The 106,620-nt window shown below is 40.7% G+C and overlaps 2 protein-coding genes and 1 long non-coding RNA gene across 3 annotated transcripts; all 3 read right to left on the bottom strand.

Moving 5' to 3' along the window:
• Positions 1-1,448: 1,448 nt before the first annotated feature.
• On the bottom strand, positions 1,449-73,859 carry LOC132779687 (rootletin-like). Its single transcript, XM_067470577.1, has 34 exons — positions 73,742-73,859; positions 72,459-72,566; positions 71,203-71,325; positions 70,213-70,320; positions 62,834-62,956; positions 61,545-61,664; positions 60,199-60,324; positions 58,586-58,702; positions 58,303-58,428; positions 58,046-58,165; positions 55,100-55,225; positions 53,693-53,812; positions 51,399-51,509; positions 49,181-49,300; positions 47,261-47,377; positions 45,354-45,470; positions 42,662-42,787; positions 40,261-40,362; positions 39,541-39,636; positions 38,274-38,426; positions 36,550-36,669; positions 35,230-35,334; positions 34,177-34,284; positions 28,284-28,376; positions 26,975-27,118; positions 25,523-25,681; positions 22,436-22,522; positions 21,014-21,100; positions 18,648-18,791; positions 15,917-16,030; positions 8,011-8,100; positions 6,996-7,082; positions 5,732-5,793; positions 1,449-1,601 (listed from the first exon to the last, which is right to left on the bottom strand). The coding sequence occupies exons 1-34, from the start codon at positions 73,857-73,859 to the stop codon at positions 1,512-1,514; spliced, it is 3,867 nt and encodes a 1,288-aa protein (XP_067326678.1). The 3' UTR covers positions 1,449-1,511.
• A 5,435-nt stretch (positions 73,860-79,294) lies between these two features.
• Positions 79,295-85,634, bottom strand: LOC132779686 (signal recognition particle receptor FtsY-like). The gene is made up of 6 exons (XM_060783356.1): positions 85,524-85,634; positions 84,963-85,082; positions 82,037-82,162; positions 80,817-80,936; positions 80,017-80,142; positions 79,295-79,479 (listed from the first exon to the last, which is right to left on the bottom strand). Exons 1-6 carry the CDS (start codon positions 85,576-85,578, stop codon positions 79,295-79,297), a joined length of 732 nt encoding a protein of 243 aa, XP_060639339.1. The 5' UTR covers positions 85,579-85,634.
• Positions 85,635-87,675: 2,041 nt separating this feature from the next.
• Positions 87,676-90,398, bottom strand: LOC132779786 (uncharacterized). The gene is made up of 3 exons (XR_009631821.2): positions 90,275-90,398; positions 88,927-89,052; positions 87,676-87,775 (listed from the first exon to the last, which is right to left on the bottom strand). It is a non-coding gene; the product is annotated as an uncharacterized lncRNA (long non-coding RNA).
• Positions 90,399-106,620: the final 16,222 nt, after the last annotated feature.

The following is a 106,620-nucleotide window of genomic DNA, read 5'->3' as shown; positions in this document are numbered from 1 at the left end:
ATAGATTAATATACCATTTATCTCACCCTGCTAGCCGATCTATCAATAATGCTATTCTTGCTGACTTGTGCTCATTCGACCAGGCTGTTCATAAGTTTTGCAAAAGAGGAAACCTTTGCACATATTGTTTTTCAAAAGCCTGAGTTGCACAGGTCAGATGGTGTACATTTGTCTATGGAAGGGAATAACATGCTCCTCTAACAGATTTAAAAAGAGGTTTAGAGGATGCATTAAAAAGTTTGATGGGTGAGCGACACTAGGCAGACGCATGAGTCTTTCTGTGGCAGGAAGTGGGGGAGAACATGGATCGGTGTGCACCTTGATGCCCCCTTTTGGGGTGAAGAGGGACTTTTGGAATGGCCTTAATGGGTTCCCCAAAATATCTGCTTTGGTACTTACCTGGGGGGTTTACCTCTCTCCTACTGGGTTCTGGAGCTTGGGAGGCAGGACCCCTGAGATGGCCTTCCATTAATGACCAGCCAGGATAGCAAGCCATCTCTGTGGAGTGGCCCGTGTCAGGACCTTTGCCCAGAGGTTGGCTTGGCAGGTAGTGAGAGAATGATAGTTGGCCTTACGTCATTGCTCATGTCGCAGTATTCCCCCCACAGAAGTTACTTAGCTACATTTACAAGTTTCAAATAGGTCAATAAGTAGCCCTTTGTTTCTCCATACTTCTGTGTCTGGTCTTTTTATTTCATGGTAGGGATTCAACAGGAGAATGCAATAAATTTGAAGATGAACCACTACCAGCTCAAAGGGGATATAAGCTGGCATCACAGCAAAATTGCATGAGCAACAGAGACAAATAATTAGGTCTCCATCGTAGAGGACAGTAATTCCCCTTGATTGAATGCCTCTATCAAGTTAAGAAAGTCCTCTTTTGAGCTTAACATATATGATTACTTTCCATTTGCCTCTCTCTTTGAATACAAAGATGATGCAGTAGATGCCTGAGGATATTTCAACAGGCTGGAACCAAGCAATTTTTTAAAAGGGAAGTTTCTCAAGTCGCTCCTGGCACGGAAAAGAAAAAAGGCAGATCAGACCTTCACTTAGTGTCTGGAATACCTAAAAATAAAAATGTTCACTTTAGCAAGGCAAAGAAGCAACGAGACAGAGAGTCAAGGGCAGCTACTTTTATTCATTTGATGTTCTTACCTCTCCTGGATGGTGAGTGGAAGACAACCTGCTCCTCCAGAGATTTCATGAATGACCTCAGAGAATTCCAGAGTCTGGTTTGTTTCAAACATCTGATCACACAGCTAAAAGTGCCACACAAGAAAGCAAACCGTAATTTTGATTAGGACTGTTGCAACTGTGTTCTGCTGAAACCATTAAAATTTAGTGATCTGCATGAGTTCTGATGGTTTCCATTTCATACATTTAGCTTCTTCTCCAGTGCAGTTAACTTCCTCCACAGCTTTCAGAAGAGATCAATTTTTCACTGGATGTTTTAACTCGTGTTTTTTTTTAAATAATTCAGCGAATCTGAATTTGAACAAGTTTTAGAATTAGTTTTGTCTTAGGTTTTTCTTTATTGCTGGGAATGTGGCTTGTTTTTTGTTGGGGCTCCATCCCTTTCCAAAAATAGCAATTGAATCCTAAAAATGAAATAATTACATAAAACAATTGTAATTATAACTCAATAAATACACTGCTAAGCACAATTTAACATGGCAATGTAAAACTTTATGTTCTGTTATCACTTACATGTCACATTTCTAAGCTGGTTTAGAAAGGACTATCCTACATACTTATGTATAAGTCCAAAATATTTTAGTAAAAAAGTCTAAGCTGACCCTAAAAGACTGGGTCAGCTTAGCCACAGTCAATGTAAATACCACACCTTAACTCTTACCAAAGGAAAGAACCATCCCCTTCTCTGAGTAGCAGTGAGAAAGACAAGAGATTAGGTCCTTCATGGAAGAACCTAAAGGAAGCACCAACCCATTATATTGTCTACCATGGTGATATTTCTGGTGTTCATGAATGCCTGGGAATGGAAATAGTGCTAGAGGTGTGGCTGTCCCTTTGCAGTGGCATTGGTGTTCCCCCTATTTAACTTATCCATTTCAAAATCCACAATTTGGCTATCAAATCCCCCTCAACTTGTACATGAGGTAAATTTATACATGAGTATATACCGCATTTATCTATTTTATGACATTTCTACCCTGCCTTTCTCATCCCAGAGATGACTTAAGGCAGCTTTACATACAGGCAGCAATTTGATGCCTTAAAACACAATGTACACTTAAATAAATACTAAAATTGAATTAAAAAATACATTAAAAACAATTAAAACATATAAAAACAATACATTCAAAGTTAAACACGTAATCCATGAGTGTAATCCAGGCCATTCCAATGGTCATTGCACATTGCTCCAACTCTAGCTATTGCACAAGTTCTCTAAAGGCTTGGTCACAAAGCCATGTTTTCACTCTCGTGCGGAAGGTCAAGAGGGAAGGGGGCTGATCTAACATCGCTGGGGAGGGAGTTCCACAGTCAAAGGGCCACCACTAAGAAGGCCCTGTCTCTTGTCTCCATCAATCACACCTGCAAGGGAGATGGGAGTGAGAGAAGGGCCCCTCCATATGATGTTAAACTCCGCGGTGGTTCATAGTGGGAGATACGTTTGGAGAATAAGCTGGGCCAGAAATGTTATTTGCTACTTGCCACCAAGAAATGCAGAGGAAAAAACACAAGTCTGGATGCATACGATATTTACTGGAATGTATTGTCAAAGGCTTTCATGGCTGGAATCACTGGGTTGTTGTAGGTTTTTGGACTATATGGCCATGTTCTAGAAGCAGTCTCTCCCGATGTTTCACCTGCATCTATGGCAGGCATTCCAGAGGTTGTGAGGTCTCTCTCCCTTCAGCTTCATTAGATAGCCTCCCCTCAAGCAGACAGCAGGATTTGGAACAGATCAATAAAAGACAGAAGAATCTTGCCAAATGGAACTTTTCTTTTATTACATCCTTTTTGTTTTATTGATGTTATATGCATAAATTTTGTGGATTGCTCCTCTGCACCTCTTCAGGATTATTCTTGTGGTATGCACCAGAGAAGAGCAATCCACAACAATATGATATGTACCCTTCAATTTCCGAAGGCAGATCTTTCCAAACTTCTCTAAATAGTTTTTGTGCTTTAGGCTTCAACATAACTTTGTTTTCCAGCCTTTTAGATTTTAATGTACAATTATTTTATGAGACTGTATCTCACTCTTCTTATGCTGGTCAATGACCATAATAAAGATTTTTGAGTTTGATTTGATTCCAAACTGTGTGTTGTGACATGTTAGTATGTCACTGGAGAGTGTAGGTGTGTTGCATTAATTTAATAAGAAATCCCTGAGTCAATGTGAAATAAACAATACCAACTTTAATGCATTTATACACAGCAAATGTGCCAGTTAGTATTATGCACTAGTATATTCCCCTTTTGTCATGTCCACATATGCACACTGCATATGTGGACATGCCGAGGAATCATACAAATACTACAAAGTAAGCATATTCAGGTCAAAAAAGCCAATTCCGCATCACTTCCAGTATAACTGAATGACTAAAAGGTGTGTCACCAACATGAAATGTTTAGAAAGCTCTGCCCTAAGGGCATGGGTAAATGCTCAGACAATAGCTTGACATTCTTTTCTGTGGAAAACTACATTTGCAGCCTTATCTACATTAAGGATAATAACAATAATAATAACTTTATTCTTATATCCCAACACCATCGTCCCCGAGGGACTCGGGGCGGCTTACATGGGGAACAAGCCCAGCAAAACAGAAGATGTAAGACAATTAAAATACATTGCATTTCAATAATTAAAACAATAAAAATTGAGCAACAGGGATCATAAAAACATAACATCATCAATAAGCATCAAGCAGTAGCCGAGAACAGTGGGCATATTCAGATCTAGGAGGGCAGAGCAAGGACTAGTGTAATACAGCTGTAATGGCGGGGCTGGTAATAAAGTGCTACAGACCAGACAATAAGTTAGGGCTAGGGGGCCCTAGTCAATAGATGAACTGGTTTATCAAAGGCATGTTTGAAACAAGTTTTCAGGTCTTTGTAGAAGGTTGACAGGGTGGGCACTAATATAATCTCCCTGGGGAGAGAGTTCCAAAGTCGGGGGGCCACCACTGAGAAGGCCCTCGCCCTCATCCCCACCAAACATGCTTGTGGCGGAAGCAGGAGCGAGAGAAGGGCCTGCCCAGCAGATCTTAAAGCCCATGCAGGCTCATATGGGAAGATGTGATTGCGAAGATAAGCAGGACCCAAACCGTGTAGGGATAACCTGCACCTTGAATTGGGACCGGAAACTTATTGGCAGCCACTCCCTATAATTAGCTCCAGTTATCAACCTGGCCACCACCCTTTGTACCAATTGCAATTTCCGGACCGTCTTCAAAAGCATAGAGCGTGTTACAGTAATCCAATCTGGAGGTAACTAAGGTGTGGACCACTGTGGCCAAGTCAGACTTCTTGAGGTACAGTCGGAACTGATGAACAAGATTTACCTGTGCAAAGGCCCTCCTGGACACCACTGATACCTGAGCAACAAGCGTCAGTGCTGCATCCAAGAGGACCCCCAGACTGCGGACCTGTGTCCTCAGGGGGAGTGTACCCCTGTTGAGCACAGATTGCCATTCAGTACCCTGATTGGCCACGTGATTGACCAGGAGAACCTCTGTCTTGTCAGGATGGTGCTTCAGCTTGTTAGCCCTCATCCAGTCTATCACTGGACTCACTGTGTGTGTGCATTTTTTTTTTGTGACAGAAGTGACTTGAGAAACTGCAAGTTGCTTCTGGTGTGAGAGAATTGGCCATCTGCAAGGACGCTGCTCAGGGGATGCCCGGATGTTTTGATGTTTTACCATCCATATGAGAGGCTTCTCTCATGTCCCTGCATGGGGAGCCGGAGCTGACAGAGGGAGCTCATCCACGCTGTCCCCAGATTCGAAACTGTGACCTGTTGGTCTTCAGTCCTGCCAGCACAAGGGTTTGACCCTCTGCACCATCCAGGGCTCCTTCCACCGGTGCTGGATAATAACTTGATATTTTAGATCAATAGTTATTTTTTCTATTTTGTAATGCTAGATATTCCCTATGTTACCATGTTCCTTTCAAAGACTATAGTAATTTTGGATTTGAGAAAGAAGAGGGAATCGCCTCTCCTTCTGGGGAACTTACAAAACAGAATATTTGCATTAATATATCTTCCTACTGTGTTCAATAAATCTATTCTTGCAAGTCAGGCCACTAATATAAAAAATAAAGACCCAAGACAGCAACACAGCCACAAGTTCACACTGAAAGGGTCAACCTGAGGCCCAGCAACAGAACAATTAGCAGAAGAAGAGCAGGGTGAGTGCCAGGATTCCTATGAGTTTGAGTTTTGGAACCAGCTTGGACAAACTGCTGGAAACAAATTGTGAATTGTAAAGATCTCTAGTATAATCAAATGAAGCATTTATATCGATTAGGATTCTGAAAAGCCTAAACATTGGAATACATTTTATTTAAAACCGAAAATGGGTCAGTAAATTATGAACATTTATTAATGGGTTTTGCTTTTTATAGATGTCTTTAATTTGGCCCGTTATATAAGCCCCATGTATCATTGCTCCAAGACACTTCTTCCTACATTCATTAAGATAGCAGCTACAGAGCTGCCAGATGTTTTCTGTTTCCAAAATAATCCATAATTGCTTACCTTATCTTCACCCTGACTGATTGGAGAACCTGTCGTTTTAGAGGATGGAGCTCCCCACGCAGCTATACACAAAATACATTGTCTCATTATACCTTTGGAAAGTTTTCTGGTTTGATTTTTATATAAGGAAAAATGTTAATCAAATTTTGTCAAACTGACTAGCAATACTGCTATGCTAGCTATAGTTCAAACTCAATAGAGATATTTCTATATTCTAAGTGCAATTTAATCTGTAATTTGAAACAGGAACTAAACCTCTGCAAGCCCAATGAAGCTTCATACTAAACTGCTCTTCTGTATAACAGTACAGCGGAACGTCAATTTAAGAGCACTCCAACTTATGAGCATTTGAATTAAGAGTTACTGTTCGGTACAGGTTTCACTTTGACATACAAGCACCATTTTGAGCTAAGAGCAAGCACCAGAGGGAGCGCTTGTGCAAGAGGATAAGGCTTTAGGGCTTCAAGGGAGCAGCCTCCATTCCTCATACTCTTGTCAGCTTTGGGAAATTGCAGTCTGCTTTGCTCTTCTCCGCTTTGAGGAACTTGGGGTTAGTTCATTTTGTGTGGTTTTTATTCCTGGTATGTTTGGCTTCACGAAGAGAGATAGGGAGAGAGAGCAAGACAAGTGAGGCAGGTTGGAATGAGTACACTATGAAGAAAGTGATACTTCTGCCTCTTCACTTTATGCTACCTTGCCACAACTTTGTGCTTCTACCATTTTGAAGTTGATCTTTCTTTTTTTCATTGTTCCATGTGAACGTGCAGGTATTCCCTTGCTGTTACACTGTCCAGTACACATTTTGTTGCCTTAAAGGTGCTTCCTTACCACAACTTTGTGCTTCTAAGATTTCTAAGTTGATCTTTCTTTTTTATTGTTCCATGTGAATGTGCATTTATACATCATTGGTTATTTATAAAGAGCCATTATCTTATTTAAAGACATGTAACAAAAACATTGGGGAGGGAGGCTTTGGTGGGCTGGAACAGATTAATAACATTTCAATACATTTCAATAGGAAAATTTGGTTTGAGATAAGAGCAATTGGAGTTAAGACCTCCGCCACGGAACAAATTAAACTCTTAATGCAAGGTAACACTGTATATGACTCTCATTCAGTGATCCAACAGAAAGAGACATATCATAGTCGCTTATGCCGACATTGTGCGTATTTGTTAAATATCATTTAATGTTTCAGTTTGCTGACTGCATTGGTTCCCGTGTCAGGAGAAGTCAAAAATCTGTGTTCAGATTCATGAATTACCTTTCATTACTGGCCCCAACATCTTTCTTCTCAATAGATTCAGCTTGTGGAGATAGTCCTTTTGAGGTAATTGGTTTGCTTCCCATACTGCATGAAAATACATAGACAGAATACAGTGCTTTACTAAAATATTGTTTTGGATCCATAAATATCTATGGTATCTGATTAAAAATACTGATTTTTATAGAAGTGACAGAAATTAGCAACATTCTAGATCTCTTGCTGATGAAAGAGACAGAGGTGCCAAATGCATAATTGATAGTAACTAACAACACTACATTTTTGGTGATAAAAAGGGACAGTCGTGGCAAATGAAGACTAGGTTCACAACCATTAAAAGCAGTGAGGGATGAATTATTATAATATCTACACCCTCAAGAACCTCTTTTATGTGTATTGCTGAGCGGGATCTTTCCCCAAGGTAGATGGGTATAAAATTACAGCTGATGGTCCATGAAGCCTCTTCCAATTTTGTAATTCTATTACTTGACTCACAGCCTAATTCCCCACGCTACCATTCAGATATCAGCTTTTAATGGTGCTATGACAACTAAATGTATATTTCCTATTTTATCCAATAGGAACAGTTGTTTCAAGATTAATTGCAATTCTTAATGTCCTGTAGTATGAATATTACCCCCTTTTTATTGTAAAAGCAAAATAAAGGGGCCCCTGGTGGTGCAGTGGGTTAAACCGCTGAGCTTCTGAATTTGCTGACCGAAAGGTTGGTGGTTTGAATTCGGGGAGCAGGGTGAGCTCCTGCTGTTAGACCCAGCTTCTGCCAAACTAGTAGTTTGACAACATGCAAATATGAGTAGATCAATAGGTACCGCTTCTGCAGGAAGGTAACGGCGCTCCATGCAGTCACACTGGCTACATGACCTAGGAGATGTCTACAGACATCGCCGGCTCTTTGGCTTAGAAATGGAGATGAGCACCACCCCCCAGAGTCAGACATGACTAGACTTAGTGCCAGGGGAAACTTTTGCCTTTACTTTAAAATCCCTTAAGTTACCTGGTCTTGAGTGCTGCGTAGGATACTCATGGAATCTAGTTGTGCCAGGCGTTTGGGGAGATAGTAATGACAGCTTTCTGATCCTGTCAGCTATAAATTAAAACACAACAAATCGGCGTGTTTGAGAGAGAGAAAGAGGAGGAGGAGGGAGATGAAGAAAGGGAACACGAGCATTCTGAAAGATTTTTTTTAAAAAAAAGTTTATCCATTTCCTAAAACTTAAAAAATAAAACACTCTCTCAAATACTGGTTAATGTTTAAAATCTAACTTTAGCTGAGAAAAATACTTTATGATTAGATTTTATTATTACTTAATTATCACATCTCCATCCCATTTTTATAGTAAAAATATAAGAACTAACAAATACAACTGAAAACAAATTCAAAACATTTTATTAAAAATAAAATAAAATCATTTGAATGATCACACTCTTAAAAGTAAAATTGATTTTACCAGTAGAAATTATAAGTTGCTTACCTGTAACTGTAGTTTCCTGAGTAGTATCCTGTGAATACGCACATATGGTAACCCTGCGCCTGCGCAGTCCAGCGATCGGAACCTTCTAGAGATTAAAAAATGACAGTTAGGACTCGCTCAGGCCACGCCCCCCCCCCCCCCCGTGTATATATAGCCCGCGGTCGTGGCCGTCCCTCAGTTCTCTTTTGCTGCGAAGCTTCTAGAGATGGCATGACCCAAGAGGGGAGGAGGGCGGGTGATGTGCGTATTCACAGGATACTACTCAGGAAACTACAGTTACAGGTAAGCAACTTATAATTTCCTGTCGTAGTTCCTGTGAATCGCACATATGGTAGAATAGCGAGCTACTGACCGTGGATGGTGGGAGTCATGCCACAGCCGAAAACAGAATAGCTCTGCCGAATTCCATCTCCTTCCTGGAAGCGACGTCCAGTTTGTAATGGCTCACGAACGTCAGCGGAGATGACCAGATAGCGGCACGGCAAATGGTATCCAACGGAACACCTCTCAGGAACGCAGTTGACGTAGATATCGATCTCGTCGAATGGCCCTTGACCTGTTGGGGCAATTCTTTCCCAGCCATGCGGTAACACAACCGGATCAGAGACACAACCCAACCTGATAACCTCTGGGAAGACAACGGCATACCAAGTGCATCCCTACGATACTTTACAAAGAGTCTGGGAGTACGTCTTAATGACGCTGTCCTATCTACATAAAACGCCAAGGCTCTCCTGACGTCCAATAAATGTAGGCTCCTCTCGTTAGGAGACGTGGGTTCTGAAAAAATGCGGGTATTATTATGTCCTGCGATAAATGAAATCGAGTAGATACCTTAGGCAAAAAGGCAATGTCTGTGCGAAGCACAGCCTTATCCTTATGGAATCTTAAGTAGGGTGGATCTACCCTCAAAGCAACTAGTTCACTTGCCCTACGCGCAGATGTTACTGCAACCAAGAACGCCGTTTTCCACGACAGGTAAGATAGATCTGCGGTTGCCATTGGTTCAAAGGGAGGCCTCACTAATTTAGACAATACCAATTCCAAACTCCACCCCGGGGCAATAGGGGCCACCGGTGGTCTCACATTCGCAACATCCCTTAAAAACAACTTAACCATGGGATCAGTGAAACAGGAGGGCAATCCTAGTCGCCTTCTGTACCACGATATAGCCGCAAGGTAGCATTTGAGAGAGGAGTATGATAGTCCTGCATCTATCAAGGAAACTAAAAATTCCAATATTACCGGAATCTCTGCTGTCATTGGATCCTGTCCCTTTTCAGTACAAAATTTGGAATATCTAGACCATTTGTAGACATAAGAGCGTCGTGTAGACCCTCTATGGGCTGCCTTAATAAAACATAACACTGACTGGGGCAACCCTGGTAAACTGTGTCCTACTCCGGCAAGACCCGCCAAGCGGTTAGTTTCAACTTGTCCACCTCTGGATGGAGCACCTGTCCCCCTTGTGAGGACAGGAGGTCTTTCCTGCTCGGTAGGCAGACAAATATTCCCTTGGCTAGTTGGTGGAGAAGAGAGAACCATGGTTGCCTCGGCCACCATGGCGTTATTACTATACACCTGGCCCTGTCTGCCTGTATTTTCGCGACCACTCTCATCAACAGAGGAATCGGCGGGAAGGCATAAAGAGGGCGGCCCGCCCACCTCATCAGGAAGGCGTCTCCCATGCACCCGCTCTCTGGCTGGGGGCGCTGACGGGCACAAAACAGAGGGCACTTGGTGTTGTCTTTCGTTGCAAACAGATCTATTTCTGGGAAGCCCCATGCTACGAATATCCTATGTGCCTCTTGTGGATTTAGAGACCATTCGTGATGCACTAGGGGACTTCTGCTTAGTGCGTCTGCCAACATGTTTTGTTTTCCTGGAAGGTGACTTGCTACTAAATGTACTCCTCTTGCTATGCACCATTCCCATATCCGTAAGGTGAGAGACAGTAACTCCCTCGAATGCGTGCCTCCCTGCTTGTTCAAATAAAACATTACTGTAGTGTTGTCTGTAATGATTTGAACTATTTGGCCTATTATTACCCTCTCGAAAGAGAGAAGTGCCCTTTCTACTGCGAGGAGCTCTAGTATGTTTATATGCATTTCGCTTTCTTGACTTGTCCAAACATCGTGTGCAACGAGACCCTGAGTGTGTGCCCCCCACCCCATGAGAGAAGAATCCGTGGTGATGACAACAGTAGGGTATAAATGGCGGAAATGAAACCCCGAACAAACCCAAGATTGGTCCTCCCAGCATCGGAGGGAATCCCTGACCACAGGCGGAATATTGAGTTTCACTCTGGGGTCGTCTGTCACTGGGTCAAAAGCAGTCAGGAACCATGATTGAAGGACACGCATTCTGAGTCTCCCGTAGTGATTGACAGAGGTGGTAGACGCCATATGGCCTAATAGTGTTTGTATCTGCTTGGCGGAACTGGTGGGGGATGTCCTGATCTGACTGACTAGGTGCTGAAGGCATGCAAACCTGTCCCCTGGAAGAAACACTCGCTCTGCCATGGAATCCAGGAGGGCACCAATGAACTGGATTTTGCAGGTGGGCGTTAGGGCTGACTTCTCCTGGCTGATTACAAGGCCCAACGACTGGAGAAGAGATAAAACAGTAGATAGCTGATCCTACAACTGCTCACACGATCTAGTCACTAACAACCAGTCGTCAATATAAGGGTATACCGTTATACCCCTAGTCCGCAGAGAAGCAGCCACCACCGCCATGCATTTGGTGAATACCCTTGGTGCAGTCGAAAGACCGAATGGAAGTACATTAAAGCAATAAGAATTTTGCCCTACCATAAATGTGAGATATCTACGGTGATGGAGGGCTATAGAAATATGAAAATATGCATCCCGCAAGTCAATTGTCGCAAACCACGCCACTTTCGGAATTAGGGGCAAGATTGAGGACAATGTGACCATACGAAACTTCTTCGGGGTTATATGCATATTCAAGGCTCTGAGATCAAGGATAGGCCGGAGTCCACCACCACGCTTCTTAATCAGGAAGTACTTTGAGAAAAAACAGAATTTAATATTTGATGCATGTACAGGGGAAATGGCTCCTTTTTGAAGCAACATATTAACCTCTTGTAACAGGGGGGAGGAAACTTGGGTTTTCTTAACATTGCCTATCCTGGGTAGGTCATCAAACTCAATACAGTATCCCTGTTTAACAATAGATCTCACCCATTTATCAGTAGTAATACAACACCAATTATGGTAAAATTTAGATAACCTGTTACCAAACATAGGAGTCGAAGAACTCATAGAAGAAACAGTCGTCTCTGTAGATACAGTGACATTCAACTCAACATTACCAACCAGATCAACTTCAAACTTTCCCTCGTTATCTCGTATACTATCAACGTCAAAGACGCTTCTTTTGATTGAATTGGCCCTTAGGTTTATTCTGATAAGGTTGTGCCCTATTCCTCGGGAAATAAGAATTCCATCTTCCACCCTGAAATCTTGGGGAACCATTAGCCCTATTTCTGAATGGGCCTGTATAGTAGGTTCCAAATGACCTGCGATAGTTATTAGATGGTTGTTGCCACCTAGGCCTTTGCTGCTGGAATGGTTGCCACGTGTAGCCGAATTTATTAGCGGCTTGGTGTACATCTTGTTTTTGCTTAATGTTGTCATCCGTCTCTGGGTTGAAAAGCCCAGCGTCATGAAACGGAAGATCTTCCGCTAGTGCCTTTCCTTCATCTGACAGATTTGACGCACATAGCCATGCGTGTCGTCTAATCGCTGTTGCCGTTGCAAATAAATTTCCAGCAGCCTTTGCCAAGTGCTTAGCAAAGTCTTTCTGGAATCTCGAAAGGACAATTGCCTCTGCCTGGAGGGCTCTGGGTAAATGTTGGTTTTCTCTAGGTAGGGAATCAATATGAGGTAATATTTTCCCCCATAAGAAAGTCTGATACCCACTCATGTACGTGGCAAAGTGGGCCATTCGGGTAAATAACCCCGCAGAGACATGTGCCTTTTTGCCTAAAGAATCAATCTTCTTACCCTCTCTATCTGGTGGAGCAGTCAGAGAGCCTTTAGGACGTTTAGATTTGGCTACCTCTGCTACCACAGTGTTCGGTCTTGGTGGAACCGTGACCCATCTAAATGCAGAGACATCAATTTTATACATTGAATCTAACCTCTTAGGTATGGCAGGGGCTAAAGAGGGAGACATATCTACAATTTTTGCAAGTTTAAGTAAATATGGAAGAGCAGGTAAAGACAAAGATGGAGTGGTATTTTGCTCTTCAGAAGGGAACATCGGGTCGTCTACATGTTCCGGCGGTTTAGGTGCTGGAATGTCTAGACCCTTTATCATTCTTTCAACTAAGGCATTATACTTATTAAAATCAGTTAACTGATTACATATGTTCTCCTCACCCCCCACTGTCATGTCAGGTGAATCAGATTCAGTCTCAGCATCATTAAGTTCAATGTTGGCATCAGCGGGTGCTATCTGCTCATTTATTAGTTCTTGTTCTTGTAGACTGCCAACGTTTGCAGTATCAGAGGGTGTAGCATTTGCACAATGTGGCACATGCGTTGCCGCATTATCTATACTATTTGGTTGCGCATGAGTGGAGTTTTCTCTATGAGTGTTCATTGGGTTCTCCTGGGAACCACAAGTAATATTTGCTGCATCATGCGCTCTCAGCTCAGAGACATTAATACTCGCTGAATGAGGGTTGTTATTGTTATTCAAGTTTTGCATTGGGAGGGGTAGTCCCTGCACAAACATAAATTGTCCTGACGGACCCATCTGCCAAAAGCCTTGGAAAGGCATAGATCTAGGTACAAATCTCCCCCATCTCGAAGAGCGTGGGCATCTGGAGTGTCTTCTTCTTCTTCTCGAATTATTGGAGGAGGAGGACGAAGAAGAGGAGGAGGACGAGGAGGAAAAGGAAGACCTTGAGCGGCGTCCCCTACGCGAAGTTGAGCGGTACCGCCTGTGACGCGATCGATCGCGGCGAGATGGGGACCGCGATCTTCTTTGGCGTCTGGTTTGCTCCATCCAGGATCGAGGGGAGGGTGCTGACATCACTTGTCCTCTATTAGGCACCATTCCCCTTCCCTCTGCCTGTGCCACTTCCCCATTGCTTGGGGAACGTCTCTCTCCTTGTTCTTCGCCGATGCCGGCCGGCATCGGCACAGGAGGGGCGGGGATTTCGGTCCCGGAAGCGGCAGGGCCATTGAAGACGCCTCCAAAGGCGTGGCTTGTTGAGGGAAGGGCGGCGCTTGTTGCCGAATTGGAGTCGGCTTCCGGAGCGTATGGAGCGACTGCGCACACCTCTCCGCTCTCATTTAAGGACAGCCTCGGCATCGGGGGAGTCGAACCCATGGCCAGTGTCGACCCGTCGGCATAAACTGAAACAGCAGAGGTATTTACAGATAAAGCCTTGGGTCTTTCTGTCGCTTTCGATAGAACTCCAGGAGTTCTAAGTGTTTTCGCCGTCTGTGTGGCTTTTTGGCTCTTATCGGCAGAAACGCTCCCTTTTTCTGTCAGAGCTCTTTTCGTCTGCACAACCTGGCGGCCATTTTGAGGGCCGTTATTTTTAAAATTTTTGGTCTTCTTTTTCCCTTCCAGAGGTAAGGGAGTAGGGTTTACGGAGCTATTTTGCCCTTGATTGTTTTGAGGCATAAGAGCCTTTTCATACAGCGTAGCCTTCAAACGAGCTATTCTGTTCTTCCTCGTTTGAGGCGTAAAAGACGCACAAACTTCACACGGTTGTACAAGATGTCCTTCTCCCAGGCACTCTAGGCACAACGTGTGACCATCAGTGTCCGGTAATATGTTAGGGCAATTAAAGCATTTTTAAAAGCCGTAGTCGCCATGTTATGGTTCAAAAACACCGTCAACGGTTTCCAAACGGAGGAGGAAGGTTCTCTCGCTGCTTGCTGAGCGCGGAAAAAAAGAGAACTGAGGGACGGCCACGACCGTGGGCTATATATACACGGGGGGGCGTGGCCTGAGGGAGTCCTAACTGTCATTTTTTAATCTCTAGAAGGTTCCGATCGCTGGACTGCGCAGGCGCAAGGTTACCATATGTGCAATTCACAGGAACTACGACAGGAAACCTTTCTACTCGTGACACACACCAGTGAGTGTGAAACCAGTTCTGTAATTGCTTTTATAAAAGTGAATGGGAAAAGTCAAACAGTGACCATAAGGGTTCTAATGAGGCAGAGCCATGTTGAAGAAAACAATTTGCTTTGACACAGAAACTGTTGAAGTTCCTAGCAGTTCATGTTTAAAAATGCACAACTCAAACAAAACAATATTTTGAGTCATATTCATGTCTCAAAATATTTGCTGGTGTGATAATAGCTAGAACGTAACAATAAGATAGGAAGATCAGGTATAAAGTATATCATTTGGAACAAGTGCTCTCTCTCTCTCGAAAGCAGTGGTTCTCAACCTGTGGGTCCCCTTCAACTCCCAGATATCCTAACAGCTTGTAAACTGGCTGGGATTTCTGGGAGTTATAGGCCAAAATACCTGGGGACTCACAGGTTGAGAACCACTGCTCTACAGGTAAATTGCTTTACATGTCACAAGCTTTTGTTGCTCCATTGTTGTTGCTACACGTCTTTGAAAGATTGATTTTCATGATTACTTTCTTCATCCTTACTTGTATCATTTTATAAGAAAGCCACTTCCCAGGCTTATTTGCAAGTTCAAAACCATTTCGATTAAAGTATAATAATATTAGAATAATAAATTAAAATATTTGCACAAAAACTGGTGCAGAATGATTTTATATTTTGAAAATTGGAATTGTCTAAATATAAACAGGCCACTTTTGCAGAACTGAAGTGCTAAAATCAGGCCTCGAACAAGTACATCTTAAATGAACATCCGTGTTAGCCATTTTTAATTAAATGTATCTTAATTTGCTTTCAGGGTATATGTTCTAATGTTTACTCATGTTTTAGTTCATTATGTCTTATTGGATTGTTTCTGTTTTATTTTTCATTTCAATGCTTAATTTCTTTGTTGTCAGTTTACTGTTGTTTCTGTGCATTATCCTGTATCGTTTTTGTTGTGTTTGTACTCATTTGAGTCATTGAATGTTTGCTTTTGTGTGTGTAAACATCCTTGCATCCCTTTGGGGAGAGAGGGCAGTCTAGAAATAAAGATGATGATGATGATGATGATGATGATGATGATGATGATGATGATGATGATGATGATTCAAGATGTTGAAGTTCAGGTCTTTAAGATCAACTGGCTACCATATAACACATATTACGCCCAAAATAAAATAGTTACTGGTTATTTATTTGATGGCTGAAATATTCTACAAGTATTCTGAGTTGTTTTGATTTTAAATAGAATTACTGTATTCTCTTAAGAAGAAAAAACTACATAATCTCAAGGTATCATTAATTTATGGCTTACCCAGAATATAGGGATTCTGTGGTTGTTGTCGTATCCGTTGCAATACTTTTCGAAGATATGCTTTCTGTCGTAAAATCGTGTTCAAATGGAATATTTCTCGCAGAACAATGTCCACTGGAAAAAACAATGGTAGATTTAAGTTAACAATTTTAAACTTTTTGAAGTCTTTTTATATACCATATACAATCCAGATTTGGTTGTAGGGCATGTCTGCTGAATTGGAATTGCACTGCAATGTCTGAACAATATTAACACGCCATTTGGAGTCTGGGACTAAGTTTAGCATGAGCACTGTTCTATTTTTGACACATGTTTTTTCAGTGGGCTTTTTCCTTGAACCTAACTCCTCATACCATCATATATGAAAAGCTTCAATTATTATTCATGCCCTTTCCCATCATTTCTCAAAACTATATTATGTTACTTCAATTTCTCACTTTTCTATGTGCTAAATCTCTTTAAAATGTTCTCCAGCTCATCTTTTACATGACAGAAGCCTGCACTCATTCTGGGTTTGCTGAGCATTTTCCAACACATAATATTGTCCACAAGTGAGAACTTCCAAAGAACTGCAGCAAGAAATAAATTAAGCAAAACTATTCATCTACCCCAGCTGAAAGCATACATTTGAAAAAGAACTGAGCTGCAGATTGATGACAGAAGATTAGGAATTTGAAATGATTGTGCCTTTCAGCAAAAGGAGAAAGATGAAATCCTGTCGAGATTTTATGCAAACTTAACCATGTCTAGTTGTTTGAGAAATTAAGGGCTTACAAAAGCATTCCACCCATGTTGTACAGCTTTGGGGAAAACAAGTGAGTACAGCCCTATCCTTCCCACACCAGTCTAGATTAGCATTTCTCAAACTGTGCTCCATGCGAGGCACTCACGGGCTCCATGGGCACTGCACCTCACCTCGTTCCAGTCTGTCACTTCCTTTCCTTTCTTTCCCCATATAGTCCTTTGCAACATGCTGGCCACGCGATCCTGGTGACTACATGATCACCAGGACCACGTGGCCAACATGCTGCTAAGTTGTGACTTCCATGCCAGACCGTGAGAGAACTGTTGTCACTGCTGCTGAGGACCCGTCCCCACTGTCCCCGAGGGACCCAACATATGTTCCGCTGCCATCACAGGACTGCGACGCACATGCTGCCACTGCCCCCCCCCCCCCACCAGCTCCATTTGGATGAGAAGACTAAAGACTGTAAAGCTACAATTCTTAGAATTCCCTTGTATTGAGCCATGATGGTGAAAGAGATGCCAAATTGTAATACCTACTGTATCTATATCCATATATCCATCCATTTTATATTATTTCAGGACAATGACTTGGGATTCAAGTATGAAGTGATATTAAATGTGTCAATAACAATATATTCTGATTTTAAAATAACGCATATGCCACCGAGGATGCCACAGGACTTTATTTGTATTGAAAAAAAGTGTTTTTAAAAAGGTGGCTCTGGAGTGTTTGTATTCATCTGCCTGGGGGTCTCCTCCTCTGTTTATGGCTTGGATGGCAGCTTCTTGCTTGGCAGAAGGGTGTTTGGACTGGATGGCCTTGAGGGGTCCCTTCCTACCCATGTTGGAGGGTGGTTCTGTGCAGGCCATCAGGACAGCATCATTGTAGAAGGAATACAGTTTTACACCACTTTGACTGTCATGTGTATGAATGGAATAATTGGAATTGTGGTTTTTCAAGGCCTACTCTGCCAAAGAGTGCTAGTGCTCCCCCACCAGCTCTGTTCCTAGTGAGGGAGGGATTTATAGTTCCCATACATCTAACCCTGCTTGACCTGCAGGAAATGAGGGGGGATCTTTTGCAAGACCGTCACCCTCTTTTTCCTCTCATTCCATGATGTCACAACTCCAAAATGTAGTTAGCAGTGAGGGTGCATCATAAATGCAGTTTGACACCACTGCTATGTGTATGAATGGAATAACTGGAGTTGTAGTTTTCAAAGGTCTTCTCTGCCAAAGAGTGCTAGTGCCCACCCCAACTCTGTTCCTAACTAATATATATATATATATATATATATATATATATATATATATATATACACACATACATACACACACACACACACACATACTATTTGTACTTCTGTATATGTATAGTGTGTAATATACCTTACAGAACATAGACAAAACTAAACTCTAAGATTTCTTGGGGCCCCACATGAAACTTTTGCTTTCAAAAGGGCTCCATGGCTGAAAATGTTTGAGAACCCCTGATCTAAATAGTGTACTGCTCTGCTATAATATGTGCTCTTGACTTTAGTCCCTGGATGGAAAATAGGATACAGGGATTTGAAAAACTGACTCCTGCATGTAGGAAAATCTTCATAAAGTATGATGTGGCCCAAAAGCTTCTGGAAGTAAGTAACAGACTTCTGAGACTTGACACATTTTCCCCAACAGTATCTCACATTCTCCATGGTGGAAGTGGGAAGTTGGTGCAACCAATATTACATGTACAGCCCTAACATAAGCCATTTTTTCTATTTTGTTGTAATCCCAGATATTTACTGTCTTTTCGTCTTCAAATTTCAGTCCCTGTAATTCCTGCATGTGAACATCATACTTAAAAGTAGATTGACATGAATTTGCTAACACAGGGCTATGTTTTTGTCTTGAATTCTCCTCTTTCTTGCCATCCACTTTGACCTTCATTCACTTTTCAAGCCACACCCCCCAAAACTTTCCCCAAAATATCTATGCTTACCACTCTGTCTCTCTGCATTTCTTTCAAAATCTTCAAGGTGAGCTAATGGTGGCAAAAAGGGTCTATATCCTGGATATGACAGTGATGATCTCCTACTATCCTCTGGTGAAAATTCCCTTTTAAATAGTGATTTGATCTCGCTCTCTGCAGGGACAATGGTCAAGATACAGCTAATTAAGCACTGACAAATTACAATAATGTATCCCGATTACCTTATATTTATTTCACTTATTGCTGAGACAACTTGAAACATTGTCTTTTAAATAGTTCATAAGTATGTGGCATGAATAAGAATGCAGCCTTATTTATGTAAAGGCCTGTCCTGCTCCTCCTGGACTGAAGTATTGATTTCCATTTCTGCTTTTCTATAATGTGGAGAAGTAGGGCCAACCCTGCCTTTCTCAGTCACTAAATTGATTCCCAGCACACGGGGCTGGGAATCAAGGGCATTGTAATGGAGTGGTTCTGGTCGTACCTCACAAGCAGGCTCCAGATGGTGGTGCTTGGGGATAGCTGCCCCTCAAAAAGGAGCTGTTATATGGCATCCCACAAGATGCCATTCTATCCGCAATGCTTTTTACTATTTGCATGAAGCCACTGGGAGAGATCATCTGGAGGTACATGGTGGGGTGCTATCAGTATGCTGATGATATCTCCATACCTTCAAAAATAGCCTCATCTAAGGATAGTGTATCCCTCTGAATGAATGTCTGGATGAGATATGGAGTGGATGAGGAAAAACAAACTGAAACTGAATCCAGACAAAACAGAGATGCTGTCAAGAGTCCTAATCTGCAGGTGGAAGTGTGTCAACCAGTTTTGGATAGGGTTACACTCCCCCTGAAAGATTATGTTTGTAGGTTAGGAGTACTCCTGGGTCCATTTCTCCAAATGTCAGCTCAGGTAGATGCCATGGCCAGGAATGCTTACTACCAGTTTCAGATGATATGCCAGCTGTGCCCCTTCCCTAAATTTGGAGAACCTAAATATGGTAGTGCACACACTGGCAGTATCAAGGTTGGACTTCTCCTATGCACTTTACATTGTGTTATCTTTGTACCACACCCGGCAGCCAGATTGGTTACAGGAACATCCAGGAGTGAGCATATTCCACCCACAGTTTGTAGTTTTTTAACTTTATGGTTTTATACATTATAATTGTATCCTCAATTTGCTTCTGGCATGATAAAAAATAAATAAATAATACCCATACTAAAGTCACTCCAATGCTAAAGTCACTGCCAATTAGTTTCTGGGCAAAACACAAGGTGTTGGTTTTGACCTTTAAAGCCCTACATGGTTTGGCCCCAAGATACCTACAGGATCCCCTTCTCCCGTACAATCTGCCTCACATACTTAGGTCCCCTGAGATTGGCTACTCCAGCCAGCTAGAACCTGACTTGCATCTGTCATCCAGAGGACCTTTTCATCAGCTGCTCCAAAACTGTGGAACTGTGATGAATGAATTGAATGAATTACAATCCTGGCATCTCGCAATGAATTGTATGCTTGAAAACACCATCCGAAAAAAATGGAAACTGGAAAACCACATTATGGAGAACAAATGAAGTTAATAAAGCTAAATGAAGTTAAAGAAGTTAAACAACCTACCTGTTCAGGAATTGATGAGGCTCCAGTAGGTCTGAGCTGAACAACAAAGGTTATCTAAATAACCAAATAATGGATAACCGAAAGCTTTCCATAAAAGAACCCTTTCCTTTATAATTGTGTGCCAGATTTGCAGGGATGCATTTCTGTCCACCCACCTCTCTTCTCTTAGAAGCAATCAAATTTTGTCAAAATGACTAGCAATACAGTGATACCTTGACTTAAGAATGTAATTTGTTCTATGACTGAACTCTTAATTAAAAAATCACTCTTATCTCAAAGTAAAATTTGCCATTGAAATGCTTTTAATCCATTCCCCCACAACCCCCTCCCCATTTTTGTTACGCATTTTGAAATAAGAAAACGTACTTTATAAATAACAAATAATGTATAAATGCCCATTTGTATAGAACACTGAAAAAGAAAGATCAACTTTAAAATGGTAGAAGCACAAAGTTGTGGCAAGGAAGCACATTTGAGACAACAAAATGTGTGTTGGCCAGTAACAGCAGGGCAAAACCAGCACATTCACATAGAGCAATAAAAAAGAAAGATCAACTGTAAAATGGTGGAAGCACAAAGTTGTGGCACAATAGTAGAAGCACAACAGAAAGAGACATACTGTAGTAGTCACTTATGCCAACATTTTGTACGTATTTCTTAAATATCATTTAATGTTTTGCTTTGCATGTCAGAAGAAAGGCAAGATATAAATAAAGTAGCAGAAGACAAAAATTGTGTTCAAATTCATGAATTACCTTTCACTTCTGGTCCCAACATCCTTCTTTTTAATAGATTCAGCTTGTGGGCATAGTCCTTTGCAGGTAATTGGTTTGCTTCCCATACTGAATAGAAATACATAAACTGAATACAGTGCTTTACTAAAATATTGTTTTGAATCCATAAATATCTATTGCAACTGATTAAAAACATATATTTTTATAGAAATGATAGTAATTACCTACATTCTAGATTTCTTGCTGATAAAAGGGACATTTTTGGTTATAAAAAGGGACAGGGGTGGTAAATGCATGCATATAAAAACTAGGTTCACAACCATTAAAAGTAAGGGAGAGAGATCTATACCCACAAGAAACTCTTTTTTGTGTATTTCTGAGCTAGGTCTTTTCCCAAGGTGGATAGGTATAAAATTACAATGTTAATTGGCTGAGAGGCGTTGTAGAATTCTTTTGTCTGCTGTATAAATAACAGAAAATCTTTTTTTAATCATTAAAAATTTGTATTAAGTAAATTAGTGATTTACAGAATATGAGAAAGTAAAACATCTAAAGATAATAAAATACACATATTACAGGTATGCCATTCCTGCGAACCCGCCCCCACCCGTGAACCACCACCCATGACTTCTGGCATCACCCATTGTGAAACTAATATCTAAAAAAAATTCCCCTTGTGACTACTTTGAAATCTATTTTTGTCTTCCTTTCTAGCCTCCATTACTTAACAAAATCTTAATTGTTTCCTCCACATCTGTCGTTGGATAGCCCAACCATTTAGATATATTCTAATAATTTCTCTCTCCAGACTTTTAGCAATAGCTCTTTTTCTCCTTTCCAAGATTTTGTTATTATTATTCTTGCTGCAACAAAACTGTATTGACAGATTTCTACATATTCTTTATGGATTTTCTTTTCACCAAATAGCCCTAAGAGGCACATCTCTGGATTTCTCCTAACTTTTTTAGTGATCATATCATTTTTTTTCTTTAATCGCTTTTCCCAAAAAGTTTGTACCAATTTGCAGGCCCACCAGGCATAAAAAGGTACTTTTCTGTACTTTACATCTCCAACAATCCCCCTGAAATCTTTCCCCAACCACCCCCCCCCCCCAAGAGGTCTGTGGCCCTCTGGTTAAGAACGCCTGGCCTAGAGACTGTGTGGTTTCTTTCTCTGCACATCTTCCAAAAGGGTCTGCTTTAGCTGGAGAACTGGGTTGAACAGGAGGTTGGAGCTGGTGGTCCATGAGTCCTCTTCCAATTCTGTAATTCTCTCATTTGACTCACAGCCTAATTCCCCACTCTACCATTCAGGCACCAGGTTTTAATTGTGCTATGACAAATAAATGTATATTTTCTATTTTATCCATTAGGAATAGTTATTCCTAATAATTATAACTCTTAATGTTCTGTAGTATTGTAAAAGTAAACTTCCTTAGATTACCTGGTCTTGAGGGCTGAGTAGTGTACTCATGGAATCTAGTTGTGCCAGGAGGTTGGGGAGTTAATGATAGCTTTCTGATCTTTTCACCTATAAATTAAAAAAAACAATAAATCAGTGTGTTAGAGAGAGAGAGAGAGAGAGAGCAGAAGGGAGAGGAAGAGAGGGAATGTAATCATTCTAAAATAATTAAAAAATTTTTTATACATTTCGTAAAAAGAATAAAATTGTACACTATTAGATTTTATTATTACTTAATAATCACATCTCCAGTTCATGTGGAGGGGGTGTGTTGTTAGCCCTCCTAGGTTCCAAGAGTAGTATTGGAGATGTGGCTGTGATCTTGTCCTCATTCATCAGTAGTAGATGGACAACAGGGCCTCTCTCCAGGTCCCTCCGGGCATGAGAGGGCTCATCAGTGGGTACTAAGTTCATCAGCGGTTCTGTCAAGTCCTTGGTGACAAACAACCTGTTCTTAAGGTGGTCCAACTTAAAGGTAATGGCACGTTGTTCATTAAAGGTAATGGCACTTACGTCCTTAGGCTGTTTCTGTGTGGAGATACTGGTTTTACCAGTAGAAACCTTTCTACTTGTGATACACCCCAGTGAGTGTGAAACCAGTTATGTGATTGCTTTTATAAAAGTGAATGAGAAAAGTTAAAAAATGACCATAAGGGTTCTAACGAGGCAGAGCCATGTTGAAGAAAACATTTTGCTTTGACACAGAAACTGTTGAACTACCTGGAGGTTTATGTTTAAAAATGTACAAATCAAACAAAACATTTTTAAAAAATCAAATTTGTGTTTCAAAATATCTGGTGGCATATTAATAGCTAGAATATAACAATAAGATATAAAGACCAAGTATAAAGTACATCATTTGGATGGAACAAGTGCCCCCCCCCCTCTCTCTCTACAGGTAAATTGCTTTGCATGCCATAACCTTTTGATGCTCCATTGCTGATGCTACATGTCTTTGAAATATTGATTTTCATGATTACTTTCTTCATCCTTTTCTGTCTCATTTTTTAAGACAGCCACTTCCCAGGCTTATTTGCAAGTTCAAAATAATGTTGCTTAAAGCGGTGGTTCCCAACCATTTTTTTGACCAGGGACCACTCGCCAACATTAGTACCAAAAGGGTTATGAATTAGTTTTTAGTCAACCTTACATTCGGTATGGTTATTTGGGGTGCCGATTCAGAAAATTGCATTGGATAGACCACATCAGCTCTAGTTTCTGATATAGAACATATGCCACCCAGTAGTTGCCATCTGCTTGCTCACAGAAACCCATGCTTAATCAGCCTTGGCACCGTAAGAGGGTTTCGCGAGACCAGTCGCTCTTCTTGCAATGGTGTTGTAACAATGACGCAGCGGACCATATTTTCTTTTTTGTGGACCACTGGTGGTTGACCGATCACAGGTTGGGAACCACTGGCTTAAAGTATAATAATGTTAGAAGTACATGTTAAAATATTTGCACAAAAACTGGTGCAGAATGATTTTATATTTTGAAAATTGAAATTGTCTAAATGTACACAGGCCACTTTTGCAGAACAGAAGTGCTGAAGTCAGTCCTTGAACAAGTTATTGAAGATGTTGAAGTTCAAGTCTTTAAAATCAACTGGTTAGAACATAATACATATTCTCAAAATAAAAGTTACTGGCTATTTATTTGATGGCTGAAATATTCTACAAGTATTCTGAGTTATTTTGATTTTAAATAGAACTAGCCGTCCCCTGCCACGCGTTGCTGTGGCCCACTCTGGTGGTCATGGGGGTTCTGTGTGGGAGGTTTGGCCCAATTCTATCATTGGTGGGGTTCAGAGTGCTCTGTGATTGTAGGTGAACTATAAATCCCAGCAAGTACAACTCCCAAATGTCAAGATTCTATTTTCCCCAAACTCCACCAGTGTATACATTTGGGCATATGGAGTATTTGTGTAGAGTTTGGTCCAGATCCATCATTGTTTGAATCCACAGTGATCTCTGGATGTAGGTGAACTATAACTCCAAAACCAAAGGACACTGCCCACCAAACCCTTCCAGTATTTTCTGTTGGTCATGGGAGAACTGTGTGCCAAGACTGGTTCAATTCTGTCGTTGCTGAAGTTCAGAATGCTCTTTGATTGTAGGTGAACTATAACTCCCAGCAACTACAACTCCCAAGTGTCAAGGTTATTTTTCCCAAACTCCACCAGTGTTCACAATTGAGCTTACTGAGTATTTGTGCCAAGTTTGGTCCAGATCCATCATTGTTTGAGTCCACAGTACTCTCTGGATGTAGGTGAACTTCAACTCCCAAACTCAAAGTCAATGTCCACCAAACTCTGCTAGTATTTTCTGTTGGTCATGGGAGGCCTGTGTGCCAAGTTTGGTTCAATTCCATCGTTGGTGGAGTTCAGAATGCTCTTTGATTGTAGGTGAACTATAAATCCCAGCAACCAGGCCTGTAGCGAGGGGGTGGTTTTAGGGGTTCAACCCCCCCCCCCCGAAATGTTTCAGATGTTTTAAAAAAACCTGGTTTACTCATGAATTTTAACTGGTTAACCAAATCCCCATGCTAAGTCTATGAGATGCAAAAAAATTAAGAGTCCCTCCAGAACTGCAAGCACTATCTCAGGCAAATATTGACAATTTATTCACACTGTCATTACTTCCAGCAATAGCCGATGTAGTGGAGCTGCAGGCTATTGAAGGTTGCTCTGCCCCCTGTTGTGCTCTTTGCTTCAGTGTAAGCTAGGAGGCAGGTTTCAAACCCCCCCCCCCGAAACTTTCAACTCCCCTCCCCAAATTGTCAACCCTCCCCGAAATTTTTTTCTGGCTATGGCCCTGCCAGCAACTACAACTCCCAAATGACAAAATCATAATTTTTTGAGTGATGGTCACTTCTTGTGTTGTGAGATGTTTTGTTGCCAAATTTGGTGCTATTTCATTCATTGGTTATTTTGTTTTTAAGGTACTCATTATGCACAGAGCATTTTTATATATATAGATTACTGTAGTCGCCCAATTAAAAAAAGAAATCCTACATAATGAACTTCAAGGCTGCCTTTGTAGAGAGTGCTATCATTAACTTATGACCTACCCATAGTACTCGTATAAGGTTGCTGTTGTTGCTGTTGCTGCTGTTGTTGCTGTTGTTGTTGTTGTAACTGTTGCTGAGCAATTTGCAGTGCTTGCTGAAGATTTACTTTCTGTCCTAAAAGCTTGTTAAAATTGAGTATTTCTTGCAGAGCAAGATCCACTGGAAAAAACAATGGTAGATTTAAGTTAATAATTTTATGGTTTTTGAAGTCCTTGTCTATACTAACATACTATTCAGATTTGATTGTAGAGAATTTGTACTAAATCAGAATTACACAGCAATATCTGAACAATATTACTATATCAGTTGGAGTCTGGGACTAGTTTTAGCTTGAGTATTAGAGGGTATGCAACCCATTGTCCTATTTTTGACACTTGCTTTTTCAGTGGGCTTCTTCCTTGAACCCAACTTCCTCTAGTATATGTGGAAAGGTTCGTTTATTATTCATGCCCTTTCCAAATCATTTCTCATAACTATATTATTTTACTTCAATTTCTCACTTTTCTATGTGCTAAATTTCTTGTATGTTATCCAGATAATTTTTTTACATGACAGAAGCCTGCGTGCCTTCTGGGTTTGCTGAGCATTTTTGAACGCATAATATCTCCCACAAGTGAGAACTTCCAAAGAATTGCAGCAAGAAATTAATGAAGCAAAGCTCTCTTCACTTACCCCTCCTTATCTACCTCAGCTAAAAGCAAACATTTGAGAAAGAATTGGCCAAACATTGATGACAGAAGCTTAGGAAGTTAAAATGAGAGTATCAGACATCCGATTATACCTTTCAGCAAAAGAAGAAAGGTGGGATCTTGTTGGGGTTTATGCACACTTAACTAGTAGCTCTGCAAGTGTTTGAGTTTGAGTTTTTTGTTTGAAAAATTGGGGCTTACATAAGCATTCCAGGGCCTCCCCAGATGATCCTAAACTCCGTAGTGGTTCATAGAGAGAGATGTTCAAAACAGATAAGCTGGGCCAATATGGGATCTTGACCTTAGTCTCTGAATGGAAAATAGGATACAGTGACTTGAATAACTGAATCCTGCATGAAAGAAGACCTTAGTAAGGTATGATGTGGCCCTAAAGCTTCTGGAAATAAGTAGCAGTCTCCCCAAGAGTATCTCACCCACTCCATGGTGGAAGTGGGAAGCTGGTGCAATTGATACTGCATTTACAGTCCTAACAGTCTTTTGTTGTAATCCTCATCATTAGTAGATTATTTACTGTCTTTTTGTCCTCAAATTTCAGTCCCAGGTATTCCTGCATGTGAACATCTCACTTCAAAGAAGACTGACAAAACTTTGCTAACTACAGGGCTAATGTTTTCCTCTTGATTTCTGCTTTCTGCCATACACTTTTACCTTTATTCACTGCCTCAATTTGGATTCTGTCATCCTCTCACTCTTCAAGCCACACAGCCCCACACACAACTTTCCCCAAAATATCTATGCTTACCACTCCTTCTCTGTGCATTTCTCTCAAAATCTTCAAGGCCAGGTAATGGTGGCAAAAAGGTTTTAATTTCTGGATATTGCAGCGACGATTTTCTACTCTCCTCTGGCGTAGCTTGCCTTTTATATGTTATTTTGAGCTCCCTTTCTGCAAGGACAGTGATCAAGACAGAGGTAATTCAACACTGACAGATTACAATAATCTATACTGATTACCTTATAGTATTTGTTTCACTTATTGCTGAGACATCCTGAAACATTTGTTTTTTAAATAGTTCATAAGTTCTGGAATCATACACATGCTATGGAATGCCTTACCGGTAGACATCAGACAGGCACCATAATTGCTGGCGTTTCGGAGAAAGGTCAAGACCTGGCTTTATGAACAAGCGTTTGGTTAACAGTGCAACCGAACATAGGAAGACGGTAAATGGAACATAGGAATGATACAAGGATTATGAGATCGGATCTGATTTCATTGAGGTGCTATGTTTGTTTCATGTTGTTTGTTAATTGTTGTGGATCGGTGTTGTTGATCCTGTTGTTATATTTGTTGTGTTTTTAATTGCACCGACATTGTTATGATAATTTGTACCTTGTAAACCGCATTGAGTCGCCTTTGTTGGGCTGAAAAATGCGGTATAGAAATGAACCAAATAAATAAATAAATAAATATGTAAACATTTTTGTGCTGGCTGCATCTTTAAGCCATTTCTGCAACTTGAGGCATTCAGCTCTGGACATTGAGGCACCGAGCATGCTCATTTTGAGGACTACTCCAAAGCAGCCCTCCCATCACCTTAGAACTGCCTTTCTCAAATAGAACTCTTAAGTAGCATAAATTGTTTTTAAAATGACAGTTGCAGCTTACGTAGAGAGATATCATTGCTACTGCAATGTTTTTCTCCACATCTTATCTTGTTTGATTTGATCAAAATGCTCTAATAATTAAGTAACTACATAGGCAATGGATATGTTTGAATGTACATTGCATGGTAACTCCTATTTATACAGTGTAATTAAATGAGAATGACTATAAATGTATTATTTTTGTCTTGCACATTCTAGATGGGTGCACCCCTGGTTTAGAACCTGGAAGACCCGGTGCCTATTGTGGCCAGAAAAAAGCTTTATTCATTTTCAGTTGCTGTGTCGTCTGTAGCCCTTTCTATGGAAAGTGAATTTGGCCACAACAATCCTATCCTTATTTCACAGGGATCCTGTGCAAAATGTGCCTAGCGAATATGGAGGATTCCGTGTGGTTCAGTCAGGCACAAGCTATGAGGAATGAATAAGAATTCAGTCTTACTTACCCCTGTCCTCCTCTTCCAGGACTGAAGTGTCGACTTCCAGTTCTGCTCTTTTGTGATATGGAGAAACAGAGCCAGTCCTGGCTTTCTCAATCACTAAATGGATAAGCACACGGGGAAAGTATGTACAGAAAATTAATGGTGTGTACAATTTTGTATCAAAAGATTTAGAAGACACGATAATGGCCTATGTGTTTTATGAAGACTTCACCGCTAAAAATAAATAATTAAACTCACAAATGTGGGGAGATACCTGGAGGGCCTGGGAATTGAAGGCACTGTATTGGAGTGATTCCGGTTGTACCTCACAAGCAGGTTCCAGATAGTGGTGCTTGGGGATAGCTGCCCCTCAGAAAGGAGCTGTTATATGGCATCCCACAAGGTGCCATTCTGTCCCCAATGCTTTTTAACATTTACATGAAACCACCGGGAGAGATCACCTGGAGGTATGGGGTGGGATACTATCAATAGGCTGATGACATCCAAATATATTTCTCCATACCTTCAAAAACAGCTTTAGGATAGTGTGTGTCTCTGCATGAATAGTACTCCAGCTATGTGGAGACGAAATAGACAAGACATCAGACAAAATAGAGATGCTTCCTATCAAGGGTCCTAATCTGGGAATGGAGGTATGCCAACCAGTTCTGGATAGGGTTACACTCCCCATGAAAGACTGTTTTTGCAGCTTGGGACCACTCCTGGGTCCATCTCCCCAAATGTCAGCCCAGGTAGATGCCACAGTCAGGAATGTTTATTACCAGATTCTGCTGATAGGCCATCTGCACCCATTCCTAGATTTGGAGAACCTAAAGATGGTAGTGCATGCGCTGGTACCAAGTTCGGCAGCCAGAATGGTTACAGTAACATCCAAGAGTGAGCATATCAGACCTATACTAAAGTCACTCCAACACTAAAGTTACTACCACTTAGATTCTGGGCAAAGTACAAGGTGTTGATTTGGGTTCAAGTTACTACAGGATTGCCTTTTCACATACAATCAGCCCCACACATTTAGGTCCTCTAGGGGATGGCTACTCCTGTCAGCAAGAACCCGACTGGTGATCATCACCCAGAGGAAAGTGCTAATGAGAAAACTGCTGAACTGAACCGAGAACTTTGGGTGCAAAAAACATATGTTTACATAGTCAAAGACAATAGCCTTTTAAGTTAAAGTACTTAAACAACCTATCTGGTCAGGAATTGATTAGGCTCCAGCAGATCTGAGCTGAATGACAGAGGTTATCTAAATAACCAAATAATGGACAACCAAAAGCTCTCCAGAAGAGACCCTTTTCCCTTTTAACTGTGTGCCAGATCTGCAGGGATGAAGCTCTGTCCACCTGCCTCTTTTCTCCCAGCATCACGCCTGAACAGAGGAGGGATGGTGAGTATGAATGTTGAATGAATGTGCATGAGTGAATGCTTGAGTAAATCCAACGTTTTCCCTTTGTGTAACTAATTATATTATATTATAAAACCAGTACTGGGGTCTGTGTGTCTACTTATTTTTTTTAAGTGCCTGATGTATCTGTCCCACTGAAAATGGATGAAAGAACATTTTTAAGGTTCAAAAAGTATTAATGACAGAATGACATGCCTGAAGAGTCTTGACAGCTAAATGAGCTGTCAGAATTCAAAACACACCTGAAGACCTATCTCTTCTAGCAAACCTACCTAGTCCTTTTTAATCTCGAATTTTAAACGCGGACCTTGTGTCCACTATATTTTAATCATTGTTCTGTAAATTTTAATACATGCATTTTGTGCATTATATATAATAATGATGTATTTTGAGCTATGTTGTAACCCATGTTGAGCCACAAAGGGAGACGAGTAATTAAAAAATTATTATTATTATTATTATTCTGACACAAAACCACAGTATGTCACAGCAAACAAGATATATATGCTGGATTTCATATCACAAAATCACAAGTCAAACACTTTCCAAGAATTTAGGACTGTGTGATGTATTTTCGAATGATGCGCGCAGATCCAAGTAAGATGACAGATCGTGATTTTGTCAATGTTTATGGTTTCCAATGTCAATGTTTATGGTTTCCAAATGCCGGCTGAGACCTTTGGCCCGGCACCCAGAGTGATGATTACCTCTGGGACCACCTGTACTGGTTTATGCCAGAGCCTTTGCAGTTTGATTTTGAGGTCCTGTTAACGGCTGAGTTTTTCGGGTTGTTTTTCATCAATTTGGCTGTCACCTGATATGGTGACATCAATTATCCAAACTCTTTTCTTTTCCACAGTCGTGATGTTTAGTGTATTGTACTCCAAAACTTTGTCAGTCTGGATTTGAAAGTCCCACAGTATTTTTGCATGTTCATTTTCCACTTTCTTTGCAGGTTTATGATCCCACAAGTTCTTTACTGCTGGCAGGTGGTACTTGTGACATAAGTTCCAATGAATCATTTGGGCCACAGAGTTGTGCCTCTGTTTGTATTCCGTCTGTGCGATTTTCTTGCAGCAACTGAGGATATGATCAGTGGTTTCATCAGCTTCCTTGCACAGTCTGCATTTTGGATCATAAGCTGATTTTTCAATCCAGGTCTTAATTATTATTATTATTATTATTATTATTATTATTATTATAACTTTATTTGTACCCCGCTAGCATCTCCCGAAGGATTCGATGCGGCTTACACAGGCCGAAGCCCCAAAACACAATACAACAATTCAATACCTAAAGCAAATTAAAACAGTTAAGCAGAAAACAATAACAGTAACAATACAACAAGACACTATTAAAACTGGGCCGGCCAGAGTAGGGGTACAGGATTAAAAGTGCTGATGTGGCGGGAGGAATGTAGGATTATAAAGTAAGTGCAGTGTGCAGTGCTCTTGGTTCTACTAAAGTGCTTCTAGGACTTGGTGCTGGAGGTTCCTAATCTGAAAAGGCACATCGGAACAGCCAGGTTTTCAAATTCTTTCTGAAGACTACCAATGTAGGGGCCTGTCTGAGATCTTTCAGGAGGGCATTCCAAAGTCGGGGGGCCACCACAGAAAAGGCCCTGTCTCGCGCCCCCACTAAGCGCGCTTGCGACGTGGGCGGAATCACGAGCAGGGCCTCTCCAGATGACCGGAGTAAGCGTGTGGGTTCATAGACAGCGATACGGTCACGCAGGTAGGGTGGTCCCAAACCGTTCAGGGCTTTGTAGGTAAGCACCTGCACCTTAAATTGGGCTCGGAAAATAAACGGCAGCCAGTGGAGCTCCTTACACAGGAGGGTTGACCTCTCTCTGTAATGAGCCCCGGTTAACATTCTGGCCGCTGCCCGTTGGACCAGTTGGAATTTCCGAGCTGTTTTCAAGGGCAGCCCAACGTAGAGCGCATTGCAGTAATCCAATCTAGAGGTGACCAAGGCATGGACCACCCCAGCCAGATCAGCCTTCGCGAGGTACGGACACAGCTGGTGCACAAGTCTCAGTTATACAAAGGCCCTCCCGGACACTGCTGACGCCTGAGCCTCAAGCGTGAGTGATGAGTCCAAGAGGACTCCCAAGCTACGGACCTGTGGCTTCAAGGGGAGTGTAACCCTGTCCAACACAGGTAGCCACCCTATACCCCTATCCGGTTTGCGATCAACCAGGAGGACCTCTGTCTTGTCGGGATTGATCTTCAGCTTGTTCGTCCTCATCCAGATAGACACAGTGGCCAGGCACTCGTCCAACACCCGAGAGGCCTCCTTGGAATTAGGTGGAAAAGAGTAGTAGAGTTGTGCGTCATCTGCGTAGAGATGGCACCCAACTCCAAAACTCTGGATGACCTCTCCCAGCGGTTTCATGTAGATGTTAAAGAGCATGGGAGATAGAACAGAGCCTTGCGGGACCCCACAGGTCAAAGGCCAGGGATCTGAGCAGGCGTCTCCCAGCTTCACCATCTGGGTTCGTCCCTCCAGGAAGGACTGGAGCCACGACAGAACTGTGCCCCCGAAACCCATCCCAGAGAGGCGACCCAGAAGGATACCATGATCGATGGTATCGAAAGCCGCTGAGATGTCCAAGAGAACCAACAGAGTCACACTCCCCCTGTCCAGCTCTCTATGGAGGTCATCCACCAAGGCGACCAAGGCTGTCTCGGTGCCGTGACCAGGCCTGAAACCCGACTATGATTGATCTAGGTAGTTGATGTCATCCAAAAAGCCCTGGAGCTGGGAGGTGACCACCCGCTTCAGCACCTTACCCAAAAAAGGGAGGTTGGAGATTGGCCTCAGCACCGTGGAGTCAAGGGAAACCTTTTTGAGGAGAGGGCGAACCAGAGCCTGTTTCAAATTAGATGGAAAAATCCCTTGCTCCAGCGATGCGTTAATAATCAACAGAAACCAATCAACCAACCCCTCCTTGACAGATTTAATAAGCCAGGATGGGCAAGGATCTAGAGTCGAAGTGGTCGCCCTCACAACCCCAAGGACCTCTTCCACGGTCTCAGGAAGAACAAGCCTAAAAGAATCCCACAAAATTGGACAAGCAGATACCTCCGTCACCTCTTCTGGCACTGCAATGAAATTGGAGTCGAGCTCAAGGCGTATCTGAGCAACTTCGCCTGCAAAATGGTGTGCGAAGTCGCAACACCGAGCTGCTGGGTCGTCAGAGATCTCCTCCACCACAGGTGGGTGAAGGAGCTCCCCAACAACCCGAAACAGCTCCGATGATCTATTTGCTGCAGATGCTATACGGGTGGTCGTGAAAGATTCCCTGGCCACCCGTATAGCCACGGAGTATGCCCTAAGAGAGGCTTTAGCCTGTGCTTGATCAGACACATCCCGAGATCTCCTCCACTAGGCCCCTTCTCGTATGCTTCATCACAGCCAGCTCCTCGGTGAACCAGGGAGACGCAATGAGATGGGGCATTCGGGAGTGATCGTATCTATCGCCCTGGACATCTCCCTGTTGTAGAGATCCACCAAGACGTCAATAGAATCGCCAGGCTCCAAGGCAGGAATTACATTTGTTCTGATGGCTTGCTCCTGGGCTGCAAGAATCAGGCCTTCTGTCTCTTTCCTCAGTGTTCCATTAGTGAGCCATAACCAGATCTTCTTCTTATCAACTTTTCCACCAACTTATCAACAACAACAACAACTTCTTCTTCCTCTTCCTCTTCTTCTTGCTACTACTACTACCTGTACTCCAAAAGTGTACATTCTGATACCACACTCATTTTACTGAGACATTTCTATACATTTTATCAATTTGGAAATGGTTATGGTTTTATCAACTTGGAAATGGTTATTGTATTTCTTCCACTCTAAGACACACTTTTTTCCTATATAAACATCTCTAAAAATGGGATGCATCTTAGAATTGCAGGTCTCTCTTATGTATGTTTGTTGGTAGTAGTACTGAAATTAGGGTGCACCTTATAATGAATGCTGTCTTGCAATTGAAGAGGTATCATATTTGATTAAATTAGCATTAGCAATATTTTTGCAATGCTCAGATTTCAAAATGCTCAGGTAAGATATTATTTTTATTATTTATATCTCTCCCTTCAGTCCAAAATCAATCATTGTGGTAACTGATAATAACAATGACATACAGCAAAATAAAACACTTTAAACGCACATAATAATGCAACAAAGTATTCTGCCCAACACAGACTTGGAAAGGTCAACAGTTAAGGGTTGACCTATGAAATCGATGGAATTTACACCACAACCAACTAAAGCTAAATGTTTCGGTGGTGGAGTCACTGGCTCATAACTATTTGTTCAGCCTTCAGTGACTAGAAAATAAAACATATAACTATAGCTTCATTACAAACAGTATTCTCATTCTCTTGTTGCAACTTTATCTCCAGGCCCCTCTGTGAAAAATCATACATTTTAGAAATAGTTGGGGTACTTTCAGGAAACCATATTTTAAGCAGAACATTTTGTTCTTACCAGGTACTTTAAGGATTTGTATTCGTAGCCCAGACAGTGATGGTTTCACAACTTGTTGCTGAATGGCTGGCTCAGAGGTCATTTTTCTTCTGCTTAGTGCTCCTGGTTCTGAGAGAGATTATTCATATATGCCATGGAAAGGATAAACATGCAGTAGTCCCATATACTAATTAAACACTGTTAAATAATAGACAACAGTCCCCTCAAGTAATTCAGTATCTCACTTATACATTTAAAGTTTGCAGCTTTAAGGTTTGTTCCAAGTTGTCCAGTAATAAATAAACAATGCCAGTAATAATACCCAGAAGGGCCAGAGACTATATAGGTGCCCCCAACATCAGCTGGGAAAGGGCTCAAATGTCAGTTTAAACCAGATATGAGCAAAACGAGGTTTTCCAGATGTTGGACTGCAACACCCAACTTTCATCGCCATTGGCTGTACTGGCTATGATGCATAAACAATTTCTGTAGATAATACTCTTCTCATTCTTGCTTTAACAAGTCACACTTTCCAAAATTTGGATGTCATGGTTTACACTTAAAATCAGGCATAAAAGAGATCTGCAATGAGGATTTTTTTGTGTGTGACAGGAACAACTTGAGAAAGTGCAAGTCACTTCTGGTGGGAGAGAATTGGCCGTCTGCAAGGACATTGCCCAGGGGATACGTTTTGATGTTTTACCATTCTTGTGGGAGGCTTCTCTCATGTCCCCGCATGGAGAGCTGGAACTGACAGAGGGAGCTCATCTGCGCTCTTCCCAGATTAGAACCTCTGACCTGTAGGTCTTCAGTCCTGCCGGCACAAGGGTTTAACACATTGTGCCACCAAGGGCTCCACAATGAGGACATGAAAAAAGGGTGAAACACAAGCAATAAGCTCACCATAACTTTCAGATAGTTAGAAACTACAGTTTCCCACTATTCTGAGTTAAACTTTAATTTCTCAGTAGTTTAATCAACCCTAATTTATATCTTTTTCAATAGAATCAAAATAATCTATAGCATTTCCAGTTACTGAATAATAAAAATGCTATATGGGTTGCTTTTACTCACCAACATATTTTTTTTTCGTTTTCTCCTTATCGTAAGCAGCTTTCAGGTCTTTAACGTTTGCTTCTAGCTTTGCAGCCAAAGCCCTTTGTTTTGCCGTTTTCTCATCTAGATACAAAGTTTCTGATTATACAAACTATATAGGATTACAAGCACTAGTTGCTTTTGGAAAATGTTTGAACACCACAGCTATTTTTTGTAATGTTCATTTGATGGCATGTAAAATAAAATATACAAAATTCTATTGCTGTTGAAACAGCATATAAGAAATACAGATAAATTATGAATACCATCCAAATGCATGAAAAATAAAGAGTTGAACCAGTGCAACCGATATGACTGGTAATCATATTGCTTGCACTGTAGTATGTATATGGTTGGAGGTATCGTGTTTGTATGCAGCTTTTCTGTAAAAGCCACCAAAATGGAGTGCAACAAACCAGTAAAAACAGCAATACAGACACTGAAATAAAATCATTGTAAAAATCAAGAAGAATAGAATATACCAAATGATTTAAAGGGCCAAGCCCTCCATGTCTTGAAAAGGAATCTAGACATGGATAACAGTTATTCCTTGATGTATTGTCCATACATTGTTTTGGGGTTTGTTTGTTTTTTGTTGCAACAATGAGGCAGGTACCGTTACTTAAAAACAGTCAGCGCTGACAAAATTACCATCTGTCAGCTGCAAAAGGCCACCCTACTTGGATCTGCACATATTATTTGCCAAGACCTTGACTTTGGACTCTACTTTAGTCTTTTTATGGTGTTTATGTACCGGACACGCAGTCTATTACAACACATTAAAGAAAAACGGTGGATTACCTCTCACACAGAAAAACAACAACACAATTCTTAAGTCAAAGAATTCTGTAAAGATGTGAGGAATCTATTAAATGGGATTGTTCTGTTGTTGTTGCTGCTGCTGTTATTTAATACACAACAAGATTAGTACACGGCAAACAAGATCACTTTTGTATCTGATCACGTCGGACACTTCTAGAAGGATCTAGAACTGTGTGATGTCTCGGCGAATAATGTGTGCAGATCCAAGTAGGGTGGCCTTTTGCAGCTGACAGATGGTAATTTTGTCAGTGCTGACTGTTTTTAAGTGCAGGCCAAGGTCTTTAGGCACTGCACCCAGTGTGCCGATCACCACTGGGACCACCTTTACTGGCTTTTGCTGGACTCTTTGCAGTTCTATCTTTAAATCCTTGTATCGTGTAAGCTTATTATTAAGCTTCTTGTTTATTTATTATTATTATTATTATTATTATTATTATTATTAGGAAAGAGGAAGAGGAGGATTATTTTTACACTTACCTGCTTGTCCATATTCAGCAAGTAAAGCAGCAGCCTCTTTTTCCAGAACATCTTCTGGAACTGTCATGAAATATTTATCCAATGACATTTTTTCTTTTGGTATGTCTTGAAAACCTTTGTCTATATATAAAAAAAAAACAGACAGAAGGAGCTCATCTGCATTCTCCCCGGATTCGAACCTGTGACCTGTCGGTCTTCAGTCCTGCTGGCACAAGGGTTTAACCCATTGCACCACCAGGGACTCCATGAAAGAAGATAAATACCAATATAATTGAGTAGCAAAAGACAAAGAAACACAATTTCTCTGTATTGTCAAAGGCTTTCATAGCTGGAAGCATTCTCTCCTGGCATTTTGCCCACATCTATGGCGGGCATCCTCAGATGTCGCCCCATGTTTCTTCTCCCTCTTCTGACTCAGATACCTAAGCACAATCCACTTTCTGTCCTATGTGACTGTATGTCAGGAGACATTCGAGGTTCCCTTGCTTGCTCATGATTACTCACTAGAGCATGTCCAAAGGAAGGGGATAGTACAAAGGTGCCATCTAATAAGTATTGGAAATGACAGCCCTCTTCAAGCCTTCTCTAGCAATCTGTTTATCTATGATCCTGTTGTTTTCTGTATCCTGTATGCATGTTCTGGTATGCACCCTCCCTTACTCTATGGTTCCTAAGAAATTATAAAAAGGCCTGCAGACTACATGCTCTCTCTCCCCCCTTTTTTTGACTATGTGATCTGTTGATATCTATTTTGTTGTAAGAAATGCCCTGGCCAGATGGCACAGAGAACCACCTAAAACATATCTGAAACTGGACTAGTAAGTTTTATACCTGTGTATGATGAACACATGAAAGTTGTGAGTAAGCCAAATATGTTATTTTTATCAAAGTCTACTTCATTTTTTAATATAAAACAAGTTGTTTTATGGGAGAGTACATATTTTTGGGCACTGAAAAACACTCCTAAAGCTCTGCTGTTTTTATGCACTAGCAAATCTGTTTTCCTAACAGATAAGAGATAACAGGTTATTCAGTCTAACAACTGAAACCACTGCCTTGCATAATTATATCTGGTTGTATACTATAAGAAGATTCTACTCTAAAGAGCTTTTGGCTCTTCTCTGAAAGGTCATGCTTTTCTAAGAAGTTATGATCTCCAAAATGTGTTTTTCCAAAAGGTTATAAATGCCATTTTCCAAAAAATAAAAGTACAAGGTGAATGGAAAGATCAGCAGGAAGAAGGCCTGCTAGTTGATAGGTTCATACATGTCAAAAAGAAGAATAAACTAGTGCTGCAAGTTCTGTGTCTGAAAATAATTCAATATATTACACACATGGATATGACATGAACTTTTTATCCTGGCATTATTTTAGGTAGGGGAGAGATTGTGACACTTTCCACACAAATTAGGTCCAGATTTTAAGGGGTCTTTATGATGCAAATAGGGGGTCAATACAGGGCAATATAGTGCAAACTGCAACTCAATTATTTTGCTGGTTATGTCCAGGTGATTTCAATGGATTTACTCCAAGTAGTTCTAAGCCTGAATCTAGTTTTATGTGGGCAATACTCATCATCTGTAAAGCTTATTAATGGCCTTGAGAAAATCACTGTTTCTCGTGCAATGTTAGTTCACAAGTATTATAATTCAATTGTAATTGTTAAAAAATCAGTGATTAGTGAAAAAAGACATCATAATGATCAGGGATAAAACTGTACTTACCAGGAATAGTGCTATCTTGAATTATGCCTTTTTCTTTTTCTCTTTCTCGAATTATGCCTTTTTCTTGCAGGTCTCTAATAGTTGATTGAAGGTATGAAAATAAATCTTTTCTTTGTTCAATGAATTCTTTTACCACTTTTTCTTTCTGGCTTTCTTTATTTAAAAAACAAATATTAAATATTAATCACATCTGGTAGCTCAGTGCCAGGGACACCCTCCTCTAGAAACTTGAAACAATGTCATGGAAACACTTCATGTGGTAAGAAAGTAATATGCTTTTGTTTGCTTACTTTAATAGTTTTCTATTCTGTTTTTCAAGGAAATCTCCTACCAAGAGCCTTCCCAGAGTAATAAATTGAAACAATAAAATATAACTAAACTAAATGATATAAAGAATTCAAAATATATAATAATGCATACATCAATTAAAACCATAGTCTAAAACTTGTACCTAACATTAATTTAAAAGCTGATTGAATAATTCCATATGAAGCGAAAACTGTGTAATATACAGGTAAATCATCCTCAGTCATATTCTTTCCACAAATTATTCTGTCCATGCTAGTCCAAACGTTGGGAAGGCCAATAACAAACCTCACATTTCCCATGAAACTTCAGCACAATCACTTAACTTAAAAAAACTTCTGGTAACTCCACAGACACAAAGAGAGAATAATAAAAAGAAGCATACAAGTGTATATAACTGAAATATGTGTTTCCGTTTTTTTTATATTTTAAATTTCCTGTTAAAGGAGACTCAACCTATATATGCACTGTCATTCTGTCACAGAAATAAATGAAAACTAAATATATTCAATTTTGGCTAGGTTATGTTCAGAGCAGGTTTGGTTGTTTTATATTCTTAGTTTAGTTAAAATAGACTAGTACACCAAGAAGAAAAGGAAGAGGAAATGAAGACTTACTGAAATTGAAGGATGTGATGGACTATTTTTTTTGGTATTATTATTATTATTATTATTATTACTTTATTTGTACCCCGCTAGCATCTCCCAAGGGATTCGATGCGGCTTACAACAGGCCGGAGCCCAACACAATACAACAATACAATACATAGCAAACAAAACAGTTAAAGCAGAAAACAATAGCAATAACAATACAACAGGACATTATTAAAAACTGAGCCGGCCGGAGTAGGGTACAGGATTAAAAAGTGCTGAAGTGTCGGAGGGATATGGTAGCAATTTAACTTCATTTTCCCATATTAAATTCCCAGTAGCCCAGGGTTATAGATATTTTCAGTACTTACTATCATCTGCACGTGCTGCTGGATGTTCTACAGCAGGTGTCTGCCATTTATCAATCAAACTTTTCTTTTCTCCTTTTAAAAACCGCACTTTTTTCCCTACAAAAATAACATGATTTTAATGTAGTCAGTGGAGAAAAAATAGCTTTTAAAGATGATCAACTACAATAGTTTATGGCTGTTGACTAAACAAATGGTAATGTAGACTACACTGGCAGATGATGGTTACGACTGGATGGCATATGTTCTGTATCATATGTAGAGCTGATGTGGTCTATCCAATGCAGTTTTCTAAAACAGTATCCCAAATAACCAAACCAAATGTAAAGTTGACCAAAAAACGATTCGTAACGCTTTTGATACTAATGTTAGAGAGTGGTCCCGGGTCAAAGCGGTCCCTGGTCAAGTGATCTGTGGTCAAAAAAAAGTTGGGAACCACTAAATGCTGAATAGAACTTTGTGTTAAGAAGTCCATCATGCTTGGCAATGTAACTGGTGCTGCGCTTGTAATGTCACTTGTAAAAGGTTAGTGGAGACTGAAAAGATTTAACAGAATTAGAATTTTGAGTCTCCTATCCTACTGATGGAATGAGGGAATAAAGCTTGTGAGGATTGCTTTGTCAGCTAGCCTAAGAACAGTTGTCTTAAAAAAACACTTATTCAGATTAATTCAGCTTCATGTACCTGTTAAGAGTACACACACGTTCTTCATTTTGTACTTACTTATACCATCCAATTGAGTAGCTGATAGAGTTCCTGATTCTTCTAGTTCATCCAGTTTTGATTCCAAACTTGAAAGCATTATCAAATCATTAAAATCTTTCCCTAGAAATATAGCAATACATGCAGTTAATAACTGAAAACATTTTCTTCAATACAGATATTATGCAAAATCTATGAGAATTCTTAGAAAAGTGGTGTTGAAAGAGTCCCTAATATACATTTCTCTCCCCCCCCCCCCCGGCTCTCTCTCACTCACTCACTCACACACACATACAGAGTTTCCATATGTATAAAAGGTAAAGGTTTCCCCTGACATTAAGTTTAGTCGTGCTTGACTCTAGGGGTTGGTGCTCATCTCCATTTCTAAGCCACAGAGCCGGCATTTTCCATAGACACCTACAAGGTCATGTGGCTGGCATGACAGCAGAAGGGGTACCTAGTGATTTACTCATATTTGCATGTTTTCAAACTGCTAGGTTGGCAGAAACTAGGGCAAATAGCGGGAGCGCACATCACTCCCCAGGTTTGAATTGTCATCCTTTCAGTTAGCAAGTTCAGCAACTCAGCAGTTTAACCCACTGCGCCACCAAGGGGCCCCTCTCTATATATGTTCACATATATCTTCCCATATCATGGTAGTCATTGTGAAATTAGTGTGGTACCTCCAAGTCTATCCAAACATAAGTTAGAAGATTTGCTCTTGAATCAATTCATCATTACAGTTCGGCTGTTCTTGAAATTAAAGAAAATTAACAGGAGAATTCAGAATAGTTTTCCAATTTTAGCATTTGTTTGGGGTGAAATAATTTATTCGCCCATACACAACAAAATATGAATTATCTACATCAGTGGTTCTCAACCTTCCTAATGCCAGGATCCCTTAATACAGTTCCTCGTGTTAAGGTGACCCCCAACCATAAAATTATTTTCGTTGCTACTTCATAACTGCAACTTTGCTATTACTATGAATCATAATGTACATATCTGATAAGCAGGATGTATTTTCATTTACTGGACCAAATTGGGCACAAATATTCGATACTCCTCAAATGTGAGTACTGATGGAATTTGGGGGGGGGGTTGATTTTGTCATCTGGGAGTTGTAGTTGCTGGGATTTATAGTTCACCTACAACCAAAGAGCATTCTGAACTCCACCAATGATGGAATTGAACCAAACTTGAACAGAGAACTCCCATGACTAACAGCAAATTCTGGAAGGGTTTATGGGCATTGGACTTGTGTTTTGGAGTTGTAATTCACCTACATCCAGAGAGCACTGTGGACTTAAACAATAATGGATCTGGATCAAATTTGGCACAAATACTAAATATGCCCAAATGGTGGTGGAGTTTGGGGCATTTGGGGGTTGACATTTGGGGGTTGCAGTTGCTGAGATTTATAGTTCACATACGATCAAAGAGCCCCTTGAATCTCACCAATGACAGAATTTGGCCAAAGTTCCCACACAGAACCCCCATGACCAACAGAAAATACTAGAGGGATTTGGGAGGAAGTGCCAGTGATTTAGGGGAGAGTACGCCTGCTCTCCCCTTCCCACTTGGAGTCTCAGAAACAGCCCTCTCAAGTAAATAATAAAGGCCAATCATCCATTGGGCTCCAAATACATATTTAACAACTGCCTGTGTGACAAATGAAGATGAGTGCCACTTCCCACTGGTGAAACTGGTTAGGTGTGCATGGATCACATGTGAGCGGCCAGCCAATCACAGCAGGAGGATGGCTTTAGGTGGGCGGATTCCCCATCTGTTTCCAAAAAGGAAGTGAAGGATAGGCAGAGAGATCTTCATCCTTCTCTGCCAAAGAGGTTCCTAAGACCTCCAGAAATATGTTTTCTGATGGTCTTTGGCACCCCTCTGAAACCCTCTCACCACCTCCCCAAGGGGTCTCAACCCCCAGGTTGAGAAACACTGATCTACATGGAGACTGAACAACAAATTTTACATGACATATTTTACTATTAAGTATGTGAATAAAGTATACAACAGAGTTGGGGCATATTAAGCTAGTAGTATCTCCTATAATTTATAAACTCTATTTGTTACTTGATCCAGCAATTATAAATAGCAAAACATAATTGTGTTCATCAAGGTATCAGAGAAATAGCTTATTAGATCATCACCGCTCAATGTCTGCTATACTCTCCAAAACAGAAGTGTTTTCTTCTGTTTGGAGTTCAGCTTTGTACATTTTATCTTTTCAGCAGATTTCAGTGCACAGCTCCTATAGTTGCCACCCAATCTCCCTAGATTTTGTATCTGTGACTCTTATACACGTCAGCCTGTCCCTGATTTTCTGGCCATGGTGAGGAAAGGATGCTGCTGAATAGGACATATTGGGAGGCGAGCCGAGCTCAGTTCCAGAATGCTGATTTGCACTTACTGTCTGGACCTGTCTTTGCACTTTGGTCTACATCAGAAGTCTGTGCTTCTTCCATTTCTTGAAGCATGGATTCAATACTATTAGTCAAAAGTGCTGTCTTCTCTGCTAATTCCTGCTTTTTCTGTTCTGTGTAAAATAAAAGGTCATGTTACCATTGGGTATTTTAAAACTATTTGAATTTTTAAACTGTTTGATAAACACCAGAGCTATAATTACTGGAAAAAATGCCCCCCAAAAACACAGAGATTTCTGAGCCCATGGATGCTTAACATTTCAGTCTTCCAAGACAATTAATGATATAGAAGATATTGCAAATATAGCTTTTTTTAAAATGATCACTGCATGAAGAAATGATCCAGAAATTTGAAGAAACAAATGGCAGCCTTCTTAATAAAATCAAATATTTTGCACTTGTTCATTGGTTTATTGGTTTCAAACATACCTTTGATCTCTTAGCATACAAAGACTCTATTACCCAGCAATACTGGTCATTTTTACTTGGCATCTGTCCTTCCAAAGAGGATCAGATTGATGACAGCTGATCAACAGCTCAGACTTCGTCCATGCTCTCTTCTGGGGTTAATATTGGTATAATTGTACTATTCAACAGTGGATAATCTACCTATCAGTGGAATTTTGATGATGATGATGACGACAACAACAACTTTATTTTTGTACCCCACCTCCATCTCCCCAAAGGGACTCAGGGCAGCTTACAGATGACACAAAGTGCCTAAAACAATGTATAAACTGAACACACAGATCAATATAAAAAAGTAAATCCAATAGCATATAAAACAACAATTTAAAACTCAGAACTATGCCCAATAACGTATGGTGACAACTGCCAAACATGGCCAAACTGTAAACAAGACAAGGGAATGGGATAGTGCAAATTGTAGCTAAGGAACAAGGGAAAGTGCAGTGTTGTGTCATTAATTGTGGTGTTGTGCCATTGGGGCTAGACATTCTGAAAGGCTTGTTTAAACATGCAAGTCTTCAAATCCCTCCAGAAGGAGGACAGTGTGGCCTCCTCAAGACCATTACTATTCTATAGTTGTACTTTCTTCCTCATTATCTGTCAGTGAGCCACGTAGATTCCATTCTAATGCTTATGTCTAGATCGCTTTCTTCAACAAACTTCTAAACCATACCTCCAATACTGTAATACTGTAAGAAGCTGTGAAGAATATTCTCCCTATCTGAATCTGGGTCTGGGGAATCACCTCCTCCACTACCATGTGATCATCACTTTTCTGTAGATCATCTTCCATCTCTGATCCAAAAATGTTCTGCTCTTTTAAGAGCTTTCATTTCCTTGTACATTTTGTCCATTCTTTGTTATTACACTCTCTTAGCAATGCTGATACTTTTCTGCTATGTTCTGTATTACCAACCAATGTTTGCTTGTTTGGCTCTTCTGAATTATTCGCTCTTGTGCTTTCACCTCTCTAATATTAAATAATGAATTAACTGGCTTCTGAAACACATGTTTAATGAATCCTTGCAAATACAGTGTCCCCTCACTTATTGCTGGGGTTAGGTTCCAGGACCTCCCGCAATAAGTGAAAAACCGCAATGTAGGGATGCTCTATTTTAATATTTATACATTATTTTAGAAGTTATACACTATTTAAGTCATTATAAACTTAAAATAGTGAAGGAAAGGAAAGGAAGGAAAGACCCTTCAAGGCTGGAGGGAGGGAGGGAGGGAGGGAAAGAGGACTGAGGAGGGAAAGCACCTTCGAGAGCGGTGGTGACAAAACCCCATAAAACAATGAAAAATACCATGATATATATTTTAAATTAATATTTTTTAAAATCCGCAAAACAGCGAGTCTGCAATAAGCAAACCATGAAGTAGCGAGGGAACACTGTCACTTATTATACTCCTATTTTGGCCTGTATAAATAGGAGAATATTGTCTAGATCCAGGGAAGTCATGCTACCCCTCTATTCTGCCTTGGTCAGACCACATCTGGAATACTGTGTCCAATTCTGGGCACAGCAGTTTAAAGTTGATGTTGACAAGCAGGAAGGTGTCCAGAGGAGGGTGGCTAAAATGATCAAGGGTCTGGAGAACAAGCAGCTTAAAGAGCTGGGCATGTTTAGCCTGTAGAAAAGAAAGCTGGGAGGAGACATGATAGCAATGTATAAATATGTGAGGGGAAGTAATAGGGAGGAGGAAGCAGGCTTGTTTTCTGCTGCTCTGAAGACTAGGACACAGAACAATGGCTTCAAACTACAGGAAAGGAGATTCCACCTGAACATTAGGAAGAACTTCCTAATTGTGAGAGCTATTCAACAGTGGAACTCTCTGCCCCAGAGGTGGAGGCTCCTTCTTTTGTGGCCTTTAAACAGAGGCTGGGTGGCCATCTGTCAGGGGTGCTTTTCCTGCTTCTTGGTAGGGGGTTGGACTGGATGTCCCACGAGGTCTCTTCCATCGCTATGATTCTAGGTGCAATCATATTCTGTACATTCATTTGTATTAAAAAAATCATTAATGTATAATTTACTACAATTTTTTTGCCATGATCACTGACTTGAAGATACACCCAACAATTGGCATAATTCTTACTTCACTTGCATTCTGCTGTCTCACACTCTAGTAGCCACAGCGCTCACATGGTTCTACCCTACTTACCATGCATAAAAGACCACCGACAAAATGTATCAGGAACACTTTACTTACCACTCATACCATCAGGTTCAGCGCTTGCAGCGGCATGCAAATCTTTCAGCTCTTCCACACTTAATTGCAGATTTTCAAAAAACAATAGTTTCTTTTCAAACAAATCTAATTCTCTCCCTGTAAACAGAAACAGTGTAGAATTTTTATCTAAAAATGTTATCTATCATGAAAGAAAGTTAAAACATAAATAGCTATATCAATGTCAAAATAGAAGATAAGGAAGATACCTGAGACGTGTAAAAGACAGTAATGAAGAGGAAGCACCAGACAGGTACAGTGAATAGAATATGATTCCAAGAATAGAAAGAGTAGTGAGAAATTTTTGAAAAACATTATGATGTTTTCCAGAGTACTCTTTGCTCCAATGGATTTCACTGCATACACAATTTGGGAAACTCATGATGCTGTTTCATATCCTGTTTATGCTCAAAGGTGAATGTAAACCAACTGCTGGAGCCCCCAGTGGTGCAATGGGTTAAACCTTTGTGCTGACAGGATTGAAGACTGACAGGTGTTGCAACCCAGATCAGGAAACAAGACCATAAGATATTAATCCACCACACTTGACTGTAGGAAAAAACAATCCTTTTTTATTGATAAAAAATGGTTACAAAATAGAGGAAAATACAAAGTCCAAAAAGCCACAGTAAAATTCAGCAGTCAGGAATATCTATGAACTAGATCAAAATTCCAAAAGCAACACTAGAAAAACCTGGAACCTGTTAGCATCTCACTAACCGTACTTGGAAACTTGAAGCCTCTGGGAATGCAGGCCCTGGAAACCGGGAAATCTGCCAAGGTAATGCCTCAGTCTAAACGATGTTTGATCTAACGAGAGAGCCCGGGGAGAAACACTTAAAACTAAAGAAACTGATTTGGGACACGCCTCCAGACTTTGAAGCCTGTGCCTCCCTTTCCTTTAATCTGCTTGACCTTCACAGACTCTGCGATTCACTCCTGTTTTTCCAAATCTGTCCTTTTCTATCCTCATTTAAAAAAAAAGGCAGGTGCTAGCTCCTCTGGAGAGCTATCACTGCTTGATTCAGAAACATTCCCATCAGGATGCATAGTTTCACTTTCCAAGCCACCAACCTCAGAATCAACAGTTTCAACAGTTTCCAAACCATCAGGGACAAATTCATGTTCAGTAGCCTGTTCAGTTGCATCAGGAAATACAGTCAGAGAATCAGGTTCAGGTTCACAAGCAGGCTGAACCCCAACAACAGGTTGGAGGTTTGAATCTGAGGAGAGTGTGGATATGCTCCCTCTGTCAGCTCCAGCTCCTCATGCAGGGACATGAGAGAAGCCTCCCACAAGGAAGGTAAAACATCCGGGCATCCCCGGGCAACGTCTTTGCAGACAACCAATTCTCTCACACCAGAAGCAACTTGGAAGTTTCTCAAGTTGCTCCTGACACCAAAAAAACAAACAAACAGCTGCCATGTTAAGTTATCTCAGAGAATATCAACTTAATTAAAAGAGGATGCTGTAGATGTGTAAACATCCCAGGTCTTTTGTTATCCTGTTTATCTGAAATACACACTTTAACCCTGAGAGGGAATTTGTGTGTGTCAGGGTAAACTGAGAGTAACACTGTACGGTCATTTAACAAGAGTCTGCTCTGATTAGAGAAAAATCATCACTGACCTTTTGAAGGACTGGGAACCCCTGTTTTGTTTTTGTTTTTTATTTTGGGTTTTTTTTTGCAGAAAAAAAGAGGATATATTGCATTAGATTAGAAAATCTCCATAATGCTTCAATTTGTGGCATCTAGGAAACACAAGTCTTCAGATGAAGAAAAGGGAACACATTCCATTTTGAGATTGAATAACTTAAGTGTCAGCTAGTCCAATTGCTTAGATAATAGCGATCACTGCTTCTGATTATATTTTGAGATCCATACTCACCTGTGGGTTTTAATACCTCTGCTGTGTCTAAAACCAGATCTTTTATTTCTTGCATAATTGCATCTAACCCGACAGCCAAAAGCCTCCTTTGTTCAGTGAGTTCTTCTACCTTTTGATCTAAAAAAATAAATTAACACAAATTACATTCAACAACATTCTTGGCAGTTCATGTTATTTTCTCTTTCAAAATGGATCAGGTGTTTTGTATGAAAAAAACCCCGAAAGCCAGCATAGGTTTGAACATTTGATTCTGACTATGGAGACCAGGTTTAAATCCCCGTTGAGCCATGGAAACCCAGTAGGTAACCTTAGGCAAGTCATATCTGCACAGTATCAGAGGAAGGCAAAACAAACCATCTGAATAAATCTTACTAAAATTACCCACCTTAGAGCTGCCATATGTTGGAAACAACCTGAAGGTACACAACAACATATGAAAATACTGCATAATGTAAATTATCTGTGTTGTGTATCAGCCTTTTTGGCTCCATCTGATTATCAAAGTCTTTGGATTATGTGCTCAACGGGCTTTGAAATTGTTTCTGTTCTGATTTCTAAATTGTTTAATATGTAATTGTTAAATTGCTTAGTGAGGTTTTTGACTGTTTAAATTATTAGTGTTCTATGCTGCACACCATGACATCAGCCAGGGTAGCTTCTTCCTCTTTCCCGTACACCCTGCTTCCCCAACCGACATCACAGCACATGACGAAGAACAGCTAGCATCTGTGTGATGACCAGTGACCACTGCAACACAAGCCCCTTCTACACTGCCATGTAGAATCCAGATTATCTGCTTTGAACTGGATTACATGGCAGTGTAGACTCATATAATCCATTTCAAAGAATGTGGATTACTTGTTTTATAATCTGGATTACATGGCAGTGTAGAAGAGGCCACAGAAAGAGGGGAGCAGAGGGGACTGTCATCTAATGTCACTGAGCTGCTGAAGTCCAAGAAACATGGGGTTAAAATGGGGACAATTGTCTCTGGTTCTGTTTATGACCTAGCCCAAATGTCCGAAATCTATAGCAGAATTTGGACTCCCCCAACTTTGGCTAATGCAACGCAAGGCTGCATTAAGATGCTCTTGCCCTGCATTACCCAGGATAAGTCCTATGTGGTGTTTGGCCACTGTGGGACATCTCCACATTTACACTGACCTCAATAGTGAGTGCAACTGTGGCCTTCATATAGGGTTCTAATCCAAGTATTCTATGAGCAACCTAGGAGTGGCCTGGGATCTTCTGAATTGGTCTGTTTATCTAGGCCAGTCTCAGGCTGCGTATGTATTTTAGTGCAACTTAAAAGGAATAGGAGATGCATTTTCAAGAATGAAATATTAGATGGGAAAAATTTTCCACCTCCCTCTTGACCAGAGTGAATTATTTCATTAGGATTATCTCCAGTTTCCTTAATTTATTAACAAAACCATTGAAAGAACAATACAAAAATATAAACAACACAACACATTATGAAAGGTCCTTTCAACTGAGGCTGGATCTTCACTGCTCTATATCCCAGAATCTAATTCCAGATTATCTGCTTTGAACTGGATTATTTGAGTCTCCACTGCCATATAGTTCAGGATAATCAGATAATCTGGGAAAGGATCCTAAAATATAGGGCAGGATAGAAGGGGTCTGAGCAGGCAATGCTCAAAGGCTTGCTGAAACAAAAGGATATTGACTTGCCTAGAAAAAGAAAGCACAGATGGTTCAACGTGTTTCTGACACTCCATCCACATTTGGATATAAACAAAACATCAATTTTTCAAAACCAGAAATGGACTACTGGTTACTTCAGTTTCATTCTGTAATTTTTAGTAATCCATGTTGCCCACAGGTCAAGACTGAATTCTAAATTGACAACAGATACCCAACTATGAATTGAATTGTCAGCTCAAGTAAAATACTTACCACTGACATCATCTGGCTGGGCAGCAGCAAGAGCCTTTGCTTCGTCCAGATGCTTCAGATTTGATGCCAGATTCTTCAAAATCACTCTCCTTTTTTCCGATAGTTCTTCCAAAACTTCTTCTACAAAGAGAATGAGAAAATGGCTAAAAATAAAGGACTTTCTCTCCTAAAACTTACCTAATCCTAACCAATAAATAATTTTTCATTGCAGAAAAGCAAACTCACATAACTCCAAATATTTTCTACATTTGGGATAGGAATAAAAATATATTTGAATTACCTCTTACATCAACCCCTATGCTGGCTATGGCTATTGGGACTTGCACTCTACCAACATCAGAAGCACTATCTGTTCTCCATCCATGCTCTAAAGCAGCAGTTTTTAAATGTGCTCCATGGAGCCCTTAGGGTTCCGCAAAGCATACTGAGTGGCTTCGCGCTTCCCTTCTCCTCCTTCCCCTCCAAACTTTCCCTCCTCTTTGTTGCTCCTCCCCCTCCCCCTGCCTCCCTCACCAACAAAGGACTTTCCCCTCATCTCCGTCACTGCCCACACCCTTTTCCGCTCACCTTCCTTGCTTCCAGAATCTTATTTCCCTTCCACCACTCAGGGGTGCTCTCGCGTAACCTGGGCCCTTGATTGTGCTTTTAAAATTAAAATTGGTGGGGACCACCAAGCTCGGCTCTGTTGCAGCTGCTGAAGCTAGAGCCCAAGCTGCCGAGGAGACCCCAGCACAGCCCATCAAGTACCCACTGCCATCACCACCACCACCACTGCTACTGCTGTAAGGGGGAGACTCCATAGGGAAGTGGCTCAGCTCTGAGCGGTGATGGCGGGAGGAGGAGGGAGAGGCAGCAGAAAACACATGAAACCTGGCAGCTGAGCTAGGGAAGAAAGGGAGGAGGGCAGTGGAGTCAGAGTTTATAGTCCTGACAGAAGACAGGTTGAAAGTTGACTGAGAGAGGAGGAGGAGAAGAAGGCACCATTGCCAGGGTGTCTCCCCTCCTCTGACCCTGGTGAGTGTCACTGGCAAAAGCACCTCTCAAATAGTTTCTGAAGATTTCACTCAGTCTCCACCTCCTTTGGTGCCCAGAGAAAGACATCCCTCAGTTCAGGGAGACCTTCCTTCCTTCCTTCCTTCCTTCCTTCCTTCCTTCCTTCCTTCCTTCCTTCCTTCCTCATGGGACCCCCTCCCCCAGAAAAACACAGACTAAGAGAGATCCAGTTTGGAACCAAATGCCAGTGGGGTGTTGACCACACATAACAAGGACCAAAGGCATCCCTCAGAAGATGAAAGATTCTCCCTTCAGAAAATACGTGTGACTTGTACACATGCTTCCAAGCAGTCCCCCTCCCAATGCCCTTGGGCGGCCAGCCTTTAAAGAGGCATTCAATCCAAAGCTCCCAATAATGGGTCAGTCCCTATGGGGTCATGAACATCCCTTACAAAAATGTCTATGTATGAGAATCCTGACACTCAAAACAAGCCCAGCCCCTCCTCAAATTTCTTCAGGGGGAAGCAATTGAAATTATTATTCTTATTAGTAAGAATAGTAGTAGTAGTAGTAGTAGTAGTAGTAGTAGTACAAGGGCTGGGCCTCTTTGGAGGTTGAGAAGGACGGGGTATAAATATTCTAAATAAATAATAAATAAATAAAGGCTGGGTGGTCATCTGTTTGGGGTGCTTTGATTGTGCTTTTCCTGCATTGCAGAGGAGGTTTGGACTGGATCATCCTTGGGGTCTTCCACTGAAATACTGTTAAGTTTATGTCAGTTAAAAATATTTTTCATTTTAAATCTTGTATTGTTCTTTCTTTCTTTCTTATTTTGCACTACAGACAAGATATGTGCAGTGTGCATAGGAATTTGTTCATGTTTTTGTATCAATTTTTTCACACAAACACTCTCCATCTATCTGCCACTGGCCCAGCCCCGCTGTCAAATTTTAAAACTCACTGTGTCCAAAACTTTGCCCAAGTATATACACACACACACACATTATATACAATATATAAACATTTCTTGAACATTCACAATAAACTTTTGCTTCAGAAAGGGCTCCACAGCTGAAAAGGTTTGAGAAACCATGCTCTAAAGCCACAGGATGAACCTTTCTCTTGATGAGTTACAGAGGGTAAATAGCCACTGGATACTATTGTTATGCTGCCAAAATTTAGTAAAAATCAATTCTGAAAGTAAATAACATTTTCCTATATTTACCTTTGTCTCTTATTCCAACTACCTCTTGTTCCTCTTCTAAATCTTGAATAATTGCTTCCAGTGCTGCAGCTAAAAGCCTTCTCTCTTTAGTGAGATCTTGAATCCTTTGCTCTACAAAAATATTTTAGTAAAAACAAATGAAAATATTTGATATCACAAACAAAAGGTTATTTTCCTGGTTATTACAAAATTTCACCTATAGTACTTAAGATAACAGCCCGTCCCAATGGTCTTAAAATACAAGCAGGCAGATACAGGTGGTTCCCAGGTTACAGACAAAATAAGTTCTTTAAGATTGTTCTTAAATAGAATTTGTATGTTATTCAGAACAGATACATTTTCAAAGTGTAACTCCAGACAAAAATAGTACATGGTGCTTTTAAAAACTTTTTGATCACATTGGGAAGGGTTAACACTCCTGTAACATTTGTTTTTCTGTCTGTCCCCCTGCTCAGACAACTTTTCCTCACTTTCGGTCCCTGTAATTGGATTTTGAAAATTTTGGGTGTTCATGGAAACAAGTATTGGTGATATATTCTGGCGTATAAGACTACTTTTTAACCCAAGAAAATCTTCTCAAAAGTCAGGGGTCATATTATACGCGGAAGTCGTCTTATACGCGGGAGTTGTCTTATAGAGCGGGTGCTGATACTTCCAATCCAGATTGGAGAATCTGTGGTTGCTGCATATTGTGGGGGGGGGGGGGCTCAAAAATGGCAGTGGCCACCTCCCTGCCATATGCAGCGACTGTATGAAAGCATTAAGGGCGATGCTGTACAAGTACAGTAGAAGAAAATCAGTTCATCAGGATTCACGGACTTAATGTGGTCCCGAAGATGAGGTGGAGGGGTGCCTCAATGGGAAGGTGTAAGTGAAGGGCGGAGCAAGCTGCAGGTGTCTGGGGCGCCCGGGGTATGGAAAAACAGGAAAAAAACCAACTCTTTTTGCTGTCTGGCCCGCCCTTGTATCCTATTACCATACCTCCTCCTCTGCCTCTCAAATCACACTCCTGAAGACTGTAGGGAAGTGGTGCAGGTGCACATGTGCGAGATCTGAGAGGCAGAGAAGGAGATACAGTAATAGGAAAATTACCATATTGAAATCAAATCTGTTGCTTTTAAAAATTTTATTTGGTTTGTGTTAGAATAGGGGTAGTCTTATATGGTGAGTATATCTCAAACTCTATATTTTAACTGGAAAAGTTGAGGGTCGTCTTATACGCCCAGTCGTGTTATATGCTGGAATATACGGTAGATTCAGTGACGATATCTTTTCCCCAGAATAACTCTTCCAGGAGTGAATTTCCCTTCCTAGGGGTAGATTTCCTCTCACTTCCTGTTGCCTCACCTGCATTATTCACTGGGAGTCATACATACATCAGATGTCTGTAACTCAGAGATTGCCTGTATATGTACAGATATTTGAGTTCCAAGGTATTTATGATAAACATTGAAACTATTGCTGCTAAAATTTCAAATGATCTTTTTAAATTACTAAAATATATACACAATAACATAAGGGGGGGGGCATGAAGGCATCATCTTGCCTCCAGTGTCATCAGTTGGGAGCCCCCCCCCCCCCCAGCACCAACCGCTGCTCTGAGATCAGAATGAAGAGAGGGGCCAGGAAGGCAGTTCCATCTTGTCTCCTGCACTATGCATCTAATATAATATAATATACATATACATATAGTATTGATAATATTATAATGTAATACAATATACTAATAATAATAATATATTATAATTATATATTTTATATTAAATGTGATACTACTAATATTGCAGTATAATGTTATAGTACAATGTAATATATAATATTAATATGGTGCTATGATAATAATATAATATATTGTAAGCTGCTCTGAGTCCCCTTCGGGGTGAGAAGGGCGGCATATAAATGTCGTAAATAAATAAATAATAAATAAGAGTCACAAAACTATAAAACCTGTTAGATTTCAAATAATCTTTCAAAATATATGTATTATAAAACTTCATTTATTACACAGAAAATCTATAACTGAAACCAGGGAAATACAATAAAGTGATATGGCTAAAAGAATCTAACTAGAAAGACACGGAACTGTGTGCTAGCACTTAATTCCTTTAGTCTATTCGTACACTAGGATATGTCTAAATTAATTCTGTTTTTCATCAATTGCTTTCCACCCCCCTGAAAGAATGATCCTTTATGTACTTTGTAAATATAAAATAATTTATATTTAAGTTTTATTATTAAACACAAAAAGGTGCATAAGATATTACTTCCTTAATCAAGTAAACACTAACACTTACTATTGATTTCATCTGGATGAGTAGCTGCACGTTTCTGCGCTGCTTGCAGCTCATCTAAATTTGATCTCAATTGTCCCAGAAACGCCTGTTTCTTCTGCGAAAGCTGATTTAAATCCTTTTCTAAAACAGAAATTTGAAATGCTCTTTACTACTACAATGACTAAGTTATTGTTGTATGTCAGCCTGTTCAGCCTGTGATTGTGTCTGATATTCACGATGGAAATGGGGGTGATGTTCCTGATGGTGGGCCTTGGTCTGTTGGCAATGGGAATGAAGGTTTGCCTGGGCCTGAGTTAAGCTCAGATGAGAGGCCTGAGCTGTCTCAGGAAGATTCACAAGGTCACATTCCTGAAAGAGATTTTTCATGGTCTTTCCTAGAGGAACTGTCTGAGAATGATATGTCAGGTGCAGAAGTTAATGAGAATGTAGATAGAAAGCGAGACTTCTGTAAACTATGGCAAAGTGCTCAAGCACAAAGAAGATCAGTTTGTTTACAAGAAAAGAGAGATAAGCAACCTTTATCTGGGTCTAAGGCCAAGAGAAATGCTTTCCTTTCAGTTTTGGTATCTGGAAAAGCTTTATATTGATTCATAGGAAAGAGTTGCCTCAATTGGATCAACGTTGGGATTTCAAGATGATCTTGCTTTCAAGTGTTCTTAGTTTCACGTACTAAGTTTTTGCTAAGCTCCTGTTTGTGTATCAGATGTTTTCATGCTGCCTTTCTTCATGGATTCTTGTACCTTATTTCATGGATTTTTGTATCCTGTTTTGCCTTGAAGTTCATGGCTTAGTCTCTTTTTTGTAACTGCCATTTTTGTTAATTTTACTGCTTTGCCTACATATATTCTTCAATAAACTACTTGCTGATTTTACCAAGCTGGTGTGGTGTTTAAGGTCTGAAAGGGGTTCTTGCTCTTGTGTACGTCAGTTACAAACATTTGAACATGAAAAGCAGTCTGTAAGAATTAGAAAAAAATGTATGTGTGCACTCATACACTAGTACCATAATATTCTTAGACACAGCATCTGTATAAGGGAAGCTAAGCCTCAAAAGTTCCCTCCTTCTACCTATTAAGAGGTAACAAAAGCAGACTAGGCAATCGCTCTGCATGAATAATCAATATAACCATCAGCTATCAATTGGTTCCACTAATCCTCTCCTGACCAAACCCCAGTATCCTAACCAAAAACCATTGGGGTCAAAAGTTAAATGACATTGCAATAACTCTCCTATAGTTTTAGATTTAAAGTTATAACCATGTAGTGTAGAAAGAGAACTAAGAAAAATATATCCAATAAATAGCAAATCAGAATAACTAAATGAGGTGTGCATTAGAGATCTTAAAGTGCACAATACTAAGATAAGCTAGTGATTTTTGTTTATGAAGTCATTTTCTTTGTACTCACCAATGGGCTTTATTATTCCACCCATCTCTGAAAGATGAGCTTTCATTTCTTGCATATCTTGTACAACTGCCTCCAAGTTCTCAGTCAAAATCTTTCTTTGCTCATTTAACTCCTGTATTTTTCTCTCTGCATGATTTAATACATTTCAAACAAGCTCAAATATTACTTAATATTACTTAGGTACTCAATATTCACATTTGAATGCCATATTTCACTTTCACAGTAGATTCCACATTTCTGAAATCACCACATAAATAATATTACTGCTTGAATCCTGACTTTGATTGTAGTTCTATTTTCATATACCTGAGAGCATGGGACACGCTATTCCATGTTTTTCCCCCCAATTTTATTCAATTTTATTTTATAGTTAATTTAAAATGTAATGTTCTATTGTTCAAGTGATCATTACCTCGATCCCAGTCCTAATCAGTATTTCACTCCAAAATTACTAGAGAAATATTTTTCTGAAAAGTTTTTTGGTCAATAATATTTCTATGAACCATCACAGAAATTAAGATCTTCTGGGGAGGCCATGCTCTCGGTCCCACCTTCTTCACTGGTACAACTTGTGGGAATGAGACACAGGGCCTTCTCAGTGGTGGCTCCTCAGCTCTGGAACCCTCTCCCCCGTGAAATCAGATCAGTGCCTTCCCTCCGGGCCTTCAGAAAGAAAACAAAGACATGGTTGTGGGACCAAATCTTTGGCCAGTAAAGTAATGCAGTCCAAAGAATAATTAGGGAATGGCTATGATTTACAATTTTGGATCATGTGATTTTAATATTTATACTAGGATGGTTTAATGCTCTGTCTTAATGTTTAAATGTTGTTTATGTCTTATGTCTAATGGTTTTAATTATTTTAATTCATAGTTATATGTTACTGTTTACTTACTATGATTTTTTTTACATGTATGTTGGCATTGAATTTTGCCATTGGTATGTTGTAAAATGCCTTGGGTCTCCCCCAGGGGTGAGAAAGGCGGTATATAAATACAATGAATAATATTATTATTATTATTATTAATAATAATAATAATAATAATAATAATAATAATAAACATTTGTTCTGCCTATCTTCTTTGTTAGTCTCATTAGCTATTGTCTGCTCTTTTCGTAAAAGCTATTTTGTTTGTTGCTGTCTCTTCCTGGGACCAAGTGAAAGACAGATTCAGGATTACCACATTTTATATCTACTTTGCTCTGATCCCCACTGAATTGATTCTTGCGTACCTTAAAGAAAAACCTCAATTTTTCTCACCCATGAATTTAGACCATGTAAGTCTGTACATAAGTAACACTAATATAATTAATATAATATAATGTAGGATAGTCCCACAGCTGCTGTTTTCCCCTAGCATGTGTGTCAGAACTAGGGCTTGGGAAAGTTACTTTTTGGGCAAGCGCTTTTTCAAGCTCTAATTTGAACATAAGAGGCATCTCTGATAAAGACTTTTTTCTCTGACAATATATTTTACTTTGTATCAGCAGCCTTAACAGTTATGCATATGTTGTATGATACATTCCACTTTCATTCAACAGGCTGTTGACATAAGTCTTCTTAAATGGAGCCAATTTTTAAAAACTTAACATTTAACTAAATTTTAAATAATAAAGCCACCTGTGTAGCCCCCCCCCCCCAATCCTTCCCTCTAACCACATATTTATTTAATACTATTATCTTTACCTTCATTACTGTAAGATGCTTATGTTGGCTTCCCCCTTTTTAGCCCATTCTATATACGTCATCCATTTGTTCTTTATTTTGTTTATTTTATCTTCCCAAGTACTAGTTTCTTCCTTTGTCTATGTCCTATTATATTAATTATATTCCTAACTGGATGCCCTATTTGTCTGCCTTTTATAAATCCGTACTGGTCATCTTTTATCATTTCTGGTAATATTTTTCTAGTGTATTTGCTAATATTTTAGTGACTATTTTATAACCTTAGTTTATTAAATTAATTGCTCTATATGAGTTTATTTCATTTGGGTTTTTTGTGGCTTTAGTAATACTATAATTACAGTTTTTCTCCATGCAGCTGGGGCTTTCCCTCCATCCAGTATGCTATTGAATGGATTCTGCATTTCTGGGGCTAGTATTTCTATAATTTCCATGTAAAATTCTGCTGTACATCAGCCCTGGAGATTTAGCCTTTTTAAGATTTCTTAGTACTTCTTTTATTTCTTGTATTGATATTTTCATATTTAATAATAGTCTTTCTTCTTCTGTTACTTGTATGTTCTAACTCTGTGATTCTATGACTCAAGACACCAGCAAGAAACAGAATTTTAATTCTGGTTTTAGACCTGTGCTGAATTCTGCCGATTCAAACATAGATGATTTTTAAGAAACCTGGTAGCCACAGTATAAATTGCCACTAGGTCTTTAAAAATATAATCCATAATAATTCATAGTGATCACATTCAGAACAAGTATCTCTTTACTATATCAATTGTATTTGACCTGCAAGCTGCTAACTTGTACAATAGAGTCTCACTTATCCAACATAAATGGGCCAGCAGATCATTGGATAAACAAAAATGTTGGATAATAAGGAGGGATTAAGGAAAAGCCTGTTAAACATCAAATTATGTTATGATTTTACAAATTAAGCACCCAAATATCATGTTTTACAACAAATCAACAGAAAAAGCAGTTCAATACACAGTAACGTTATGTAGTAATTATTGTATTTATGAATTTATCACCAAAACATTGCAATATATTGAAACAGTTGTGGATCAGGGTGGCAGGCAGACTGCATTGGATAATATAGAACATTGGATGAGCGAAGGTTGGATAAGCAAGACTCTACTGTAGCAGCAAACCCAAATCTTAACAAGCTGCATAGTGATCCTAAATTTATACTTAATCTCAATCAAAATAGCAAGGTTGTAACATCGCTTGTACAAATTAAACATTAGAAATCACCATGTACATACCAGTGATTCTGCTGGGTTCAGTAGCTGCAAGAGCTCGACTTTCTTCTAGCTCTTTAAGATTAGATTCCATGTGTTCCAGTAAAAGTTGCTTCCATTCAGATAGTTTTTGGAAGTCCTTTTCTATACACCAGAATATATTAGAATTATTTCTTGAAAAAGAAGCTCAAATGCTAGTATTTTTTGTGTGTGTGTGTGTGTATACACATATATATTTCTTTCAAAGTATGATTATTTTATCTTAAATGTTTTTCACTCACCAGTGGGCTTTTCAGGCAGAACTGGTTGTGAAGTACGACACTGTATTTCTCGCATATCATGCACAGTTGCTTCTAGAGCTACAGTCAATCGCCTTTTTTGCTCAGATAGCTCCTGCAGCTTAGCTTCTACAAAATAATTTCAATAAAATATTAAACATATCAGTTAAGGAAGTGTAGTTAGTATGCAATGGGTTGGATCCACATTTGGTCATAATTAGACTAGACCTTACTGAAAGCCAATTAAAACTGCAACTGAAAGCATGAAAAATCACTGTATTCATACCACTGATAGTGCCTGGTTTGGAAGCTTCAAGAGCTTGAGCTTCTCGTAGTTCCTTCTGCTTGGATTCCAAGCTTTCCATCAAGAGTTGTTTCTTCTCAGACAGTTCAAACAATTCTCCTGCAAACAGAGTTTTTAAAATATTTTTTTAATTAAATAATGCTTTCAAATGTCCATATTGCTCACTCATACAACTACACAGCCAGTCCAAATGAATCTCTCAGCAAGTCATGGTGGCCGAAAACAGACTACAAGGCATTAAGTTTCCCTACTTCCAATGGCATATTTGTAAATAAATCAAAAATTATAAAAATAATATGAGCCATTTCTCTTTCAAAAGGAAATCAAATCACGGCAACATTTCTCCCTAAATGTTTTGAGAGTCAGATAACATGGGAACAAATACACAAATATGTTAAAAAGCTGATATGAGTATGTAACCTTCAGCATTTCTGGATTTTTTAAAAAATCCACAGATTTATTTATTTATTTATGTCAATTCTACCCTGCCTTTCTCCACCCCGGGACGTTCCAATAGTCCATGCACAAAATTCTGTATTTGTCTATTGAATAGGTTCTGCAAAGGCTTGATCAAAGAGCCATGTTTTTACTCTTTTACCGAAGGTCAGGAGGGAGGGGGCTGATCTGATATCCCTGGGAAGGGAATTCAGTAGCCAAGGGGCCACCACTGAGAAGGCCCTGTCTCTCATCTCCGGCAATCATGCCTGCAAAAAAGGTGGGACCGAGAGCAGGGTCTCCCCAGACAATCTTAAGCTCTGAGATGGTTCAGAGGGGAAGATCCATTCAGACAGATAAGCTGGGCGAGAACCTTTAGGGCTTTATAGGCTAAAGCCAGCACTTGGTAGCAGACTAGTAGCCAGTGGAGATGACGTAACAGGGGGGTTGTATGCTCCGTGTATGCTGCTTCAGTAAGCAACCTGGCTGCTGCCTGTTGGACCAATTGAAGCTTCTGAAGTCTTCAAAGGCAACCCTACGTAGAGCGCATTGCAATAATCTATATGGGATGTAACAAGAGAGTGGAGCACCATGGCCAAGTCTGACTTCCCATGATGCACAAGTTTTAATTGTGTGCAGCTGGTGCACAAGTTTTAGTTGTGTGAATGCTCCCCTGGCCACCGTCAATTCTGCATCCATGGTTTGAAAGTATTTTTTAAAAATCCAAAGAAGCAACATTTTCTCTTTTATATAAGGGACACCATTTTACTATGTCATTGCAAATAACAGGACTTGAGCTTCTATCTATTTTTATATCCATGAGGAGGGTGTGTGTCAGGCATCAAACTGCAGCAGATATCAAGGGCTCAATGTAGTAAGTGCCAATATCGCTCCTCTCTCTAGAAAGCACCAAGGCATCAAGTGGTATTTTTGCACAGAAAACATGGGTTTCTGTACAGAAAATAATAACATACAGAAATTTTGCATAGAAAGTACTGTTTCTTGCACTAATGCAAGAATTCTCTGTAGAGGAAGTTCCAAATTGTGAAGATTCTCACCAGTCCAGAAATCTTCACATTAGCATTTCTAAACACCACATAAACATGCTTTTCAGCTATTTTTGACCAATATTTTTGGACATTCTTCCCATCACTACTCACGACTGGGTCTTTTCACTTGAGCTCTTTGTGAAGCATGGCGTTGTATTTCCTGTATATCAAGCACAGTTGCTTTTAGATCTTCACTCAATCGTCTTCTTTGCTCAGTTAGCATCTGTACTTTATGATCTACAAAATAAAATATTCTAAATACAACACTGTGACTCCTGTTTATTATGTCTAAATCTTTGAATATTCACACTTAGTGCATATATATATATATATATTGCAGTGTTGATCCACGGCAATACAGTAGGAGCCTCTGGTGGTGCAAAGGATTAAACCCTTATGCCGGCTGAACTGCTGACCAAAAGGTCAGTGGTTCGAATCTGGGGAGCAGGGTGAGCTCTCATCCATCAGCTCCAGCTTCCCATGTGGGACATGAGAGAAGCCTCCCACAGGATGCTAAAACATCCAGGAGTCCCCTGGGCAATGTCCTTAAAGATGGTCAATTCTCTCACACCAGAAGCGACTTGCAGTTTCTCAAGTGGCACTTAACACAAAAAACCCTGAAATACCGTAATGTGTTCTATATGGAAATACTTATAAACATTGTCAAGGAATATTAACTGACGTACAATGCTATCTCAGCCTGCTTGCTCTGCAGTAGTTATCTATTTAATTCTGTCCAATTAAAGTAGTGTTTGTTACAAATCCTAAAGAGCTTAAAGCCTTAAGGAAAGTTTTTCTATATATTCCTTCTACTTCATGTCATTCAGCACCTGAAATTCTATTCCATGTTTCTTGACAAGGAAAATAGCAGCTCTTTTTGGACTGGATGGACCACGAAGTCTCTTCCAACTCAATCATTCAATGATTGTATGGTCATAATAATTAATAAAAAGGCTATCTAACCTCAACAATATTTCCAGATACCTATTGACAATCTCAATGTTCACAGATGTATTTGTGATTGGATAAATCACTGATGCTGTTTGTCTTCTTGAGACTCCCTTTTTGTTGTTATGGTTTCTGGTTTTATTCTTTTACAGCTTGGCCTTCTGGATTGCTGTTGTTGTTGTCCAATTATATTCCTGACTTAGCTTGGTTATTTTATTTTTCATATTTATTTCATTTTCAATTGATAGCTTCACTATTTTCAACTACTGTTAGCTACTCCCTGAACTGATAACACAATAGTTTCCTTGTAATGACAATATGATATGCAAACATTTTAAAATCACACATAAAATAAATGTGTCATTTTAAAATGCATATCATGGCTCTTATTGACATGATACATCATATTCTATCTATGTGAATAAAAATGGCATGGGAAAAAATAAATTAAACTGAACAAAATGTATGTCCAAGGCAGCTGACAGCATGAAGAATGATAGCATACATACCACTGACACTGCCTGGTTGGGCAGCAGCAAGTGCTTGCGCTTGCTCTAGATCTCTCCGACTGGATGCCAAATTTTCTAGTAGCAAGTACTTCTTCTCTAACAGTTCATGCAATTCCTTTTCTGCAAAATTAAATGTTCTACAGTCACTCGGTGACAAAATGCCAGAAACACACAAGAAAAAATGTATCCAGAATTTTTTTCATTTACAATAATAATAGCTTCATTATCATTGTTGTAGATCTTGGAACAGGGAAAATAAAGAAAATTTAATTTCTTCTCAGAACATAAAGTAACTTTACAAAGGAAATCAATGTCTTAACCTATAGGCTTGGGTCTGCAATGACAACTTTATGAAGACAGAATGAGTGTCAGTAAACTCCAGGATTCATGGGATGCAGTGAGAAGACATCAGACCCTTGAATACATTTCAAACTCAATGTGCTCAACACAAGAGAATCAAGACAGAGAATTTCAGTAGTCACTACTATCTATATTTATTATGTATACCAGGATAAGCAACCATGGGAGGCTAGGACCACATCAGCACCCCCAGGATACTTTGGCAGGCCATACACACACTGGGGGACATTTCCCCATGATTGTAGGCCCCACAGGAGAGGCCTTTGTCTATATAACAAGCTATAGCAGACAGAAGTCAATTATTGTTATTAAAAAGGCCCCCTCTGTGATTTAAATCATCTGGGATAAATCATCTGGGAAGACCAAAATATGGGGAAAATGCTCCTATACCCCGACATCACCCTCCTCCAGACTGCAATAGCTCCAGTTGATTTGTTGTTGTTGTTGTTGTTGTTGTTTGTTCATTTTGGCAATGAATGTTTGCTATTTTGATCTTTTCTCTATAAACTGCCCTGAGACCCTTTAGGGAGATAGGGCAGGTTATAAATTATTATTATTATTATTATTATTATTATTATTATTATTATTATTGTTGAAGGCATTTGGGAGCAAAAAATATCCCTGGGGAGAACAAAAATGGTACTTGGTTTGCACTTCCCCAAAAACCTGATAAGGAGAATTCGTATTTGATTTCTATTTCCAAGAATGTCAAAAGTGTTTTGAATGTCAATAAAAATGAAATAATAGTGACATAGTAAATGAGGTTAAATGAAAATGATGGCAGTGACACATTATTAACTTTTCCCTGTGCCCCAATCTCTTTTTTTCTGAAGTTTGTCTTGAATTCAGACCTCCCTCAAAAGCCAGCTATGAATATTTACATTACATATAGTCTATTTTAAAATAAAAGTTATTTACTTTCAACTTACCCCTGCCTTTTAGTGTTTCGGGTATTTCTGAAGCACGCTGTACTTTTTGCAATTCATGCACAGTTGCCTCTAGATCTGCAGCTAATCGTTTTTTCTCCTCAGCTAGCTCCTTTCGTTTTTCTTCTGTAAAATGATTTTAGACAAATTCATTAAGATATTAATCTTATTTGAAATAATTACACCAAATAAACAGTGCTGTTACTATTCAACATTATCTGAAATGTTTTGATTTCAATTAGCAATTTTTGCAGTTCCCAAACTCTGAACTCCCAAGCTCCTTGAACAGCTCTACAATTTTAAAAGAATCAGGTGCTCTCAAACACTTCTTTCTTAACACCATCATCCCCACCAATTCAATACTGGAAACTGAAAATTTATTTATTTATTTACAGTATTTATACCCCACCCTTCTCACCCCAAAGGGGACTCAGGGTGGCTTACAGAAAACACAAACAGCAAACATTCAATGCTGATAGTACAATTAATGAGGCAGACAACACAAAGAGGTAAATAGAGTTTTCCCCATCTTATTACCAACATCTTGGAGGCTGGGCTTGACTCCAGCCATGGGGGGAGCTGATTTGATTTCTGGTCACTTCTGGGCCACATTTTTGGCTTATTTTTGCTTGTTTCTGTAGAACTATCTAAAGCTTGATTGTATTACCAAATTTACTAAGTCTTTTACCATACATCTCAGTTTCTTCATGTCAGCATTCTTAGCAAATAATGGTAGGTTACATACCTGTGACCATCTTTCTTCGAGTGGTGCTCTGCGAATTCACACTTGTGGAGAGACTGCGCCTGCGCGGGCTCCAACGGAAACTTCTACATTTTAAAACTTTTCAAGTTTTAGCGGTAACCCCGCCCAGCCCCGGCAGGGGATAAAAGGGCACCCCGCGCACACCGATCCAATTCCTACGCCGCTACGGTAGTGAGAAATTGGAGGTTTGCTTAGAGGGGAGGCTGGGCGGGTTAGTGTGAATTCGCAGAACACCACTCGAAGAAAGATGGTCACAGGTATGTAACCTACCATTTTTCTTCGTGGTCTCTGCGAATGCACACTTGTGGAGACTAGCAAGCTCAGGTCCCGGAGGCGGGAAGAATGCAAACCGACCATACAAGTCAAGGGCCAAACAATTTTATTAAGTGCAAACAATTACCAAACAAGAGATTGTAATCACTTCCGAAGAAGGGCACAGTGCATAAACTTATGGGAGTACGTGATCCTTCCGGTCACGTGAGGGTGACCAACCTACAGTGAAAGACACTCAATAAATGAGGGCATTCTTGAACAATTAAAGTGAACTTATGACCCTTGAAATAAACCACATGGTGATTGTCGAAGACACTCATTGCAATGAGGGCACATTAAGTAGTTACACAAAACAGTTTTGTTAGCAAGTGCAAAAACACATTTGCAAGGCAAAAGATGTCGATATCGACACAAAACACTACCCGTGATGAGCCCCATTAGGCTATAGTGCAAGGTTGCCTGCGCCTCAGGCAGTAAAGGCATCAAGTGTAAAGGTGCAGTTACATTCACCAGCACCGGTAAACAGTTGAATTCAAGTAAAAAACATGGTAACAACATTCACAACAATATACGGTGCCGAGGAAGCTCCCGGTACCGGTCAAATACAAGAAACTTTGCAAAGTTTAAGGTGGGCACGACCCCAGAATTGCCCTCCCAAAGGCCATGTCAGGTGTACACCTTGTATTCAGTCTATAATGTGAGACAAATGTCTGAGGATTCTTCCAAATGGCCGCTTTGCAAATAGCGTCCAGGGGAATCCCTTTAAGGAAGGCTGTCGATGCCGCCATAGCCCTGGTTGACCGAGCCTGGACAACCGAGGGGGGTTGTTGTCGAGCAAGCTGATAACAAAGCTCGATTGTCAAGGTGATCCAGTGGGACAAACGTTGTGCCGTGATCGGTAGGCCCACCTTCTCCTGGGCATATGCCACGAACAGTCTTTGAGTCCTTCGAGACTGAGCAGTTCTGTCCCTATAACAGAGTAATGCTCTCCGCACATCGAGCATATGAAGTCTTTTTTCCCTCGGGGTAGAGGGGGACTGACACAACGAGGGGAGGACAATGTCTTCATTAATGTGGAAAGGAGACACAATCTTAGGGAGGAAAGACACGTCCGTGCGGAGGACTGCCCTGTCCTCGTAGACAACAAAATACGGTTCGTCCACACGCAGTGCCGCAAGTTCCGAGGGCCTACGGGCCGAGGTGATAGCGACAAGAAAGGCCACCTTCCACGACAGGAGTCGAAGGTCAATCGATGCCAACGGTTCAAAGGGCGCTTGTGCGAGCCGAGCTAGCACAAGGTCGAGGTCCCAACCCGGGGTCGGGGAGCGGACTGGGGGGTGCAGGTTGTTGAAACCCCGCAGGAAAGACTTCACGGAGCTGTCCTTAAACAAGGAGGCTTCTCCTGTTCGTTGAAGCTGCCACGAGATGGCCGCCAGGTGAGACTTGAGTGACGACAGCGACAAGCCCCGTTCGGTAAGGTGCAGCAAGAAAGAGAGAATTGACGGTACCGACGGTCGATGATCGTCTAGGCCCTTCTCGGAGAGGAAGGCCTGGAAGCGGTTAAGGCACGCTGAGTAGCATTTTTTGGTCGCTGGCTTGTGAGCTGCCTCCAGGATCGGAAGAACTCCTGGACACAGTTACCTCAAGATCGGATCCTCCACGCCGAAAGATGCAGAGAAGCGAGGTCGGGGTGGAGAAGCTGACCGTCTTCCCGGGAGAGTAGATCCTGCCGAAGTGGAAGGCGCCTCATCCGTCCCTCGGATAACTGGAGAAGGACCAAGAACCACGGTTGTCGTGGCCACTCCGGCGCTATCAAGATGCAGTTCGTTTGCACCGACTGGATTCTCTCGATCACCCTCGGAATGAGCGGGAAGGGAGGGAAGAGGTAGAGCAGATGCCTCGACCAGTCCAACAGGAACGCGTCTCCGAGACACCTCGGTACCGTGTTCGGAGCAAGCCGAGCACCGAACTGAGGAAGCTGAGCGTTTTGCGGCGACGCGAAGAGGTCTGCGGCTGGGAGGCCCCAATCCCTGAAGATCTTGGCCAGTTCGTCGGGGTTCAACCTCCATTCGTGAGAGGTTGCCTTGGTTCTGCTGAGTGCGTCCGCCTCAACGTTGATCTCGCCCGGGAGGTGCAAAGCTGTTATCGACACCGACCTGGCTACACACCAGTCCCAAAGTTCCAGTGACAGCTTGAGAAGTTTTCTCGAGCCTCTTCCTCCCTGTTTGTTCACATAGAACATTGCCACCATGTTGTCCGTGAGGATCTGGACAGACTTCCCCGTGACCAGGAGGGCAAATGCCCTCAGGGCTTTGAAGATTGCCAGCAGTTCCAAGTAATTTATATGGCACTGTCTTTCCTGTTGAGACCAGAGGTCGTGGACCGAGAGTTCTCCTGTATGGCATCCCCATGCGAACATCGAGGCGTCCGTCGTGATCGTGACGGACAGGGGTTCTGGGTGGAATGGAACGCCTCTGCAGACATGCTGGCGATTCATCCACCAGTTCAGGGAGTCCTTTACCGACTTCGGTATCAGCAAGCGCTTCGCAGCACTGTCCCGCATGAGGTTGAAGTGGTCCAGAAACCATCTTTGGAGGGGACGGAAGCGGAGTCTCGCCAATGGTGTCACCATCACCGTGGAGGCCATATGCCCGAGGAGGACCTGAATCTGCTTCGCCGGGACCACTCGGGCTCGACGCACTTTGAGCGCTTCGGCTCGAAGGGCCCTGAATCTCTCTTCTGGAAGGAAAACTGACTGGGAGAGAGAATCGAACATGGCGCCGATGAACTTTATGCAAGTGGTGGGCTCGAGATGAGATTTCTCCTCGTTTAGCTGGAGGCCCAGGTCTTCGAGGAGGGAAAGCGTCCTTGCCACCTGCGTTCGCAGGAGGTCCGGGGAGCGTGCTCCCAACAACCAGTCGTCTAGGTATGGGAAAATGCGGATTTTTTCCCTTCTGAGGGCTGCTGCGACCACCGACATGCATTTGGTGAAAGTTCTCGGTGCCGTCACGAGCCCGAACGGGAGGACGTTGAAGGCATACGTCTGTCCCGCTACCCTGAAGGCCAGGAAGCGTCTGTGATGCTTTCTGACTGAGAGATGGAAGTAAGCGTCCCGGAGATCGACGGACGCGAAGAAGTCTCCGTATCTGAGGAGAGGAAGAATGGACGATACCGTCACCATCCGGAACTTTTGGGGTTCGATGAAGGAGTTTAAGTCTCTGAGATCGAGGATTGGGCGGAGGGAGCCATCCGGCTTCGGGACAGTAAAGTACCTGGAGAAGAAGGCTCGATGGTTTTGAGAGTCCAGGAGAGGGGAAATTGCCCCTTTCAGAAGCAAGGTCTCGACCTCTGTCAGAATTGCCGAAGATGGTTCGGTATCGACAATCTGCCCTGTTGGTGGGAGCTCCCCGAACTCCAATGCATAGCCTTTGTCGACAATCTTTAAAACCCATGCATCTGAGGTGATATTTTCCCATGCAGGGAGAAAGTTTGTCAGGCGATCCCCGAACGGTGTCGAGCCGGATAGAAGGATGAGGGCGGGTACCATTGGGAGGGACATGGGAACAACATCTGTAACGAAAGAGCAAACAGTATCGTCCATTAGGGTGTCAAATGCGGCGCCTGGCCTGATTGCCTCCAGAAGCTTGACGGGACCGCGAACGCTGCTGCTGGTGCTGCCTCCTTTGCTGTTGAGGGTGGGTTTGTTGGGAGGTATGCAGGGGACGGGCTGGTTGGCGGTACTGTATGGTGCGGTACGGGACCGTGTGCCGGCGTTTGTACTGGAACTATCTGGTCCTCTGCGCCTGGTTCTGATTCTCGAACCCACACTTAGAAGCCAAGGTCTTGAAGTCGTGATTTGACTTCAGTTTGTCGTCCGTTCCTGCGTTGAAGAGCCCCAGGGCATCGAACGGAAGGTCTTCGATCACCTGCCTCGACGATGTAGAGAGGCCAGAGGATCTAAGCCAGGCATGCCTCCTGATTGCCATGGCGTGAGCAATCATCTTGCCCGCAGTGTCCCCCGTGTGTTTGGCCATCTGCATCTGATGATGCGCCAGAGAGTTCGCCTCTTGGCCCAGGGTGGAGAGGGCGGTGCGATCCTCGTCAGACATTCTCTGGAACAATGGAGCTGCTTTTTCCCAGAGAATTTGTTGGTATGCACCCATGCAAGCACCATAATTGGCCATGCGGGCCAGCAAGAGGGCACCAGAGTAAAGCTTCCTGCCGACTGCATCAAATCTCTTCCCTTCACGGTCGGAAGGAGCTGATGATTGCCTTCCGAACCCGTGAGCCGCCTTCACGACCACCGAGTTAGGGTCGGGATGGTGTTTCAGCCACTCCAAGCCCTCATCGTCCGTTCTATACCATGATTCAATCTTTTTAGAGGTTGGAGGGATGGAGGAAGGGGTCTTCCAGGAGCCCTGGATCACTTCAAGGAGATAAGGAAGGAAGGGTAGAAGAGGAGCGGGTGGAGATTCCGACTGCACCCTTTTAAACACCGGGTCTTGCACTGCCTTGGAAGTCTGCTTGACCTCTAGGCCAAGGGCATCAGCCATGCGAGCCATTTGATCCGCAAAGGCTAGGACATTGTCCGTGGGAGATGGAGGATCAGCCTCATAGGCGTCGTGAGTGGGTGATCTCTCGATCCCGAGAGATAACACAGACCCCGAGTGTACCGATCCCGGTAACTCGCCATCTTCCTCTTCGTCATCGGCAGCCACGGATTGGGGAGGAGGGGATGAGGAGACATCCCGACTCGGGCGCTGCAGTGGAGCCACTGGGGGGGCTTTTGAGGCCGAAGCCTGAATGGCACGGGCCAGTCTCATAGTCTGCCTGCCCCTTTCCGGAGTCTCCAGCACTGGAGAAGTCTCCTGTCTTGCCATCACAGTTGTCAAGGTCGTGACCGACGGGAAAAGCTCCTGTCTGGCTGTCACATGTCGAGCTGGTGCCTCGATCACCGTGTCCACCGATATCACCGGGGACTCGGGTTGCTCCGAAGGCTGTTCCGGCAGAAGTTGCGGCTCCTGAGCAGGCTGTGGGGCCAGCTGGGGTTCAGCAGGCTGCAACGGCGATGACCTCGCCGACGAGGTGGCCGAGGAGGCGGTGGTTTGCTTTCGGGAAGAAGAAGAAGACGAGTATGGAGGCGGCATCGTCTTCTTCTTCTTTGCCGGCGGCTGAGCTGTCTTCGACACAGACTTTCCCGGGGTGGGCGGGACGGAGGATGAGGTGGAAGCACGCCGAGATTCTTCTTGAGACCCGCAAAAGGCAATGCGAACCGCCGTGGAAGATGGCGGAGTCGCCGATGTCGAACTCGTGGACCTGATCAATCTCACCGACGCCACTGAGCTGGTCGAAGAGTGCTGGATGCGTACGGTCTTGGTCGTGACCGTGCATGGAGCTTTTTGCTTCGTAGGCTTTGTAGCCTTGGAAGCTGTCGACACCGAGGCCTTAGAAGTTGTCGACATAGCTGTTCTTGGCCTTTTCTGCGCAGCCTTCTTCGCCCTTGTGCGGCGAGGCTCGGTCTCCGTCGGGGGATCGACAGATTTTGATGTCGATGCTCCCTTCGACGTCGAAGCTGATGCTGAAGGCCTGGATACCGCAGCTGATGTCGACGCCGATGTCGATGTTGAAGGTACCGAAGCCAACGTCTGCTGGTACAGAAGGTATCGAAGCCGATGGCCCCGGTTCTTACGGGACTGTGCCGTCAACGATTGACAATGACGACACGAAGAAGTAATGTGTGCCTCTCCAAGACACAAAAGGCAAAGAGCGTGCTTGTCCGAATCAGGGATCTTCCTCGGACAATTCGCGCATCTTTTGAAGCGAGTTGTTGACATAATACTGTCGAACAACTCGAGGAAAACTCTGTAGAGAAACTATCCAAACTCTATCCAACTAGAAGTACCGAAGCGAGCCGTGCGGCGGAAAAAAAGGAATTGGATCGGTGTGCGCAGGGCGCCCTTTTATCCCCTGCCGGGGCTGGGCGGGGTTACCGCCAAAACTTGAAAAGTTTTAAAATGTAGAAGTTTCCGTTGGAGCCCGCGCAGGCGCAGTCTCTCCACAAGTGTGCATTCGCAGAGACCACGAAGAAAAATGTAGATTACTGACATAAAAGACTTATCTGTGTTGAACTTGGCTTACCAAGATGCTTGAATGCCTTGCCACATGTCTATCAGAGAGCTGAGAAACACTTCATCTAAACGGTTATTTTATTGTGGTAGATCCCCCTTTTACAAATATACAGAATAAAAACTGTATATATCTACAAATTGACCTTGGCAATTAAAGCATCTTAATTCTAAAAATAGGTATTTCACATTTAACTAAAACAATAAATCAGCATACATACCACCAACAATGCCAGGCTGGGTAGCTGCCAAAGCTTGAGCTTCTTGTAATTCTTTCAAATTTTCCAATAACATCTGTTTCTTTTGTGATAGTTCATATAATTCTCTTTCTGCAAAAGGAAATTTAAAGCATTTCTTGAGAATATTATTTTAGATCTTTATTGCTTAAGAAGTCGCTTTTTTAAAAGAAAGATATTTTAAAAGCTGGCAATTTTTAAAAATATGTTTCGTCTTTTGTCAAGATTCTAGATTTTAAGAAATAAGCTAAATCAAATTGCTTTTAGTCACTAATATATATTTCCAAACCCCACTGAGATTGCTTAAAACAAATGTTTTAACATGGGCTCCACAGGTGCTTGGAAAAACTGCCATAGGAAGTACAAAGCCTTCTCGGGGTCCTCTTAGAAAGCAAAAATGCATCTTTAATGACTCCTGAAATCATTTTGAAGCACAAAAATGAACTTGATTAATTCCACATTGATCACTGCTGCTGGAGAGCTTCTATATAACAAAATGTCCTGTTTTGTTTTTGTAGGAATGCTACTTCTGTTAATGAAGATTTGCAACACAGTTGGAAAACTACCGAATTACAATTTAGAACAGGCAAGAGCAAACTTCATATCTCCAGGTGTTTTGGACTTCAACTCCCACAATTCCTAGCAGCCTCAGGCCCTTTCCTTTTCCCTCTAAGCCACTTAAGAAAAGAAATAAAATGCCCATAAATCCTGTACTGCAATAGTTTGTCTTCCCTAATTCTTCTAATATTTGACAGCTTTAGTATACTACAGAATTGAAGTTTTGCCTCTTTTGTAGTAAGTCTATATTTACTGTGGGAGTTAAAGTCCAACACACCTGGAGGGAGGGCTGAAGTTTGCCCATTCCTGATCTAGAATCTCTCTGCAGATAAATGTCATTGTTTGGTATTCTTAAACACGCACGTGCACATGCATGCACACATTGCAGATCATAAAAGTTATTTACTTTCAACTTACCCCTGCCTTTTAGTGTTTCGGGTATTTCTGAAGCACGCTGTACTTTTTGCAATTCATGCACAGTTGCCTCTAGATCTGCAGCTAATCGTTTTTTCTCCTCAGCTAGCTCCTTTCGTTTTTCTTCTGTAAAATGATTTTAGACAAATTCATTAAGATATTAATCTTATTTGAAATAATTACACCAAATAAACAGTGCTGTTACTATTCAACATTATCTGAAATGTTTTGATTTCAATTAGCAATTTTTGCAGTTCCCAAACTCTGAACTCCCAAGCTCCTTGAACAGCTCTACAATTTTAAAAGAATCAGGTGCTCTCAAACACTTCTTTCTTAACACCATCATCCCCACCAATTCAATACTGGAAACTGAAAATTTATTTATTTATTTACAGTATTTATACCCCACCCTTCTCACCCCAAAGGGGACTCAGGGTGGCTTACAGAAAACACAAACAGCAAATATTCAATGCTGGTAGTACAATTAATGAGGACAGACAACACAAAGAGGTAAATAGAGTTTTCCCCATCTTATTACCAACATCTTGGAGGCTGGGCTTGACTCCAGCCATGGGGGGAGCTGTTGCTCCATCTTCCATGCTGAGGAGCTTTTCCCTGATCGATGTCCTTAAGGGTGCCTTTATTACCTCCCCGCTAAAAGCGGTACCTGTTTTATCTACTCGTATTTTTGCTTTCTACCTGCCAGGTAGACAGGTGAGCTGGGTCTAATGACAGGTGCTCACCCCGACTCGGGATCAAACTGCTGAACTGATTGGCAGGATTTTTCTGCAGAAAGGAGGTTTAGCCTACTATGCTAAGCATGTGTTCTAGACTAGAAAACTCAGAGGTAAAACTGATTTGATTTCTGGTCACTTCTGGGCCACATTTTTGGCTTATTTTTGCTTGTTTCTGTAGAACTATCTAAAGCTTGATTGTACTACCAAATTTACTAAGTCTTTTACCATACATCTCAGTTTCTTCATGTCAGCATTCTTAGCAAATAATGTAGATTACTGACATAAAAGACTTATCTGTGTTGAACTTGGCTTACCAAGATGCTTGAATGCCTTGCCACATGTCTATCAGAGAGCTGAGGAACACTTCATCTAAACGGTTATTTTATTGTGGTAGATCCCCCTTTTACAAATATACAGAATAAAAACTGTATATATCTACAAATTGACCTTGGCAATTAAAGCATCTTAATTCTAAAAATAGGTATTTCACATTTAACTAAAACAATAAATCAGCATACATACCACCAACAATGCCAGGCTGGGTAGCTGCCAAAGCTTGAGCTTCTTGTAATTCTTTCAAATTTTCCAATAACATCTGTTTCTTTTGTGATAGTTCATATAATTCTCTTTCTGCAAAAGGAAATTTAAAGCATTTCTTGAGAATATTATTTTAGATCTTTATTGCTTAAGAAGTCGCTTTTTTAAAAGAAAGATATTTTAAAAGCTGGCAATTTTTAAAAATATGTTTCGTCTTTTGTCAAGATTCTAGATTTTAAGAAATAAGCTAAATCAAATTGCTTTTAGTCACTAATATATATTTCCAAACCCCACTGAGATTGCTTAAAACAAATGTTTTAACATGGGCTCCACAGGTGCTTGGAAAAACTGCCATAGGAAGTACAAAGCCTTCTCGGGGTCCTCTTAGAAAGCAAAAATGCATCTTTAATGACTCCTGAAATCATTTTGAAGCACAAAAATGAACTTGATTAATTCCACATTGATCACTGCTGCTGGAGAGCTTCTATATAACAAAATGTCCTGTTTTGTTTTTGTAGGAATGCTACTTCTGTTAATGAAGATTTGCAACACAGTTGGAAAACTACCGAATTACAATTTAGAACAGGCAAGAGCAAACTTCATATCTCCAGGTGTTTTGGACTTCAACTCCCACAATTCCTAGCAGCCTCAGGCCCTTTCCTTTTCCCTCTAAGCCACTTAAGAAAAGAAATAAAATGCCCATAAATCCTGTACTGCAATAGTTTGTCTTCCCTAATTCTTCTAATATTTGACAGCTTTAGTATACTACAGAATTGAAGTTTTGCCTCTTTTGTAGTAAGTCTATATTTACTGTGGGAGTTAAAGTCCAACACACCTGGAGGGAGGGCTGAAGTTTGCCCATTCCTGATCTAGAATCTCTCTGCAGATAAATGTCATTGTTTGGTATTCTTAAACACACACGTGCACATGCATACACACACAGCAGATCATAGAGCATCAAAATACATAAAATGTATCCAGGCCCAGTTCTTTCCTTTGTTGCCGCACAATGGTAGCTGGGAAGTGGGACCAGTCTCAATACAGGAACAATGGGGCAGTGCTGCCTCTGTTGATCTCACCTACAGCAGTGGTAGCAGGAAAAGGAAGACACCACAGCTCAGTCTAGGCATGATGGAAATATTAGGGCAATGAATCACCATCTGACAGCCAGACTAATGTGAGGAATAACTAGGCTTGGAACACTGAAGCAATTACAACCATAATCCTAACCATGTTTTAAAAGTCAACATAATGTTCTCTGTACTTACCAGCAGGTCTCTCAATTTCACCTTTTCCTGATAAAGAAAGCTTTGTTTTTTGTATATCCTGAACTGTTTTTTCTAGATCTTCAGTCAAGCGTTCTCTTTTCTGAACTAGTTTTTCCATTTTTTCCGCTATTTAATAAATTCAAGATACAACAAAATATTAATAACAAAATATTAATACGTATGTGATCGATTAACTAAACTGCATACAAAGTACAACTAATGTTGGCATGTTGGTGAAAGATGTGTTTGGAAAAAATGAATTGAATATTTGGAAACATTAATGTTTGACATTTATGTAGTACCTCATTGTTGTTGTTGTTCATTCGTTCAGTCGTCTCTGACTCTTCGTGACCTCATGGACCAGCCCACGCCAGAGCTCCCTGTCGGCCATCACCACCCCCAGCTCCTTCAAGGTCAGTCCAGTCACTTCAAGGATGCCATCCATCCATCTTGCCCTTGGTCGACCCCTCTTCCTTTTGCCTTCCACTTTCCCCAGCATAATTGTCTTCTCTAGCCTTTGCTGTCTCCACATGATGTGGCCAAAGTACGTCAACTTTGTCTCTAGTATCCTTCCCTCCAGTGAGCAGCCGGGCTTTATTTCCTGGAGGATGGACTGGTTGGATCTTCTCGCAGTCCAAGGCACTCTCAGAACTTTCCTCCAACACCACAGCTCAAAAGCATCGATCTTTACTCAGTACTTCCTATTATATATACTACAATTACACGTGCCTAGGCATGCATCTAAGGAAGTTCTATTCTAGATAGAGGCCATGAAAAACAATAAAACATTTTGAAGAAATATGTTGTGATAAATCCATTTTCTATTTTTTTGCTTTTTGACTACATTTGATTTTGGAACGATAATATATTGTATGTAAATTAAAGACCCTTCCTGGTTTTGGCTATATTTGAACGTAAAAAGCCCCCATCTTTGTCTCCTCCTCTCCAGCAGGACCAGAAGGAAATTAGATATTTCTGATTCTATTTGAGATTATTTAAATAGAACGTAAATTATCCACTTATAATATTGGCAAGACTATAAAATGTATTTAATTTGTAAAGGGACACAAGCTAACTTAATTCACTATGATAAGAAGTTTCCATTAAACATTGTTGAAAATTTGAAATTAACCAGTTTGTACAAATTAACATGAAAAATAGCAGTCAGTACAAGTGAAAGTTTTCAAAATTCTGCATTACAGCTATGCCAAAGAAAAGAGGTGTGTTTGCATGAAATATGTGTTGCCATTAATATTTGTTAGAAATAGCAGCCTTCTCAGGCCTTCAGTAATTATTTGTTATGTATATAATTGCTTATTACATTGTATGTGTGTATTGGTTTGCAATTTTACCTAACCTCTTTGTTGTGGGAGGGGTTGGAGACCATGTGATCAGAACTAAGCATGTTCAGTACTCAGACTCCATTTTAGATTGTCAGAAACCATTAAACTCTTAGAGAGAGTAGAAGCCATCTGCATGGCCACATAGTTCTAATTCCAGTGTTTAGTGTTAGCTTGTGTGGCATAATATGGTAGTTACTCATTGTATGGTACATTGTATACTACTATTAGAGAAACGGTAATCTACAGTTTTGTAATGCTTTTGTCACAACCACCCTCTGACAAAATATATTTCAGGTTGCAACTGGAAGCACCAGCAATCAGAATATACCTACCAGGGATACTGCCTGGTTGAGCAGCTTCAAGAGCCTGAGCTTCTTCTAACTCTTTCAAATTAGATTCCAAATTTGCTTTTAACAGCTGTTTCTTTTCAAATAAGTCATATAATTCTCGGTCTGTGAAAACAAATGTTCTTGAAAAAAACCAGTTTCAAATACCCAGTTTTACCAAATAGTGCAAAATGAGGGAAAAAATACATTTAAATGTGAATTATTTGTAGAAATGGCAAATACTTTTTCATCTTCCATCACAGCCTGCACATCTTAGGGCAGCACAAAAAGCCACTAACAAATAGAAGAAATGAAGATGCCTGGTTATGGTCTAAATAATCTTTTTAAAATCTATTTTGTCTGCAGCGTAGAAATATTAATTAAAAATAATCTAAATTACCTTGCTCCATTTCATCTAAAACATTCAATAAAACACTGTTCAACAATAATAGGATTAGAAGGTACTTTGTGTATCTGTGAGTCTTGTCCAATTTGTTTGAACATTTGGTCAAAGCTATCACTAAGCAGATTCAGGCCTTGGTTTATTATCATGATGCTAGAATGATAAGTCCTTGCAAAAGGCCTTTATTTGTAGTGCTATTCATTTTGAATCAGCAGCAAATTAGAACAATAATAATTATTTAACTTTAAATAGGTGAGAACTTGGCACATATGGAGGCACGGTCCTCTAAATGGAGATTTTTGAGAAATATAGGTACATTTGACAGCTTCTTCTGCATTGGCCTCCTTTTTTGAATATATCAAAGCTTACAAAATACAATCATTCAAAAATCAGTTACCAAATTGTACTTTGTAAGCTTTTTGCTTTAACACTGCCTTTAATGTAAATAAAAGTGCAAAATCCTATAGCCCTTCTTTTTCTGTTTATGGATTTTTTTTTCTTCTTTTTTATTTTGTGATATATTTATTTTATTATTTCATATATTTAGGATTTCATGTCTAGTAGAAACCAACTAAACTGAGCCAAGAGAACCGAAACTATTAAATAAAGGTAAAGCAGACTTCCTTGTTTCAGGATACGTTAATTTTGCCTGCAGGATGGTTTCATTAAGTACAGCATTTTTTTTTTTGTCAGATGTATCTGGCAGTGTTGTGCCTGGGGTCTATTTTCACTGATATGCACAATATTGGACAGATTCACGAATGAGACAATCTTCACAATTTCACCATTTTAGATTTTTTTCTAACTCTGGCAGCAGTTTCCATCTGGACACAAACAAGCCTTTGTTAACAAAAGGCTGTGATAACCAGGTAGTAAAAAAATATATTAAGAGGCAGTCATCACATTTAAAGTGTTCATGCCTCTCTGCTAACATTATGTTCTCCTTTATTCCAGGACTCAAAAATGCACAGATAGGATGCTTAGTTGTAACTGTAGTTCTTCAAATTCTTATACGTGGATATCATATAAATGGGTCAGTTGTGCCTTATAGCATCCAGAATGTTCTAGAGCAGGCATGGGTAAACGTTGGCCTTCCAGGTGTTTTGGACTTCAATACCCACAATTCCTAACAGCCTGCCAGCTGTTAAGAATTGTGGGAGTTGAAGTCCAAAACACCTGGAGGGTCAACGTTTGCCCATGCCTGTTCTAGAGGTACGACGTACGTGCCTTTGAAAAAAAAATTACCTCATTGTTTTACCTACCAGCGGTACTATCTATTAGCTCCTTTTTAGAAGCACGGCGTTCCGCCTCTTGTAGTTTTTGCATAGTTGTCTTTAACTCTGCAGCCAACTGTCTTCTTTCCTCAGCAAGCTCCTGAACTTTGTCTTCTACAAAAAAATGTGGGATTAGAATATATGTTAATATGACAATACAATTTACAGTTCAATACAGGCAGTGCCCAAGTAACAAACAAGATAGGATCTATAGCTTTGTTTTTAAGTTGAATTTGCATGTAAGTCAAAGCAAGTACATACATTTTAAAATGTCATTCCATATACATACACACGCATATGCATACACACACACACATTAACTTTGGAAAGCATAGGGAAGGGTTAACACCTCTGTGGTGTTTGTTTTGCTGTCTGTGCCCCTCTTCAGAAGATTTCACCTCACTTTTTGTCCCTGTGATAATTGGATTTTGAAAATTTTGGCTTGTTGTGGAAACACAGGTTGGTGAGAATGCTTCAGTAGAGACACTTTTACCCCATAATAACTCTTCCAGGAGTGAATTTTCCTTCCTAGTTGTTGATTTCTTTCACTTCTGTTGTCTCACCTCATTCTTAACTATGAGTTGTTTGTAAGTCTAATGTTTGTAACTCCCTTTCAAAAGGTCTTTCTATGACTTCCTGGCTCCCTTTTATTATTTGGTCTCTGTCTAGCTGAAAGCTTTTCAACAGCACATTGATAAACACATACTTTTAGTGTAAAGTTACAGAAGCATGCCTGAAGTAAACAACCTAGTAATGCTTGAACTGGGAAAGAATGGGATTCTACTCCATTTGACTCTACTGTAGCTATGTGTGCTTGTCTACAGCAGGCAATTCTACAGCTGCCTCCAGAATCCTTCACTTCACATTAACAAAAAAATACAGAGAAAGGGGGGACGGCAGATAAGTCAATCTCCCCAGCTATCCCTAATATGTAGATTGATTAGTCCAACCCACAAAATAGAAATCACAAAAAATAGTGAAAAAAATAATCACTGGAAGCATTTTGGAAGAGGCCTTCAAGTGGTGTCTAAATATTTTGTGTGCTTATAAAAGGCTTACTTAGTTTGGTTGCACAAGCTAACCATGAGGCAATGGTGTGATACAGCTGCTTAAAAAGCCTATGCATTTGTCAGTTGCATCAACATGCTTATAGTATTCAGACTGTGGGAAGTAGTAGTTCCACACTGTATAGTGAGATGTCACCTGGAATAATCAATTGAAGAAGTTTGAAAAACAGTAACAGGTCAAGTGAAAGTTGACCAAAATAAATAAAGTTCTGGAAACATGTTTTAGGAAGAATGACTTACAGTAGGTCCTATCTACATATACTGTATGAACCAGAAAAAGATGGGTTTATAAGGGGGTGGCTAAAAACTGGGCATTCACATAGAAAACATGTGTCTAAAAAACTAAAGAGAAAGTCTAAAATCAATGAAAAATGTGTTGCAGCTGATCAGCGTATGGCAAGCATCCTCAAACTGTGGCCCTCAAGCTGATTGGGTCTTCAACTCCCGGAATTCCTAACAATTGAACAAGCTTATTAGGGCTTCTGGGTGTTGGAGGCCCAAACAGCTGGAGGGCCAGTTTGAGGATGCCTGGCGTATGGAGTTAAAATATGAGTTACATCACTGATTCTCAGCCAATGGGCTGCTGCAATTGAAAGCATTTCTCCAAATGGGGTAAGAAAAATATACCTCATTTTGTTGAATGGATTTGGCACAAAGTTTTGTGGACACAACATGAGCTTTTTCATGGTTCTCTGTGTGTGTGCAAAGACTCTCTGGAGTGGAACTTGATTTCTTTAATCCACATTCTGATCCAGATTGTGTAGAAGCAGCCTTAAAGGGTACGTTTCGCTTGGAGAAGTGAAAACTATGGTGTCATGATATCTATCTTTAAATATCTGAAAAGATGTCACTAAGTAGATGGAGCAAGAGTATTCTCTGCTGCTTCACAGACTAGAATACAAATCCATGAATTCAAATACAAGAAAGCATGAGGGAAAACTTCTGTTTGTCAGTGAAACAAATTGTCTGAGGTGTAGACTCTATCTCTGGGGGTCTGTAAACAGAAGTTGTGTTTTAGCTGTACTTTCCTGCATGTCAAGAAATTGGACCATATGGTCTTGTGGCCCTTCTATCTCTAAGCTGCTATGATTCCATAAATGACTCCTTAGCATTGTCTATAAGTTCAGTTGTAACAAATTTTCATAATTCTGAGTAGATATGTTTAAAAGAATAGATAGCAGCACAATAAATCACAGCATGTATACCACTGATACTGTCTGGTTGGGTAATAGCAAGATTCTGAGCTTCCTGTAGAGCCTCCCAATTGGAATCCAAATATGACTGTAAACGTTGCTTCTTTGCAGTTAGCTCATATAATTCTGTCTCTGCAAACAGAAATATTTTTAAAATTATCTCATGAAAAATGTTAAATGTCTGAATACTTATAAAATAAAATAAAAATAATATTTAAAACATAATATTATTTCACATAAATTACATTTTATCTGTTTCTTTATTAACATTATTTTCAAGCTGCCCTTTAATTTTACTCATTTTTTATTTTATTTAAAGTGTTTTCTTCTCCCAGTATGGCAAAGAAGGATAACAGCTCTCTCAAACTGCTTTCCAGAATAAAATACAATTGGACATAACCCGTAATTATTCATTAAAGCTACCTTATAATAAAGCAAAATTCCACTTTGGTACTATATGGCCCTGAAGAAACTGTAGTGTTTACCACAAGGAGGATCAAGAAGGAAACAATCCTTCTTGATCCAGGCAAAATAGAGAGGTAGCTGTTTTTCACTTTGTCTAATGACCTCAGTAATTGTTGTGGGGAAAATGGTCTTGTTGAACTGAATTCGAGTTTAGTGCTCAGCAAAATAAACATCTATTGTAAAGGTCATTTAGTATTGACTTACCATCAGGTTTTCCAACCAGTGCTCTCGCTGAAGCAAGACGCTCAACTTTTACTATATCACGCAATGTTTCTTCCAGCTTTTGATTCAAATATCTTCCTTGTTCAACTAGCTCTTGTAGTTTATGCTCTAAAAAATAAGGCCAGTGAAATTCTGATGTACCGTATGTTGAAGTCGCTGCACTATAAAACAGTCTTCCCTATCATTATGACTAGGAAGAAACAGGATTATGTGGGTGGGAATTTTCATGGAATCTTATAGCTAAAACAAATATAGTCCCCTTAAAGAACAAGAAAAGACATATTGCAAAGGGAAAGTGGCCATACTTTTAAATCGTTCATTTTTAATAGTTTTTAATCATTCTATTATTTGGAATGGTTTTTAATTAATTGGTTATTAGGGGTGCTGATTCAGAAAATTGTATTAGAAAGACGACATCAGCTGTAGTTTCTGATACAGAACATATGCCATCCAGTAGTCGCCATCTGCTCGCCCACAGAAAACCATATTTAACCATCTAGAGCTGATGTGATAGTAATAATCTTTCATGGGTAGTCAGACGCTCCCCTCCAAACATCCCCATTGCCTTGGCACTATAAGAGTGTTTTGCGAGACCCCTTGCTCTCGCAGCACGGTTTTGAGGCAATGATGTAGTAATGGTGAGGCAAAACTATTTTTGTTCTCGCGGACCACTGGTGGTCCATGGACCAGCAGTGATCTAAGGGAACATTTCTCACCAGCAGATATGTAGCCAATGTACCTGAAACTGGACTGAAAAATATGCCAAATCAAACAGTTCATACCACTAATACTGCCTGGTTGTGTAGCTGCAAGTTCCTGAGCTTCTCGTAGCTCATTCTGATTATATTTCAACTGCTCCAGTAATTCATGCTTCTTTGCAGACAGCTCACACATTTCCTTTCCTGCACAGAAAGATTTTTGAATGAACTTCAAATTGTACCGTTGATGAGAAAGTCACATAAAATTAAGTAATCCATTCAAAACTTGGATTATTTTATAGAAACAACAAGCCACCTTTTTCTTTGCACCCCACACAATTTAAGACACAGCACATAAATCAAGTTATTATCATGCTGGGAATATAACAAGGGTAGTACAAGGGCAGTATAATTGCTGTTCTTTATAACCACCCTGTTGATGAGCCCAGAAATAAGAATTAAATATTAGTACTTATTACCAATAGTCATAATTGGGATGGCATGGTGAAGCAGTAATATTTGCTTTAGTCCCCATATGTTCAGCAGAACAATCCATAATCACAGGGGGTATATTTCCATGTGCCGGCTTCAGAGGCAGGAGTACAAAGTTATTTTGCAGTTGTATTAATTTACTCTTCTCTCCTTCAGTTTTTTCTATTCTATCTTGCCAACTATCTATTCATCTAGATTTCTGTTTCTATAAGCAAAGTCTGCCCTGGTTGTTGGTTGGAGACCACTAATGAATTGCATGTGCTGTAGGCTATATTTCAGAGGAAGAACATGATGGAACCACCTTAGAATATTCCTTGCCTAATAAAACTGTATGAAGTTCACGGAGTCACCCTAAACCAAAAGGCAACTTGAAGGAATATGCACACAGACACCGTAAAAACGTAATTTTAGTCTAATTTGTCTAATTTGCCAAAATGTTTCCATTACCACTTGATATGGATGTTTAATATGTTCCTTGATTTATGGTTGCTTTGGTTGTTTTGGTTTCTGCTTGCACTTTACGGTATTGAATATTTGCCACTGTTTTTGTAAACTGCCCCGAGTCCCCACAGGGAAATAGAGCGGGACAGAAATAAAGATTATTATTATTATTATTATTATTATTATTATTATATCTAATGAATTCTTCTATCATTGATTCAAATTATAATGTGTTTGTCCTCATAAAATGACAGGAATTCCAGCAATTAAATTGAATTAAATTGGCCTCAATAATCAAAATTGTTATGGCGCCAGCACTGAAACAATATGCACATAAATTGCCTGTGCAAAATCTTTTATGCTCTGCTTACCAGATTGTAGCATAATTCCTGTTTCTTCTAAAGCAAGTCTCTGTTCCTTTTCTATGTCATGCACAGCTGTCTCTAGTTTCTCGGTCAATTCTCTTCTTTGGTTAAATAATGTCCGCAGCTTATGATCTAGATAATTATTTTACATCTTGTTATAATCGAATGTCAATATAGTTTGAAATAATTGTAATCAAAATAATTTCATAGTAAATACATAGTATTACCCATAAATAACTCAATAATGTATCAGCATTTTTGTAGCATACATTAAGGCCTCAATTCCTTCACAAACAATATCTTAGTAATCCATGCAACAAATCTAAAACATTGATTATTGGACTCTTTTTCAGATGACACTCTACTACTCCTTTCCATCTAATTGCAAGGATGCCCCCCTCCCAGATCCTGTACCAGTGCCTGGCCGCTGTGATGGACTAGATGAGGGCTAACAAACTGAAGCTTAATCCTGACAAGACAGAGGGAATCAGTCTTGTCATGTGGCTGATCGGGGCACTGGGTGGCAACCTGTGCTCAATCGGGTTACACTTCTCCTGAGGACACAGGTTCACTGTATGGGGATCCTCCTGGACTCAGCGCTGTCGCTTGACGCTCAAGTGTTGGTGGTGACTGAGAAGGCGTTTGCACAGTTAAAGCTTGTGTGCCAGCTGCCTCAAGAGTTCTGACTTAGCCACAGTGATCCATGCCTTCGTTATCTCCATATTGAACTACTGCAATGCGTGCTATGTGGGGCTGCTTTTGAAGACAGCCCGGAAATTGTTATTGGTACAAAGGTTGGCAGCCAGGTTGCTAACTGGAGCAAATTATAAGGAATGTACCACCCCCACCCCCCAATTAAAACAGATCCACTGGCTGCCAATAAGTTTCTGGTCCCAATTCAAGGTGCAGGTTATCACCTACAAAGCCGTACATGGTTCGGCTCCAGACTATCTTTGTGACTGCATCTTCCCCTATGAACCTGTGCGAGCTTTATGATCTGCTGGGGAGGCCCTTCTCTCATTCCCACCTCTGTCACAAGCATGGTTGGAGGGGCAAGGGAGCTGGCCCTCTTGGTGGTGGCCCTCTGGCTCTGGAGCTGTCTCCCCAAGGAGATTGGATTAGTGCCCACCCTGTCCACCTTCCTAAAAACCTGAAAATTTGGATGTTCCAATGTGGCTTTGATTAATCTGCTCATCAGTTGATGTGGCCCTTCTAGCCCTAATTTAATTATCGGACTTTTACACTTTATGACCAGCCCCGTTCATGCTGTTGTATTGCACAAGCCCTCTTAGCACTGAACACACCCATTGTGCTCGACTACTGCTTGTTGATTGTTGACAGGTTATGTTTTTATGATGTCTTATAGGGTTTTTGGGCCAGAGCTTTAGCACAGCTGGCAAATCATCAGCAATTATAAGATCTATCAACCAAAAGGTTGACCCCGAATTGGCATGAGCAGCCAACTGTCAGCCTAGCTCACTGTTTACCAAAGCAATTCTAAAACAGCTTTAGCTGTGATTAGATAAATTAAGTACCGCTAAAATGTGGGGGAGGTGTTTTACGACGCCATAAGGAAAGAAGATCAGAAAATGCTGGGTGACTAAAAGGAAATAAGAAGTCCTGATGGCTCTTCGTCATAAGAGGATAGAGCAACAGTGCCCCGTGGACTCCAGCCCAACCTTCCATGGCACCTCCTTCTGTTCTGTCTGTCTGTGTATTGTCTCTACAAAAGCGGCATTGAATGTTTGTTGTATATATGTACTGTGATCTGCCCTGAGTCCCCTTCAGGGTGAGAAGGGAGGAATATAAATAAAATGTTGTTGTTGTTATTATTGTTATTATTATTATTATTTATTGCAATGAAATGTATTTTATTGTGCTATATTTTAATTTTGTTGATTGGTCCTCATGTAAGCTGCCCCAAGTCCCTTCGGGGAGATGGTGGAGGGATATAAGAATAAAGTTGTTGTTGTTGTTAGTATTATTATTATTAGGGTCAAATTTTAGAGAACACTTTTCTCTTTAAGAATAATACAAATGCGGTAGTGATTCAGATCAAGGTCCATCAGTCCTTTCATTTCCCCCCAGAAAGTGCCTCTGAAGTAGTATTGGAAAAAGCAGATTTGCATGTGACCACTAGGGGACAGGATTGTATAAACTTTAGCCTAGAAAACTGAAATGGCTTTTGCAGAAAGACTCAGACAGATTCTAGATGGTTGGTTGTGCCATAGTTTCCCATTTGTTTCTTTTGCCCTCCCCTCCACTGGTGACTTTGTTGGTTTGAATTTTCCATTAACAACATGGGCTAAGCAGAGCAGATAGAGCTGTTTTCCACAAGCTGAAACATATGGATAAAAGAAACTTGAACCCTAATCTCCCCCAGTACTTGCCAGTTCAGCTTGCATGGTACATAGCAGTTAGTGGATGTGGGAAATTTTATGTATATTTCTACTGATAGTTGATGCTCTGCCCTTTAGGGGAAATGGCATTATAAATAAACATTATAGTAATAATTAATATAACGTTCATTATAGTAATTAATAGTACAGCTGATTAGGAAAATCTATTTCCTCCTATCACCTAAAGAGGCCTCCTGGTGGCCCAGCTGGTTAAACTACTGAGCGACTGAACTTGCTGACCAAAAGACTGGAGGTTCGAATCCAAGAAGCGGAGTGAGAAGTTAGCCCAGCTTCTGCCAACCTAGCAGTTTGAAAACATGCAAGTTTGAGTCAATCAATAGGTACCACTTCTGTGGGAAGGTAATGGCGCTCCATGTAGTCATGCTGTCATTGTTACTCTTGATGTTTGCAAGATTTTAAACAATTATATTTTAAACAGCTTGGTGAGCTTTGTTTAGCATTAGATGGAAGTTGAGAAATACTTGGGTGGATAATAAAATTAAAACAGGGTCTTAATTCCATGTTATACATACCACTGACACTTCCTGGTTGTAAAATTGCAAGTTCCTGAGCTTCTTGTAGCTCCTTCCAATTCGATTCCAATTTTTCCATCAAATCTTGTTTCTTCTCAGAGAGCTCATCTAATTCTCTTCCTGTAAACAGAAATTTTTCCACATAATTTCTTGAAAAATATGGTCAAAAATAATATTGTCCAGAAATATACATAAGAAGTGACCCATCAAACCAATTATCGTGCAGTTTGGTTTAAAAATATGAAAGCTTGTATATTTATTTTTTCATCCATACTCAATATTAATATATATGCCAGTAAACTATGTGGAGGTAGGAAAGATAATGATAAATATGTTTATAAAGTCTTCTCATATATGAGCCAAATGTTATATTACTACATAGAATGAAAAAAGCTGAGTGAAAAGTATATTACTCAAATAGAGAATCTGCATTAGATCTAAGACAACCATGTGGGGATTGGTGTGCACTCATAATGTATGTAAGCCTTCCCTAGGGTGAGCCATGCCATTAAGAAAAGTTAAACAAACTGCCATTGCATCACTAATGTATCCTGTACTTACCAAAAGGTGGTACAAATACAGCTTTTTCTGAAGCATGACGGTATGCATTTTGCATGTCATCCACTGTTGCCTCTAGCTCTGCAGTCAACTGTTTCCTTTGCTCAGACAACTCCTCCAGCCTGTGTGCTACACAAATTTCAAGATGTAAGTCTACACAAAAATAACTAGATTCTTAACATAAGGAGATCAATATTCAAATTTTACTGACTAGTATTTATAATAATAATAATAATAATAATAATAATAATAATAATAATAGCAACAACTTTATTCTTATACCCCACCACCATCTCCCTGAAGAGACTCAGGGCAGCTTACACACAGGACAGAATGACCACAAGATGTAAAAGCAAAACAATCCATTAAACAAAACACAATTAAAATAACATAGTAAAATATAACAATCCAAAATTAAAAATACAATTTAATAAAACATAAGAGTATTAAATGCAACATTGAAACTCCATCAAAACAATGCTCAACAAATACCAATAACCAGAATTACTAAAATGGGCTTGCTCAGGCTGTAAAAGGGGCAGGCATGGGATAGTGCAAAACAGCAAACCATAGGGCTGGGGAATTGGAAGAAGTTCAGAGAACATAGTATTATCTGGCAACTAAGGGACTGGGCATTTATAACTAGGGAGTAGTTGTTCTCAAATGCTTGCTGAAATATCCAGGTTTTCAGACACCTGTGAAAGGAGGACAGTGTGAGGGCTTGTCTAATTTCTCTGGGGAAGATGTTCAATAGTCAGGGGGCCACCACCAAGAAGGCCCTCTCCCTCATCCCCACCAGCCATGCTTGTGGTGGTGGGAGTGAGAGGAGAGCTTCCCCAGCAGATCTTTGAACCCGCACCGTTTCATAGAGGGAGATGCAGTCATGAACACAGACGGGGCCATTGGGTCACTAAGTAATGCTGGATGATCACCTCTCTACCACCCAATTTGCATGTAGCTAATCTACAACAATATGTGTTAAACGTATCTCGGCCTATCAGCCCACCAGGACCCTAAGATCTTCTGGGGGCCCTGCTCTCTATCCCGGCTGCTTCACATGTGCGGCTGGCGGGGACGAGAGACAGGGCCTTTTCTGTGGTGGCCCCGCGGCTATGGAACGCCCTCCCCATGGAGGTAAGATCAGCCCCCTCATTGATGGTATTCCGGAAAAGACTAAAAACCTGGATGTTCGAGCAGGCGTTCGGTTAACTCAGTGCAATAAGTGTAATGATTGAAGGACTGGCAATTTGGACGACGAAACTGGATCGCGATTTTAGTCAAGAGATGAATTGGATTGTTTATTGATATATGTATTGTGGATTGTGTTTTTATGTTTTAAACTGTATACTGTTGTTTGTTATAAGTTGTTGTAAACCGCGTTGAGTCGCCGGCTAGGCTGAGAAACGGCGGTATACAAGTATAGCAAATAAATAAATAAAATAAATAATAATAAATAAAATAAATAAATTGTTTTGACGTGAGGAGACATTTCTGCTACATGATTCTAGAACTGGTTATTTGACAATAACGCAAATAAAACTGATCCAAGGCACCAATTCCTTTGCTACCCACAATATTCCTTTAGCTAATATCCCAGAGGACAAGGTCAGAATTCAAAATTACCTCAGAGAGCTGTGCCTAAACTAATACAATCGATTTCAACAGAGATCAATGCAAGGAAGAAAAAGTGAAATGTAGAAATATAGGGTGGGTGACACATGTGTGAAAACAGTACCTGTCAGCAAGATCTAGGAGTCTTAGTAGACCACAAGCTAAACATGAGTCAACAATATCAACAATTCAAGGCATTTATGAGTTGCACCTATAGGAGTGTAATGTCTTGAACAGGGGAAATAGCAGTAGAACTCTATTCTGCTTTGGTTAGACCTTATCTGCAATACTGTGTCCAGTTCTGGGTAGAACAGTTCAGCAAGGAAGTTAACAAGCTGTGTGTAGAGAAAGCAAGCCTTATGAAGAATATTTAGAAAATTAAGCATATTTTGTCTGGAGAAGAGAAGATAGAATTACAAAAAAAGAGATTCCACTGCTTTGCAGTAAAGTATCTTAATTCTAAATACTTACGTTTCAGTCTATGATGACAGCATGAGAAACAATAACATACATACCACTGACACTGCCTGGCTGGGTAGCTGCAAGTTGTTGAGCTTCTTGTAGCTCTTTTTGATTAGACTCCAACTTTTCTAACAACAGTTGCTTCTTTTCGGATAGTTTGTGTATTTTAGACAATTCCCTTTCTGCAGGCAGAATTTTTAAGAATCATCTTAAAAATAATCTCACCTATAAAATCACATATTATTTTACCAGCTAGTAGAAGAAGGGATCTTGATTTGGTTACCTCTCTCCCCATCCTGGAGCAAAGATTGAACAGAAGGGGTAGACTGGGGGTTCCCCAGCCCTCTAGACCAGTGGTTCTCATCCTGTGGATCCCAAGGTATTTTGGCCTACTTCCAGTCAGTTTATCATCTGTTAGGATTTCTGAGAATTGGAGGTCAAAACATCTGGGGACCCACAGATTGAGAAACACTGCTCTAGATACTGAGAAAGAGGGGAGCAGAAGAGTAAGAGGGCGCCACTGCTGTCCTTGCAGCTGCTTCACTCTGCCTGGTGTTCTGAACTCTCCCCCAAGCAAGTAATCCTTCCTACTGCTCACAATCAGAATGAGCAACACTGGGGAGAGGGCACAATCAAGAAGGCGGTGAAGGAGAAGCAACAGTAGGGGGGAGGCAAGCTGGCCTGGCTAAATGCTTATTGTATCCCACCTGTTTTGCCAGTGCAACCATTGTTCATACCTTGCTACCTGACACACCACTGCTTGCCTTGCATTGTCTCCATTTCTTCCTGTTACCATGCCCTGCATTTCATTCTGGGCAAGAAGAGGTATCCATGGCCACTACTATCACAATCACTGCCTCCCTTTCCTGGCCCAGCAAGCAGCTCTGCTAGATTTGGAATGGGCCATGAAGTAACAGTAGCACCTCATTCTTTAACAGCCTTTTAAGCAACAAGCTGACAGAGGAGCAGAGCCAGGAGTCTTAATATGTTCAGTGGAAAACTATACAACCAGGCATCACTCCTCTCTGATGGTGTCCTCCAGTGGGCGCTACACTCCCAACACCCCGCTAGTTGTGACACTGGTAACTTGTTAACTATTTAAACATTGTCCAACAGCTTTCCTAACAATTAGCTGAATTTTGGGAACAATTATTTTAAGTTATGGAATTGTAGTGAAAAACCAACCATTCACAATTAATTTTCATGTTCTTATTCTCAAATAAACAGCAACGCAATTATTATGGTTCTCACCATGATAATTAGGATAACACTAAAGCAATATGTATCACAAATACCATTTATTAACATCCAGATTTACGTATCTTGTACTTACCAATAGGTGGTACATATATAGCTTTTTCTGAAGCACAACGATATGTATTTTTTATGTCATCCAGTGTTGTCTCTAGATCTGCAGTCAGCTGTTTCCTTTGCTCAGACAACTCCTCCAGCCTGTGTGCTACATAATTTCACAACAAAGTGTAAATCTACACAAAAATAACTAGATTCTTAAAATAGGGGGATGAACATTCGAAATTTTCCGAGATATCATGAATCCTACTGCCTATAATTTGTCACTATGTAATGCTGAATGACCACCTCTCTACCTACCACCCAGTTTGTGTGTGGCTAATCTAGAAAAGGTTGTGTTAAATTGTTTTGTCATGATGGATCACTTCTGCTAAATGATTCTAAAACTGGCTGATAACTCAATGGCTTGTACCCATACAGCATGCCTTTTGAAAGTCCAACTAGGTGTGTGTGATGACAATGCAAACAAAACTGATCCGAGACACCAATTCCTTTGCCACCTACAACATTCTTTTGACTAATACCCCAGAGGACAGGATCAGAATTCAAATTGACGTTTGGGAGCTGGGCCCAAAACTAATACAATCTGTTTCAACACAGATCAATGTAAGATAGTACATCTAGGCAAGAAAAGTGAAATACACAAACATAAGATTGTTGAGATATGTGTGAAAGCAGTACCTGTGAAAATTATCTAGGAGTCTTAGTAGACCACAAACTAAACATGAGCCAACAATGTGATGTGGCAGCCAAAATACCCAATGCAATTCTCAGTTACATTTACAGGAGTATAATGTCCAGAACAAGGGAATGAATAGTAGTCACTCGTTTCTGCTTAGGAATACTGGAACACTGTGTCCAGTTCCGGGCATCACAGTTAAAGAAACTGTAGAGAAGAGTGACCAAGATGAACAAAAGACAGAAAAGCAAGTCTTATGAAGAATTGATCCGATTTTGTTTGAAGGGAAGATTGAGATAAGACCTTATAGCATTCTAAATGCTTGAGTATAGGAGCCAGCCTGGTTTCAGCTGCACTGGTGACTGGAATCAATGGCTTCAAATTACAAAAGAGATTCCACCTAAATATTATGGGGAGGGGTTACTGTAAGAGCTGTTCAATGTTGGAACAGAATGCATGAAAATTGTGGACTTTTCATCTTTGGAGTTCTTTAAGCAGGACTTGGATGACCATCTGTTAAGAGTGATGCAACTGTATATTCCTACATAGCATGGGCTTGACTTGATGGCCATTCTATGACTCTTAGAGAAGAAAGCACACTTATAAAGCAGGCTGTTTTGCATTCAAGCATCTTAATTCTAAATTCTTATGCTTAAGTCTATAATATTCACATGAGAAATAACATACATACCACTGACACTGCCTGGCTCGGCAGCTTCAAGTTGCTGGGCTTCTTGTAGCTCTTTCTGATTAGATTCCAACTTTCCTAACAAGATTTGCTTCTTTTCAGATAATTTATGTATTTTAGACAAATCCCTTTCTGCAAGCAGAATTTTAAATAATCATATAAAAAATAATCTCACTTGTAAACTCACATATAATTTCATCATGTCAACATTTTGAAGATCCACTATGATATGTAAAGATCGAATGCCGAAAGACCTACCAGAAACTGCATATAGACATTACCCAGAGCAAGCCATGCGACTAAACAAAGTTGAGTGATCTGTCATGCCATCAATAGTTGCCCCATGGCACCTCACAGTTCCAGTAATTGGGAGAAGCTAGTAGAAAGGGAAATCTGGATTTGGTTGCCTCTCTCTCCATCCTGGAGCAAAGATTGGACAGAAGATGTGGCCTGGGAATCCCTCAGCCCTTTAGAAGTTGAGAAGGAGGGGAGCAGAAGAGTAGGAGGGTGTCCACTGCAGCTGCTTTACTCTGCCTGATGTTCCGAACTCTCCCCACAAAAAGTGATCCTTCCTACCGCCCACAATAAGAAAGCGCAACCTTAAGGAAAAGGCACAGTGAAGAAGGCAGTGGAAGGAGAAGCAACAGCACGTGGGAAGGGGAGCTGACCTGGCTATATGACCATTATCTCCTGCCTGTTTTGCCAGTACAACCACTATCCAGGCCCTGCTACCTGACACACCACTGCCTGCCTTACACTGCACTTCATTTTGGACAAGGGGAGGTATCCATGACCACCACTGCCACTGTCTCACTTTTCTGGCCCAGCCAGGAGCCTTGCCAGACTTGGAATGGGCCATTAGGTGAGGGTACGACACCCCCTAACAGTCATTTAAGTAGCCAGCTGACAGAAGAGCACAACCAGGGGTCTTGATATGCAAGATGAAACACCATGCAGCCAAGTGTTATCCCTCTCTGATGGTGTCACTCAGTGGGTATCAGACTCCCCATGAGTAAAGTCACTAGTAACTTGTTAACTGTTTAAACATTTGTCACATGGTCCTCAAATGATTAGCTGAACTTTTGGAACAATTTTTTGAAGTTATGCAATTCTAATAAACAACCAATCACTCACAGTTTTTGGACTGTGTTTATTCTCAAATGAACTGCATCTGATATAATCTATAAGCTTCAATATTAAATATTACACACACAGTTTCCCAGAGGAACCTTTGTTAAACATTTTTGCTAATTATGAAATTTAATTTATAAAAAATGAGTGCAATTGCAAGAATGTATCAATGAAAAAGAAATAATAATCAGACATTATATATTAATAAAATCGGGAGCTACACTAAATGCTAGACCAAAATTTCTAGAAGACTGGCTTCTACAAGATATCACAGCTTCCCATCTATCCCAACACTGTGCTAAGAAGCAAGGCATTTCAAGCATACTTCACTGATACCAATAAATACTGTATAATGCATGCATATTTTAAAATGAATTAGAGGTGTGCCCCCATAGCTATGGTTTGGGCCACCTAGTCAGATGGCACATGGGAGGAATCCCAGCAGTTGTGGATTGCTCCTCGTGCCATCTATAGAAAAAGAACTGAGGTAGAGTCATGCTAGATTATCAAGTTGTGAGAATGTCTGGACTCAGGAATGATTGGAAATCAGACTAATTATGCCTCTAACTCATTACCATGATAATTAAGATAACACCTGAGGAATATGCCAATGATTAAAATGCAAATGTATCTTGTACTTACCAATAGGTGGCACATATATAGCTCTTTCTGAAACATGATGATACATACTTTGCATGTCATCCACTGTTGCCTCTAGATCTGCAGTCAAATGTTTCTTTTGCTCATACAACTCCTCCAGTCTGTGTGCTACACAAGTTTCACAACAAAATTTACACAAAAATAACTCGATTCTTTAAATAAGGGGATGGATATTCATTTTTTTTCTGAGCTAACAAATATTACTCCCTAATGTTTATATTTCTTGGATCACTAAGTAATGCTGAATAACTGCCTCTCTATCTACAACCCAGTTTACATATAGCTAATTTAGAAAGAGATGTGTTAAATTGTTTTGACAAGATGGGACATTTCTGCTACATGATTATGTATTTTAATACATATTTTATAGAAATATGTTTATGTAAATATGTATATTTTATAGAAATACTTTTTAATATGTGCATTTGTGATATTTTATATATTTATGTGTTTTAATTATTCTGAAACCCGTCACAAGGAGAGGCAAGTAAGAAATAAAATTATTATTATTATCAGAACTGGCTGATAACTCAATGGAAGGTATCCATACAGCATGCCTTTTGAAAGTCCAAGCAGGTGTCTTAGATAATAATGCAAACACTACTGATACATGGCTCTAAATCCTTTGTCACACACAGCTACGGAGATCAACAAAGGTCTTCATTTACAAATCAGAGCCAAAAATAGATTGCGTCATTCAGAGAGATTACTGAGGAAATTTGTGAAATAAATTCATGGGAAATGCAATGACTTCATGGGTGTCTATTAAACAAGTTGTTTACCTTAAGGTTAGTTCAGACAACACTGCGTTAGAGTGAGAAGCTAAGTCTGAGTTCTCTTGTTCCTGGTTCAAGTCAAACTTTGATTTTGGATTTATATATATTCTGGAAATTTTCTATGTTCCTATTCACATTCTCATGTTCAAGTTTTACTGATTATGTATTCTTGATTGTGGACTTATGGTGTATTTGTGATATCTGGCTGTTCCTGGACTTTGTCACCTCTGGAACTTTATGAGACATTTTTATTATTGTTTGGTTATCACCTGTTGCTTTTTGGATATATCTTCCTTTCTTATTCCTGCTTTTTGATATGTTTTGTGTGAGTTACAATAAACTGTTTGTGGATATTCCTGGACTCCTGTGTGGTGCAGTGGTCATAGGTGTTTCCAGGCCTGGAGTGCAACACATGAAATATGAAATGCAGAAATATAGGATAGGTGACACATGACTTGAAAGCACTACCTGTGAGAAAGATCTAGGAGTCTTAATTGATGGCAAGCTAAACATGAGTTAACAATGTGATATGGCACCCCAAACATCCAATGCAACTCAGGAGTATGGTTTCCAGGAAACTGGAAAATAATAGTTGCACTCTACTCTGCTTTGGTTAGACCTTATCTGGAATATTGTGTCAACTTCAGGGCATCACAGTTAAAAAAGAATATTAACAAACTATATGTAGAGAAGAAGGACCAAGATGATCAAAGGCTTCATGAGAAACAACTTGGAGACCTGGGCAAGTCTTGCTTGGACAAAAGAAGACTGAGATAGCATTACAGCTGTCTTTAAATACTTGAAGTATTGTAGAAGATGGAGCCAGCTGGTGCTCTGCTGTAAGGGGACTAGAATCAATGGCTTCAAATTACAAGAAAAATATTTAATCTAAAGACTAGGAATAATTTCTTTTTACTGTAAGAGCTGTTCAATATTGAAAACAGAATTCTTTGGGGATGGCCATTTATTAAGAGGGATATAACTATTTATTCATATATGGCAGGGGCTGAAGTAGATGACTCCTATATGAAAAGAAAGCACACTTATAAAGCAGGCTGCTTGGCAGAAAAGTATCTTAATACGAAATACTTATGTTTAAGTCTACAATTAGACTTAACATACATACCGCTGACACTGCCTGGCTGGGTAGCTGCAAGTTGCTGAGCTTCTTGTAACTCTTTCTGATTAGATTCCAGCTTTTCTAACAATAGTTGCTTCTTTTCAGATAGTTTATGCATTTTAGACAATTCCCTTTCTGCAAACATATTTTTAAACCGTTTAATAAAAGAATTTCACTTATAAAATCTCATATAATTTCACGCATACCCAACACAAACAATAGAAAATATTGGAAGGATTTGATGAACCTGACTCAGCATGATGAGAGCTTTAATTCAACCCGCATCCGGAGAGCACTGTGAACTCCACTGATGATGAATCTGAACTTATCTTGGTATACAGGCCCCCTCTGTGACAAACAGAAAATACTGGAGGGCTTTGGGGAAGGGGGGCTGATCCAGCATCATGGGAGTTGTAGTTTACCCCACATCCAGAAAGCACTCCAGATCCCATCAGTAACAGATCTGAGCCAAACTTGGCACATAAACATCCCCTCCCCATGATGAACAGAAAATACTGGATGGGTTTGGGGAGTCACTGAGCCAGTATGATGGAAGTTGCAGTCACATCCAGAAAGCCCTGTGACCCCCACCAACCTGAAACACATACCCATCATGACCAACTTTAAATACTGGAGGAATATGGGGGAGGGGGGCAATGATTGAGGATGATGGGAACTGCAATTCACCCACATCCAGAGTACCAGTGATTAAAATGCAAATTACTTGACCTTGTACTTACCAACAGGTGGTATAAATATAGCATTTTCAGATGCATAACGAGGCATACTTTGCATGTCATTCACTGTTGCTTCTAGTTCTGCAGTCAACTGTTTCCTTTGCTCAGACAACGCCTCCAGCTTATGTGCTACAAAAATTAATAATCAAATATAAACCAACATCAAAAATAACTAGCAAATGCTCCGATGAACAGGATCAGAATTCAAAATGACCTTTACAGATTGGAGAGCTGGGTCCAAAATAACAAAGGAGATCAGTGTAAGATATTCATCTAGGCAGGAAAAACAAATGTACTTGTATGGCAGGGGCTGCACTAGATGGTTCCTGTGGTACTGTCCAACTCTGAGACTCTATGAAAACAACACATACTTGTAAACCAGTATCCCAATTCCAAATACTTATATTTATATCTATGATTACAACATGAGAGATGATAACATACGTACCGCTGATACTGCCTGGCTGGGTAGCTTCAAGTTGCTGAGCTTCTTCTAGCTCTTTCTGATTTGACACCAACTTTTCTAACAACTGTTGCTTCTTTTCAGATAGTTTATAAATTTTAGACTTTTCCCTTTCTGCAAACAGAATTTTTATAAACCATCTAATAAAAGAATTTAACTTGTAAAATAACATATTATTTCACACAAACCCAACATGACCAACAGAAAATACTGGAAGGGTTTCGGCAGGGCAGTTGACCATGGATGAGGGGATTTTCGGTTCACGTCACATCCAGGGAAAACTACCACAGAGCACTGTAAACCCCATTGATAATGGATCCAGACCAAATATGGCACACATGCCCAACATGACCAACAGAAAATACTGGAAGGGCTTAGGGGGACTGGTCTAGCATGATGGGAGTTGTACTTCACCCCACATCCTGAGCACTATGAACCCCACCAACGACAGATCTGGACCAAATTTGGCATGCAGACCCACCCCACCCTGCCCCTTGACCAACAGAAAATACTGGAGGGGTATGGGGGAGGAGGGCAATGACAGGGGGAAATGGGAACTACAATTCACCCACATCCAGAGAACCATTGATTAAAATGAAAATAACTTTATCTTCTACTTACCAACAGGTGGTGGAAATAGAGCTTTTTCTAGTGCATAACGAGATATATTTTGCATGTCATCCACTGTTGCCTCTAGTTCTGCAGTCAAACGTTTCCTTTGCTCAGACAACTCCTCTAGCTTATGTGCTACAAACAATTAATAACCAAATGTAAACCTACACAATAACAACTAGTGAATGATCCAATGAATAGGATCAGAATTCAAAATGACCTTTACAGATTGGAGAACTGGGTCCAAACTAACAAATCTAGCCAGGAAAAATTAATGTATTGTATATTCCTGCATGGCGGGGGGTGGACTAAATGGTTCTTGTGGTGCCTTCCACATCTAAGATTCTATGAAAATAGCACATACTTGGAAAGCAGTACCCCAATTACGTCTATAATTACAGCATGGGAGATGATAACATACGTACCACTGACACTGCCTGGCTGGGTAGCTTCAAGTTGCTGAGCTGCTTCTAGCTCTTTCTTATTGGACACCAACTTTTCTAACAACTGTTGCTTCTTTTCTGATAGTTTATGCATTTTAGACTTTTCCCTTTCTGCAAGCAGAATTTTTTTAAATAGTCTAATAAAATAATTTCACTTGTAAAATCGCATATTATTTCACACAAACCCAACATGATCAACAGAAAATACTGGAGAGGTTTGGGCAGGGGAGTTGGCGCTACATGAGGGGATTTGCAGTTCATGTCACATCCAGGGAAAACTTCCAGAGAGCACTGTGAACCCAATTGACAATGGATCTGGACCAAATTTGGCACATATGTCCAACATGACCAACAGAAAATACTGGAGGGGCTTAGAGGGACTGGGCTAGCATGATGATGTAGTTCCCCCAAATCTTGAGAGCACTATTAACCCAAGCAATGACAGATCTGGACCAAACCTGGCACACAGACCCTCCATGACCAACAGAAAATGCTGGAGGGTTTTTGGGGACTGACCCAACATGATGAGAGGTGAAATTCAACCTGCATCCAGAGAGCACTGTGAACATCACTGAATACTGATCTGGACTAAACATGAACACAGGCCCCACTCCTTGATCAACAGATAAACTTAATAAACTTTATTTATACTCCGCCACCATCTCCCCAAAGGGTCTCTGGGCAGTTAACATGAGGCCAAGGCCAAGAATTACAATAAGGCAAAATAAAATACATACAGCAGACAATAACATAAAATAAAATGCTAAACAATAATAAAATAATACAATAAAATAATAAACAATAACATAATGACACAAAATATAAAGTGACAAAAGAATTAAACACAGCGAACTGGCTAAGTGCAAAAGATAAAATTATAAAAACCCCTGGGTGAGATACATAAATAGAATGGTGAAACTAGTGGGAGACTCATGTGAGAAAAACAATGGGGTTAATCTTCACTGAGGGGTGAGATAAAGTGCATCAGAAGGACAAGTTTGTGCTGGGACAGACATGGTATGGGGATTTGGGGATTTGTTGTTCATTCCTCAAAAGCACACTGGAAAAGCCAAGGTTTTAGACTTTTCCTAAAGGCTGCCAAGGTGAGTGCTTGCCTGATCTCCCTGGGTAGAGACTTCCAGAGCCAAGGGGCCACCACGGAGAAGGCCCTCTCCCTCAACCCCACCAATCACGCTTGTGACAGAGGTGGGAGCAAGAGGAGGGCCTCCCTCAAAGATCAAAGGGATCGCACAGGTTCGTAGAAGAAAATGTGATCACAAAGGTAGGTGGGTCCCAAACCATTCAGGGCTTTGTAAGTGATAACCTGCACCTTGAATTGGGACCAGAAAAGGAAGGGCAGCCAATGGAGCTCCTTAAATAGGGGAGGTAGACCATTCCCTGTAATTCGCTCCAGTTAGCAGTCTGGTTGCCAATTGCTGCACCAACTGAAGTTTCTGGGCAGTCTTCAAGTGCAGCCCCACGTAGAGTGCATTGAAATAATCCAATCTAGAGGTAACTAAGGCATGGACCACCGTTGCCATATCAGACTTCACAAGGTACAGTCGCAGCTTGCGCATGAGTTTTAGCTGTGCAAAGGCCCTCCCAGCCACCGGTGACACCTGAGCATCAAGCGTCAACACTGAATCCAGGAGGACCCCAGACTGCGGACCTGTATCTTCAGGGGGAGTTGCCACCATATACCCCAATCTGACTGACCTGGAGGATCTCTGTGTTGTCGGGATTAATCTTCAACTTGTTCACCCTCATCCAGACCATCACAGCAGCCAGACACTGGTCCAGTATCCAAGGGGCTTCCTTGGATTTAGGTGGAAAAGAGTAGTAGAGTTGGGTGTCATCTGCATAGAGATGGCACCGAACTCCAAAACTCTGGATGACCTCTCCCAGTGGTTTCATGTATATGTTAAAAAGAATGGGGGACAGAATGGAACCTTGTGGGACCTCACAGGTCAATGGTCAGGAGTCTGAACAGGTGTCCCCCAGCTTCACCAACTGGGAACGGCCCTTCAAGAAGGACTGGAGCCACAGCTGAGCTGTGCCCCCAAGTCCTATCCCTAGAAGGATACCATGATCTATGGTATCAAAAGCCGCTGAGATGTCCAAGAGAACCAGCAGGGTCACACTCCCCTGTCCAGTTCTCTGCGGAGGTCATCCACCAAGGCAAGCAAAGCTTTTTCGGTACCATGCCCAGGTCTGAAAACAGGAATCCCTGGAGCTGAGACGCAACCACCCACTCTACCACTTTGCCCAAAAAAGGGAGGTTGGAGATTGGTCTGTAGTTGTTCAAAACTGTGGGGTCAAGGGAGATCTTCTTCAATATTGGTTTTACTGTCGCCTGCTTAAGGCAAGCCAGAAATTTCCCCTGAGCCAACAAAGCGTTTATTATTAGGGCTGGGCGGTTTCGTTCGTTAATTTCGTAATTTGTTATTAATTCGTTATTTTTTTTTATAACGAAGCGATATTGAACCATTCAGGAGCAACTAAAAAACGAAACGAATTTTTCCAATTCGTTTTGTAATTGTTTCGTAATTGTTTCGTAATTGTTTCAAAATTGTTTCGTTATTATTTCGTTATTATTTCCGTATGTCTGGTGCAAGTTTTATAGTCATTGTTTGTTTTATCAGTGATAAAAAAAATTATCACACCAACAGTCAACAACAGAGGGAGAGGGAAGCTTCAGAAGTTCCCCCTGTCCCATTTGGAGAGTTTTTTAGCGTATTGCGCAATCGCGTCCGCCATTAACGAATCGATTCGTTATTGTTTCAAAATTGTTTCGTAATTTCCGAAATTTCGTAAATATCGAACTTTTTAAAAGAAAAAATTCGGAATTCTTTTAAATAACGAAACGCAAAAACCCCCTAAAAATGAATCGAGTTTAGAAACAAATTTTTCCGTGGTTGGACAGCCCTATTTATTATAGATACAAACCAATCTAATAACCCACCTCTGGCCAGTTTAACTAGCCAAGAAGGGCAAGGGTCCTGGGCATAAGTGATTGCTCTCACAGCCCCAAGGATCCCATCCACGTGAACAGGTTGAACAAGCTGAAATGAATCCCACAAAATCGGACAGAAAGGTGCCTTGGTTACCTCATCTGGCATTGCATTTAAACTGGTATCCAACTCAAGACATAGCTGAGTGACTTTGCCTGCAAAATGGTGCGCAAAATCGCTGCACCAAATTGCCGAATTCTCAAAGATCTCCCCCCCCCTCCCTCGGAGGGTGGAGGAGCTCCCAGACAACCTGAAACAACTCCGATGGTCTGTTAGATGCAGGCTCTATGCGGGCAGTCAAGAAAGCCTTCCTGGCTGCCTGCAAAGCCGTGGAATAGTCTCTAATTGCAACTCTAGCCTGTGCTTGGTCAGCAACGTTGCAAGTCTTCCTCCTGAGGCACTCTTGTCTCCTTCTCACATGCTTCATCACCGCCAACTCCTCGGAAAACAAGGGAGCTGGTGTCACTCTACGCAGCAAAAGGGGACGTTAGGGGGCGACCGTGTCTATCGCCCTGGACATCTCACTATAATAATGATCAACCAAGGCGTCGACAAGATCGTCAGCCTCCATAGTAGAAAGATCCACAAGAGACCTCAGGAATCTGTCCGGATCTATAAGTCTCCTGAAGTGGACCATCTTAATCGATGCAACACCCCTGTGGAGGTTAGAGGTCACAGTGAGTCTTGAGCTGACCACGGCAATGGAAAAATATTTTGCTCTTCCACTCTGGCTGCTCCACTGTTTGAAACAAAAACTAGGTCAAGTGCATGTCCCGCCTGGTGGGTGGGTCCAGATATTACTTGGGACAGCCCCATGGCCGCTTTGGCAACCATGAAGTTTTGACCTGCACTTCTTAACGTGACCTCTGCATGAGATACCAGAGCCAAATCAGAGACCATTTCTGCTAGCTCAGGCAGGGTGACTGCTGTGTCGCGGGTTGGGCAGTACACCAGCAGAATCCCCAAACTGTCACGGGTTTTCACCTTCAGATGTAACATACTCAAAACTAGAAGACTGCAGTACATCTGATCAGGGAGATGGACTGCTGAAAGCCCACCACAACCCTTCCTCCCCGCCCCCCAGTTCTAGTCTGCTGATGCACCCTGAAACCTGGAGGGCACAGGTGGGTGAGATTTACCCCACCTAGCTCATCCAACCAGGTCTCGGTATGCAAGCCTGATTGCAAGCCAACAGAAAATACTGGAGGGGTTTGGGGGAGGGGGGCAATGCCAGAGGATGATGGGAACTGCAATCCACTCATATCCAGAGTACCAGTGATTAAAATGAAAATAACTTTATCTTGTACTTACCAACAGGTGGTAGAAATATAGCTTTTTCTAGTGCATAAAGAGGTATATTTTGCATATCATCCACTGTTGCCTCTAGTTCTGCAGTCAAATGTTTCCTTTGCTCAGACAACTCCTCCAGCTTATGTGCTACAAAATTAATAACCAAATGTAAGCCAACACAAAAATCGCTAACGAATGCTCCAATAATCACAATTCAAAATGACCTTTACAGATTGGAGAGCTGGGTCCAAACTAACAAAGGAGATCAGTGTAAAGTATTCCATCTAGGCAGGAAAAACTAATGCAGTTGTATGGCAGGGGCTGGACTGGATGGTTCTTGTGGTACCTCCCAACTCTAAGATTCTATGTAAATAACACATACTTGTAAAACAGTATCCCAATTCCAAATACTTATATTTATGTCTATGATTACAGCATTATATATATATATATATATATATATATATATATTGTCGTGTCAGGAGAATCCTGTTGTGAGAGAATTGGCCGTCTGCAAGGACGTTGCCCAGGGGACGCCCGGATGATTTTTTGATGTTTTATCATCCTTGTGGGAGGCTTCTCTCATGTCCCCACATGAGGAGCTGGAGCTGATAGAGGGGGCTCATCCGCCTCTCCCCGGATTCGAACCTGCGACCTCTCGGTCTCCAGTCCTTTAACCCACTGCGCCATCGGGAGCTCCAGCATGAGAGATGACAACATACGTACCGCTGACACTGCCTGGATGGGTAGCTTCAAGTTGCTGAGCTTCTTCTAGCTCTTTCTGATTTGACACCAACTTTTCTAATAACTGTTGCTTTTTTTCAGATAGTTTATGAATTTTAGATTTTTCCTTTTCTGCAAACAGAATTTTTAAAAAACCATCTAATAAAAGAATTTAACTTGTAAAAGAACATATTATTTCACACAAACTCAACATGACCAACAGAAAATACTAGAAGGGTTTGGGCAGGGCAGTTGACCATGGATGAGGGGATTTGCAGTTCATGTCATATCCAGGGAAAACTTCCACAGAGCACTGTGAACCCCATTGATAATGGATCCAGACCAAATGTGGCACACATGTCCAACATGACCAACAGAAAATACTGGAAGGGGTTAGGGGGACTGGTCTAGCATGATGGGAGTTGTACTTCACCCCACATCTTGAGCACTATGAACCCCACCAACGACAGATCTGGACCAAATTTGGCACACAGACCCACCCCACCCTGCTCCTTGACCAACAGAAAATATTGGAGGGGTATGGGGGAGGAGAGCAATGACAGGGGAGAATGGGAACTGCAATTCACCCACATCCAGAGAACCATTGATTAAAATGAAAATAACTTTATCTTCTACTTACCAACAGGTGGTAGAAATATAGCTTTTTCTAGTGCATAACGAGATATATTTTGCATGTCATCCACTGTTGCCTCTAGTTCTGCAGTCAAATGTTTCCTTTGCTCAGACAACTCCTCTAGCTTATGTGCTACAAAAAATTAATAGCCAAATGTAAACCTACACAACAACAACTAGTGAATGATCCAATAAATAGGATCAGAATTCAAAATGACCTTTACAGATCGGAGAGCTGGGTCCAAACTAACAAAGGAGATCAGTGTAAGGTATTCAATCTAGCCAGGAAAAATGAATGTATTGTATATTCCTGCATGGCAGGGGGTGGACTAAATGGTTCTTGTGGTGCCTTCCACTTCTAAGATTCTATGAAAATAACACATACTTGGAAAGCAGTACCCCAATTACGTCTATAATTACAGCATGGGAAATGATAACATACGTACCGCTGACACTGCCTGGCTGGGTAGCTTCAAGTTGCTGAGCTTCTTCTAGCTCTTTCTTATTGGACACCAACTTTTTTAATAACTGTTGCTTCTTTTCTGATAGTTTATGCATTTTAAACTTTTCCCTTTCTGCAAGCAGAATTTTTTAAAATTGTCTAATAAAAGAATGTCACTTGTAAAATCGCATATTATTTCACACAAACCCAACATGATCAACAGAAAATACTGGAGGGGAGTATTGGGCAGGGGAGTTAGCACTACATGAGGGGATTTGCAGTTCATGTCACATCCAGGGAAAACTTCCAGAGAGCACTGTGAATCCCGTTGGTAATGGATTTGGACCAAATTGGATACACATTTCCAACATGACGAACAGAAAAAAAGTGGAGGGGTTTGGAGGGACTGGCCCAGCAAGATGGGAATTGCAGTTCACTTCAAATTCTGAGAGTACTATGAATACCACCACCAACGGATCTGAACCAAACTTGGCACAATCCCCCCCCCCCCCATGATCAACAGAAAATACTGGAGGGTTTTTGGGGACTGATCCAGCATGATAAGAGGTGTAATTCAACCTGCATCCAGAGATTACTGTGAACATCACCAAACACTGATCTGAACCAAACATAGCACACACGAACAACAGAAAATTCTGGATGAGTTTGATGAACCTGACCCAGCATAATGAGAGCTGTAATTCAACCCATATCCAGAGAGCACTGTGAACACCACTGATGATGAATCTGAACCAAACTTGGTACATAGACCCCCTCCTTGATCAACAGAAAATACTGGATGGGTTTGGGGGTCACTGACCCAGCATGTTGGGAGTTGCAGTCCCCCACATCCAGAAAGGCCTGTGACCCCAACCAATGATGGGTCTGGACCAAACTTGACACACATTCCCATCATGACCAATTTTAAATACTGGAAGGATTTGGGAGAGGGGGTAATGACAGTTGATGATGGGAATAGCTATTCACCTATATCCAGAATGCCACTGATTAAAACGCAAATTACTTTATCTTGTACTTACCAATACGTATAGCTTTTTCTGATGCATAACGAGGAATATTTTTCATGTCATCCACTGTTGCCTCTAGTTCTGCAGTCAAATGTTTCCTTTGCTCAGACAATTCTTCCAGCTTATGTGCTACAAAAAGTAATAACCAAATGTAAACCTACACAAAAATAAGTAGCGAATGATCCAATGAATAAGATCAGAATTTAAAATGACCTTTGCAGATTGGAGAGTTGTGTCCAAACTAACAAAGGAGACAAGTATAAGTATTCCATCTAGGCAGAAAAATGAATGTAATTGTATATTCCTGCATGACAGGAGCTGGACTAGATGGTTCTTGTGGTGCTTTCCAACTCTAAGATTCTCTGAAAATAATACATACTTGGAAAGCAGTACCCCAATTCCAAATTCGTATATTTAAGTCTAAAATTAAAGCATGAGAGATGATAACATACATACCGCTGACACTGCCTGGCTGGGTAGCTTCAAGTTGCTGAGCTTCTTCTAGCTCTTTCTGATTAGACTCCAACTTTTCTAACAACTGTTGCTTCTTTTCAGATAGTTCATGCATTTTAGACAATTCCCTTTCTGCAAGCAGAATTTTTAAAACCATCTAATAAAATAATTTCACTTGTAAAATCACATATAATTTCACACATACCTATGGGAATATTGCGATGATGACCTGTTAGGATCACAGCCCAACGGGGTATAGATTATGAGCTGTTAGGATCACAACTTAATCGGGGTAGCAGAGTTTATTTGGTAATGGGTTATCGCTGGGACTTAGATATTTTGTTTCCATTCGATACTTTCAGCAGACAATAATGCAAGCAGACTACTTTTAAGATAACAAGTTTGTTTACTGATAACTTCATGTACAGGCACATTTCTTGGTAAGGGTTAAGACTTCAAAAAAATTTCTGAGAGTTTGTATCTTAAACATATAATCTTTAGTAGTTTCTTCATAAACTATATTGTATTATACAGCTTTCTTTAATTTCTTTATTTACTTTCAAATAAAACACAAGCCTCAACAGTTTAGTAACTTCCTAACAACAGCTTCTGCACTCTGACAGACTTTTACACTCAAGCTGACTCAATAGTAATAGTAATAATAATAATTTTTAAAACTTTATATCCCACCATCATCTCCCTGAAGGAACTCGGGTCAGCTTACAAAGCACTCCAGGGTGCACATATAACATACAACCGGCAAAAACAGTACAAAATTATAAAACAAGTCACATAAAATTGTAACAACAACCCCTCATCAACACATGTTAAAATCAAAACAATACAATTTTAAAACAACGATAGATAAAACTGCCATCACGGGTGCCAAGTATCAGCGTCATATGGGCCCATCCAACCATCAAGGTCAAAGGCCTGTCTGAACATCCATGTTCTCTGGTTGGAGCGGAAGAATTGATGGGTGGGGGCTAATCTAATTTCTCTTGGGAGGATATTCCAGAGCCCGGGGGCCACCACAGAGAAGGCCCTCTCTCTCATCCCCACTGTCACGTCTAACAGGCTCAAGGCTCAACTTCTCTAACTATCATCCTGTTTAAAACTGAACATTCTAAACCAGTGGTTCTCAACCCGTGAGTCCCTAGGTGTTTTGGCTTACAACTCCCAGAAAACCCAGCCAGTTTACCAACTGTTAGGATTTCTGGGAGGTTCAAGGCCAAAACATCTGGGGACCCACAGGTTGAGAACCACTGTTCTAAACCATCACTGAGTCAGTCACATGACCTGCAGCCCCTCTCACTGCTCTAGGTATATAGAGATGAGGTTAACTGCAAACTACAAATAGACAACATATACTTCAGGATATAAAACAACACATTTTCAAAACAGAGAAATATCAACTAGAGGAAGCTTGAGAAGGCTGTTATCTCCAACAACACCCAACATGACCAACAGAAAATACTGGAGGGGTTTTATCAGGGGGATTGGCACTGGATGAGGGGATTTGCAGTTCACGTCACATCCAGGGAAAACTTCCAGAAACCATTGTGAACACCATTGTTGATGGATCTGGACCAAATTTGGCACACATGCCCATCATGACTAACAGAAATTACTGGAGGGTTTTTTTGGGTGGGGATTGGCCCAGCATGTTGGGAGTTGTAGTTCACCCCACATCCTGAGAGCACTATGAACCCCACCAATGATGGAGCCGAACCGAATTTGGCACACAGATCCCCCATGACCAACATTAATACTAGAGGGTTTTAGGGACTGACCCAGCATGATGAGAGCTGTAATCCAACCCGCATCCAGAAAGGACTGTAATGCCTACTGATGATGAATCTGAACCAAACGTGGCACACAGACTCCCCTCCTTGACCAACAAAAAATACTGAAGGGGTTTTGGGGAGGAGGGAATGACAGAGGATGATGGGGATTGGAATTCACCCATATCCAGAGTGCCATTGATTAAGATGCAAATTACTTCAGGTTGCTGTGAGTTTTCTGAACTGTATGGCCATGTTCCAGAAGCATTGTCGCTTGACATTTCACCCAAATCTACTGCAGGCATCCTCAGAGGTTGTAAGTGTCTGTGGAATGTATATCTATGGAATGTCCAGTGTGGGAGAAAGGTCGTAAATACAGTGAGCCTGTGGTATTGTGAAAGATATATAAACCTCACTTGCCTAGTTTCCAACAGACCTCACAACCTCTGGAGGATGCCTGCCATAGATGTGGGTGAAATGTCAAGAGAGAATGCTTTTGGAACATGGCCATACAGTCCGGAAAACTCACAGCAACCCAGTGATTTCGCCCATGAAAGCCTTCAACAATACAAATTACTTATCTTGTACTTACCAGTAGGTGGTACAAATATAGCTTTTTCTGATGCATAACGAAGAATATTTTGCATGTCATCCACTGTTACCTCTAGTTCTGCAGTCAAATGTTTCCTTTGCTCAGACAACTCCTCCAGCTTATGTGCTACAAAAAATTAATAACCAAATATAAACCTACACAAAAATAACTAGTGAATGCTCCAATGAACCGGATCGGAATTCAAAATGACCTTTACAGATTGGAGAGTTAGGTCCAAACTAATAAAGGAGATCAGTGTAAGGTATTCCATCTAGGCAGGAAAAATGAATATAATTGCATATTCCTACATGGCAGGGGCTGCACTAGATGGTCCTTGTAGTGTTTTCCAAATCTAAGATTCTCTGAAAATAACACATACTTGGAAAGCAGTACCCCAATCCCAAATTCTTATATTTAGGTCTATAATTACAGCATGAGAGATGATAACATA

This window comes from Anolis sagrei, chromosome 6 (genome assembly GCF_037176765.1).
Source record: "Anolis sagrei isolate rAnoSag1 chromosome 6, rAnoSag1.mat, whole genome shotgun sequence".
Classification (NCBI taxonomy): domain Eukaryota; kingdom Metazoa; phylum Chordata; class Lepidosauria; order Squamata; family Dactyloidae; genus Anolis; species Anolis sagrei.
This window is presented reverse-complemented; position numbering and strand designations above follow the sequence as displayed.

What these genes read in the sequence shown, in the direction of transcription:
- LOC132779686 (XM_060783356.1), bottom strand. Translation starts at nt 85,578, where the DNA reads ATGCAAAATGCATACCGTCATGCTTCAGAAAAAGCTGTATTTGTACCA. An exon ending in ACAACCAGGAAGTGTCAGTG is followed by an intron (nt 82,163 to 84,962) that starts GTATGTATAACA and finishes ATAATTATCTAG; the next exon opens with ATCATAAGCTGCGGACATTA. An exon ending in ACTGGTTGGAAAACCTGATG is followed by an intron (nt 79,480 to 80,016) that starts GTAAGTCAATAC and finishes TTCTGTTTGCAG; the next exon opens with AGACAGAATTATATGAGCTA.
- LOC132779687 (XM_067470577.1), bottom strand. Translation starts at nt 73,859, where the DNA reads ATGGAAAAACTAGTTCAGAAAAGAGAACGCTTGACTGAAGATCTAGAA. An exon ending in CAAACCAGGCACTATCAGTG is followed by an intron (nt 58,429 to 58,585) that starts GTATGAATACAG and finishes ATTATTTTGTAG; the next exon opens with AAGCTAAGCTGCAGGAGCTA. An exon ending in ACCTTATACGAGTACTATGG is followed by an intron (nt 22,523 to 25,522) that starts GTAGGTCATAAG and finishes TTTAATTTATAG; the next exon opens with GTGAAAAGATCAGAAAGCTA.